Genomic DNA, 144179 nt, shown 5'->3' with positions numbered 1-144179 from the left:
TCCATTGACATCATCTTAAAGATAATTAACACATGTCCAGTTCATACAACTGGGTTTATGAACTTGGATTTGTCCCTCAAAAAGGTTGTAGGGCAACAGACAGATGGAGTTAGAACCAAAAATAAAATGTAGCACAAAAAGATGGTTAAATAGAAATTATAGTTAACTGAAGGAAAATCTGCATAGCCATGTGGCCCCTTCTGGGAACCATATGCATTAGAGTACCATGTGGCCAGGGAGAGAAGAACACATGGTCTTAGAGGTGGCAGTGGTAGAATAGGCCAATTTAGTAGCTACAGGGATGTAAGCCAGCAGCAATGGAGTATCAGTGGAAGAATGATGGAGTTCTGGAGCAAATAGAAGCTGAAACCAAGAAACAGCAAGGCCTGATGTAGAAATCTGAACCTTACTTGTGACCAGTCACATAAGTAGTGTGGACTGAGCAGGTCCATGGGAAAGGGGTCAACTTTCTAGCAACTCTGGGTACTTTCTTTTTGATGAGGCCTCAAAAGTAGTACTAATTTGTGAGAACCATATAAAGTTCCTTGGAGAAGGTGACAATCAGAGGAAGACTTCTTGACTCTTTAGGAATCTTCAGTTCTTTCCCTTTATGGGCCAAGAGTCCCAGGAAAATGCTGAATGTAATAAAAGAGAAAAAGCGATTGTGTAAGAAGCCCCCTGTGGTGAATCTAGCACTTTGGTGCAGGGTCACAGGTTACATATCAAGGTAAAACCTACTCCTTAAATACTTCCTTGATAACCCCTAGCTTAAATTAGTCTTTCCCCTCTCAAATTCTTCTACAGCAGTTTGTCCTGGTTTCTACTTTGTTCCAATAACATTGCACCTTACATCATGCACATTTATGTTTATGTTTTATATCCATGTAAGATTATAAACTATTTGAAAGGTAAGGAATATGGTTTTTCCAACTCTGTATCCATAGTGCCTACCCTAGTACATTGCCCATAGTAGGTGCTTAATAAAAAATTGTTGAATTTATTATTAAGGTATGGAATTCAGTTGTTCCAAGTACTGTGTTAGAGAAGACAAAAGTGTGGCTTTAACGCCTATGGCTCTGTCACAGCCATAAACTGTACCCTTAGTTCTGGCTAGATATTTTGCAGATATACTATTGTTGATCATAGTTGTGGAATGGGGGGAATAATAGTGAGGTGGAAGTGGAATATCAGGCAAAAGTGTGAGAATGAATCTAGGTAATTCTATCAATACAAAGTAGAAAAAAACCCATTTAAAATATATGTGTATTAACCTTGTTATATCATAGTTTCCAGCTGCTAAAAAGTGTTCCCAACAAGTTTATGGTGCAAATTGTTACATTGATAAACATTAAAATTCATATAAATACATTTAAAAATGTAATATATTTGCCAATTTCCAAGTAATAACTAGTTTTAAATACTCAAAATGATTTAAAAAATAACTCTACATTTCTCAGTACTGCTGAATCTCTTTATGACTTCTGAGCAGACAGATTAGTATCTTAAAGGACATAGAAGTCTGAGGTTAAGAATCTGCAATTAGAAGGTAATTAGGATCACTAATGTCTATGTGCACAGCATTTCCTTCTTTAGAGGCAGTAATTAGAAAGGCTTTTTACTTATTGTTGAGGTAAGGGTAACATGCACTTTGGAATAAACCAACCAACCAACCAAATTCAAGCTGATGGGCCAGGTTACACATGGGCACTACCCATGTGCGTCAACCGCCATATTCTTTGATGCAAGACAGGACATCATCTATTACTTTAAAAAAGTTCTCTAAAAAATAATACTCTCGGGGCAGCTGGGTGGCCTAGTGGATAGAGCACTGGCCCTGAAGTCAGGAGGACCTGAGTTCAAATACAGACTCAGACCAAACACTTGACACTAGCTGTGTGACCCTGGGCAGGTCACTTAACACCCAATTGCCTAAAAAAAAAAAAAAATAATAATAATAATAATAATACTCTCTCCACATCCAAAGACGGATAATGGCAGAAGTTAGGATTTTCTTTCACAGCTTTTATTCAATAGTAGTGAATAGAAGGGAAGAAATAAATGTATCTTAATGAATTTGTTTTCTTTCACAGAAGTCTTGCCTTTCTTGACCAAAAGCCATGAGTTGGATGTTCCTCAGAGACCTCCTAAGTGGAGTAAATAAATATTCAACTGGAATTGGTCGAATCTGGCTGGCTGCTGTCTTTATATTCTGTTTGCTGGTCTACATGGTAGCTGCAGAACATGTTTGGAAAGATGAAAAGAAGGAGTTTCAATGCAACATTAGGCAGCCTGGTTGTGAAAATGTCTGTTTTGACTACTTTTTCCCCATCTCCCAGGTTAGGCTTTGAGCCTTGCAGCTGATCATGGTCTCCACCCCTTCTCTTCTGGTTGTTTTACATGTGGCTACTGTGAGGGCTGGGAAAAAAGGCACAGTAAGAAGTTTTACATTAGGCCAGGTAACATGGACGGGAGCCTGTGGTACACTTATGTCATCAGCCTTGTTTTCAAAACTGGATTTGAAATTGGCTTCCTGCTTTTGTTTTACAATTTGTATGACGGATTTAGAGCACCCTACCTTGTGAAATGTGATGCAATCCCTGCCCAAGCACTGTGGACTGCTTTATCTCCAAGCCCACTGAGAAGAAAATCTTCCTTTACTTCTTGCTAGTCACATCATGTCTGTGCATTGTGTTGAATATCACTGAGTTTGGCTATTTGGTTTTCAAAAGTTTTGTTGAGTGTTGTCTTCAACGATATGCTCAAAATTTTAGATCCTCAGCTTGTAAGCATCACAACCTTAACTATGTCACATGGAATGAGATTAATGCCCCCAACCTGCTCCAGAAGCACAATTCTGACTGTTTCAGAAGCATCTCTCAGAAACTTGAAGAAAGTGGTTTGCAAGACGAGTGAAAAAAAAAAAGAACTGTAGGATGTTCATAAGCAGGATTTAAATTGTGTTGCAACCCAGAGTATCTCAGATAAAGTTCTTTTATTTGGTGACATTAGAAAAAAAAGGATATGTAAAGTGTATCTTCAGTTGTGAATATAGTAATTATAGTGCTGCTCTTTTTGTTCATTCTTATTTAGCGATACATTAATACTTGCTTTTTACCAAGTAATCTGAAGAAATTGAAGGGAAATGTGCTATACCCTTACTCTCAAATTTTAGCATTTAAGTATAGTGATTCTTACAATGCCTTGCACATTAGTAGGTGACTAAAAATTGGTGAAGTAAATGATCAATGTAGCGTAGTAGGTAGGGAGGAGATAAGAAGAGGTATTCACTATAAGCTCTTATGGTCATAAATTAGAAGTTAGCAACTTTTTCAAAGTAGCTTGCCAGGTCTATATTTATTTATTCCTCTTACACAATGTTTGATGGAAGTTATGTCAAAGCCACCCACCGGCCCAACCAAACCATTTGGCAAAGATGAGTGGGGACACCCACAGTCTAGGCAATCATGGACCCAAGATAAGAACAGAATGGCTGGGAGGAATCACAACTCAAGTCCTTATCAGCAAATACAGTATTCCATTAGCAGGAACAGAACAAAGACATACTCGGGGAAAAGTCAACAAGGGGGAGCAAAGGAACATTGGATATGGGTGATGAAAATTCTCCAAGGACAAAACTTGCCTACTCTTAGTTTTTCTAGGGCCTTTTTTTTTTTTTTTTAACCCTGGTGGTTGGGCCATTACAAATTATAGCACATTTAGGCTTAGTATCCAACAACTACTATGGACAAAGTGGTTACATTGTTAGTTGCTTGTCATCCTTCACACTTTTTTTTGTGTGTGAGGCAATTGGGGTTAAGTGACTTGCCTAGGGTCACACAGCTAGTAAGTGTCAAGTGTCTGAGGCCAGATTTGAACTCAGGTCCTTCTGACACCAAGGTCGGAGATCTATCCACTGTGCCACCTAGCTGCCCCTTGTCCTTCATTCTTGAGGAGGACCAAAATGACATTATGATGTTAGAGTCAAGTTATAATGCATCAGCTGTGGCTGATCAGACTAATATAAGCTTGGAATGCTCCACCAGAGGTTGGATACAAATAGTCTATGTGAACATTTGGAATGAATTCTCTAAATGTGTGCATCTTGAGTTTCTTCTGAGCTACTTCAATTCTTCTTTGCTCATAGAGCACAGAACCTTCTCTAATGAAGGCACATCACGCTGGGCAGTCCTATGCCAGTGTGTCCCATGTCACACAATCAATTCCAAAGTTCTTAAGAAAGACCTTGAAAGTGTCTTTGTATCGCTTGTTTTGACCATGATGTGAGCACGTGTCCTGTGTGAGTTCTCCATAAAATAGTCTTTTAGGCAAGCATACATTTGGCATTCAAACAATGTGGCCAGCCCATCATAGTTGTACTCTCTGCAGTAGAGTTTGAATGCTTTCCAGTTTAGTTCTAGAAAGGACCTCAGTGTCTGGTAACTTATTCTGCCAGGTGATCTTCAGAATCTTTCTAAGACAATTCAAACGGAAATAATTCAATTTCCTGGCCTGACACTGGTATACTACCTAGTTTTCACAGACATACAACAATGGGTCAGCACAACAGACCTTTAATTTGATAGCCAGTCTAATACCTCTTCTCTCTAATACTTTCCTTCAGAGCCTCCCAAACACTGAGCTAGCTCTGGCAATTCGTGCATCAACCGAATTATCAATGTGTACCTCTCTGAAAAGTATACTGCCAAGGCAAGCAAACTTGTCCACAGCCTTAAAAAACTTCTCTACTTGGAGTAACCAATGGTTCCACATGTGGGTGGTGGTATGCTGGCTGATGGGGTACCCATTTTTTCTTGATGTTAACTGTTAGGCCAAAATTAGCACAAGCAGCAGAGAAACAATCCATACTTTATTGCATCTTAGCTTCAGAGGCTTCACTGAGTGCACAATCTTCTGTGAACAAAAAATCATGCACCGACTCTCCTTCCATTTTAATCTTGGCTTTGTAGCCTTTTCAAGTTGAAAATTTTACCATCAGTGCAGTAGATGACCTTGATGCTGTGTTCGTCCTCGATGAAGCGTGCTTTTATTGCTACGCTGTAACATATCTCAAAAACGCTCTTTGAGTTTCATTCATTCACTCATTCAATAAGCAGTATGCTAGGTACTAGAGACAGAAAAATGTGAAAAAGATGCTGCCCTTATGGTGCTCACATTTTCCTGGGGGACACAACATGTAAAAAGACAAGGAAAACAATTGAGGAGGGAGAGAGAACTAGGGGAACTGGGAAAGGCTCCATACAAGACACTACCACAGCTGAGAAATGAAAGAAGCTACTAATTTTAGAGAAAAGATAAGGAGGGAACATGGTTGAAGGAGTATAGTATAAAGAGGCTACAGCTATGGATCTAGAGTTGGAAGATTTAGGCTCCAATCTCACTTCTCCCATTCTCTAGCTGTGTCACCCTGCTCTTTTAATTATTTGCTGGATTTTCATCCAATGATGGGAGTCTTCCCAAGGCACTGTCTTCAGTTCTCTCTTTTCTTTATATTGTATTGCCTCGTGACTTCATAAACTCAAATTGGTTCAATTATCTCTATGCAGACAATTCCTAGATTTATGCTTCCAGGACTAACATTTCTCCTTACCTCCAGTCTTTCATCACCAACAGCCACTTGGTCATATTGAACTAGATGTCCCATTTCAATGTGTCCAAAATAGAACTCACTATGTTTTCTCCCTTAAACCCCTTCCTTCCTTCAAATGTCCCTAATACTGTTGAGGACATTCATCATCTTCCCAGTTACCCAGGCTCACACTGTAGGTGTCATTCTCTATTCTAATTTTTAAGGAAGTATTTTCTTCAGTAATCTTTTGGACTTCCTTTTCCATTTGTCCAATTTTGCTCTTTGGGGCATTCTTTTCTTCATTGGCTTTTTGGACCTCTTTTGCCATTTGGGTTAGGCTATTTTTTAAGGTGTTATTTTCTTCAGTATTTTTTTGGGTCTCCTTTAGCAAGCTATTGACTTGTTTTTCATGATTTTCTTGCATCACTCTCAGTTTTTCCTCTACTTCTCTTACTTGCTTGTCAAAATCCCTTTCGAGCTCTTCCAAGGCCTGGGACTGATTCATATTTTTCTTAGATGGTTTGGATGTAGGAGCTTTGACTTTGTTGTCTTCTTCTGGTTGTATGTTTTGATCTTATTTGTCACCAAAGTAAGATAATATAGTCTGACTCTTTTTGCCAGGTTTTTTCATGATCCCAGCCAATTACTTGAGTTTTAAACTCTTTGTTAAGGTAAGAGTCTGCTTCCAATGCGGAGAATGTACTGTCCCAAGCTTCGCGGCTTTGTACAGCTGTTTTCAGAGGTACTTCTAAGGACCTGTAAATTTTCAGTTCTTTCAAGGTGGTGTGATAAGGGTCAAGGTGTTTCCTCTCCACCGCCACAACAAGCTCCACCATGCCAGCACTCTTCCTCACCCCAAGACTGCCCCTCAGAACTGTGACTCAGATCCAAGCACCGGTAAAGCAAGAGATTCCTGCCTCAGCCCTGGCAAAGAGATCTTTGCAATCCCCCTCTGATTGGCCACTCAATTCCCCCTCAGTCTGTGGGCCGGAAGCTCAGAAGCCAGTCACTGCCCTCAGGGTGGCTGAGATCTAGCTTCTTCTCTCACCACAGTAACAGACTTTTCCCACTGACCTTCCAAGTTGTCTTTGGCGTTGGTGGGTTGAGAAGTCTGGAAACCGCCACAGCTGCTGGCGATTCAGTCCTCTGAAGCCTGCTCCAGGGTCGCTGCGGCCTGCGCGCCCATGCCAAACTGTGCTCCTCTCCCAGTCCGGCATGATATACCTTTCCAATCAGCCATCCAGGTTGTCTTGGGCTGGAAATTTGTTTTACTCTGTTTTTTTTGTGGGTTCTCCTGCTTTAGGATTTGTTTAAAGCCATTTTTTGGAGGGGTTTGGGGGACAGCTCTAGCAAGTCACTGCTTTCCCTCCGCCATCTTGGCTCCGCCCCTCCTATAGGTGTCATTCTCAACTTACTTGCACTCATCCCACATGTTTAACCTATTGCCAAATTTTGTCATTCCTACTTCCACATCTCTTGTATATTATGACTGTTTCTTATTCACACAGTCTTCACCTGGTGCAAGCCTTAATCATTTTTCGTGTGAACTATTACAATAGCCTTGTGGTTGGTCTCTCTGCTTCATCTCTCCACCATTTAACTCATCCTTCTCTCAGCTGTCAATGTAATTTTTCTGAGCAGTATGTCTGACCAAATCACTCCCATACTCACTAAATCCCAGTGGCTCCGTATTACCTGGAGGATCCCTACTACCTCTAAAAATATTAAAAAAATACTCTTTTCCTTTTAAAGCCCTTCACAACCTGGCTCCTTCCTACCTTTCCAGTCTTCTTATAACTATCCTGCTGTACACACTCTATGATGTAGCAACACTGCCTTCTTCTTCCCTCAGAGAATTTGTTCACCTGACTGTATTTTTACTGGCTATTCCCCATGCCTGTAGTGTTTTCTTTTAGTGCTGTTGTCAAGATCAGATGAGATATTTGTAAAGTGTTTAGTACAGTGCCTGGAACCTAGTAGGTGCTATATAAATACTAGTTATCATCATCATTAACCTCTGTCTTTAACCTGTCATTAACCTCTGGCTCTGGGTTTCCTTCAAAACTGAGTTCAAATTCCACTTTCTGCAGGCCTTTTTTGCCTCTGTCCTTTCTTTTCTTCTCCACTAGCATTATCACTTTGAGATTACCTGCCATTTAGGCGATACACACACACACACACACACACACACACACACACACACCCCTACCTTATATGTATCTAGTTATTTATATGTCCTCTCTCCTATTAAAATGTGAGCTCCTTGAGGGCAGGGACCTTCCCCTCATTCTTCTTTGTGTGCCCAGCTCTTAGTGCTCTTAGTATAGTGCCTGGCATGTAGTAAATGCTTACTACTTGTTCACTGACAGCCTTTCTGAGCCTTAGTTTTCTCCTGTGTTAACATGAAGAGGGTTGGATCAGATGACCTTTAATATCCCTTCCAGATTTAAACCTGTAATTCTATGAGTACATTAAAGGTATTAGGGACAAGCCTGTGTAAAGAATGGAGAAGGGAGATGGAATGCTATTTTGATAGTCTTAAGTGAGGGGTGATGAGGGCCTGAACCAGTGTGGCAGGCAGAAGGGGACAGAGGGAAGAGATGTTGTTGCAGTAGAATTAATAAGACCTGGTAATTGATCAGATATAGGGAGTAAGGGAGAGAGAAAGAAGACCCAGGTCAGATCCTTGAGAGGACAACCACAATAATACAGGAAGCATGAAATTGATGATGATTCAGCTAAAGAGTCTGGGAAAGTACAAGTTGGACATGCAGGAGGAGAACCAAAAGATAAGAAGCAGGAGATAAAAGCCGTGGAAGCTGAGAAAGGACAGAGTATCTAGGTGAGCAGGCTGGTTAACAGTGTCAGGGATGAAGAAAAGTCAAAAGGAATATGGTCTGAGAACAAGACATTAGACAGTATTTAAGAGATTGCTGGGTAGTGTGGATTGTGGTTCAGTTTTGTTTCTATAGCTAAATAGGAGTTAGTCCATGAGAAGGATTCAATGGATAAAGATAGACTAGGGAAAAAAAACAAACGACTCTCTTCTCATCCTTACTGTGTTTTTATCAGTCAACAAATATTTATTGAATGCCTATCACCAAGGCATTCTGCTAGATACTTTGTATCATATACGACATGATACTCAAGAAACTTAAACTGTCAGAAGTAAAGAAGATAGGGTTAGATTTGAAACCCCATTACAATTCCTCTTTCTTCATTCAAACAGTTCTTAAAATCTCACTTTCTCCATTAGCTTTCCCTTAATAATTGGAAGAAAAGTAGCAAATCATCCTTGGACTCATTTGTTCTAAGCATAATGAATCTGTTTAAATTTCTCACTAACCCAGAAAAAGTACAATATCTTTACCACTTTTCTCAGTATGCTTATATCAGTTATTTAATGCAAGTATTTCATTTGGTTCAAAGTTTCTTATTTCTGTATAGCTTTTATGACTTGTGCACAGCATCAAACAAAACTGACACTTAAAAGTTTCTTTTGATTATTGAGCAACAAGGAAGTAAATACACTTTTACATTAGGAACAGTTGCCCAGACCCATTTTGGCACTTAGTTCTGCATGAGGCAGGTCCCTGGAGTATAAAGTATAAGATGATCTCTTCCTAGTCTTCAACTGGGCCACTTCTCAGTGTAACACCTTCTTCAATATACTCCAACAGGATCAGGGTAGCAGGTGGAAAAAAGCCCCTTGGATTCCAAGTTGACCATACCCATGAAGCTTTCAAAGCAGGTTGCCCCTCAAGTTAAGACAATACTAGAAGAGCTGCAGATTCTAAAATGTCTGGCAGTGCTGGCTGCTCATAAGACCCATAGTTTGCTTCCTTGTCATCTCCTACTCTAATTGGAACAAATTGAGGTGGGTGTTAAATCCTGCCTCAAGGATCCTGCATATGTGAACCTCAAGATCTTAACCACATGCCAGCCTTGGAGAGACAGTAACAGTAAACTAGGTAGCCAAATGCTTAAAAATAAACAGTGATGCAGTACTGGAAATTGCTGGACTCAGCCCTGGAGTAGCAAGAGAACACATGCTTTTAACCAGAAAGCCATGGACAGGAGAACCATGTAGTCTGTGTAGTGAGAATTCCTTTTTTTTTTTTTTCTTAGAAGCAGTGCTACCTTTTTGGAACAGAGGATTTTGGACTGGACCCCAAGTGGCAAGAAACTAAAGTCTGACCATGGGATTCAGGAGACCCGGACTTTTTACTTTGTTATTATTGTGGTATTTTGGTAGTTTGATGAGGTCATGGCAATATCAGAAACCAAATACTTTTTGTTCATTGGGCAGGGGATTGGTTGAATTAGATGACCTCTGAAGATGAGGTTCCATAACTCTGTGATCAATCAGCAGGAACTGACTATAGGTGATAGGCTGCATTATAATTCTAATGAAAATTCCTTCACAAACTTAGCTATAACCTGATAGACCAATCAATTAATCAACAAACATTTAGTAAGTACCTCCCACGTACCATGTGCTGTGTTAGGCATGGGATATAAAGATGAAAATGAAGCAGTTCCTGCTCTCAAAGGCAAATGCTTAGTTACATGTGAATATTATATTTATCTTTTAAAATATCATACTACGAACATGTGCCCTGTTAGAAAATAGCTTTTGGGTGACAATACAGTATGATCCTTACTTTGGTTAAGGTCAACAAACCTCAACCTCTTTAACAATGAGGCAACGGTTTCTTCTCTAGCCATGGAGACAGAACTTCCTGCATTGAGGAAGACAATGTGACAGTATAACTAGAAATGGAAAAGGAAAACCCAAATACAGAAAAAAAAATTAAATGCCACTTTTCCTAAGAGCCTTTTTCTTTCTGGATTTCATTATTAAAATGTCACAGGGGAGATAGGCAGTAAGGCAGATGGGCAGATTTTGGGATCCCAACTACTTGGTTGACCTGGACTATGTTAAAAGGATGATGAAGTTACTGTAAAGACTTTCACTGCCTAAGGAAAGGTCACCACTAAGCTTCATACATCAGGAAAGCGGTTGGGGAAAAGTCAAAAGAACCAGAATGCTGGCTATATCAACGATGCAATTTCCACAGCCTTAAATATGTCATTAACTAAACTGATAACTATCAATTCCCTCTGACCAAAAGAAACACTAAATCCCTGAACTGTCAAGGTTGCTTTCATTAAATTGGCATTTGTTTAATTTTCTAAGCTAAAGTAGAGTAACTTGACATTTGCCTTTTCATGGAAAATTAAAGGCAGCTCCAAATGAACTAAGCTTCTTGGCTAGAACAGATTGCTCCCAATTAAATTAATTTTGTTTAAAGATTAAAAGCTGCATTACGCAAGAAAAAGGAGATGAATGGCAAAATCAACTCAGTACCTACTCCTGTATAAACATAGTATTTCAGGTGATTTCTACATTGATGGTTAAATCCACAAAAAATTCAATTTATCATGGAAAAAATCAATGAAAGTAGATTTCTGGCATTGTGTAAGAAAAAAAAAACTGGTTGCCTGAAATGTTATTTTTTTATATAGTTAGGTTGATATTTAAATAGACAGCAGCTTAGTTTTCCACTATCTAGAAGGAGATACCTAAAAATATCTTCTTTTGGACCAACAGAAAAAACAAAAACACTTCCTTTCCCCTCATCAAGATGGCTTTTAAGGCATGCACTTCTTTTATATAAATTCCAAGAGTTTTGTAACCTTGTGGCCTTGTAGTCAAAATCTCAACAGATTGTAACCAACAACTTACACATCTTTCTTGAAAACAGGAGTACATATGAATTAAGCATTCAGAATTGAACTATACATTGGTCAGTTTGAGAAATTTTAGCTCATTATTACGCAAACAACTGTTCACCAAAATGGAATCTGCTCAATCAGATGACTAATTTGCATTAACTTTAACAAATTCTAATAGTAAATCACATACACATATACACACCACAGTCAAGTAGAGATGACACACAAAAGGGAGATAAAGAGGGCTAAATGGAAGGGAAGGAGAGTAGGAGCTATTTATTGACAAACAGATCTCAAAAGGATCAGCATAGTAGGGATCCATAATATGGAAGAGGCAGCCTCAGTGGATAGGGTACTGGGCAGAGCACTAGGCTTTCAGTCAGGAAGATCTGGATTCAAATCCAATCTCAGACACTTACTAGCTGTGTGACCTTGGGCAAGTCACTTAACCTCCGCTTTAATCCACTGGAGAAGGAAATGGCAAACCATTCCAGTATCTTTGCCAAGAAAACCCCATGGACAGTATTATTGTTCTGTGGTGTATGAAGAGTTAGACATAACTGAGCAACAACATAATATAGGAGATTTGACTTCATCCCTTTCCTTGGTTTAATGAGTCTCACAGACTATGCAAGTCACAAGGGAAAATAGTACCTACCACAGAAGAGAGAAGTTGGGATCCTTAATTTCTCATTAAAAAACAAAAAAAAATTTGCAATGGTGCTTCAACTCCAGGTTAGTACTATAAATCTGGAATATTTTCTAGGCTCTCTCACCTAAGAGGAAAGGAGAATAATTTTGATTGTTTATGGGGTTGTGTTTCAACCTTTGTGTCCTTCAGTTTTTATTTTTTTATTAATTTATTTATTTTTAGTTTTCAACATTCATTTCCACAATATTTTGAGTTCCAAATTTTCTCCCCATCTCGTCCCTCTCCCCACCCCAAGATGGCATGCATTCTGAATACCCCTTCCCTTAATCTGCCCTTCCTTTTATCACTACCCCCCTCTTCTCTTATCCCCTTCTGCTTCTTTTTTCCTGTAGGGCAGGATAAATTTCTATACCCCATTTCCTGTATATCTTATTTCCCACTTGCATGTGAAAATTTTTTTCTTACATTTGTTTTCAAAACTTTGGGTTCCAAATTTTCTCCCTTCCTCCTTCCCCACCCACCCTCACTGAGAAGGCAAGCGACTCGATACAGGTTATACATGTGTAGTCGTGCAAAACACTTCCATAGTAGTCATTTTGTAAAAAATTAACTCTATTTCCCTTCATCTTATTTGGCCCCCCATTTATTCTATTCTCTTTTGCCCCTGTCCTCCTTAGAAGTGTTTGCTTCTGATTACCCTCTCCCCATGTCTGCCCTCCCCTATATCATCCCCCTGCTCTCTTATCCCCTTCCCCCCTATTTTCCTGTAGGGTAAGAGATTTCCATACCCACTCTATTGAGCTACGTCCACAGATAATTTGCCCGAGTCTGCCCTGACATGGGCACCTCTCTGCTCTTCCATTCTAGCTCTACATTGCTGCCTAATACCAGGAAACAACTCCACCCTGAAGAACCACCCTACTGATGGTGATAATCTACAGGAATGCAATCTCTAATGATAAACAAACTCCTATATCAACCTGCCCTCTCCATCCTCCACCCCCATTATCATTATTCAAACACTTCTCCACCTCCAACTGCCAGTTCCCTTATTACCATTACCCTCAACCTAGCTGGGGGGAGGGGGCAAGGAGGGACCTTCAGCCACCCAATGTCTTGCTCTAAAGCTACCCACCCCTTCCAATGAGTTCTCTGCAATCTCTGAGACCTGGATCCCTCTTGATGACACAGTTTCTCTGGCTATCCTTTCCAGTAATAGTTATACTTTCACTCATACCCGTAGACTCAGTGGTTGTAGTGGGAGCGTTCAAATACTACTTGCTCCCATTGCCACTTTCAGGCTCTCTCTCTACTACCAACACTCCATATTTACTATCCGATCAAAATTGTAGTGGCTATTGTCTACCAACTTCCAGAACACTCCCCTTCTTTGAGGCAGCTAGATGGTATGATGGTATGGATAGAGTACTCTGCCTGCAGTCAGGAAGACCCGAGTTCAAATTCAGCCCTTAGACACTCACTAGTTATGACCTGGGATAAGTTAAAATTTGCTTCGATATTCTCAACTGTAAAAGGGAAAATAACACCTACCTCCCACAGTTGTGAGGATCAAATGAGATATTTGTAAGGTACTTAGCACAGTGCCCGGCATATAGTGGGCACTTAATGCTTGTTTGCTTCCTGCCCTCTTTGTTCAGAGTTCAGGTGCCTCACTCAGTCTTTTCATCTGCCCCATCTCCTGCCCTGATGCTTCAACACCCAAATGTTGAAAGACCCCAACTTGCCAGTTTCTTAACTTACTCAATTCCCATGACCTCATGCCAGTTACAGAGATGGTCATATCTCTGGTCTTGTCGTACCTTCAAATGTCTACTTCTATATTTATGAATAGTGTTATCATTTGACCTCTCCCTCTGCTTTGCAACTGCAAGTCCTATTTGTCCTCACTGTTAACCTCCGATCCTTTCATTCCTCAACACTTTACTATGCCATGAATCCTGCACTGGTTATACTTTCTTCCCTTCCTCATCTTGAACACTGGGTTCAACTTCAACTCTACACTGCCCTCTTCTCTCTTGGCTTTTGCCCACTTATTCAATTGCCAATCTTGCCCTGCCAACCCTCAACCTTGGATTATTCTCACCGTTGGCTTTTCTCCTGTGTTTTGGAATGAAGCTGAAGAAAATCATGAAAGCGTGTGGACAATCCTTTTGCAACACTGATCATCTCACTCACCACAGTGACTTTTTCCAAATTTTTTTTAATCCTTTCTCACACTTCCCACAGCTCTCCTCTCAGGTGAAGTCCTTGCCTCACTCTTCACTGAAAAAGCTCCATCTTCTCCTCTCCTCATATCACTCAGATGCCTTTTGCTAATATCTCCTCCTTCATCTACTTCATATAAAGAGGTGGCCCTTCTCCCATCAACCCACCCTACATGGCCACAAGTGATCTTACTCCCCCCATACTTTCCAGCAGATTACTCTCTCCTATTCCCACTCATTTCTCTATCTTCTCTACTGCCTACAAAATGCCCATGTCTTCCCATATTCAAAGTCACTTGATCTGTCCATTTCTGCCTAGGAATCATCCTATAACTCTTGTATCTCTGTGTATGGGGTGGGTGGTGGTAAAGGAGAGGAAACTCCTTGAGTAGGCTATCTACAATTTATGTATCTTCTCAACTCTCTACAGTCTGCCATCAGACTTGTTACTGAACTTGAAGTGCCCTCTCCAAAGCTACTTGATCTACCAATTGCCAAATCAAATGGACTTTTCTCTATCTTCATCCTTGTTGACCTTTCTGGATCACTCTCTTTTCCTTGATATTATCTTCTCTCTAGGATTCCAAGACATTCCTCTATCCTAGTTCATCTACCTGTGTGGTAGCTCTGTCTCCTTTGTTAGATCTTCATACAGGTCATAATTGCTAACTGTGGGTGTACTGAAGTCCTTTTCTTCTTCTATACCATTTTGCTTTGTGATCTCTTCAGCTTCCATGGATTCAATTATAGTTTCAAAGCTGATTTTCAGATCTACTTATCCAGCCCTAAACTCTTTTCTAACCTTCTCACATTTACAACTGCCTATTGGACACCTTGAACTGGATGTCCCATACACATCTCAAAATCCTTATGTCTAAAACCGAACTTGTTATGTCTTCTCCCATCCCCAAATCCTGCCCTCTTATTATCTTCCCAGTCACATAGGTTTGTAACCTATGAGTCATCCTTAACTCCTTTCACCCCCACATATTCTCAGTTGCCAAGTCCTGTCAGTTTTATCTTCATAACATCTATCATCTGACACTGACACTTCTGTAGTACAAGCCCTCAAAATCATGGATTATTGTAATAACTTTCTGGTTGATATCTTTGCCTTAAGTCTCCACTTCAGACCATTCTTCCACCTATCTATCCAATTGATCTTCCTAAAGCATAGGTCTAACTATATACCCTACTCCCTTTTCAACAAACTCTAGTGCTACCTATGGCCCCCAGCATCAAATATAAAATCATCTAGCATGAAAACTCTTCATTATCTGTCCCTCTCCTATCTTTCCGGTCCTCTTACACCTTACTTGCCTCCATATAACGTGACACTGGCTTCTTTTACCATTCCTCAAAGATCTTCCATTTCCCATGGGCATTTTGGCTTTCCCATGCCTGGAATTCTTTCTCTCTTCATCTGTCTCCAAGCTTCATTGGCTTCAGGTCTCAGTTAAAATCACACCTGCTGAGGGGTCTTTTCTGAGCTGCCTTAGTTCTAGTTCTTTCCCTCTTATCACCAATTTATCCTGTATATATCTTGTTTGTACTTAATTGTTTGCATTTTAATCCCCTATTAGATGGAACTCCAAGGGCAGGGGCTGTCTTTTGCCTTTCTTTGTATCCCTAGTGCTTAGCACGTCTGGAACACACCAGGTGCTTAAAAAACACTTGACTTGACAAGTTTAACACTTGTATGAACAGTGGTTTCTTCTTTTTCTCTCCTTGAAAGCATTAAGGATATCCTGGAAAACACTTAAGGAGATACCACTTACTGTCACTATTTGAAGGGTTGTCATGTAGACTTATTCTGCATGGCTCCAAAGGGCAGAAATTGCTACTGGGTTAAATTTATAGGGAAGTTGCATGGCAAAGTGGTAAGATGACTGGACTTGGAGAAGTGGGGATCTGGCTTCAAATTCCAGCTCTTACTACCTGTGTGGCTTTAGGGAAGTCACACTGACATTGAGTGTAGTCTGTATCTGCATTTGTAGAATGACTGTACTAGATTCTATCTCTCAGATTCTGCTCAGCATTCAATCCTATGAAGTAGGATTCTACTAAACTAGGGACCTATTTTACTTACCATGTTGGTAAGATACAGAAACTGACTATTACATAAAAATCTACTCAACATGCCATTCCTCTGTCATATGTACCCACTGGCCTATGCATCTTGAAACAGACCAACAACTAATGACCTTAATTTATTTAGGGTAGTACTCTTGAAAACCGAATGTATTCAATTTATTCCAAAAGGGATAGGGACTGGACCTGTAATTTCATTGGTTTAGGCAAATCCACGTGAGGAAACTACCAACTCATGGTGGTACCTTTGTAGCAATTTATAATCTGAGAGCTGCTTAGGGCACTGAGAGGTTAAACACTGGCCCAAGGTCACAAAGCTAATATTGCAGTTGTTTATGTACTATGCCTTCTTGCCTCTCATGTTATCCTAAAAGGCCAGTGCTCAAAATTATAAAAAATGAATTTGCATGTCCCTTAAACCAGGGATTTGTGAAAATCTCTATAATTAAATAAGATTAATTCAATTTAAATGAAAAGTGTATTTTCAATGTTATTTTGCCATCTAGTGGCCACTTCCCAGTATGTACCATAACAAAGAAAATCACATCAAGTCAATTCAGCATACAAGTTAGTTCCCTCCAAAATTTGATTCTATACTTCACCAATAAAGACAGACAAAAAATGAAGCTACAATTCCAACAATGAGTTAATCCTACACTAACAGCCCCATGTAAAGATCAGTCAGGATAGCATAATAGAAAGCATATGGTAGTTCTGAGTTTAAGTTCTAGCTTGGCCCCTTACTTGCTGTGACCTTGATCATTCTTGGTCTGTTACCTTGATTATAAAAGGGGTAATCAGACTAGACAATCTTAAAAGTTCATTCCATCTCTAACATTCTGTATTATATGCTAAGACCCTATGCTTCTCTTCTCTGACCACCCTGGCTCCCTTTAAGTCCCAACTAAAATCCCACCTTTTACAGGAAAGCTTCCCTAACCCCTCTCAATTTCATGCCTTCCCACTGTTATTTCCTATTTACCCTGTACATAGTTTGCTCTCTAGATATCTATATGCATGTTTTCTCCCCTATTAGACTGTAAGTGCCTTGAGGGCAGGGACTGGTTTTTTTTTTTGACGTCTTTTTGTATCCCCATAGCTTAGCATATTTTAGAGAGCACAAGTAATTGCTTAACAAATGTTTACTGATTGATTGCTGTTCAAAAGGGGATTTCATTTCCTTTTTTTGGGTGGGGGGCAAATCAGTATGAGTCTAGTAAAAGGAAGACTGGAGGTAGGGGTTACAGTAGACAAAAAGATAAAAATTTGGGACTTTGTTTTGTTCCAAAAGCATATTTGGTTTTAGCTTCTCAGGTGTCCTTCTGCAGTCCTTCCTACTCTTCACTGATAAATAATATCTTATGGCAGGCTACCTTATATTAATGATATCTAAGTGCTCTTTATTCTATCATCGAGGTAAGTATTGTATCAAAGCATGGAAGTACTCTTGACTAAGAATTAGAAGAGATCTTAGAAGTCACCAGCTACTCAAACCCTCTCATTTTACAGATTAAGAAATGAGGCATAGTGAAGTTAAGTGACATGGTCATCACACACCTAGTAAATAGAAAAGTTGTATTCAAACTCCAATGACAGTGCTTTTTCTACCTCATCATGCTTAAATTCTTAAATATTTTATTGATATTTTTTATTTGCACATTACCTTCATTTCTGGACATATCCCACTACTCTCTCCTACCCAGTGAGTCATCCTTTATGCCAAAGAAAAACAGCAGTTCAGCAAAACCAACAGGCAGATCACTCAGGTCTGACAGTATATTGCAACCATCTTTTAAACAGTATTTTGGATTTATAACCTGAACCTAGCAAGAACACAAGTTTGTGCCGTGAACGTACACTGGTCAAGTTATAAATATGAAAGCAAATATATGTCCAGACCAGCACTGAGAAAGATGTTAACTCCACTCTAGCTTCCTAATCCTTTCCCAAGAATCCAACTCCTCCTTCTCTCCCAGTTACAGTGAATGCCTTAACCATGCAAATCAAAGACCAAATTTAAGGATAATTGATAAAGTACTTGCCATAACTTACCATAAAGAATAAAAATTAAACAGCTAGGATAATACAGTACATACACATTATCACCTCAACAGAGAAATGAGATTAGGATCAGGAGAGACTGTAATAGATAATACTGACAGATCAGTTAAGGGGGAGGGGGGCCTGAGGAACCAGGCAGTCTGCAGGCTTTAAAAACCCTCACACAGATTATCCGCTTCCAATAACCTCCGGTTTTCTTTCAGCGGCAGTGCAGTATGCTGACTTTGTACAGGAAAAATACAAAAAACAAAAAGCTCCAAAGACCCACAATCATACACACACAATGTTCTATCAAAACTATACATTTTTTATTTGAAATTCTTACACAACAGCCATTTAAAACACAATGATGGCTGTTACTGGTGCTTTGCTTCACTTCAGGCTGGGAAACAGCTTTGCTCTCCCTTACTTTGGGCTTGTCTGTTTTCACTAATAGAAAACTGGGCTCAGGTCACCTGTTCCTTTATTTATTTTGTGGGGATAGTAGGAAGATACCAGGATTGGTAATTTTCGCATTTTATTGTGAGAAATTAATCCCACTAAAAAAAATCCTATAATTACATACTCCTTTGTTATCTTGGATCCAGAATTGCATATGGGTTTATTTAGCTAATGCAATATTATTTCATGTTAAGAAATTAGGTCATATGAGGTATACTGCATTTATGCATGCATTTAGGGGCTTCCCACCCTCCCATTCCCATGGTTATACCTGAGATGAAAAATGCAGAAAGTTTCACTATGTAGTCTCTATTTTTCTGCTGTCAATTCATATTAGAGAACAGCAGGCTATATGAAAAGAATACTGACTGACAGTTAAGAGGTGTGGTTCTATTTTACTATTTCACTGGCCTGCTGTCATCTGATAAATCAATATCCATCATCTTTGAAATTGGTGTAATATCTGTCCAACAGGTTTTGCTGTGAGCCTCAGATTATGTAATGTTATAAATCTTGTCTGAAAAATATAAGTTGCTATAAAAACACAAGGTCAGAGGAGCATTCATTTGCTTGTCATAGGCTGTGGAGACAGAACATAGAAACAACCATAATTGCTCCCGTTTCTCATGTTTCCTTCCTACCTTTCTGTGGCTGAGAATGTGTGAGTTGTTAGATTCCCCAAATCTTTTTCCATTCCTGTGAAGAACCAGGCAGTGAGTTTGGTTATAATACCTCCCTGGTGGTTTCCCTCTTAGAATTAGGGTAATTAAATCCTAAACCCGAAACTCAAAAGTAAACCAAATCCTAAACATATACATTGAATTACAAGCATCTGTAAATCATCTCCTCCTTATACTTACTTAGTAACACATGTAGCCAGTAAACATCAAAGCATCCTTGAAGTATTTTGCCCTTTGTAGGACCTTCAGGAATGCAAAGAATGAGTTGAGGAGAAAATTTTTAGGAAATTTCACTTAGGCCTGTCACTGTTCTTTAATAAGAAGGGAGTGAAGCCCTTAAAGATTAATGAAGGTTGTCAAGGGTGGAACTGGACATGGATATGGATGTTCGCTTAATCTCTATCTATACCTCCGTCCTCCTCTCTTAATCTCCCTCATCTTTTTTTTAAAACAGTGAAAGCATCAGTAAAAATGTGTGACTATGCTATATTCAAATGTGTTCAGATCTAATCATTATAAAGTACGAAGCAACTTATACCATCCTTTGTAGTTTCCATACCCACCTTTCAATTATCTGAGGATTTAGAGGTGGAGTAGAAATACAATCCACTGAAAACAAAAATCTATACATAGAATTTTAATATTTCACAACCTCCATATTTTCTTCTTGCTAAAAAGTTTCACAAATATTTTTTATAGTAAATTCTACAGTACCTACATATTTAAAAATCCTATCATTCTGAATCCCTCTTTCTCCTGCTTTCTTGGTGGTGGTAATTCAAATTGATAAAGGGATTACTTAATTCAGAAATTTCTTAGGGTTTTAGCCTAGTAAGACATTAGTAGATAAACATATGAATGTCTTCCCTGACAGAGAGAAGGAACAATCCTTAAAGCAAGTATACAAGTGAGGTAAAACATGCAATCTAGAGAAACTGCAATCTTTTAGTTTTTCCTTTTTAAAGATCCTTTTCTATTTTATAACTATTTATAAATGTCAAAATGCATTCATAATAATTAAATTAAACTCTTTGCTGAGGTGATTTTTAAAAGGAAAGACTGAAAGGCTTAGGCTACAATGTAAGAGTTGGTAAAAACCAACATAACTCAAAGACATAATTCAAATCCTAGGAAACTATAAAGAATTAACCTGACAACTAGTGATATAATTTGCAAGTGCTTTTCTCTAATAGATTTGATGAATAATTCAATGTGGCACTGATAGTTAAATAAGAACATCCTGCTTAGAAAAGTTTGACAATATTCCATGCAAAAAATTAGCTCATTGGTCACATTTCACTTTTCTCAACTAAATTCCTTCCTTTTTTGTATAAACAGTGCTTATTTTAAAAGTTGGCCATAAACTGGTAAATACCTTTGCAAGCAGGGCATAACTGAAATCAACTGCTATTTCCCAGATGAGATTGGATACCCTATTCCTCTAATAAAAATATAGGATAATCCAAGTCTTGTTTATTCCAAGTCTATTTTATTCTGTCCCTTGTATTTCAAAATAACAAGGTTTAATGCTATGAAAATATTGCTTAAAATTACCAAAACTTATGACAATGCATACTGGTGATGAATGACATGATTTCCCATTTATAAATTTCCAAGATCATTACATTTGGAAAAATTAAGATGTAGTAAAATAATATTTTGATTATGCATGATAAAAACATCTCTGTTACTAAGAAACAGACTTTAATCCCCCAACTATATTTTAGAACATTGTCTCATTCTATTACATTTAGTGACTGGCATTAAACTCTTTTAAGTGATATGCAGTGTAATAGTTAATAGCAATTTGTCAATTTTCCTAACCTAATTTTTTGGGGGGGAAGAGAGGAACCCAGGTATCTAACGCTATAACTTAAGGGCCATCACCATGGTATATTTATAAAAAATAATTTATTAAGCACATACTTGCACATGATGCTGTGCTAGGCACTATATAGAGCCATTTAGACAGAATTTCCTGTTGTCAAAGACCTGGCAAACGTCTAAGAAAACTGTATGAAAAAATCCAGTTAACAAAACTTTAATATTAAAATTATTCAAAGCTACCTAAGCTATTGCTAATCTAAAACACACCATGTTTTAATCATCCATAAAAGAAAAATTACGATTTAATAAATAACAGTAACTTTACAAAGTATAAGAATTTTAATTTGTGTCACATTTTATGCATTCCCGAAATGAATTTTAAGGAAACAAATGGACTGTTCATTATGTCCCACAGCTTCATAAAAATAAAACTACAGTACTTTAAAGATAAAATGTCCTTTAAAAGTTTTAAAAAGAAAACTATTCACTGGTTGATCATGATTGCTCAGAATACTATCTAATTGATGCTTAATGTGCTTTTTGTTTGTGAATGTTATAATACAAAGAGGATGATACCTTCATATCATCAAAGTATCCAAGCTAATGATATCACTATTCAGTTAGTCTGTCATAAGACAGTTGAAGAATAGAAATCAATCTTATTATTTATGACAAAGACAATTTTAAATGAGGAAATTGGCTTTATGAGAAAGACAAAAGGCTTTTTAAAAAAAAATCACAGTTGACTTCTGAGTAAAAGTGAAATCAATATTTTAAAACCACTTTTACCTTGTACCTGTATGGTACAAATTATTTTAAAACTCAATACCAGTGAATGTAATATAAAGCTAAGTTGAATGGTAAATGAATACTGTATTCATTAAAACCAAAAATTATTGTTAATACTGCTTTTGAGATCCACTCTAAAAAGGAAAAAAAAAACAACCCTGTGAATATGGTAGAAAAATAGACAGAATATAGAATGTAAGAATTTAAACTGTAAAATCACAGCATTCTATTTCCTTTATAGGAAATGTTTTTTTTTTAATATTTTAAATGTTAGGACTCTTACATTTTATAGATTCAAGATGGATTTATTTTTATTTTACCTATTTTAAGGTATATAAAAATGTCTGAAAAATATTTTCCCATAGGAGTTTATAAATTTTAAAGCTATACACCAATCTGTAAATTCAGAAAATTAAAAAAAAACCTTTATAAGATAACATGTATAAAACAAGAAATGAAATGTGATTTTATTTAAGGCAATACTGGGCTACTTCACAATTTACCACCTCAAATATATATACACTGCTCCACACTACTAAATTTTCTATCACATTCACAACGAATTCTTTAATACCAATTGTTTAAAAATCTCTGATGTAAATTCTTTATTCACATTTCCATTGTATTTATTTAATTCTATGTCCAGGTAGAAGCACTGAGGGGGAAAAAAAGTGTAGCTTTAGGAAAATGTTAAAAGAATGAGTTAACTACACATGAATGCCATCCATCCAAAGATACTGGATGGTAAACTTAGAAATACTAGCATGTTGTCAGTATAATGTGTTTACCCTATGAAATGTGACTTCATCAAACTCCTCTGGTAAATAAATGCTGTACGCAAAATAAACTGGATATGGCAGATTTTCTAGCTTTAGTTCAAAAAGTTCTTAATTTAAAACAATTAAAGACAATTTTTAAAAACTTGATCACTTAGTTACAAATTAAAATTCCGAATATAAATGCGTCATTTAATAGTTTAGACTTACAGACTGCTGGTGGCAGCAAATGATTTACAATAAATATATACAAAAAAGGTATCTACAAATAAAGAGTACTGTTATACATGAGCAGTGACCTGGTGAAAGATACCAATCACAGACAATTCACAAAGATTTAATTCATGGAAAGGACAGTTTCGTTTTGTTTTGTTTTTATAGAAATTTGAGGTTTAGCTCAACTATTTACAAAAACTGAAGCAATGATTATGTTCAAGTCCCATAGGGATAAAACCAAAAAATTTTACATGACTAATGTCATGATTTTTTTTTCCAGGTTAATTCACATCAACAACAACAATAACAACAACAAAAATTTAAAAAAGTCTTCACAATTACTAGCATGCTTGATGGCTTCCTATTCAAAATAAAAATGTATAGGTCACGTTCAGAGTATAGTAGCTATCAGTTCTGCAATTCTCCATTGTCATTACCCCTACTTATTTCTTTTGTGACTGAAAGATCTGCATCATTTGAATGTACTTCAAGTTTTTTCAAACTGACAGTAGGTTTCATTTCCTGAAGCTGCTTTAACACAAGGTCAGTGCAATCTTTAAGAGTCTTGTCTAAAACAATTTTTACATTTTCACTGCACTGAAGGTGTGATGGATTGGCAAACTGGACAAAGGTCTCACTTTCAGAACATGTCCATATGTGATCACCACTTGCCAAAGATGTCTTGTCAGTAGATTTTTTTGAGTTTGAGTGAGAGCCTTTTTTAGTTCCATTGTTTTGATGGTCCTTGTCAGCATTTTTCTTCTGCTTCACTGCAGACTCCTCAAGAAACTTGAGAAATGATACTTCGAATCCCATTGGTTTAAATGAACTCCAGTCAAAAGTTGTAGGTTGCTCCTCTGTGGTTTGAATTGCAACTGCTGTTTCTTCTTCTTTATGCATGCTACTTACTTCAACTGCCAAAATTTCTTCAGGTTTTTCAACTTTCTTCTTTTTGCTTTGTGAGACAGTTTTTTCTTTATTTGCTCTCTTTAAGTTATTTGACTGTTGTTTTTCAGACTGGCAGGTAGTATTTTCCTGAAGATCATTACTTACACATGAAGTTGAGTTATCTTCTTGGTTCTCCACGGTTGTGCTGTCTTCATTAATCAGTTTTGTAATAAACAATTCTGTTAGTTCATCCATTTCATCTTTTTCAATCTCACTCTGAGGAACTGGTGTACTTGAGTCATTACTGCTCTCTGATGTACATGTATCAGATTCTTTCACATCACTTTTTTTATCAACTTCTTGTTCAGAAGAAGTATCTTTTACTTGTGAGGGACAACACTGTTTGAAGACAATGAGAAGATCACGGTGTTGAGAAGTAAATGACTTTGATAACTTGTGGCATTTATAATGTCTAATTATATTGTTCTCACTTGTAACAACTGATGTACATCCTTTTATCATACATGGGTATTGTGTTACAAATCTGCTCGTACACTCTGATAAAGCATCATTCCTAGCTTTTATAGAATACACATGCTTTCCACGTTTCAAAGAATAAGGTTTATTTTCTTCAATCTGCTCAGCTTTTGAATTTTTATTTTCCGAAATAACATTTTTCTTTCGTTTGTTTTTAGCTTTGCTTCCCTCTTTTCCAGACCTGTTGTGTTTTGCCCCTCGATGTTTAGATCTTGATTTCTCTTGGTTTGCTTTACTTGATATGTTTTCCTGACCAGGTGTCAATCTTCTTGGCCTAATTAAGTGAGCTTTATGTTTGTCATTATGTTTATTAAAAATGTGTCGTAGTAGATTAGATCTAGTTGCATAAATTCGGTCACAGCCTTCACAATCACATTTGTATATACCATCATCCTCCATTTTTTTGGGCCTGAACTTGATTCCATGGTTCATCTCAAGATGAAGAATATAGTTCAAACATGTAGTAAATGAAGATTTACAATGGGACTGATCACATGGAAATCTTCCACAATCTAAGGAGGAAGGCATACTTCCAATTTCTTCAGCAGTCATCTCATGAAGTTTCATGTAGTGCTGTATCAAACTAGTGATCTCTTGAAAAATTCGAGAGCAGTCACTCACTTGACATCGGAATTCTTTCACAGTTTGCTTAGTTTCAGCTTCTTCACTTTCTTTACAAGCCTCACTTTCTTCTTCAATCTCCACAGGGAATACAGGTAGATCTGATTTATGCACAGCCTGGTAATGAAGAATCAAGTTCTGCTGTATTGTAAAAGCTGCAAAACAACCCTGATGGACACACCTATATGGTCTATAGGGACTATATCTTGTTGGCACCTCAGGAGACTGAGTTTCTGGTTTCTTGCGCTTTATCTCCTCCTTCTCTTTTTTATGCCTCCTATTTTTTCGTCCTTTTGTCTGTATGTTATTTGAAGAATGTATGTCACACTGCTCTGTGGTGGCTGTACTCGGTGGAGAACTTTCTGTTTTTTCAGGATTTTTTTTTTCTATAAGGTGTGTTTCTGCAGTCATTGCCACATTATTTATGGCAATTTCCTTTTGTGCCTCAACTTCTATTGGAGGCTGTACTTCACTTTTATTTTCTACTGTCAAAGAGGTCTGTTTTTTTATTTCCACAACCTGTGGGGCTGCTGTTACATTTTCATTCTGAGATTTTTTTCCATAAGGTCTTTTAATTTTTAATTTGACCATTTCTTCTGTTGTGAAATGATGTACCAATTGACAGTGTGCCCGGAGATTAGAATTTCTTGTAAATGTTTTTGGACAGGTAGTTACTACACATTTGAATGGAGCATACTTGAGTTGATGTTTCTTTATTTCCATAATCATCTCTGCAGTATAGTGATGAATTTTACCATAGTGTTTAAATAAGGCATCCTTTGTCATAGCACTGTAGCTACAGCCTGGGTCTTGGCATACAAAAGGTTTATTAACTTTATCACTAAACTGAATGTTGTTTCCCACTTCAGAAATCTGCTGAATGACTACGGTATTTGAGGTTGCTTTAACTGGTGTGGAAGCCAAAGCAGCAGATGCATTCACTGGTAGACACGAGGGAACCTTATCAGAAAGAGGAATATACACATCATTTTCTAACTTTAATTTCTGTAAGCCTTCCAAAATTTCTAATACTTGAAAATCATCCTTAGGTGGCATTTCAGGCTTAGGAGAGTTGTCACTTGCAGTAGTGATATCTCTGTGCAATGAAAACTGAGACATATCAGACATTTTAGAATTTCGCATTACATTTACTGAAGAAGGGGTCTGGGTGTTATAACCGATCTGTGAATTTTGTGATGCTCCAATAACATCTTGTATTTCACTTTTAACTTCGAGTATTTGAGAACTCATAGCAGTTTTAATAATTTCAAGAGTCTTTTCAAAGTTTTGTATAACACTGTCTTCAGAAATCTGCAAGTCAGAGTTTACTGATGTAGTACATGAATTCATAGCCATCATTTGGGAATCTCCATTTTCAGTTTTTATTGTTAAAGGAGTTAATGCAGCATGGGACTCAAGATTTGCTTTGAAGTTTCCTTTGATACTGGCCATAAACAATTGATTGTCAACATTATTTAACTTCTGTGTGAAATTTTCCACTAATGCCTGAGGCTGAAGACTATCAGTTGGTATCTGTGCATTTCCTTCAATGCTCTTTGCTAATAATCCCATTGCTGTTAAATCATTTGTTACTAAGTTCTGAGGACTATTCTCAAGCAATGGGGGAGCAGCTTTCCTTTTTCTCTTAGAAGCACAGTTGCCCTTTTTATTTAAATGACTAGCTCTTGCATTCTGGGTACTATTTATCACTGAAGCACGTGAATTATTAGTGGTAAAATTTTGTGAAGATCCAACAGAACTGGGAAATGAACCAGAGCACAAACCATTTTCAACAGTCTTCAGTAGTAATTCATCTGATGGAAATACTGGTAAGTTGCTGCAGTCATCTATGGAAGGAGCTTTGGTGCTCAGTGTCCTGTTTTGGTCTGTTAGCAGAGTATTTGGGTGACAGACAGTCTGCAATAAAGGAGAAACATCCGGATTGGGTATAATTGCTGCATTTACTTGAGTTGCATCAGTGACACAAGTTGCTGGAACCATGTGTGAAAGAATATCTGTATTCTCAAATGTACTGGTAATGCCAGCAGTCTCCAAGGCTTGTTTAATAATTTCACTTCCTTCCTCATTCACAGTGGTATTAAAATTAGTCACACCAGCACGAGGAAATGTATTTTGTAAAAATGTTGATGGTCGACTTTCAGATGTAAGCAGCTGAAGAAATGATGGATCCTTAAAACATGTTTCTGAATTGAAGGTAGGTTGTTGTGGTTGCTGGACATTTATTGCATTTGTAGAGAGTATCATGTTGGCAAGAAGAGAGGGCTGACTATTACTCTGCAAAGCTTCTTGAGAAATTTCTGATCCTTCCAGTGGCTTACAGTAGGACCGTTTAGATAAATGTCCACCTAGTGATCTGGGATTGGTAAAAACCCTGTAACACCTGCTACAGATAAATTTACCATCTCTAATTATTGCTGGCCACTTAGCCCTTTTGTTATGTTTTGGTTTTCTTTCTTTACCATTTGGACCCCGTCCCCGGTCTTTTTTATTTTTTTCTGGTGCTGGATGTTGAGGGGTGGTGACACTGAAGCTGTTTGTAGTGTTTACTTCTGAAGCAAAAACTCTATTTTGAGCATTTTCTTCCTTTATGAAGGCAGAATTAGTATTTCCTTCAATTTGTGAGAACTGATTTGCATTGTTTTCCAGCTGGGAAAAGACTGAATTAGTCCCATTATCTGCTGGTGAAGGAAAAAGAGATATTGAGTTGCTTTCTGTAGGCAAAGGAAGGAAAGGATCTGAACCACTGTCAATATTCAATGGCAAAACTGTTTTTGCTATATCTTCCAACTGCGATGGCAATGCTGCATTTGACAAATTTTCCATTGGAGAACATAATACAGCACCCGGTTCACTTTTAACATGAGAAGGTATATTTGTACTTATGACACTTTCCACAGAGGGCAACAATGGGTTTGATAAATTTTCTAGATGAGTTGGAAAAAGAGGAGTTGAAACATGTGGCAACTGGGCTGAACAAGTAGGTTTCACACTGGTTTTGGTCTGTGGTGTAAAAACAGTATTACTGGAACTGCTCACCTGTGATGGCATAAAATATACACATTTCCCATCGTTTGGCATATTTAAGTTGCTGGATCTCTGTCTTCCTTTGCTTTTACGCTGCATTTTAAATGCAGCATACTGGTCAGGATGTGCTGTTTTCATATGTTTTCCAATACTTTGTGAAGAATTATAAGATCGAGTACATCCTTCAACCTGACAACAGAATTTCTGAACTGGAGCTGATGGGGGAACAGGTGGGGGAACTGGTGGTGGAACAGTCTGCGGAACAGGTGGTAGTGGCACAGGTGGTGGAAGAGGTGGAGTCACTAAAGGACTGCTCAGATTGGGTTGTGGTGGAACAAATGTGATACCTTCTAATGTCTTAAGTGGCAAATTATAAAGACTAGATGTAGTTTTAGCATTACCTTCAAAGTCAAGTTTGGAAATAGGTAAATTGTTTTGAAATACTGCCTGATTTGGCAAGGTAAAGGTCATCAGGTTGTTAACTTGTTGAGGTGCAAGATCACCTATTTTAAGAGGATCAGAATTTGCTGAAGTATTCTGAACATGCTGACCTTGACTCAAACAATTACTATTACTCTCTTTTCTTTCCTGCAAACCTGGAAGACAAGACTCATTACAAGCATCTTTAACGTTTGTACATAATTGTGTACCCACAGATTTATTAACATTCATCATACAGCCTGCAGCAGCCAATTTTTCCTGCTTCACAATATTATCCTGGAGTTCTTGGCTGAGGGACACCTTAATGTTATGGGTTAATGCAGCTGCTTCATTTGCTGGAAGAAAAGGGATAGCAGGGTGTTCTGAACCATCTGACAGAAGTGTACCAGCCTGCCCAAGCTCAGTGGTGGATATTTTGGCTTGCTCAATCACAACTGATTCTGTTTTGTTTTGATCCCAAGCACTGTTTCCATCTATTGCTAAGTTGTTACCAGTGTTACTTTCTGAAGGAAGCACAAATTTCTCATTTTTTATATTTTCACCTGTGTTTCCACTCACTTTTGAAGGCTGAATTGACTCATCAGCTGTACTGTTTTGGGCTTCAGGAGGCAGCACTTTTTCAGTATTGTGATCATCCAAATGCTTTTCGAGCTCACTCTGAGAACGATAAACTTTCCCACAACTTGTGAATTTGCAGGTATAGGTATTATAGTGCTGTGCTTCATGATCATAAAGTAGATAGGCTTCTGAAAATATTCTGCCACACTTAGGAAACATACATTTTGCTCTAAAGACCTGGTGTTCTTTTCTGTGTGTTAAAAGCTCTGCATAACTGTTAAAACCTGCCTTACATTTTATCTGTATACATATATAGGGTTTACTGCCACAGTGCATTTGTAAATGATCATTGAGATGAGTAACACTTACAAAATGCCTCCGACAATACTGGCAAATAACTTTTTTGCTTTGCATTTCAAGGAAACGCTTAGCTTCTTCATTATCTTTGTGTCCCTTGACATGAGCAATTAAATTTTTAAAGTATTTAAAACCCTTTTTACAGAAAGCTACAGGGCAAGTGAATTCATTGACAGGTATTGGTTTTTGAACGGGAATCGCATCAGGTTCATAAGATTTATCTTTGTCATCATTTTCATCATCTGAACCATCATTGTCATTGAACAAAATGAAATCAGCAGAATAAAGACTATTCTTTTTTATGGGTCGTTGTTCTTGTTTGGTTACAGTAACAGTCTTTTGATTCTGACTGGTGGCTGGTACTTTAGGAGGTCTTCCTAATCTCCTCAATGGTTTCATAGCAGCCAGTCTCTCTTTACTAGACTGTTTAACATGTAAAGTCACATGAGGAACAAAAGTTTCTTTAGAATTAAAGTTTTTTGCACAGATTGGGCAACTGTAAACCCCATCTTTATAATGCTTCTGTGCATGTCTTACTATTCTATGACCCAGGAACTCTTTGTCACATAGAACACAATACTGCATGTAGGCTTGCCAGTTTCTAAATCTCGCTGATATAAATCCTCTCTCTCTTAACTTTTTAATTTCTTTCTTTTTTTCTTTCTCATCTTGTATGCCTTTAAGAAGGCTTGTGGCTTCATCAAAACAGCCAGAAAGTCCATTCACAGAAGTTTCTTTTCTTTCTCCTTGGTAGTCTTCTACCTTTTCATACACTTCACTGTCATTTAGTTCATCAATTGAAGACACAATAGATGCCTCCTCTCCCATTAAAGCAAGACACTGTCGCTTTAAGGTTTTCCAGTCCCAGAATTCTGGATCAAAGGGCCACTGCATTTTTAACACAAGTAAGAGCTCACAGCGCAGTGAATTGGGTATTGGAAGATTCTCTTCATCATATTTCTGGTCGGGCTGGTTATACAACATTTCAACAGCATAGTATGCATCAACTGTGGGTTCAAGAAGAAATTCACTCAGTTGACAAGCACGCTTGACCTCCAGATCTTCAGGCAACAAGCATGATATGGTTTTGCAAATAGATATTTTCACTTCAGTGTTTTCAGCAGAGTCCAATCGCAGAGCTTTCACACAGAGTTCAATGCAGGTAGCAAGTCCAGCTCCTTCAGTCTGTGAAAACAAAAGAATCAATGTAAACACTTAATAATTTACATAATAGTAATTTGCAAAGTAAATGCTATTTTAAAAGGAGTCAGTAGTAAAAACTGGAAGGGAGGATAAATGAGGAAAGAATATAAGGGGGAGAGGTCTACGAAATTATAAAAGGGCAAAAAGATATAGCCATACCAGCAAAGAAAAAAAAAGCACCCAGTTGAGAGAAAGAGACAGTATGGCACAGAGGCAAAAGAAAGGTAGGAAAGACATATGCCAAGTCTGAAAAGGGAAATTTAGATTTTGGTGGATAAAGAAGTGGACGATAGGCCAGTGAAACTTAGGCTGTTTTCCAGTTGAGGATGTAGGGTGTCTGGCTAAAAGATAGTTGGGAGAAGATTCTCTGGGACTTATCAGGATTTGGGCAGAACTTTCTTATGCATTACAAATATCCTGAGACTTCACTTTGCTGACTCTTCTGATACTTCTATTGTTCCTTAAATTTTCTTCTACATTTAATTATCCCCAAGACATTCTCTACATATATTTTTTCTAAATTATCTAAGATAACTGAGTTCCTTTGTTTAAAATTTCCAACTGTTTATTCCACACTTTTCCCTCAACCACACCAGAAGAATGCAAGCTCCCAAAGAATAGGCATGACTTTTGTTTTTGTCTTTGTAAACCCAGAACCTATCACAGTTCTTGGCACAAAGTAGGTATTTCACTCGACCTCACTTACAATTTCATCAACTCTAAAACGGGGATGACAATAATAGTACCTACCTCAAAGATTGTTAAGAGGATCAAAGGAGATAAAAACCGTCAAGTGCTTAGCATAGTGCCTGGCACATAGTAGGTGCTATATAACACAAGAATGTATCTATAATCTGTTTTCAATTAATTTATCTTGGGACACAGGCATGATTGCCTGCCACTGATCTCAGTGTTTATAAAGACTCACAAAGTTGTATGTATACAGAGTGAGTGCCAAACACCCATTGTTAGTGCAAAAGCCATTTGACATAATCATCTCTTAAAGATGTCACAAAAGCAAACAAGCCTATTTAGAGGTTCTTCAAATAAAAAACAACAAATTCACAACAACAAAAACAGTACTGCCCAGATGATGCATGATATTGATAAAACAACTAACTAGACTTCTCTCTCAGCTATTCTCTTAGCCATCTTTTAATCCTTCTGTCTTTTTTCCTTCCTTTTGCTGACCACCTTCCATGGCATTGCTACATTTCTCTAGGATCATTATCAGTACCATATTTGCTTCTCTTCTCCACTTACAATGTTTTTATTTTTTCTGTTGGGGGAAGAGGGAAGAGAATGAAAATGAAGGGGCAGATAGAGTAATAGCTGTTTCTACATGTAGATCACTTCTAATTTATAGCTAAGAGAATATCAGAGTAGAAGGGACCTTAGGTATCACTTGTCCAACACTCATTTTATGAGTGAAGAAACTGAGGGCTAAGAAAGTAAAATTACTTCTGAGTGACTGAGTCAGTGTTCTTCCTCTATTTTTACTATACATGCTGCTTGTAAATCAGATATTTTATGAGTTGGAGATAGACTAAAAATTAAAACAGCATGTTAATGTTTAAGAAATTACTCTAATTTGGTTACTACATCAACTAGGAGAAAGAGTATTACAAAACATGATGTTCCAAACTTTATGGAGAAAACTGGGAACAAGTTAAAGAATAATATAGGCTGCCCCAAGCATTAAGACTTTTACTTTGTATGATAATAATTTGAAGGAAATAGAAATATTAATTTCTCCCTCTCTTTATTCCTTAAAAGGAAGTTAGATGATATTAGGATTGAAAAATGAAGAGCTATTCCCCTGATTAATCAAAGTTTTTTTGTTTTTGTTTTTTGGCTAGGCAATAGGGTTAAGTGACTTGCCCAGGGTCACACAGCTAGTAAGTGTCAAATGTCTGAGGCTGGACTCAGGTCCTCCTGACTCCAGGGCCAGTATTCTATCCACTGTGCCACCTAGCTGTCCCTTAATCAAAGTTTTAAGAACAAGAATTAAGTTTTTTTTCTTGGGGGGAGATGAGGGAAGGGGAGAGGTGACATGTTGAATGAGATTGGGATGGACTTTCTTATTTTCCCTTTTCAAATAAATTACAAACAACATACACAATTTAGAAAAGTCAATCTTCTTGTACTCTGGTTGCTGATTCCATGCAATGTTAGCATTTCTAAAAGACAGTCTCCCTATTTATAAAAACAAAACAAAATCCTAAAAGCAACTGCATTCTTGACTAGAATAGTATTCTACAAAATAATCTAAAATAAACTGGTTTTATAAAAGCTGCACTCTGGGTAACCTTTAAAATAAATTTTTTATTATATAATTTTTTTTGCTTCAAATTATTTAATTATTTCTAGTTAGAAAATTTCTATCCTGAATATTCTTAAATGAAAGAACATAATATTCTTTATTCCTTCTGTTTTATTAAAAAAAAGCCTAGGAGCACCCAATGAGAAAAGTAATAAAATATGGCTTTCATATGAACTCCTTTTTAAAGCTATGGGCAATTCACCCATAGTATTTTTCCTTTGTGTACCCAAGTTTTAAAGTGTCAAATAAGAGAACATATTGCCTTATTAGGATGCTGAGAATACAATCATTGGCCAAAGTAGCTTAAAAATATTAACAGGAAAAATAAGTGCCAATAAAAAAAATCATCTATTAAATGTAATTTACGTAATTTTGAGGACAGTTGATTATTCTTACCTCTGAATTAATAACTTTAATCAGGAAGAAAATGTGATAGACCGTCTTGGTTAACAAAGAAAGTTGACGACACCTCTCTAGATAAACTTGCACAGATGGTTCTACTCTTTGTTGTAATTTACTCCAAAAAAGAGTCAGCTCCCTAAAAGGAAGTTTCAAAAAAAAACAACACTAAGATGATGCAAGAATGTAGCAATCAAGGGCCATGTTAATCCAGTTTTTGAAATCAAATATAAAACTGGTTTCACCTTTCACTTCCTCTATGTGAAATTAATATTTGAATAATCTTTGGGTTTTTTTTAAGAAATGATATATTTATAAGTAGTGAACAATCTAATGTCCTTAATAGTTTTTCAATTTAGACAATGAGGTACTACTTTCTACAAAGAAACATTTGCCACTTACTTAGACAAATAAAACCAGTGATAATTCATAATCTATATCTGAACTGGCAATATAAAAGATGGTGATAGTCATCAATGGCCATGTTATTTTTTTTAAAAATGCTTACATTTTAAAGTAGAAATAGACTACTCCATTAGATCTACTATTATTAGGTACCTTTATTAGAAGAACCAGTAATAATTTAAAACACAAAAACAGAGTAATTTCACAAAGAAATATGCCACAAAATGAGAAAATCAAATCTAATGCTAAAAAGAAATTGGCTTCACTTAATTTCATCTCAAATAAAATAGTTACATTTGACAGAAGCAAATTAATTCTTCTGAAGGCAGAGTTCTCACACTTCCCTTTCTAAACTACTGTACCATTTTTTCTCCCATAAGAGCAAGGACCCACAGCAGGAAAGCTTGCTAAGGCTAGATGAGGACAAATATTTCCGTGTTCTGTAACTAGTCAATTGATAATAAAGTTGTTTTATTTCATCCTTTTCCTTCAGTTGTTCATAAAGCTATCTTTGACACCTCAACTTTTGTCTTAGGTGAAAGAGGACAATGAAAGGTCTGTGTTTGTGCCTGAGCCAGGATTATTTGGGGAAATCAAGGATCCTCAGAAGCCAGGTAAGGACTACTGGCAGTGGTAGAAAGGGGCAGCTATGCCAATGACTGTGCAGGGAAAGCCTACTTAGAGAAAGCAAGGAAAAGTTGAGCAGCTCTGGGTTGGGCTTTGGTTCTGAGTGCCATTTTCCTTCCCACCTGGAGCTACTGCTTTATATCTTCCTCCCCTGCAGGGTTAACTTCTGCAATGAACAGTCTATCTCCCTGTGTCCATTTCCTTGCCAGATATTCTACCCACAACTATACATTGCCTGTTGGTATTTTCACAAGGTTCAGCTCTAGATTCTCTTCTCATTTCCCTCTAAATTCATTCCCTTAAAGATCTACTAATATGTTTCAATGTATAAACAGATAACTCTAAAATCGACATCTCTGGTCCTGATTTCTCCTTAGTTCCCGACCTCTTTTTTCTACTGTCTGCCTTCATTTAGGTGTCCTTTCCCACCAGAAACTGAAAATGTTTGCAGTCACCATCCTCACTTCCTAATTTATCCATTGCTATCAATGGCATTCTCTTCCTCCTGGTCAAAATCATTTGAGACTCCTTTCCATCTGCTTTCTCTAAATCCTATTCTCTTGTGTATCCTTTTCTTTTTTCTTTCTTTTTTTTTTTTAAAGGCAATTGGGGTTAAGTGACTAGCCCAGGGTCACACAGCTAGTAAGTGTCTGAGGTCACGTTTGAACTCAGGTCCTCCTGACTCCAGGGCTGGTGCTCTACACACTGCACCATCTAGCTGCCTCTCTTGCGTTTCCTAAACCAAAGGTACCAAACATGCTATCCTGCCCTCAACAAGTGTGGCAGGAACCAGATTAAAATGTAACTGGGAAATATTTAACAAAATAAATAAAAATACAATAAAACATAAATAAGATTACATTTTAAATCTAAGTAAATATGCTGCTGATAGAGATCTTTTTTTATGGATTAGTGGCCCCCCATTCTATCTGAGTTTGACATCACTAGTCTTTACAATCTATTACATCAAGGCTGTCATTTCTGTTTCTGCAACATCTTTTGATCTGCTCATTTATGACAAGCACCAGAAGGGCCCTATAACCTCACAAATATGCTTTTGAGTGGGAGCTTGAGCTAGACCTCTAATGACCTTTCCAACTCTAAGATCCTATTAATTCTATTTTAGTAGTTCTATTTGCCATGTAGCCTCCTCCTCGATCTCTAATTTCTCCATTCTTCAATTCATTTTGTACTCCTAAGATAATGTTCCTCAAACATCACTCGCATTATGTCATTCTCCTACACAGGAATTTACAAAGTGTGTCTCTTTGGATATCAAATTCAAAATCTGGTTTCAAGGTCTTCTACAAATTAAACATCACATCATCCTAAGATCTTAATACTTTCTGTCAGAAGTACTCTGCTTCAGCATTAGCAAATCTTTTTATCTGTTCTGGCCAGGGCTTATTCAGCTTCCTTTTACTGCCCTAGCAGAACCCATTCTCCTAAATGTATTGTTTCCTATATGTCAAAACCATGCCTCCTTTCTAGTCCTTAAAGATCTGGGTTGAAATGATCCATCTAAAGAAGTTTATTTATGGACTATTAGCTATGTTTGATATGGTCTGATTATTAATTTTTCCTTCCATTTATATTGCATATATTCAAATCTATGTTATAAATATTATGAAAATTTTATTATATGCTATTATTTTAAAGGCCTTGAAGGAAAACATGTCTTCTAATTTATTTTGTTTTCCCTATAGCAACAAAGCCAGTAGAGGCTGGAGAAAATCTAGGATGCCAAGAGAAAAGACAAGGACTACTGGCAGGAGGAGAAATAGGTCATCATGCCAACAATCCTGGAGCCTTTCTGAATGGAAATTCCTTTCCAGCAAACTGTAAGCTTTGTGAGGCCAAGAATAGCTCCTATTAATCTTTGTATTTGCCTCAGCATCCTTGCACAGTACTTTAAAGTTGACATGTAATAAATATTTACTAAAATGAAACAAAACTTAAGCAATTTTAAAATGAAGCGCTTAATAACCGTCAAAGAAGTACGTAATAACTGTCTGTAAGTCATCAGTATTGAAAAAATCTAAAAGAATTTTAAAAGTAAATAGTTCATCTGGTTAATACATCTTTTAAATCACTGCTACCATTCTATTTTTACTGATTAAATTGGTCTTCAAAAAAATAATTAACTCACCAGGCACAATACATGTCGCCTTGCTGTAGTTGGCGGGACAAAAATGCAGTACATAAAACCAGAGCACTTTTTTCATCTCCATCAGATTCTAAGTTACATATCATTTCTAGTGCATCTTTGCAATCAACTGCTGAGATCTAAGGGAAAAAATACACACATGACAGATTTTATATTTGGATACATATTGACCTAATCTACCATTACAGAATTTCTATTAGAAATGTATTGCTTAGGATCCAACAGTAAAATCTCATTAATTCAGGTGCCACTAATTAGAACCAAGGAAGTAAGCATTGAACTTAATTTATTGATCTTGAGGCCAACATTAAAAACACTTAAGAAAAATCAGTTATTTTCAAGGCCTTTAAAAGTGAACAAGTAACATTCTAATTATATACCTATATCCTTATTAAAATAGGTTCATTAAGGACCCCTAGTAGATAATAATTTGAAAGAAAACACATACATTTAACAGTAAGTTAACAATATTTTTTTTGAATCATATATGTCAAAGGATTTTAAGTCATTAAGTACCTGAGTATTTACGATGTACAAAATAAAAACTCAAGAAGTTTTCTAAGAACTTAGTTACTAAGAAGTTAGTCTACTTATTAGTGGAAATGACAAGGAGTGATCAAAAAACATTTCTGGGGTTCTGCTGACAGTTTCCAAAAGATCTGCACTGGTTTCCCCCTCACCCCATTTCAAAGCCAGTTAATATTCATGAATACATATCCTGAGGGTTCAGACAGAATGCATGATCAGATTCAAATCTAAATAATGATAATGATGACAAGATGATGACAAATGGCAGTTATATAGTCTTTAAGGTCTGCAAAGGATTTAGCCAACAAACCCTTTTTATTCTGAACATATATGGCACTATATTGGCCACTATTCAAAATCAGTTAAATTATATATAATCCTACTTGTTACAAGTTTATGAAATAGATAACAGCCACATAGATAACTATTATTACCATGGACAGTAAGATAATTAGAACACAATGCCACTTGGTTTGTGGTCATTGCAAATGATTTGTGGAGAAAACATTTTTCCCCACGGTAGACCCAGAAATTTTAGGTTTCTGAAGTAACTGATCCCCTAGGACCCCCTTCCTCTTATCATAAGCCAGATTTTTTCTCCTCTTAACTTCTGCTACCTCTGGGCAGGAAGAAGCAAGCATAAGAATGATGGTGGTTTATACTTCCTCCTGCCTGCTTAAAAGGAAGCAGCTGCTGAATCTCCTAGCATTTAGGCAGGTGAAAGGAGGAAATAAGAACTACCACTAGATACTACTCTGGTTCTAGAGGGCTGCAGTAGTAAAACTTGGACAGAGAAAGGCTACCCAAGAAAGAGATAGCTAACTGTAGAAGGAAGAAACGAAGGCCGTGTTAGACCTGTTATACCATTGTCTCCCCTGCCTCCCCCTGCACTATGCTGTAGGGTAGAGAAGGATTTTCATATATTCCACAATATATAAGCTAGACATTTCTTTATATCCTCCATCATCTGTACTATTAATAGGTTTTCCCTATATACGTATCAATTGAGAATAATATGTGAGACCTAAGTAGTTGTCTATCCAAAGGTTGAGGCCAGTTCATGAAGAAGGCATAAATTCAAGAACTGTCTGAATATTGAAGGGAGAGGTGACTGGTGACCAGATGAGGAAAAGGGTTACACCAAGACAAAGCTTAAAAAATATGAGAGTCAACAGTGGTAATGAATAGGGATAACTAAAAGAGTAGAAGGGAAAGGCTGAAAGTAGATGAACAAAAATGAAATTAGGCAAGGTATAAATTAAGGGATTTGACGGACAAGAATTCCATCCTTATATAAGAAGAGGCAAGAAATTAGAGCCTTATACAAGGTACAGTAGTGACCTAATTAAAGTAAAGGATAGAAAAGAATACTTTTGCATTATTTCTAAAGAGTAAAAGGAGGGGAAAGATTCTGAAAGTCCTACAGAAAATATAATATTAAAATTCAACTGCTGCTTTGACACTCTGAATTATCACCAAAGTGTCCCTGCTGTATTATGACATCTTTGATTTCCTTCTTTCTTTTTGTCAATTCTTGATAGGAGAAACAGGATCAAGTTAGTATAAACATTAACATGTGATGTCGTTGTGGATAAGACAGATGGTTAACTGGGATGGGAGAGAGGTTGCTAAGTATGTTAGATGGAACATTGCAACGTGTAGATAAATTCACAAGTCATCTATCATGAAATGAAAAAGGCTGGGGGAGGGGGGGCAGCTAGGTGGCAGTGGATAGAGCACTGGCCCTGAAGTCAGGAGGACCTGAGTTCAAATCCGGCCTCAGACCAAACACTTGACACTTACTAGCTGTGTGACCTTGGGCAATTCACTTAACCCCAATTGCCTAAAAAAAAAAAAAAGTTGGGGGAATATAATGAAGCTGACAGATGATTTGTAATAAAGCCAATCATTTTCATGACCTACAAAAATTAGAGACTAGATTATCTCAAAATTCTCTTTCAGTTCTGGATCATAGGATGCTGTAATTCTCTGCAGGGTAGGCTTGAAGAAACAAAAGCATATCCTTGTGAAATCTAAAGCACATATAACATTAACTGGAGTATATAACAATACACAGTAAGCATATCAGGGAGGTATGTCACAAATTTCATAAAGGTTCATGTGGTAGGAAAACCTATATATTCAAGGAAGCTGTGAAAAAATTTGAATTAGGCTTTATTGGGTAGGGATTCAAAAGACAAAGAGGGAGAGGATATTGCAGTTAAAGGGAAAAAACTGTGACAATCAATCACTCAACAAACCTTTACTATGTACATACTACATACTAGGTACTGTGCAAGGCACTGGGGATATGAAACAATTCCTACCCTGAAGGACCTTAAATTCTATCAGAAAATACAACATGTTATATGCAAAATAGATACAAGGTGATTTTTTTCAAGGAAGGGCACTAGCAGAAGACATCATCAGGCAAGGTATCATGTGGAATATGGTGTCTGAGCTAAATCTTGAAGGAAACTGGGGTTCTAAGAAGTGAAGGTGAGGAAAGAGGGTATTTCCTACATGAGGAGCAGCAAGTACAAAGGGCCAGGGATGATAAATGGAGTGTAGTACATAAATAACAGTAAGAAGATCAGTTTACTAGGGCGAATGAAAGGAAGAACACTGTATAAAAGGCTGGAAAGAGAAACTGAGGGGCAGTAAGTACTAAGGGACAGAGATGAGAAATGGAGCACAGTATATAAGTAACAGTAAGAAGGTCAGTTTGACTAGGGTGAATGAAAGGGAGAAATACATAAAAGGCTAGAAAGGGAAATTGGTGCCAAGTAGTAAAGTGGTTTAAATGTCAGAAAGAGGAATTTATATCTGATCCAACACATAACAGGGCACAACTAGTGCTTATCAAGCAAAGGAGAGAGATGGCCAGATTTGCATTTCAGGACAATGATTTTGGCAGTTGTGTGAAGGACAGATTGGTGTGGGGAGAGGTTTGAATCAGGGAAGTATTAGGAGGTATTACAATACTCTGGGCAAGAGGTGATGAAGGCTTGAATCACGGTAGCTTTATAGGTGGAAAGGTGAGGGAAGTGTGAGATGCCACTGAAGTCAAGACATATTAGTGAACATATTAGTCAGTCAACAAACATTTATTAAGAGTTTATTATGTTTGATGTATTGTGTGCTAAGTGATGGGGGGACCAAGAAAGGTAAAAACAGTCCCCATCCTCAAGGAGCTCACAATCTAATAAGAGAACAAAACATACAAACGACTTTCAACAAACAAGACATGTATAGGAAAAACTGAAGATAAAATCTGAGGGAAAGCACTAATATTAAGTAGGAATGGGAAAGGTTTCTCACAGAAGGTGGAATTTGGCTGGGACCTGGAGGAAGCCAAGAGAAGTCAGGAAATAGATGAACAGAGAGAATTCTAGGCATGATGGATAGCCATTGAAAAGGCATAGTCCAAATATACTGTTTTGTTTGAAGAACAAGTAGGCATAGACTACAGGAAAGGGAGTAAGGTATAAGACTGCAAAGATGAGAGGTTCCAGGTTATGGAGGGTTTTAAAAGCCAAATAGAGGATTTATATTTGATCCTGAAGGCAACAGGAATCCAATGAAGTTTAATGAATGGGGTGTGTGTGTGTGTGTGTGTGTGTGTGTGTGTGTGTGTGTGTACACATGAATGCACGTGTGTGTGAGACATAGTCAGACCCAAAATTTAGGAAGATCACTTTGACAGGTGATTGGATGTAAATGAAGTGGTGAGAGACTGCTGCTGTGATAATCCAGGTGTAAGATGATGTGTGGATGAGGGTGAAGAACAGAAGATGACATCTTCAATTAGTCATCTTCTAATCTGGATGACTAGGAAGATGCTAGTGCCTTTGAAAGAAATAGAGAAGTTTGAGAGAAGGGAGAATTTTTAAGGAGACAATGAACTCTGTTTTTAAAATGTTGAGTTTGAAATGCCTATCTATGTAGTTTTATATCTATCTACCTCTCCAACAGGCAGTTGGAGATACTGGATTGCTGTTTTAGGGTGAGGTTGGGGGTAAAGACCCAAATTTTTGAGTCACAGGATAAAAGTGGTAACTGAAAGCATGGGAATAGAAGAGATCACCAAGGGAGATAATGTAGAGAAAGAGAAGAGAGTCAAAGACAGATCCTTGGGGAACATCCTCATTTAAGACATAGGAGGAACATAAGGAACCAAGATAGGAAACACAGGAGGAGCAGTCAGAAAAAAAATCATTAGAGTAAAGCTCCACAGAGGTCAAGGAAAATGAGGGCTAAAAAAAACAAAAGTCATGAGATTTAGAGATTAGGAGCTGTGACCTTAAAAAGAGTTGTTTCATTTTAGTGGGGGAGGATAGAAACCAGACTTTAAAGGAGTGGGGAGTACGAAGATAGGCAGATGTAATTGTAGTAAGTAGAACTATTCTTCATAGAAGTTTGGCAGCAGAAGAAAATAGTATGATGGAGCTGAGGGAATGGTGGGCATCCAAGGAAGATTTAGTTGGAGATAAGAGAGACAAAAACAGCAGGATTCGGTTGGTAGGAGGAAGGAGTTAATACAGAAAGAGAGCATCACGATTAGACTAACAATGGAGCAAAGTAAAGGAAGAGAAGGGTGGGGACAGAATCAGTGAAAATGAGGATAGCCATCTCTTTCTATGAGACTGCAGGAAAGGAGACTGAAGACAAGAGAGATTTAGAAGGAAGGAGTGGAAGAAGTTCACATCAGGTAGTCTTCATTTTCTTGGTAAAGTAGGAAGTTAAACAATCTGTTCAAAGTGAGAACAGAGGAAGTACAATTGGGAGTGTGACAGAAGAGAATCCCTAGTAAAGCTGCTGTAGATGAAATCACATAGAGTTAATAAAACAATTTTTATGCAGTGATAAGGACCTAGCTGAAGTTAAATTGCGTACATTTTTAGTGGACCTAGTCCACTAGGTTTCTACTTGAAGGTAAAAAGAATGAATGACAGTACCAGAGATAAGATGGTCTTGTGGCCTAATGAAGTATCTGTGAGATAAGACAGAAATAATGTTTGGATAATGCATTCAAGGAGTTTGGGAAAAGTAGTAGAGAAGGTGTGCTGACTGGACTGAAAATCAGGAGGGAATGGTAGAAGGTCAAGAGGACAAGGGATTCAAAGATGGAGTTCCATTTTCAGACTTAAAGACAATCTTAAGACAATAAATTACAATTACACTTTCTGCTGAAGTTAAATAGCATTACCAATGGTTGCTGGGAAAAGAGAGCATAAAAATGGGAAAAGGACCCACAGGTACAAAAATATTTATAGCAGCTCTTTTTGTGGTGGCAAAGAATTGGAAATTGAGGGGATGCCTAATTAATTGGGGAATGCTGAACAAGTTGTGATATATGAATGTAATGGAATACTGTTCGACTATAAGAAATGATGAGCAGGCAGATTTCAGAAAAACCTAGAAAGACTTATATGAACTGATGCTGGATGAAATGGGCAGAACCAGGAGAACACTGTACACAGTAACAGCCACACTGTGTGATGACTGACTTTGATAGACTTAGTTCTTCTCAGCAATACAAGGATAAAAGACTCATGATGGAAAATGCTATCCACATCCAGAGAAAGAACTATAGAGTCTGAATGCAGATTGGAGCATACTATTTGCTCTTTTTTTTGTTTTGTTTCTTCTTTCTCATGGTTCCTCCCATTTGTTCTAATTCTTCTTCACAACATGACTAAAATGAAAATATGTTCAATAAGAATGTATATGTAGAGCCTATATTAGATGGCATGCTGTCTTGGGGGGGAAGGGAGGGAGGTGGAGAAAATTTAAAACTCAAAATCCTATGGAAGTGAATGATGAAAACTAAAAATAAATAAATTAATAAAAATTATTTATGTAAACATTTCTTTGCATAAGAATTAAAATGCTTTTATGTCTTCTGCAAAAATAAACCAATTTAAAGCCCTTAAAAAAAGAGTTGTCCACTCAAAAAGGTTTACAATTACCTGTCATAAAGGAAGAGTTATTAGACAAGAATTCATTTCTATGAGTGAGTGAGAAAGAATGGTTATTTAGGAACCTGGAGATGTTTAAGAAACCTATGTAAATAAATGAAAGTATAGAATCTGGTCAGAATGGTACTATTTAAATTATTCTTGGACCCTTTAGAAAGTATAAATTGGACCTGTGATTTCAGTGGTACGGAGAATCTCAGCAGCAGGAAATTCCTTCCACCAATGCAGGTAGGCATTTTCTCTGCAACTTAGTTTTAGAGTTGCCTGTGGTACTGAAAAGCTAAATGATCTGCCTAGGATCACAGAATCAATCAGCAAGCATTTATTTAAGTGCCTACTATAGGTGAGATACCAGGGATATAAGGACAAAAATGAAATAATCCTTACTCCCAAGAAGTTTACATTCTAATGAAAGGGACAAGAACATATATTAATATATACAACATAAATACCAATACATACAAAGTAGTTAAATACAAGGTGGAGCACACTAGCAGTTTGGGGGAATCAAGAAAAGGCTTTATGCAGAAGATGGTACTGGAGCTGCAACTTCAAAGGAAAATGAGACTCTCTAAGGCAGAGTTAAAGGAAGGAGCACATTTGAAGGCAAGTGGGATAGGTTTTGGCATGGGAGATGGAATGTCACATGTGTAGAACAGAGAAAAGGCCAGTTTGGCTGAATAGCAGAATGCAGCAGAAGGAGTAATGTCCAGTGAGACTAGAAAGCTTAGGAATAGCGTTATGAGAAAAAAGTTAAATAGAAGAATTTATATTTTATCCTAAGAGCAACATGAAGCCACTGGAATTTACTGAGTAGAGAAGTCACATGGTCAGATATGTGCATAAAGAAAATTATTTGGGCAGCAGGGTGAAATATGGATGTGACACAAGGGAACTAACGAGAAACCTGCAATTAACAAGGCAATGGTAATGACAGCCTGGTACTCGTGGGCGTGGAAAGAAGGGGTCAGATGTGGAGGTAGAAATGGCAAAGATTTGGCAACTGATTAGATATATTAGGCAAGTGAGAGTGGGGAGTCCAGGATAATGCCCAAATTACAAACCTAAGACATTAAGGTTGGTTGGGCTGTCAATGGAAACAGAGAAATTATAAGAGGGGAAGAGTAATGAATTCAATTTTGGACATACTGAGTTTGAGATGTCTAAATGATATTTAGTTTGGAATCAGGTGATGTGGACCTCAAAATGGCTCAGGGCTGTGAGACCCAATGAGGTTACCAACAGAGGGCAGACGAGGACAAAATCTTGGGGAACACCCACACTTAGAGAAAGGGTGTGATAAGAATGACAAGCCTGGAAAGGAGACTGAAAAGGTAGAATTTAAACCAAGTCTTCTTGGTTCTGAGGCAGGCTCTCTATACACTATGCCACAATACTTCTCATTACCATTTAGTAATTGCTCTAATGTTTTCCCTATTGTTTAAATGGTAATTTTTCAAGTGTTGGAATTCCCCAAATTTTTACTTCCTCCAACTTCACCTAAGAATTAGGTACATTATCTGATGATAGAAAAAAAAATTCCTACCTCAAACAGAGGTCCTAATTATTTTACAAAATAACTTTTTTTTCCACTTTAAGCTTTTAATTATCATTGGATCACTGGATTATAGGATTTAGAGCTCGAAGGGAACAGATTATCTAGTCCAACCCCTTCATTTTACAGATGAAGGAGTTATAGAGAATTAAAATGACTTGCTTAAAGTAATTTCTGTTCCAATGGGAAGTTAATAATGATTTATGTCAGAATGATAAAAACTCAAAGAAGATTCAGATGAGGTACAAATTATTATCTTTTTTATTTAAAAAGAAAAATATCCTTCATGAGGGAAATGGTCATTTAAATTCTGTGCAATGACTTTGGAAGTATTAAAAAATAGAAAGATATGTAAAAACTAAAGTGTAAGATCCCAGGAGGTCAGGAATTATATTTTACTTACCTCTTCATCTTCCTCAGTACTAACATATTGCATTGGATATAGCAGACATTTAATAAATGTTTTTGAACGTTAAATTCATGACAAGTTGAGTGTCTTGAAACTATACAAACTGAAGATAACTTCAAAGTCTGACACAAAATAATGATTTTTTTAACTATCACATCTTTCCTAAAATTTAACTGCATTCTTTAAGAGAACACTATCAGCTAAAATATAGCACCTCAAAAAATTTACATACAGCAGAATAGACTAAGAGAATTCCCTCTATTTAAATCAATAAGCAAACAAAAAAAGTCTACAAACAGTTAATTACCCATGACTAACTTGAAGGATGAGAAACAAAAACCTTATGACCTCCCTCCCACCTTGAATTAATAATCCCTAAAAATTCATGCCTGTAAGTTTTAGAAGCAATCTCAGTAAAGAAAATATACTTACCTCTTCAATTAACTTGTCATTTGGTGATGCTGTGCTGAGACAGACAAGGTAGGTTTGCTTAAAACTGCCCTTTGTACCAAGCTCTGGATGGTCGGAACACAGCTTTGCCAAAGCAGTAGCTTGGCTTAACTGATTTGCTTTGATTAGATGTTTAATTCTCATATCCAACAAGATGGGACCCTCAAAGGCTAAAAATTCATTCACTTTGAAAGACAAAACATAACACATTATTAACAGAAAATACTATATTTGATAATACTATATTTGAAATACAAATATTCCCAAGGAATTTGAAAAGCCAAAGGGGCAGAGAGCACTAAAAACATTTTGTAACTGCCATTGTATTGCTAGGCTACTGTTTTTTCTTTTTTTTTTTTTCCATAAAGTTCCTGACCTTAAAAAGAGGTTATATTTTCAAGAGTCATTAATAATTTCTGTCCACTAAAGTAACATATTAGAAGAGACACTGTAATAAATTCTGAAATACTTTAAATTTAACAGGAGTAGAAATAATCTACATTAAAATTGTCCAAAAACATTCTAAATTCTTTTACCTGCATGATAGTTAACTCTAAGCAATAACATTATAGAGATTCCTAATGGTCACATAAATGTGGATATGGTATTTCAGAAGGTTTTAAACTGTAGTTTTAATTTACATATATGAAATGTTTTTCTTCCTAAGAACTCAAGCCCTATTTCATCTGTGCAGTTTGTCTGGACAAGTCATACTTCCTGAAGAATAGAGCCTATAAATTGTTAATCTCTGTATATTTTGTTTCTCAAGTGACAAACTATTTGAAGTCCCTTTCTAACCCTCTGGTTTCACAGTGGTGTGTTTAATCATCTACAAAGAGGAACTTTTTGCCTAATATATAACATTTTATATGGTGATAACATGAAATAGTTTTTTTTTAACTAATGACAACATCCCATAAATAATACTGTTTTTCCAATTTACAAATGGAGTACAATACTTACCTAGTACTAATTTTTTCTCCCTTTTAGATATTTATTCTTTACTTTTTCTTAGTATTTTGTAAACTACTTATAATACTCTAATGACTAAGTTCTGAATGTCTGGATCATTTAACATAGTTTCTCAGCTTCAAAACTAAATGAATCACAGAAATCTCAGATTTGGAAGGTACCACTGAGGCTCTCTAGTCCAATCTGTATATAAAAGTACCAGAATGAGAATCCCCTCTACAACATACCCGGCAATACTAGGCAGCTCTCCAATGTCCTTTGGGCAACCTGCAACTTTGATTCTTTAAAGATTGTGGTGTTCCAAGATTTGTCACCTACAGCATATGACCTGGAGAACATTTGTGTTTAAAAAAAAGATGTGGTTTTGTACTCGGGCACACCTTGGGATTGTTGAAAGCATTGCGCAATTTACCAAATGCCAACCACCGTTTTCTTCCTTTTATTCAGTTCTGAGGCTAATGTTGCTCATTTGCAGTTGTCTTCCCAGGTGTATGTAATAATATAATAACTTAGGGGACTGACCACTCACCTCTCTGTTTGGGTTTGGACAATGGGCATTTTTCATGCATCTAAGTTTTCCCATTTTTTCCTCTGTATGAATAATTAGTAATCACAAAGAACAAAAGAATCTTGGACCAAGAAAGTACTTCAATGGCCATCAGGTCCAAGCTGTACCTTAATAAGAATTTCCTCTAAAATAAATCTCATTTTGCATTTTTCTCTTTTCAGTTTAATCTTACTATAAATATGGCCCATTGCTCTGGTCCAACAACATCTTTCTGTAACCTAACTACATAACACAATATATAACCTATTCTAGTTTTGTGTCAACTTTAAATTTGATAACAATCTGATCTATGATTTCATCCATAACATTGATAAAAATATTAAGTAGCACAAGTCAAGGTCAGGTCCATTAGTCACTAACTGATTATGCCTTAGGTCCAAACATTCAAATAATTCTTAGTAAACAATGTCAATATATAAAAGTCAAACTATAGAGATATCACATAATTTGTTATCTTTCTGGTGTCCTTTCTTCTATTCCTCTTCTAAGTTTTTTGACCCCATTTCTCTTCTACTCTTCTCCATATCAAACTAACTCAAGAAATTAAAAGATTAAACATATAAAATAAATGCCAACAACATCTAGTTTGATAAAAAAAATAGATATACAGGGCAATATTTTTTCAAATGTCTATAAGGGGAAAACTGTCATTAATTTTTGTATTGTGTTGAGTGTCACATGGGGAATACAGTACGTGATTTTAAATCTAAGTGTAAAGAAAATATGAAATAAAAATGATCATCATTCTTACTGTAAACAAGTCAAAGTTATTTTACTAGCTTCTACTTTCTAAATCTATCTTCTCTGAAAAGGTAAGCTAGAGATGCACAAAAGATAGGAATTATTTCAAAATAACCCTTCAAAGGCTCAAGATGAGATTACTGTTAAAGAAGTAATTTTGAGAGGTGGCAAACATGTCAATCAAACAGATGGCTGGATTTCCTAACATCCCAAATTAAAAAAAAAAAAGGAAATTAGATTGGGAAAATGGGCAAAGAGAAATTTTTACAATGAACAATTAATCTTACGAAAAGTGGATTTAAATATGAAGGCAAAAGGTGTGAGATAAGGGAAAAAAAGAACCTTTGGACCAGGACAAATCTAACTCTCAGGATAATGGTAAAGTTCATCCTGGATGTAAGCTGTCAAAAAATATCACACAGATTGCTATCTTTTTAAAGATGAAGCAGTTCAGGAGGTACTAAGCTATTAAGTAATCATTTTTCAAAGGGGAGAGATAAAAAGTGATAACCTTGGCCCAAGTAAACTATAAGAGTGTGTATGATAAAACTAACAGCATTTACCTCTGTTTCTCTATTCTCTGTCTCTTTCCTTCTTTACTCTCTTGTTCAGGAGTTATTTCCTTACTCCGTTTCCTCAATCCTCATTCTTTTTCTTTAACTGGCTATAAAAATGGGTCTTAAGTATTTTATAGTTTTTTCTAAACATTTTCAAAATGGTTTTGTGCTCCCTGCTCCTATTTTAAAAGTGAGCTGAACTGCACTAATAATCATGAATTCATGTAAAGTCCTTTCTCTTCATTGTGTAAGTGAAAATGATCATGTTTGATGATGTTTGTCAAATAAAAATAAAAAAAACACTCAAACAGTAAGATGGATGCATCATATTTCATGATAAAAAAATTCTAAAATTAAGGTAAGAAAGTTGAACATCACAAAAATAAGTTCCCTAAAAAATTAAATTGGCTTTTACATTGAGAACCATCAGTCTTTTTCTCTGGAGCAAATGAAACAGAATATTAAGAACATTTGTTTGCAAAGAGTTTTACAAGTATTAATTTTGAGCTTCACATAAACCTTGTGGAAGTGCTGCCAGCATTAGCCCCATTTTTCAGATGAGGAAACAGGCTGAGAGAGGTTAAGTGATGTGTTTTTGGACACATAGTTACAAAATATCAAATGTGAGATTTGAACTTAAAAGTCTTCCTGACTTTCAACATCCTATCTATTCTACTAAAGGAAGAAAATTTTGTGACCTATTTTAGTCAGTTGAAAAAAAAAGCTTGATAGGTATCATAAAGTATAACTTATTAAACTTTAAAACTACCATTTGAATTAATAGAAAGTTTTTATTTTACTCACCTCTGTTAATCCATAAAACTTTAAGGATATAGAGAAACATGGAATATTAATTTTGTCACTACTGAAAAAGATTAGTTTTGTACCAACTAAAGCTGAAATTTTAAGGGTTAAATTTCATTCATTCATTACTACTTGGGAACATTTTAACCCTTCAATAAATGAAGGTGGTTTTATTTTTTTACATATTTAAAGAAAATAGTTTTTACCACAGCCTTTGCAATACTGGGAGTTATGATTTTATTTAATTAAATTTGAAGAAAGAAGAATTCAGTTTGGGGAACAAGATTTAGTTGGCTCCAAGTGATGATAATTGGCATTTACAACTTTATATATCAGACTCTGATATTTGTCCATTGGTAGAACAATGAACTTGGAATCAAGAGGCCTAGGTTCTAATTCTGGTTTTGAGATGGCTCTGTAAGAAAGTCAACAAAGATTGTTTTTCATTTTTGTGTCATTGTATCCCCAATGCCAAAATGTCTGTTGAATTAAATTAGTAGCTATGTGACTTTGGACAAGTCATGTTATCTCTCTTAAGCTCAGTTTCCTTACTTGTAAAATGGGAATAACAATGCTTATACTACATACTTGTATAAGGGTTGCTGACAAGCTATATGGGCTTGTGAGAAAAATGCTTTACTAACAACCTTCAAGTGATATATAAATGTGGGTTGTTATCATTACAATATTTGCTGATCATGGGAAGGGAAGGGGAGGGGAGGGGAGCGGAGGGGAGGGGAGGGGAGAAAGTGGGGGAAAGTTACCTGACTTCCAACAATTAATATTCAATTATTTTGTAACCAATAGGCAATGGGAATCATTTGTAATTTATGCTGAATTTATGTCAATGACACATTGAACCAGTTCCAGTCTATTTCCCCAAGATTAGATCAGATCAATGGTGTTCCTGTATTCCTAAAAAAATAACTGACAATAATTTATTTTTTTGTAGAAAAGAAACTAAGTTTCAAAATTTCTATAAATTTTCACCAAAGCTATTTCAAACCTATACTTGTATGGAATTGAAATTTAGGGAAATAGCTTTTATAGTCCTTTCCAAATTTGATGAGTTCTCCAGAAAGGTATTCTCAAAATATGTTTAGTTGATCTTTAAATGTTTTCAGTAATGGTTTTTAAGGGAGGTCTGCTTCTGAACTTTAGAAGTTCATTTAAAATTAAATTTTATTTTCTCATGCAATTACAAAGGTTTTGTACTGTAAGTGTAAAGGAAAGTGCCTAGGTTTTTTTAGTAATTTATTTTTAGAATCCTGACATGGCTTAATCATGTATTTCTAGCTAACCAGGCCAATTAAAAAACTTAATTTGCTTTATCTTTGTTCACTAGAAAACTAGCTGAGTAGAATTACTGTATTGCTCAGAATATAGGACACTCTTCCCTAAAATGAGATCTTTCTGAAAGAAAAATAACTATAGGTAGCCTTATATTGAAAATGATTACATCAAATTCCTGTATTATTTAAAATATTTATTTCAGAGAGTAAAAAAAAATTATTTCAATTTAAATAAAGATTTTTTTTAGACTGTCATGTTTCTCATTGCAACTTGTCAGGAAGATAGTTATGAGGATTAAAAAATAAAACCAAGTTACAGTTCTTATACAGACAAGACAGATATGGAGTGTGGCTTATAGTTGGCCAATATAATATTTGTATCTGTTGTGCCTAAATAAAAGGCAACAATAGAAACTATTTGGACTAAAGCTTGTCCGTATTTAGTACGGACATTTTTATGGGCTTCTTTTGGTACCATCATTAATTTCACTGTTTCAGCTGCTTAAAAAAATTCAGTATTTTAAATAGTGGTATGTAACTGTTTAATAAGAGAAATGTAGGCAGAAGTTCCAAAGCACTCCTATAGATCTTTTTTTTTTTTAAACTGGAAATACAACTAACTAAAATCTTTTTTTGTTTGGTGAGGCAATTGGGGTTAAGTGACTTGCCCAGAGTCACACAGCCAAATGAGTGTTAAGTGTCTGAGGTCACATTTGAACTCAGGTCCTCCTGACTTCAGGGTGGCTGCGCCACCTAGCTGCCCCCAACTAACTAAAATCTTAAGTCAAATTAATGTGATTCACATTTCTTTTAAGATTTTGCTTTCTCTAAATGATTACAGCTGGTAGAAGTATTTGCATGATTTGGTTCTTTAATTTAAAATTAGCTTCTAAACAGTATTTTATTCAATATCACCAAGACTGAAATTTTTAAAAACCCACTAATTTATAAGGACACTTTATTATTACTTTTTTTTTTTGTTTCTACCAAAAATATAGGTTTAATAGCTAATCTCCTGGAGAAGGAAATCACAAGAAGTGGAAAGTTACATTATCAGAAGTTAATGTATTTCACAAAACTCATTTACACATATAGATATATAATATATACATTTTTTATTTCTTATGTTGTATTATTTTATTAATATACACTTCGATAAAATGTAAACTCCTTGAGACCAGAGGCTGTTTAATTTTCATTCTTTGTATCCAGAGGCACACAACAAGGTACCTGACCCATAGTAGGCATTCTAAAAACTACTTGTTGATTATCTGGTGTCCTTAAATTCCAATTTATAAAACAATTTCCTATACATCAATCCCTAAAATACCCCAGGAGTTATTTTTTTGTTTAAGGAAAGAGGGATTCAATGACATCTTATTCCTATCCCTAGGTCTCATTATTTTTTGAACTATGTTGCATGTTGTTTCAGCTATTCTAATGAATAAGTACAGAGATACCAACTAATTTATCTAAAACAAGACATTTAATAGAATAACTATTAAATTGCTGAGTCATGGACTGACAATGTATGCTTTATTAAAATGATTACCTTAAAATAAAGTTTGGTATAGAGGAATTTAAATAAAATATTTAAATCTAATTTTAACAAAATCTTTTCCTTACTGGAATATATCTCATTAAATATATACTTAGAGAATGCAGGGAACTTTTTAAAGGGATATTTCAGACTGTTTTTTTTAACTGAATTAAATATCCAACACAGTATTCATATAATATTAAAATATCTAAGTACTATTCATATCCACAATACACAATATAATAATAATAATATAAAGACTCAAAAATATGTGGAAGAGATAGGATATTTTCATTTATTTAGTTTAACTAAGTGGCTCTATCATCATGATAGGGAATCATTTTTCTATCCAAAGTCAATGAATCACAAAAAAAATTAATTCAAGACATACACAATAAAAATAAATTTAACTTAATTTAATGAGCTGTTCAGGTCATCATTTTTTTTTTTTACCATAACAAAGCAGTGTGGCACACTGAAAAAGGACTCTGGACTAGGAATTATGAAAGACCTAAAGAATTATGTTACCATGGATAAGCCACTTCATCTTCAGCTTTCTCATCTGGAAAATGAGGATAATAATATCTATAATACCTACTTCACAAAGCTTTTGTGAGGCTCAAAAGACAATATAAGCAAAAATATTTGGTAAAACTTTAAATGCTATATAAATAACAGCTATCATAAAGAAGAGGAACTATGAAATTTAAGAAATAAAACAAAAAATACTCAATTCTATATTATGGTCTACAGGGGAGACAAAAAGAGGGCAAGAAACAAGGAAAAAGAAGGGAAATCAACATTTGAATGACAACAACTAATGATTCTCTTAATGCTACTGTATGGTTAAAATACAACCACAGGGTTCCAAAATATGCTGCTCCATTTAGAATTACATGGCATTTACACATTCAGTTTGGAGGATAAAAGAACTAGGAGGGGATAATATATCAGGTGCTCTTTGGGGAGACTGCTCCAGGAAACAGATTTCCCCAATTAGGCTGAATGAGTACCAAAGGTTCCAAAAAGACAATACCCTGACTTAACATTCAAGAGAGGCAAATATACACACAAAGATAAAAGAGCAAAAGACAAGAGAGAGAAACTGAAAGATAATATGTTGAGATGAGGGTGTAAACTAAACTGCTTTGGTCCAGATTTAGAGGTGGAAAGGACTTCAGAAATCATCTATTCCAACCCATTAATTTTTCAAATGAAAAAACTAAAGGGGTTTAAACCCTCTCAGAGGGTTTAAGTCACTTGCTCAAGGTCACATGTATTAAGAGACACAGCCAGGATTTCAGTCCAGGACCTCTAACTACAATCCAGGGCTCATTTCACTACCTCACCCTCAGGCCCTAAACTCTTGGGTGAATCTATGTCCCAAATTTTCTTGAACATTTCGGAATTTGGGAAAATAAAGTATAAAGTGTACTTTGTAATGAGGCTTTGCAAAAAGGAGATCTTTATTGTTTTTTGGTTTTTGTTTTTTTTGGTCAGACCAAGTGACTAGATTTTAGGAAATATGGGTACCCTATTTAGGAGTACACAGTCAATTATAATTTGCCCTTTGAACCTTGCTCAATTTGCTGTCCTTTCCACAAGTAGGAAAAAAGTGTTTCTAGGTTAACTCTCAAATTTCACAAATGGTGTTTTGTTTTTTAAAATTAAAGGCTTCAGAATTCTGAAGAATTTCCATACGTATAAAGAACAGACTTTGGTTAAGAAGTTTATTTCAATTTCATAGCTAATTCTTTATTGACATTTGATAGTCAAAAGAGACTCATTTCTCAATTTTTGTTAACAGAAGAAGGCTTGTCATTCAAATATTTGAATATTACACTGAAACCAACATTTATGACATTGAATCCTAAAGAAGGCAAAAAAAAAAATATCCCACCCCTCAGAAAACAAAAAACTTTTCTGCCCAGATTCTGCATAGTTCCACTACCCAGAGAGGGATCTGGGCACTACTCTTCCCCAACCTTTGAGAAAAGCTGCACTAAACTTACTAAAATGCAAAACCCTTAAGGACACAACTACATGCTTTATACAGTCTGCATATAAATATGAATGGTATGTGTTCACAATAATTTGATAGTGTCATTCATATTCTGACTAGACATTAATTTCATGTATGTAGGGTGCTCTCAGAGGAACTTCCTTTATCAAAGTAGATCAGTAACTTCTGTGCAATTTGTGGGGTGGCTAAATCATTCATATTAACAGAGTAACTTTGCAATCTAGTTTCAGTATGACACCAACTAGTTCTCTTGAAAATATGTTCATTATTACTTAAACCCAGTTGGGACATATTTAAAGTAAGTAACATTGAAGACGGAGGCGGTAGAGTACTAGGTTTGGAGTTAGTGGACCTGTGTACAACTCCCAGATTTGCCACTTCCTATCTATACAACCTTGGGTAAGTCACTTCCCCTCTGGGTCTCAGTTTTCTCATTTGTAAAACAAGAGGGTTAAACTATAAGACCTCTAAGGTTCCTTTCTAACACTATATCTACAAAATGCTATGATTATAAATTAGCGAGAAATAGGGCAATGGGCTCTAATATTAAGAGTACCAAAATGTGAATTGAGACCTAGGTTTTTATTATCAGCTCTATCAATGACTTACTGTGAGAGTCTGGAGAAGTCATTTTTCATTGTTTTAGTTTCCCAATCTGTAAAATAAGCTGTCCATCCCTCAAAGCATTCAAGCAAAAATTGACCACTCCTGTAGAAGCAGAAGACCTTAAAGGTCACTTCCAACTATAAGGTTCTCTGAATGCACCCTCTCCTGACCTTCTTGACAGGTAAGAAAGAGCCTTGAGGATGAATGAGATCAAACACAAATGCTTTGAGCACTGCAGAGGAAATTTTACTTAAAGAGAACTTTAAAAAGTGATATTTTAAACTAAGATTTCACAAAATATTAACTTATTTTTGTATTTCAACAGATATATTTTTTCTTTTTCTAAAAATTTTACCTTTTTCTTTATCCAATGGTTCCTGGGAAAGAATTGCATGTAATACTGGGTTTTTCCATACCCCAATTTCTTGAGCAAGAGTAGCTAAAAAATGCAATTCACAACTTCCATTCTCCATCAGCTTTTTATGAGCTACCTATAAACATCAGAAACCAGAAGAATTATGATTACATTCTTAAAAGCAATACCAAAGTATTTTGAAATTTGTAATTTTAAAATAAAAATAGCTAAGTGGCTCAGTGGATAGAGCAACGGGCCTGGAGTCAGAAAGACCTGAGTTCAAATCCTGCCTCAGACACTTACTAGCTGTGTGACCTATTGCAAGTCACTTAACCTCCATTTGCCTTAATCTACTAGAGAAGAAAATGACAAACCACTCCAGGATACTTGCAAAGAAAACCCTATAACAGGGTCATGAAGAGTTGTACATGACTGAATGACTGAACACATCTTTTGAAATAACTTACAAAGTTTTATCTGGAAAAAAAACTTCTTATATTACAAGACGGTTAATGCCTTCATTTCAGATTTTAAATAATCTAAAAGAGCAATAAAGCAATTATGAAACTTAATTTCTATTATTTACAAAGAGAATTAATATAGAACAAATATAAAAAATCTGAATACATTTCATCAAACCCATATTTCATGGAAGACATCAGTATTGCCACTCTATAATACTGACTTTAAAATCAATGTAGATCAAAAAAAATTTTAAGCCAATGTATGTCGATGGCACATACAGGTATAGTTTTTGCATAAAATATTCACAAAAATTTCCCAAAGGAAAAACAAAGAGGCATGCTTTCATTTATAAATTATATATCTTTTGCATTTTTATTTCAGATTTTATTTATTTATTTATTTGGCAATTGGAGTTAAGTGACTTGCCCAGGATCACACAGCTAGTGTCAAGTGTTTGGTCTGAGGTCAAATTTGAACTCAGGTCCTACTGACTTCAGGGCCAGTGCTCTATCCACTGTGCCACCTAACTGTCCCTCAAATTTTATTTTGAAATTATTTTTTACAAATGTTTTCAAATGTTGCTTATTTCATTTTGCCCACAAATTACAAATTAAATTCTGAAGTGTACACATACATCTTTTTTTTAAGAAATATAAGGCAGCCTTGTTAATAGTACATAATAATTCTCTATTAAAGAAGACTAAATAGAATGATTTAAGGGTTTTACAAAGATAACAAAACAAATAGGATACTTTTCTTTATCATTCCTCTTTGTACAAAAGGTTCAACCAGGTAATAATTAGCAAAATGTGCAAAGTAGTTCAATATTACATTTGCATATAAAAATCTACAAATTATCTTTTGTTAGTAAAGTTTATTTGAAAATATAATATTCATTACAATCTAAGCTCCATGATATGCTGAAACTCTAAAACAGGGGAAAAAACAGATGCATAAATGTGAATTTTAGTATCAAATAATATAACATTTTATTTTATTTTAGGCAAAGATAAACTTACAAGCAAATTTTAAAAATAAATTTCTCAGGCCAACTAATTTTTTTTTTTACTTTCTCACTATTTTTAAGTCTGCCATTCCCTAATAAGGCTTACACCATTATAAAAACTAATAAAGCTAAAAAGGTATTCTTAGAACTCTTCATAGACGCATACTATGATAGCTTGTAGGGAGGATTCTACCCCATCATTAGAAATATGTATTATTAACTCAATTAACTAAATCACACAACCAATATATTTTTAAATTATCTACAATGTACTCAGTTTGGTTCTGAGGAAGATATAAGGGAGTATAAGATGCTGTCCTGCCCTAAAAGACTTTATATTGCTTGTTCCTGAGTCAAAGCTAACAAATAAGACAAAAATTAGAGAAAATTAAGTACTGCCTTAATGATATGATGACCTTAAGTGCAATAAGAAAACTAAATGGGAATCCCTAGCTTCCTTCAAGGATCAGCTGACGTGCCCCTTCCTGTAGGCTGATCCTTATACTCTCATTTCCCCTAGCTACTATTGTCCTTTTTTCATCTCTGAAAATACTTTGCATTTTCTTTGGATACATTGTACATATTTTTAAAATATACTTTAGTAACAGAAAACAATTACATAGATTCTATATATACTTTCTGGTGCATCTGAAGTTTCTTTCCAGTAGAATGTAGATTTCTTGACAGCAGGTACTGTTTTTTATTTTGTCTTTAATCCCCAGTGTTTAGAATAGTTCCTGAACATAATAAACACTAAATAGATAACCTATTGAATGGATCAATTAAATATAATACCTTCTTTAGAAAAGTTTAAATTAAATGGCTTAACAAAGTTGGATAATAAATTGGATATTTCTAAATTCAGACATAGGTAGTTGACTTCCTCTGAGAAACCCAACCTGACTGACCATCAAAGAAAAGTGCAAGAGCTAAGAAACCTATTGAAATGTACGTGCTTCTTTTTGCTGCCTAGTACAAATTGAAGTTTTGTATTTTAAAATATGAGGCAAAAGCATTTAGGACACAACTACTACAAATTCTTACCTGCACCAGTGCCTGAAACTCTTTCCACTGATTATCTGATAATTCAAAGGGCAGACACAGTAAAAGCTCGACACAGCTTCTGAAAAGCACAAAGTTGGTAAGGATATACAGATAAGTCAAGTAAAATTGAGTGATTCTTGTATTGACAGATTTAACTTAATCTATTTAACATTAAAATTTCTTACAATAATTTCTAAAAGGTCATAAAAATCTAAATCTGGGATTTGATTTACTGAAAAATATACTTACAATGCCAATCGTTCCAGCACCAATGCTACATTTTCACACTCAGAGGTAAGATAAGGTCGTGCTTTAGCATAGCTTTGAATAGCGACTGTGTAAACCTCCAACAAAGGTAAAGGATCTTCTGAGGTTTTCCATTTCTCAGCATATTCAAGGAGTGTCTAATCAAAAGAAATAATAAACAATGCTAAAAAATAAAACAAATCTTAAAGCTGAAAAAAAAATCCCAACAAATTTTACAATTTGTTTCCTAAAAGGGAAATTTCATTCATTAGAGGGAAGGAAATTACTTGAAAATTCAACTAATTCACAAAATCTCAGAGTAGGAAGAGAACTAAAAGTCCAACTTATCCCAGAATAGGAATGCCTTTTACAATATCCCAACTCGTGGTGACCATCCAACTTCTGTTTGAAGATCTCCCTTGATGAATAACCTACTTCCTCCAGAGGCAGCTTATCCTACTACTGGATAGCTGCTCCTAGTTCTGCTCTTTTTCTGAGACTAATTAAGAAGTAGACTGAGGGGCAGCTAGGTGGTGCAGTGGATGAAGTACCAGCCCTGAAGTCAGGAGGACCTGAGTTCAAATCCGACCTCACACCAAACACTTGACACTTACTAGCTGTGTGACCCTGGGTAAGTCACTTAACCTCAACTGCCTAAAAAAAAAAAAAATAGAAAATGAAAAAAAAAGTAGACTGAACTGTCTGAAAAATAGAAAGAAATGGGTTTTCTTAAACGATTCTCTTTAATTTAGTATTTTAATTAGACAAAAGCCTTATTGTTAATTCAATCAAAAGAAGTAAATTGTCATCACTGTTGGTGTATGAATAGCCATGGTTACCTCTCCTGGTTAAAAAAAAGCTACAGATGAAATAATGTCTCAGCTAATTTAAGGGAGGTTGTTTCAAAACATAAGATGTTTAAATAACTTATTTTTAGCCTAATTAGAATACTTTTAAGCTAACTAGCACCTTTGATCTAACAATCTCAAGGATAAGGATATAGACTGTACCTGTGATTTCATTTATGCAGAGAACTCTCTCTGCCAGTGCAGGTAAGCAGTACCTTCTCTGTAACCTAGAGAAGTGCCTTAGAACACTGAGAAATTAAATGCCCTGCCCAGGGTTATACAGCCAAGATGTTTCCAAGGCGGACTAGAAGCCAGGTCTTTCCTGGCTCTCAATTCTCTAATCCACTCTTCCTCTCAATAATTTCAAACATATTATTACAAAAGGTAGAAAATGGGGGTGATTCTAGTGTTCTATTTGGCCATGCTACTTTAAAATCCCAATGACTAAATTTAATATTGGTCATCAGATAAACTGAAAATTTTTAAGATTTAATTTAGCTGGAAGAACCTTTTGAGCTCGTGCAATTAAACCTCCTTATTACACAGATAAGGAAACTAAAGCCCCAAGGGGTCAAGTGTTACACAGGTTACACTGGTGAACCAGGATATGAACTTGTCTTCTGACACTGAATTAATAATTCCACTAAAATGAACTGCTTATGGTCATAAGTTTCAGTCCAAAAAATGAAAGATATTGTACAAGAAAAAAAAATGCAGTGGTTAGGGAGAACAGTCTGCTGGACTTGGAGTCAGGAAGACCAGGTGTCAAATTCTGCCTCTGTAGCTGTGAAACCCTCCATAAATCACTTACATTCTCAAAATCTCAATTTCTTCATCTGTAAAATGAAAAGGTTGGATAAGATGCTCTTTGAGATCCCTTCTAGCTCTAAATCTATCATTTAGTTAAATTTATAATTTTCAGTTATATAACATGTTTCCATTATACTGAAATAAGTCAAAAATTTTAAATAACTCTTTATAGAGTCAAGGCATTTCTTGGAAACTTCCAAGCTTTTTAAACATCCAAACTGACTTTCAAAAAATATTAAGTATAAAAGGGTTACAAATCTGTAAAGAAGTTATACTAGAGCCAATGAAAATATACTATGCTTTTAAGAGACTGATTAAACGAAGGAATTGGGAGTGGTAGATGTAGACTTATAGATGTTATTAATTCTCCTGCAATTATTATTTTAAGGTTCCATGGTTTATTTTGAATACATTGGGACTCTATACACATATTCTTATATGGTAATAAATATCTCTGAAAGCAATCACCCGCAAGTGTGCTTGGCAGACTACTGGTCAAGGACTCATCAAGGTCACACCTAAATTGTACATTCCCAAGAAAATAGGTGCACTGGTGGCAAATATGAGATTACATTTTCACTGTTGTTGTATCCTAATAATCAGACATGCTGTTCTTGTCTCCTCAAAAGAATGTAAGCTCACTGTACTTAAAGGCTGCCATTCTTTATCTTTGTATTCCCTTTCCTTCTCCCTCTGAGTCTAGTAGAGGCTTTTAATAAATGCCTGCTGATTGGATGATTTTCCAAGACTGCACAGTAAGTAATGGTGGAGCCAGAACTGGAAAAGTCAAGTCTTCTGATACCTAGTCCCATATTCTTCCCAGGGTACCTTCTACAAAGAGGGTTGTAACAGAAAGAATCAAAGGACAAACAGAAAGCAAAGGACACCTGACAAATGCCCTCCTGGAAACCTATAATAAATTCACTATGTATTTGGTTTTTAACTAACTAAAGCAGAGAACTGAATATACATCCTCTGGAGCAAGAAAATATGACAAATTAGGCTCAAGCCACATTACTTATTTCCCTGAAGGAATAATAAAGAGGAAAAGGTGGAAGATTAAAGTCACTAGGATTTAAAATTTTATGCATGTACAAGTTAAATTACACTTTAACTCAAGAAAATAGTAATAATGGGATAAATTTGCATCGCTCTATCACTTTTGGCTGTTAAGTATAGTTTCTAGAGACATCAATCAATTATATTTAATTAGATATTTAAGTTAAATATTATTAAAAGTTTTCATGAAGCCATAATAAGAACACACATAAAACCTTAATTGTTTAGTTTTAGATTGGCTTTCAAACTACAGTGTGGCAATGAAGTTGGAAAGGTTATAATTTGCATTAAATTTTAACAGCATTAAGTTCTCAGTTTGAAGTTTTAAAATGAGCAAAGTACTTAAAAGACATAAATGTCCAAAGCTAGATGTAAAAGTGAAATTAATTCTATTATGTTCTATGACTTATAAAAGCAACAAATGTAAAACCCCACAAAATAAACTACACACTGAAAATAAAGGCTATGTTATAGTTCTTATTAATATACAACTTGCCTTGACAAGGTTAAATGAAGATGTCAACTCTAAACTTTGATTTAAGTCCTCTTTTTAATATGAATAAAGAAGATAAACTTGGGTAGAGTAGGCTATTTTTTCTGTGAAATGTAAGTTCCCTAAGAGAGGGGAGTGATTAATTTTTGTCTTTGTACTCCCAGCTCCTAGCAAGGTGACTGGACCCATAGTAAAGAAGATGCTTAGGATCTTAGATGTAGAACTGGATCCCAGAGGCCTGTTGAATTGAAATGAATTTGGTTTATAACCTTTTTTTTTTAAAAGGCTCTTGATTTTAAAGATATTAGTCATTTATTACCTAAGAAAATAGGAAAGGGTAAGTTTGCTTTTTTACAACCATCAAATTGTGTACTCAAGGTTAAGAATGACTGCAGCCACTAAAAGCCATTCCCCAATAGATAAATGTAAAATTATGTGAAGAAACAGCCCTCAAAAGAACTGTAAACTGTTAATAATGTGAAAGAATGTTTCAGATTACTAATAATCAAGAAATGAAAATCAAAACAATTCTGAGGTTTCATCTCATATCCAACTAACTGGCAAAGATGAAAAAAAGTATAAAACAGTAAATCTTTGAGAGTTATAGAAACAATGGAGGGCTAATACACTGTAGACCTGTGAACTGGTCAAACCATTAGAAAGCAATTTGAAACTATGTAAAGTGAGTAAAATATTCACATCCTTTGATCCAGAGATTCCACTGCTAGGAATTTACCCCAAAGATGTCAGTAATAAAACGAAAGGTTCCATAACATTTATAGATCCCAGTACATTTACAAATTTTTTTTTTTTGGTAGTTGCAAAGAAGTGGAAACAACGTAAATACAGGGTTAGACAGATAATCAGGTTAAGTTGCAGTACAGGAAATGTAAGAGAATTTAGTATGCTATAAGAAATAATGAACATGATGAATATAAATTGAAGTAATAAGCAGAACTATGAAAATAAAATATACAATGACTACAACAATGTAAATGGAAAGAACAAAATGGCCACTTTCTTAATATATCTGACATCTGTAGTGTTGCACTGGGATTCTTAGTTTCTTTCCTCTACAAAGAAATGGGGGAAGGGGTGCTTTCTCAGAGCTCTTCTTTGGAGCCAAGTATAGTCGTTATCATTTCACCGTATTCAGTTTAAGCCATCTAAAAGAGTAATTTCAGCTATAGGAAATTGAAAAGCTTCCACAGGGTGTGTGCATATGTGCGAGCACACATTTGCGTGCGCGCGCGCACACACACACACACACACACACACATACTGGATAAAGAAAGCAAGTTGGGAAAAACATTTTTGTATAAAATGCTCTTGATAACAGTTTGCTATCCAAGATAACATAGACAACCAACAAAAAGATATAAGTCCAAAAGTCATTCCCCAATAGATTACTGGTCAAAGGATCTGGACAAATATTTTTCAGGTAAAAAATTGTATGCTCTTGAAAACCATAAGAAAGAATGCTCCAAATCACTAATAAGAGAAATGCAAATCCAAACAACCTTGAGGTTTTATCTCACACTGAACAAATTGGCAAAGATGACAAAAGATGGAAGTGTCAATGTTGGGGGTGGGATGTGAAGATAAGTTCACTAATGCAAGTTGGTAGAGGTGTGAATTAGTATATACTACTACTTTAGAAAACAATTTGGAATTATGGTAAGGAAACGGATAAAATGTTCCTATCCTTTGATCCAGAGATCCCATTGCTAGGCACATACCCCAAGGAAGTCACTGATGAAAAGAAAGGCCTTATATATACTCCAAAATACTTACAGTAGATCTTTTGAGGAGTAGCAAAGACTGGAAACAAAGTGGATGCCCATTAACTGGGGAATGTCTAAACAAATGATGACACATGAACATAACACAATATTACTGTGCTACAGGAAATTATGAATATGATGAACAGAGAAGCATGGAAAGACTTACTTAGATGATGTAAAAATAGTATCAAGAAAATGTTTTAATTTAAATTTTTTTTAAATTAAAAAAAATTTTCAGCAGTACGAGATCTTAAACTATATTATAAGGTAGTACTTATCAAAACTATATGGTACTGGTTAAGAAATAGGAAGATAGATCAGTGGAACAGAGTACATAAAATATACAGCAGCAAATGATTACAGTAACCTCGTGTTTGACAAACACAAAGATTAAAGCTTTTGGGATAAGAATTTATTATTTGGTAAAAATTGTTGGGAAAGTTGGACAGCAGTCTGGCAGGAATTGGGTATAGATCAATATCTTACATCATTTACCAAGAAAAGGTCAAAATGGATACTTGACCTAGATATAAAGGCAGACATCTGAAGAAAATTAGAAGAACATGAAACATACTACCAATCAGACTTATGGATAGGAGAACAATTTATGAATAAACAAGAGATAGAGAGCATTGTGAGGTATAAAGTAGATAATTTCTATTGCATTTAATTAAAAATATTTGTACAAATAAAACCAACGTAGTCAAGATTAGAAGGAAAGCAGAAAATTGGGAAAAAAGTTTTACAGACAGTTTCTCAGAGAAAGGTCTCATATTTCAGTAATATAAAGAACTCTGTCAAATTTATAAGAACATGATTCATTCCCCAATTGATAAATGGTCAAAAGACATGAACAGGTAGTTTTTTGATGAAGAAATTCAAACTATATATAGTCATTTGAAGAAAATGCTCTAAATCACTATTGAATAGAAAAATGTTCATTAAAACTACTCTGAGATACCATTTTACACCTACCAGATTAGCTAAAATGATAGAAGGGGAAAGTGACAAATGTTAGAGGGAATGTGAAAAAATTGGGCCACTAATACACTGGTGGTGGAATTGATACAATCATTTTGTAGAGAAATCTGGAATTATGCCCAAAGTGTTATACCCTTTGACACAGCAATACCACTATTAGCTGTGTTTTCCAAGCTGATAGGGGAAAAAGGAAATGAACTTATTTGTTCTAAAATATTTATAGCAGCTCTTTGTAGTAGCAAAGAACTAGAAATTAAGGGGATGCCTGTCAACTGGTGAATGCTAAACAAGTTGTGGCATATGATTGTGATGGACTACTACTGTGCTATAAGAAGTGATGAGTTGGTGGATTTTAGAAAAACATGTTAAGACTTACAGGAAATTATGAAGAGTGAAATGAGTAGAACCAAGAGAATCTTGTAGACAGTAAAAGCAATATTGTTCTAAGAACAACTTCGAATGACTAAGTCATTTTGATTATTATACTCAAATCAACTACAAAGGACCTATGAAGGAAGGTGTTATTCATATCCAGAGAAAGAAATGATAAACAGATGTACAGTATGGTTTTACACACACACACACTTATTTGTGTCTAAGGGTAGCTTTCTCTAGGGTCAGGAGGGAGAAAAAAATCTAAAGTGCACAGCATAGAACAAAAAACAGAAGGAACCACAGAAAAGCTGGATAGCTTTGAAAACAATGTGTAGTATTTGTTAAGCAGTTAAAAAAAGTAAATGGTATGAAATGGAAATCCACTGTTTTATACTGAATCTTCTTTTTATGTTGTGCTATATACATGTAAATTTTCTTTTTTTTATATTTGTATTTAAGTTCAAAATGAATACATTTTAAAAAGTGTCTAAAATGTCTGTATCTTTGACCCAAAGATTCCACTGATAGGCATACACCCCAAGGAGGTTATTGACAAAAAAGAAAGGCTCTATATGTTAGTTATTTTGAACATAGATTGGTTTTTGCTGAATTTTTCCATCTTTTTCTTTCTTTAAAAATTTCTTGGTTATAAGTTTTAGCTCTTTGAAATATGGGGAAGGAGGGATATAGGAAAATCTAGACAATGTAAAAACAGAAGATATCAATAAAAATCTATTTTAAGATAGGTTTGACCTTGTTACTCATCTTTTCATTATCTACTAGTTGCTCAATTATCCAGATGATTAAATATAAAGCACTCTGGCTTTTTAAGACCACCTAGCTCTTTCATACTTTTCCAGGTTTTTTTTTTGTTTGTTTGTTTGTTTTTTGCACTTTACTCATCCTCATGGACCTACAGTTTGACAATACAGGCTTACTTGCTGTTCCTTGAATAAGAAACTCCATCTTCTGTCTGCATACTTTTTCACTGGCTGTTCCCCATGGCTACAATGCTTTCCCTCATCACCTCTATCTCTCTTGACATCCTTAACCTCTTTCAAGGGAGCTCAGATGTCACTTCTGTAGCAGGCCTTTCTAGACCCAAGTTTACCCCTCAAAGGTTAACTTCCTACTTTAACTACTGTGTATGTACTTCCTTATGTACATGTGTGTTCTGAGTTGTAAGTAAATTTCTTGAGGGCAAGAATTGTTCCCCCATCCTCTTTCTTTGTATTCCCAGAGCTCACCACAGTGCCTGGCTATTAAACTACTAAACTATGGCAGGTCTATGTCCCTCTTAATTTAGCTTGTCACAACCTAAATTCTGGTCCTTAATTCATATCAACACATATTATTAACCACTTATTATATTCAAGGCCTACAAGTAAAAAGAGAAAAAAAATTAAGCAGTCCTATTGTACAAGGGAAGGTGGGAAAATGTATATATGTATACATATAAGTGCAATACAAGGTAAACTGAGGATAGCACTGACAAATGGAAGATGGGAAAGGTAAATTACTGAGGTGACAAGTGAGCCCTTTGAGGTTCAAGACAAGGATTTTGAGACTTGGGGATATCCCCTTTCTTATATATGCACCATCAGCATGTAAGTATATATGAAAGCATAATACAAGCTATTAATTTCTATTGTTTCTAAATGAGGCAGTGTGGCATGTTGGTGTTAACAGACAGAAAATCATTCTCAGTATCAGTAAGACCTGGGTACAAGTCTAGACTCTGATATATGACCCTGAGAACATTATGATCTATCAGCATACCAGGTAGCTTTCTAAGACTATAAAAAGCAGAACAGTCAGTGATCTGCACTGGCAGAGGGACTATCCTCACTCGGAGTTTCCTACAACAATGAAATCACAGATCCAGTCCAAAAAATATATATTTCTAATAACTGTGGGGCAAAAAGGGGTAAGATGAGTACCAGGTGGAAAAAAAAAAAACTAACAGTTTTAAGAGACTGAATTAATCTATTAAGTTTCTTTGCTAAACATTCAATAAGGGCCTGCTATCTTCAAGGAAGTGCACAAAGTACCGGGAACTTTTTTTTCTTTTGGTGCATCTGTGATTTCATGAGTCTTACTGTACAAACTCCTTTCATTAAGAATATTGGCAACTCTCTAACTTAAAGATTAAGAGAAGCTACAGACCTCTGAGTCTTCACCCTTTATGACCTTTCTACAACATTTGACACTGTTGATTATCCCCCTACTTCTGGGTTTTCATGTTACTACTCTGTTGGGGTTCTCTCCATACCTGTGGAAAGGTCTACTTTGTAGGACCATTACCCATGTCCTTTCTGCTATACATGAGTATAACCCAAAGCTTTATCCTGGGCCTACTCTTCTTTATATTTCCTTGGTGATCTTACCAATTCCCATCAAGTCAACTATCCCTAGTACATAGAAGGACCTAATAAATGCTTGTTAATCATTGACTAACTCTATACTTACTACTTTTTTTTTGGCTAGGCAATGGGGTTAAGTGACTTGCCCAGGGTAGTAAGTGTTATGTGTCTGGGGCCGGATTTGGACTCAGGTGCTCCTGAATCCAGGACTGGTGCTCTATCCACTGCGCCACCTAGCTGCCCCTACATATGACTTTTTACATAGCTAGCCTTCACTTTTCTCCTAAAGTTAAAACCTCAATCTCCAAATACCTGGAACACACACGATCATAGATCCAACTCCCTCATTTTACAGGTGAGAAAACTGAAGCCTAGCAAGGCTAAAAGTCTAAGGTCCTATAGGGAGGAGGCGGCACAGTAGGGAACTGAAGCCTGCTTCTCTGACTACAAATCCAGCACCTTACCTGGATGTCTCAAAGGCATCTCAAACTCAGCATATTCAAAATAGAACTCTTTATCTTTCCCCCTAAACCCAACCCTCCCAATTTCCCCACTATAATTGAGGAGGGCACACCCTGTTTCACATCTTTTGGTCCTTTATTCTTTCCTTTCTCTCATCCCTCACATCCAACAGTCCCCTGAATATTCTAACATCTAGCTCTTCTCTTAATTCACCTCGTTGTTTGGTCATACCTTTCTGTTTAGACGAATGCAACAGCCTCCTAAGTGGACTCCCTGCATCCAGTCTGTTCTCCTCTCCAATTTATATTGTCTATACAGCTCCCAAATTGTACCTCTAAAATACAAGTCTGCCTAACTCCACTCTTCTGCTTAAGAATATTTATTGATTGTCCAATGACTTCAAGATAAAACATAAACTTGTCTCTTTGGCATTCAAAACCCTTCAAAACCTGGCTCCCTGCCTGTCTTTCCAAGTTGAACACCTATTACTTTCCCTGAGGCAGTGAAGGCTTCATCCAAAGAGGCAATACAACCCTCCATGTCCTGTTCTGCATCTTTTCAACAGGCTGTTTCTCAAACCTGTGGTGCTCTCCTTTCCTATTCTCCATCTCATGAAACCTCCAGCTTCCTTCAGGGTTTAGTTAAAATAACACTTTCTTTAAGAGGCCTTTCCAAGCCCTACTATCCTAAATCATGGTGTATTTATTTTGTATTTGTCCTGCATTTATTTATCTCTCTCAACTGATCCTTGGAATGTAAGCTCCTTGAGGGAAGGGGCTGTCTTACAAGTTTATTCATAATGTCATAAATATACACCTGGCAGATAGTAGGTATTTGCTAAATGTGTGTTGACTGCTGAATGATCAAAGATCATCTAGTCCAACTCCCTCATTTCACACAGGATCCAAATCCCAGGAAGACGGCCAGGGCACTAAGAAGTTAAGCGGCTTGCAGTACCCAAACAGGCAATATGGATTACAGGAAGAACTTTAACCCCAGGTGGTCTTCCTGACTCCAAGGTTGGCAAAGACTGCCCATGGCACTTAGATACGTTAGCGATATACATCTCAGGTACTAGGGATATAACAAAAATGAAACAGTCCTGGTTCTTAAAGAGATTATTTTCCACTATATAGTGGAAGACTATTAACGTATCTAGTATATAGAGGATGACTATTAACGTATCCAAAAATAGTACCTGAGCTGAATCATGAAGGAAGATATGGAGATTAAGGGGAGTTGATGAAGGAATACGTTCCAGCACAGGGCACCAGGTGACTAAGTATTATGAAAACAACCTGGTATCAAAGTTAAATTCCAAGGTAGTAAAAACATTTTGATATGTGAAGGTAATATTAAGATTCTATTGCTGTATGGGTCAGTGACAAAACTATAACAAAGTTACAGAGAAATAACATGGGTACACACAGGTCAAAAAAGGTAGACATATCAGTTAATTCTTAATAAAGAAATCCTTGTTCTACTGTCTCATCACCAGAGCTGTGAACTCTGTACAGAATTAGTCAAATTTGGAGGAGAAATACTGGACTTTCCTTAAGGCCTGTCCCAAAGAGTGCTCAGTACCCTGAATAACTGAATGAAGATCCAAGCTAGAAGACTTCATCTGTGGCTCATCAGTTGAAGTGTAAAGACACTCTGCACAGAGGATATGACAACAGGCATACAGACACTATGCATGGAAATGTCAAGGGGAGGGCCTGGGTATGGAATGGTTCTTGGTGCTGGAACTGGGACAATAAGGAATAATCATGCTGTGCCCTTTAGGATTTGGGGTTACCAATGCTGTTTGCTTCTTTTTCTTTTCTCTTTTAATAAAACTTTAATAAACATATGCAGCCAGTATTCTGGCAAAAATGTGATCATAGCAGCTTTGGGAGGGCTACACAATCGAAAGGATTCTCCCAGGTTTCGAGGTGGAGGTTCAAGTGAAGTGTGACTTCACACCATTCCCATTTCCCAACCTCACTGTGCCACAAGGTGCCAGATACAAGGGTTACAGATAGAGGCATCTCTCCACATTTGTTGCTCCAATGTCCTTTGGTAATAAATAAAAACGAGATAGCCTCATCCTTAAAGACAAGGATTTATAGTGCTAAGGCCTTTTGTGAAACCCCCAAAGGCCAGCTACTTCAGCTCAGTCTGGGTTTTTTCTTCTTCAAAAGGATCTTGATATAAAATATAAAGCTCACTAATAAGTGAAACAAATTTAAGATTAATAGCCCCATTCTGGGAAAAAGAATGAGAGGGACAGACATAGAGTTAATTGTTCTGTTTCCATTTGGAAGACAAAAGAAAAAAAAATCAAAGGCCTAAACTTTCCTTTGGAGTGGGTGTTCTTAACTTGGGGTCAAGGAACTTGTTTTTAAAATATATTTTCATAATTGTTATTTTAATATAGGTTTCCTTTGTCATCCTGAATATTTAAAAACATTCTGAGAAAGGGTCCACAGATTTCACCAGATTGCCAAAAGGAGTCTATGACAAAAGATTAAAAATCCTTGCTTAGAGAGGCTGATTTTGACTTTTTTCAGCACACACACACACACACACACACACACACACACATTCTTTTTCTAAGAATCAGTGTTCAACTTCATCTGAGAGTTCTTATCTCAGGCAACATCTTGAACCACATGTCAATAAGAAAGAAAAGGATTAAGCAGTAAAGATCTGAAGAGGCCTGGAAGAGAAGGAAAAGGAAGTAGTTGGTAAGTCAGAGTAAGAAAAGCTAAGTAAAATAAATTGATAAAAAATAAATTGAAAAGGGTTTGCTTGTTTTATATCAGGAAAGTAAATATTTACTTATTATTTAAATAAGACCAGTGCCTGGTGTGTACAATAATAAATTAGAAAAGAGAGAAAACGGAGCTTCGAGCTGCAGTTTCCTCATCTCTCTGCACTGAATGGTCTAAGATTCATCTAGCTCTCAATCTCAATCTAGGATTCTATTCTTAACTTTTTTTTTTTTTTTTGGTCAAGGACAATACCAGAACAAAAACAGCTAACAGCAAGCTGATACCCAAGAAAAGGGATAATGAGAAAGCGTCTAGGTGTCCTTGACTCAGTTCAGAGGAAACAAATCCTAGGGCACTGGAAAAAGTGGTAGATGTGGATGTGATCACTGAGCCACTGGATTAGCTAAGGCGGGAGAGAAGTATTGCAGAATCCTAAATGTGCCAATTCCACCCCTCACTGCCTTAGATTGCCTAGATAAGGGGTTCTTAAACTGGGGTGCCTGAACCTTCTTTTTTAATATTAGCCTGAATATTAGCAAACCATTTAATAAACTATCTCATACTATTCTTGCGGAAAAGATTGAGAGAACGTTGGCTAGATAACAATGAAATTAGATGGTTTTAGAACTAGTTGAATAGCCAGATTCAAGTGGTTCAAAGTCAAATTGGCAGGTTTCTCTGCAGTAGAGTACTCCATGGATCTGTCCTATGCTGTCCAGAATTTTTTCATTAGTGTGAATAAAAGTAAGATGTAAGCTTATTAGATTTCCATATTATACAAATCTGGGAGGGATAGTTAAAACAGATGATTGTTTGGGATCCATATTTTTTTTTTAACAGGCCAGAGTAGGAGTTCTTAACCTTTTTTTTGTGTCACGGACCCCTTTAGTAGTTCAGTGAAGCTTATGGACTCCTCAAAATATTGTTTAAAAATGCATAAAATAGGGACAGCTAGGTGGTGCAGTGGAAAGAGCACCAGCCCTGAAGTCAGGAGGACCTGAGTTCAAATCTAGCTTCAGACCAAACACTTGACACTTACTAGCTGTGTGAGCCTGGGCAAGTCACTTAACCCCAATTGCCTAAAAAAAAAAAAAGCATAAAATAAAATATGTAGTTACAATGGAAACCAATTATACTGAAACACAGCTATTGAGGGATTCTAATTGCCACAGTACAGCAAAGACATTGATAGGTTTGAAGGGCATCCAGAGGAGCAACCAGAAGGGCAACCAGAATGGTGACGATCTTTGAGTCCATATTACGTAAGAATTGATAGAAGGAAATGGTGCCATTTAACCTACAGAAGACAAGACTCAGGGTGACAAGATAGCTGTTTAAGGCTCTCAAGTAGACTAGGTTTTAGACTTACCTAAGGGCAAAACCAGGAAGAATAGTTCGAAGCTGCTAAGAAGCCAACTTAGACTTGTCAGGAAAAACTTTCTAAGTAGAAAGAAACTAGATGACCATCTGTCAGGGGATTACTCCTGGGATGTGGTTTGCATAGCCACTAAAGTATTTCCCAACACTAGATTCTGTGAGGATTCCTGAAGAGAAAAAAGTTAGTTTCTCTTCTTAATAATTGCTTTCAAGTTGACATTTGATTCTTTACAACTCCCCTTAAGTCTCTGGAGATGCAGCCTACTGCAGTGGATATAACACTAGACTTAAGAATTAGGAAGAGCCAAGTTCAAATCCCATCTCAGACACATCAATTGTGATGAGATGGTGATAGCAACAGCCCCAAAGGTTGTTAAGAATATATATATATATATTTTACGAGCACACACACACACACACACACACACACACACACACACACACACACAGAGCGGTTGAATACAAGGTAGTTTGGGAGGGAAAGCACTAGGTTGAGGGGTGAGGCAGGAGTCAGGAAAGGTTTCATGCAGGAGATGGTGCCTGAGCAGCAACTTGATGACAGGGGAGTATATGAGTCAGAGGTAAGGAGGGGGTACACTCTAAGTACGAGGGACAACCAGTGCAAAAGCAGAGGTGGGAGATGCAGTGTTGAGTGAGGAACTATGATGGTTGGTTTGGCTGGATGTAATGCCCAACAAGTCTAGAAAGGTATGTTCAGACCAGCTGCTGCCCTAGCCACCCCCACCCCCACCCCCACCCCCACCCCCACCTACTACATCAGAAATTCTAGGTCTTTTATGGCAGAGATGTCAAACTTGGAGGCCAGCAGCTACGAAATTCCTACGTGTGGCCTAAAATAGTTATTGGGAAATGTTTAACAAATAAGTACAACATAGATAAGGTTAATTTTTGGTTTTCAGAGTCAAAATGTCCTGCATTTCTGTTTGAGTTTGCTCTATGGTACTGCCCACTATGCTATACAACTCAAAGGAATCTTTCTGATGATTTGGATTTTAAGCTTCCACACCTCAAGTCAATTAGTATATCCAAGAAGTCTCATCAAGCCCAGCCCAGGTTTCCTAACCATTCCTGATTACTGTCTCAGATGCTTGTAAAGATCAGCTTTAAGATTTCAATTAGTGATATTGATTGAATACAGACTGAAGCATGCTATTTTTCATTTTCTTTCATTTTTTCCTTTTTATTTGAGTTTCCTTGTATACAATAACCAATATGGAATGTTTTATATAATTGCACATGTATAACCTGTATCTGACTGCTTGGGGGGAGAGGGGGAGGAAGGGATAGAATTTGGAACTCAAAACTTTAAAGAATAATGTAAAAAAAAATGTTAGAATTGCAGCTGTCCACAAATATATCCCCTATTTATAAAGTTGTTATAGAAATAATGGCTCTTTGAATGTTGCTTCTGTTCTGACTAGGTGAGGTATATGCCTATATATTCAAAAACCACAGAATAAAAAAAGACAACAAAGAATCCAACAGCCATTTATTAAGAGCCTACAACACACAGAGCATTATTCTAAAAGCTGAGTAGGATACAAAATTTAGGTAAGATAGTTCTTATCCTCAGAGTTAGCTCAAATGACATTATTTGCATGTAGTCTTTACATGGAATTCTCTCTATCAATATTGCATCACTACCTGCCTGCCCTCCCTCACCCATCTCCTTTAGAATTCCAATAGCAATTTCTTTGTATTTTTGCATGGAATTTATCATGTTGTATTTTATTTCCTTTCCTTGTAATATCTGAAAGTAAATTTCAACTAGGCCCTCACTTCAACAAAGCAATCCTTTAATTTCTTCCAAATTATTCTTTATACCACTCTCCACAATGAACATTCCAAACATTCTCCTCTCTCTGAAAGCTTCCAACAACATTCTCCCCACCTTCTCAGGTGAGACTTTATAACCCACCTGTACTTACTGCCTCTATTTCTTCCTCTTCTGAATTCCCTACAATCTCTCTTCTAACTTTGTCACTGAACTAAAATTGCTCTCTCCAGTTAACAATGATCTCAATCACCAAATCTAATGACTTCTCAATCCTCATCCTCCTTCACCTCTCTGGAGAATTTGACATTGTTGACTGCCCTCTCCTCTCTCAGTTATTATGCCACTTTGCTCTCCTGGTTCTTCTTTGCTAATTCATCATCCATGTCACCTTGTAGGTGCAACACAAAACTCTGTCTTGGGCCATTTTTTCTTTTCTCTTTACACTAGCTCCATGACCTCATCAGCCACTGTGCTTTCAATGACCATTTCCATGCAGATTACTCTGAGAGCTATATATCCAGCCTTAGTCTCCCTCTTGTGCTCCAGTCCAGAATGACAAACTGCCTATCTGAACATTTATACCTGAATGTCCCATAGATACCTCAAACTAAAGATGTACAGAACCAAACTCATCTTTCCCCTCAAATCCCTCCATCCAAATTTCTCCATTACTGTCTTGGGCACCAACATCCTTCTAGCCATCCAGGTTTGCAACAGTGACATCATCCATCATTCTTTACTTACCAATCAACCACCAAATCTTATTTCTCTCCACATCTCTGACATACATCCCCCTCCTTTACACTCATATGACCACCACCTTAGTATAAGACCATATCACTTTTTTCCTGGACTTGCAACAACCTTTCTGCTCTCCCTCCCTCAAGTTTCTCTCCACGCCAATCCATCCTCTACACAGCCACTAAAGTAATTTTCTTGTAACTCAGGTGTGATCATGTCACACTTCTCCCTGCCTCCCACTCCCCCTCCTTATTACCCCTAGGATAAAATATAAACTTCTCTGGTTGACATTTAAACTTTTAATTACCTGGCCCCTTCCCACCTTTCCAGCATTCTTATGTATTATTACCCTCCTTGCACTCTATGATCTAGCCACAATATTCTAATACCCATCTCCATACCTTTATACTGTCTGTTCCCCATCCTCAGAATGCACTCCCCCCTCACCTATATCTCTTAGAATCCTGGGTTTCCTTCAAGACTGAGCTTAATTTCCCAACTTTTACATGAAGCCCGATCCCCCCATATGCTAGTGTACTCTTCCAAACTATCTTTTATTTATTGAGTACATAACACACACACATACACATTTATATATGTACACATTTCCCTACTATAATGTAAGCTCCTTGAAAGGGCTGTTCTACTTTTGTCTTTGTATCTTCATGGCTTACAGTAGTACAATGCACATGCTACATGTTTAATAAATTTTCTTCACTGACTGAATAAAAAAAGATTACATGTTATAAGAATTCAATGAAAAAAGTAATCATCATGGCTCACAGTAGCCAGAGAAGCTTTCATAGTTGGAAATGAGGCACAGGTAAGATTTGTTTTGATAGGAAATGTAAAATGGGGGTAGGGGTGGGTAGTGGATACCATGAACTAGGGCAAAGGCAGAAATGCACTCAACTTTTGCTAAAGGTAATAAAATAGCCAATATTAATAGGAGTATATAGTGGGAGATGAAGTTAATCAAGTGAGAAAATACCAGTTCTTAAAGATTCCTGAACATTAAGTTGAGGATTTTAGATTTGACACTTCAGTGGATATGATCTCTTCAATGGGAACATATTCTTTCTTTCAGTGAAGACTAAAAACCCATGATGCTTTGTTATACTGTACTGCCCATGTTTTTCTACAGACTCTTCACAGAGGACATACACAACATGATGGAGGCCTTTCTCTTGGTCTTTTATATTTCACATGTTCTAGTGAAACAGTCTGAGGACCGTCCATTTGTTCAATCACTAGTTTTCATTTCATGCCTAGCTCACTTGCTTTTCCAATCATACATTTCCTCAATGATTCTTATGCAATTCCTTGCACATAGGTAATACCTAAGTACTAATCCATATAACCCATTCTTACTTTAATGAAATCTTTATGAGAAAGATTTACATGCTTATTGAGGGCATCCTCTAGGAAAACCAGAGAATAAGGCAAGTCTTTGCAAATGATTCTCTACAGAAGACTATGGCTTTACAATGTGGAAAAAATTTTAAATAGTCTTAGAGCACGGATTCCTAACCTAGGTAGGGTCCACAGACCCCAGAAGGATTTGTGAATAGATTTCAAGGGGTCATGAAATTTGCTGGGGAAAAATCCAACTTGTTTTTAGTAATAACTAATTGAAATACAGAATTTTCTTTAATTATTAATGTAGGCAACAAACATTAGTCTGAGAAGGGGACAACAGACTACCAAAACTATCATTCACAGCACAAAAAAAAGGTTAAGAACCACTGTTTCAGAAGTTTCCTTTCAAAAAGGGATCTTTTGTGATTGTTAAGTTCCTATTTTATTTCTGAATAAATGCAAAAAGAGGTGACTATTCAATTATACCATGATTAAGAAGAAAAATGAACCATAAGATGGGGAAACATATGCTCAAAAAGCATTTGTGACTAAGATGGCAGACATCTTGGGTTAGGTCCAAATGGATTTGATGCAATAGGAAACATAACTATTATAGATTCTTAAGAAGATAAAGGTCCATACAACTAACTTTGTTAAGGCTTACAAAGTGCATTCACATCTTATTTAAGACTCAAAACAACCTTATGGGATAGGATGGCTAATATACCTCTAGTTTACAGTTGATTTAATTTTTTATTCTGTACTGGTCCAAGTATAGGCCTTTTTTTCTGCCTGTACATAATCTATAATCAGTGCTGTGTTTCAGAAAGCATTTTTTTCAAAGACCTCATTTGATGGGTGCAATCTATATGCAAAACAATATAAAATCAATGAACTAAATAAATGCTGATCTTGAGATAAAGCAGTATGGTCAAAACTTGAATATTACTAAAGTAAAACAAAAGTTATACTATCATTAGCATCTATTCAAATATCAATAGAAATTCTGGGGGTTTTTGGTGTCATCGTTTGCAAGGAATGTAGAGGATCAGAAGCATTCCTGATATGTTACATAACATACTTACAGATACAGTGATAAATAGAACTGGATAAAATATGATAGGATAGATGTGGCTTTGGTAAACAGAAATAGAAGATTCAGGATATTCAGAATCAACATTTTAATTAACTTGAGAAAAAGAGATTTTATTAAATAATTAAAAAAACAGGTTGTCAATCCACAGATTGTATGCCAAAACATTTACAAGTGACACAAAATATTAATAGTCACATTTCTAAAGCTAGAAGGTCCTATAGTCCAACCTCATTTGATAAAGATACTCAGGCACTAACTGGCTAAATGACTTGCCTGAGGTCACATAGGTAGACAGTGGGGGAACCATGACTACAACAAAAGTCTCTAAACCAAATGTCTTCCTACCATACCACATGAGCTGTCTACCCAAAGAGATGTTCTAATGGCCAACAGAGTCTTAGTTGCTTTTTATCCTATGGTTACAGATCCTTAAGGTGTTCCACCAAGATATACTTGGCAGAGAAACTTTCAAGTAAGAGGCACCACCTGGAGAATATGTTTTGACTCTTTTTTTTTCTTGCTTTTTTAGTGAGGCAATCGGGGTTAAGTGACTTGCCCAGGGTCACACAGCAAGTTTGACTCTTGTTGCTATGGCCATAGGAGGAAAGAGATACTTCCACTGAGGAGAGACCATAGAAACAGTTTATATGACATATGTAAGATTAGGGAAAGCCTTCTCACAAACTACCACACTAAAAATGCAAACAAATACTTATTAAAAACATACTTTTATACTGTGTGTAAGGCAGTGTGCCTACAATGACAGAAAATAAGAATTTCTTGTTTTCAGAAGACTTACATTTTTATTGACAAGATAGAACATATACACAGATAAGTACAGTGAAAGGTCATCTGAGCAAGAAGAAAAGACTAGCAAGTGGCAGATTTCATAGACGAAACTTGAGCAAAGCTTTGAAAGTAACAAAAAGGAGGGGATTCTGGGAAGATAGTGGAGTAGGTCAGACAATTTCAAGCTCTCCAGATTTCCTCCACAAATAAGATAAAATAGCACCTCAGGGCAAGTGTAGAAATGTAAAAACAAACAAGAGTTGGGGTAGAACAGCGGCCCTCTTGGAACAATCTGAGAAGATCCAGATATTTAGTCTTGGTGAAGTGTAAACACCTCCAGGCTAGTTCCACTGAAACAGCAAGTGTTAAGCCCTGGGGCTAGCTGGGTTGGGAGGCAGCCCCCAGATGCAGCCAGTGAGTGCAGAAGCAGAGGTAGTTGGGGAGACCGCGTTGGGTGCGGGCACTTACAGGAGGGCAGAGTTCTTGGCTTCAGTTCCAGGCTATAGGGGAGAACTGAAAGAGAATCTGAGGCCAGAAATACCATCTCCCATACCTAGAGGTGATTACAATAAATAAGTTGCTATTAAAAAAAAAAAAAAGCAGGCAAAAGAGAAAGAACCCAACCATAGAAAGTTACTATGGGGATAGAGAAGACTGGGGTTTGTCTTCAGAGGAGGGGAAAAAAAAAGCCTCTCCTACCCCAGACATGAAATGGTCACCTAAGAATTCATAGAAAAACTTAAAAAAAAAAAGACTTTAAAAATTAAGTGACAGAGACTGAGGAAAAATTTAGGGGGGGAAAAAAAGGAACCACCTAAGAAAAACAAGAAGATTATGAGAAGAAAGTCAACCAACTAGAACTGAGCAAGGGGAAGCCAGTGAAGTTATGAGAGACCAAGAAATAACAAAACAAAATATAAAGAATGAAAAAATAGAAGAGAAAGTGAAATATCTCTTTTAAAAAAACTGATCTGGAGAACAGAACAAGAAGAGAATGATTGGACTACCTGAAAGCTACGATCAAAAAAAGAATCTTGATACAATAATACAAAAAACAATGAAAGAAAAATCATCCAGAAATGTTAGAACAAGAGGGGAAAGTAGAAATAGAAAAAATCCAATGATCACCATCTGAAAGAGATCCTAGAAGGAAAGCATATAGGAACACTACAGCTAGATTCCAAAACCCCAGCTCAAGGAGAAAATATTAACAGCAACAAGAAAAAAAACAATTCAAATATGGCGGAGCCACAATTAGAATCACACAAGACCTATCAATGGCTACACTAAAAGACTGTCCAAAGGTCTCATAATGGAAAATGCTATCCACATCCAAAGAAAGAACTATGTAGTTTGAATGCAGATCGAAGCATACTATATGCTATTTTTTTCTTCTGTTTTGTTTTGTTTCCTCTTTCGGGTGGTTCCTCCTATTGGTCCTAATTCTTCTTTACAACATGATTAATGTGAAAATATGTTTAATAGGAATGTGTATGTAGAGCCTATATTAGATTATACACCATCTGGGGAAGGAAGGAAGAAAAATTCAAAACTCTAAAGTTTATGGAAGTGACTGTTGATAAATCAAAATAAATTAATAAAAAATAAAAGTTTATTGACTGATAGAAAAAAATAAAAGACTGAAGATCTTTGAACACTATATATCAAAGAGCAAATGAACTGGAGTTGCAGCTGAAAATATCATACCCAGCAAAGTTAAACACAACCCTGAATGAAAAAAATGGCCATTCAATGAATTGCCAGGCTTTCAGGATTTTGTTGCAAAAAGACCTGAAATCAATAGAAAATTTGACAAACGAGATCCAAGAGAAATATAGAATACATAGAAGGAAAGTGAAACATCTCATTAAAAAAAAAAAAACTGATCTGGAGAACAGATCAAGAAGAGAGTAACTGGACTATCTGAAAGTTATGAATATAGAATATATTCAAAGATAAATTACAAGGGCCTCAATAAGGACAAACTGTTTACATTTTATATGAGGAAATGTAAATTGTATGCCTAAGATTATTATTAGCAAATGGGTAGTTCAAAAGAAAGACTGGGGTAGAGCTGAGTATGATATGATACTAAAAAGTAAACGGTCTAGGAAAAGGTAAAAAGGATAATTATACAAATGAGGTGCAAGAGGAAGAACTGACATAGAGGAATTAGATGATAGTTTTGGAACTCTACTCTCATGGGGAATGGGTTAAAGAGGGAACAGTACATATTTATATTTAGAAGGGCATAAAAGTCTTCTAAATTCAGAAATGAAAGGCTAAGGGGATAGGGAGGGGAAAGAGCATATGGGAAGGATTTTAGAGGGGGGAGAAGATAAAGGAAGGATCTTTGGTGCAAGGGGAAAGGATGGGAAGAAAGGATAAGGGAAGGATCCTGGGAGGTAGGGTAGGTTAAGTAACAGGAGGGTAAGGTAGAGGATAGAAGTAAAGCAAAGGAGTCAGGAGAGACAGGGAATAAGAGATACACACAAACATAAAATAAAGATCAGGAGCAGAATTTACTATGCAAAAAAAAAAAAAAGAGTAGTAATCGTGATCTCAAAGTTAACACTAAAACAGATTTAATCAAAAGAGAAAAATACAGAAACTACACTATGTCAGCCATACTAATCAATATTGTTTTACACTATTTAAAATAACTAGACAGCACAAGGTTGGAATGCTGCTGTGGTGTAGGAAATGAGTTGGTGGATTTAGAATAATATGGAAAGGCTTGGACTTATGGAGAAAGATGTCATCCACCTTCAGAGAAAAAGAAGACAAACAAGCATAGTATGATATCACAGAGATGCATAGGAGTGTGTGTGTGTGTGTGTGTGTGTGTGTGTGTGTTCCACATTTAATTGTAACCTTGAGGAAGAAGGGAAAAAAAGAACAAAGTAAAAAGTGCACAGTAGAAAACAAAAGAAAACCTACAAGGCTGCAAAGATGGATACCTCTTAACACAATGTGAAGTATTTATTATATAAGCTTTCTTGAAATGGAAATTTATTGCTTTATATTTTGAATCCTCTCATGTTCTGCTGTGCACATGGCAATCCTTTTTCCTTATTTTGTAATTAAGTTTAAAATAAATTAGTTTTTAAAAATTCAGTTATGAATACAAGACCATCCACTCAAAACATAACAAAACAAAAAGAGAAAGTAACACAAGGATTCTGAAAAGTAGAGTACAGGGAATTCATTCACAGCACTGGGGGATCTGAGGGGAAGGGACCCCTTACAAATGCTTAGAGACAGGAGACTGCATATCAATTTTGGGGAACTGGTTTGCAGTCTAGTTAAGCTGGAACAGTGTGATAGGGAATGATATGAAATAAAGCTGGAAAGGCAGGTTGGCAACACATTATGAAAGGATTTAAATGAAGGGGCTCAGGAATGCATATTTAATCAAATGAGGATGTATAAAAAGCACTTTGCAAAACTTAAAACATATATAACTCACCTTTTATCATAAAATCACAGAGGCAAGAAGAGGGAGCCACTGAAGGTTTCTGAGGAGAGGTACAAGATCAGATCTGCACCTTAAAATTATTTTGATAGCCATGTGTATGATGGATTGCTGAGGTGACAGAAAGGTAGCTAATACTAGTCTAGGAGAAATGCAAAAAGAACATGAAGCAGAGTGATCACTGTGAGTGGAAAGAAAGAGACAGATACAAGGGATGTAGCACAGAATACAGCTTTTGAGGACTAGAAAGGACTTGAGAAGGCATCCAGTTCAACCCCTTCATTTGTAGAGGCAGAATTAACAAGCCTTGGGAACAAACTTGTTTTGGAGAATGAGGGAAAAAGTCAAGGATGATGTTAGTGGTGGTGGTAGCTGAATACACATTGTTCAATTGTATTCTAATAACCCTGAGATATTATCATCCCCATTTCAAAGATGAGAAGACTGAGACACAGAGAAGTTAAATGACTAATGATCACATAGCCAGAGGCAGGATTTCAACCCAGATCTTCCAAAATCCAAGCCAACCCTCTATTCACTGAACTATACTGCCTTGCAAGTATGATACCAAGATCAAAACTGATCCCTTTGAGAGAAATAGAGAAGTTTGGTGGAAGCAAATGTTTAGGCAGGATGATAATGAGTTGTGTTAGACATGTTGTACTTCAGATGCAGGTGGGACACCCAGATGGAGCTCTATAGCAAGTAGTTGGATTTGTGGGAGTGGAGTTCAGATTAGGAATGAATATCTAGATTGTGAAGATGGAGAGATGAAAAGTAAACCCACAAGAGAGGATAAGTTCACAAAGGCAGAAAACAGAAAGAAGGGGGCTCAGGGCAGAGGCTTGAGGGTGGGAGATGGCTGCAGCAACAAAAGCATCTGAGAAAGTACAATCAGATTAGTGAGAGAAGCAGCAACAGAATAGTGTTACAGGGAGGAGAGAGTATCTAGGATAGTCAACTGTGGTAAAAGCTACAAGAGGCCAAGGATAATCAAAGCTGAGAAAAGGCCACTGAATCTGAGAGCTGAAGGATCATTTTGGAACCTAGGAAATATACCTGGCTTGGCTTTGCTTTCTGAATATCCCTGAGGGCAGCCAGTAACCTATGAAATAAAACCCAGGGTCTCTTCCCCCAGGGAAGATTTTGTGTCTTTTAACTACCTCATCTCTAACTGTACTTGTCTTAAAAGGTTGATGTGAAGGCACATTTTGTTGCTTGCCCAGGTGCCAGTGCTGCTAATTACGTGAGGTCAGAAGGCAGTTGCAGTACAGCAGTGGAATTGGAAGGCAAATTATGAGGGGTTGAATGAGTGGGTGGTGAAAAAAGTGGAGGTGGCAAATAGTTTATTCAGTATTAAAGTGTACATTAGGCCACATAAACCTATGGTCACCTAGGGAACTTTGCCTTCAGGTCCAGGCTCTTTTGCCTGCACTCTTTTTACTTCCCTGATCCTTGGTCCCCAATCTGAGGTATAAATCCTATTGGACTTTTCTGAACTCTGAGCTGATGTAGCACTCAAAGTTCAAAGACGCACAGTACCAGAAACCAAACAATTCATTTCCCTTGTGCACTTTCTGTCACTTTCACAGTCTCAGTTCCATTTCCTAGCTGCTTCTTCTTTCTCCTTTTATGTCATCTATGTACAATATACTCCAGGGTAAATTTACAAGGGAAAGAAGTATATACAATTCAGAAACAGTATAGGAGGGCAGGGTCCTCCTATCAGTAAAATCAATCAACATATATTTATTAAGCACAAATTTTGTGTTAGACATCATGCTAGAGGCTAGGGATAAAAAGACAAAAACAGCATTTGTCCTCGAGCTAGCTTACATTTTATCAGAGTAAAATATATAATATACTAACTTACACACTCAATATATACATGTATACACACACACACACACACACACCCCTACATATATATGTATACAATATGATGGAGCATGGGGGCTAGGGGTTGGCAGCACTAGGGGAAGGGGAGGTGGGGAAAGAAGAGATGAGTGGATTAGGGAAAGGCCTAATATAGAAGGTGGTCTTTAAGCCAAGCTTAAATGTGACAGAAGGTGGGAGCAGTTTCCAAGCAAAGGGAACAGATAGGGAGAATGGAGAAATCTGTGTGGTTCCAAATTAGGTTATAAGCCTTTGCATCCAGTATTTCCCTCAGCAGTAGTAGTCCTACTGGGTCTTCCACCCTGTAACAGCCCCAGATGTATAAGATCATCTCAGTAGAACACACTCATTCCAGATTTAGAATTTTTATCCTTTTATTTATTTTGCATATACAGAACATAAGCTCCAAGAGGACAGGAGTTCTTTCATTTTTGTATCTCCAAATGCCTGGCATATATTGGGTGCTTAATAAATGTTTGGTGACTTGATTTTAAATCTAAATTTCCTCTCAGCCAACTGGAAAGCCTCCTAATGGTATAATGACCTTACAGTTAGTGATCTACAATACCGTAAACTTACTTAACTAGTTCTTGGACTTTACTTCCCATCAAGGAAAAGGCAAGAAAATACAAACAAATAAATAGAATCATTCCCACAACACAAAGTCAATTTAACCCAACAGAGGCCACAACTCTAATCCCTTTCTTTCAAAAATACCCTATTTTAAAATTGCTTTATAAAGGAAATGATTCTTTTAATTAAATTTTTTTCTCCACTTTAGCCCTTAAAATAACCCTTAATCCTTTAAAATAGTACCAGGGTAGCAGTTTTAAATTCTAATCAAAGATGCAATAATATTTAAATGGAAATACATGCTTTGTACACCTAGCCTTTAGCATTTTTTTTTTCATTTTTGTTCACAATTTCTGAGCGGAGTTAATATCAGCAAGAGCCATGCACCAGATGCTTATATATGGAGTGTTTAAGTACGGAGGATGGGAATGGTAGTCAAGCAACATGGGAGTACTGTGAGGTATTCAAAGCACTATAACCTCAGTCAGAATGCATCCCTGAGGTCAAGTCCAACTTCTATTTAATACGTGAATCACTGAAATGACATAAGATAAGTACTTGCAGAAACTGTAAATGAACACTTGCAGTGACAGAACTCAAGACATCTCTTGAGGCAAAGGAAGGGAAAGACATTATGTTTATACTCCACAAACCTGAGCAAAAAGAATAGTGACTTTTCATCATTTGGGCAGCCATATATTTACATGCATTAAAGATATTCACCATTCATGTCTCCCTCTACTACCTCACACAGCCCTAACAGCAGAATGCACTGGGTTGGTGGCCACAAGTCTTGGCTAGTACTGTCTTGCTTTATAACTCTGGGTAAGTCTCTTTACCCTTGGACCCCATTCTGTCTGCAAAATGAAGGATTAAGCTACATGATTTCCAAGATTTCTACCACCTCTAACACTAAGTCTAAGAGCTTCCCAAACGTGCCAATACATACATGTTACAAGAAACATTTAAAGATAAACTTGAACACAAAATTTAGTTATTTGTAAATTAATGCTTTATTGAAAGACAAAATAAATGAGGCATGTGTAAAAAAAATTTTTTTTTTTATGAAATAGATGCCATTTCCCCAACATTACAAAAGCAGTTGTTTCTCAACTAAGAAGCAGAGTTTAACAAATAATATATCCTTTCTCACTGAAGGTAACTCAATTAGTATGCTGCACAAGTTTTATCTTAAGTGCTATTATCCTGGAAAGGACTTAGAACTTCAAAGTATTCTGGCCATTATGATTCTACCAAGTTTTAGAGCAAACAAATAGGAAAAATTATTTTAAACTGAATTCTTACAATCCTAATTAACCTCCTTTTTCTTTTCGTAATACTGCAAAAAAGCTATTGCCCTTTTCTAGTCATTATCATTCTACTGTCAACACTACATTGCCCCCTAAAAGTTATTCCTCCTTAACTTTTTCCAGATAACCCTAAAGGTGGGAATAGTCTTTTCTGTTCGTGCTGCAGAAAGTTGATTCTGGAGTGTACACTATGATCTTATTAATGCTATGACTAGCAACTTAATGGATGAAGCCTCTCCTTTGGGTTGTGGATCACAATGAATCCTGCAAAGACAGAAAAAGAAAACCAAATTACTAGGATACCAATTATGTGTACTTAAGGTACAAAAACTTAAGATAAGCATTATAGATATTAGATGATGGAGTATTAAAAAACTATCCTTTAGGGGTTCACTCTATTTAAAGATTCTTGATCCCTAAGAAATAGTTGTGAGGCATTCCACAAACAATAGAAAATGAAGTCATCAATGAAAAACAGTAGGCAATTTATTTCAATATTAAGAATTTGGGGAAAGAAGAGAAAATCAAGGGAAGATTTAATAATATGTATTCTGAGATAAACTCAAGAAGACCTCACCCCAAAAAATCCCAACACACTCAACATGAAATTTATTCTTTAAGCAAATACTCCCAGATGACCTGCTACAACATAAACACAATATTATATAATATTTCAAGGGACTGAGTAGCCAGGTTACTAAATCTGGAGCTACATGTGGCCAGGTGAGTTCTTGGGTTAACAGACAGCACAACTGCCATAATTTAGTAGACTGAGACACTGGTAAAGTATTGGCAAACAACAACAACAACAACAAAAACCCTTGCTTGATCAGGGGCCACAATTAACAGAATTTCTAAGGTTAAAGTTAAGAAATCAGATGGAACTTAACTGATGTTTAATGAAGCATGGGTTTATTTGTTTTAATAATTTGGTCAAGTACACTTTTTACTGAGTGGATTAAAGGCATTCACTGTGAGAGCTATTGCTATTGCAATAGAAGCTTGGGTTATACTACTAATAGGTTAATATTTCTATAAATTGGAAAAAGAAGCAGCCCACTCACTCACTCAACCCATTCATTATAAATGCCTCATTTTTTTCTTTGCTCCACCCCCTTCACTGTCAGAGTTTTTGCTGTGGGAGTTATGGTGAAAAAACCTGGAGAATCTCTGAGTTTGGAAATGGAAGAAAGATGTGAAAGGTACATATAGCTCAGATTGCAGAGGGCTGGCCTACTGGCATCATACTCAAATATAGTTTCCCCTAAAATGAAATGCAAAAATAAGGAACTTTGTTATAGTATTTGAAATTCTACCAGTTATAATTCATTTAAATTGACAAGTATCTTAAAAACAAAGTAAAATATAATAACCCTCTAGCTAAGGGCCAGTCACTCATACATTAATTTAAAACGGTTCAGGCGATTTCCCTCCTGAAAACGAGAAAGCCTCATCAGAACTGGAAAAAAAAAAGGAAAGAAAGAAAGAAAGAAAGAAAAAAAGAAACTTTAACTAAGTCCTTTAGAAGTCTATGGAAATAAAATCTCAAATTGGGCCACAGGGACAGCTTGGGGAACCTTTAACTTTGTATCACAAGTTCTATAAACTTAAAACAAATATGACAATTGGATTAAGATCGCTACTTTATATAGAGTAGGGGCATGCCTAAGTGTAATGTTGCAGTGGGAGAGGAGGAGGTATGAAGCAACTAGTAGTCCTACTGGACTTAAGAGTGGCAACAGTGGTCTAGAAAGGGAAGCGAAAAGACACTAAAAAGAAATTTCACCTACTTGTAATTTTGTCCCTTCAACCAGGAATGGGGTGGAAAAAAAAACTTTTCTATTCTTATACTCCATGACTGTTTCAAGGGATCCAGAATTTGAGTTAGTTCTGGCATATCATAGATTGGACAGATTTTTGAGATTTGGCCAGGTTTCCTAATGATTTCAAGTATCACTTCTACAGAGAAAATGTGTTCTAGGCTACAAAAGTCAACTTATAATACAAACTTTTGGATTACAAACTGCAAGCTGAGGGATATGTCTCTTAGCAAATTCATTTCGGGCCCTAGTCATTTTGTCAACTAATCCTATTTCATAGATATTTACATTATTGTAGAACTAGAAGAAGGCAGCTAGGTGGCGCAGAGTATAGAGTGCCGGACCCGGAGTCAGGAAGACTCCTCTTCCTCAGTTCAAATTTGGTCTCAGACATTATTAGCTATGTGGATCCTGGGCAAATCACTTAATCCTGCTTGCCTCAGTTTCCTCATCTGTAAAATGAGCTTGAGAAGGAAATGGAAAACCACTCCAGTATCTTTGCAAGAAAACCCCAAACAGGGACATAAAGAGTCAGACACAGCTGAAATGACTGAACAACAACAAAAATTGGAAGAGACTTATTACCTAGTCCAATCTCTTCACCTTATAACTGAGGCTACACAGGTTAAATGAACTGCCCAAGATCACAAGACTAGTAAACAGACAACCAGAATTCAAACCCAGGTCTCAGGAGTCCCAGCTCAGAGTTCTTTTCAGTATCAGCTGTCTCTAATGGAAATGTCTTTAGTTTATTAGACATCACAGCCTCTCAGTAAGAGACTTTATGCTCAAATTTCTAACAGGAGCAATTCCCCCCCACCCCCAAAAAATGACAGTTCTCTGTAAGGTACAAGTCTGAGAGCTAACAAATCATTATTTTCCACAACAAACCCTAATGAATTTACTAATGGTTGTTTTTTGGAACTTGATTCAAGTTCAGAAATATCATGAAGTGCATTCCTGCTAATCTTCATTAATGATTAACAAATAAAATATATTTTGCTGTTCGGATACATCTCTGTTAGGAATCTACAAGCCTCCTAACCAAGCAAGGATTAAGTATAACTAAAATGTGTAAGATTTACTTTGGGAAAAGGTAAATAAATAAGCAAAATTTATCACCAAAATTTAATATCATTTTGATAGGCTAAAAACTACTCTGCTAAATATCAATACAGACATATTCTACCCATTCACTAATTTTAGGGACATCAGCCAGTTCAATAACATTAGCCATTAGTTCAAAATGTCTCTATCATTTCTATAATCCTGATAAAGCAACTGTTAATATAAAACATAGTAATACCAAATGCTATTCCATTAAAAGAAAATCAATATCAGAGATCTTTACCCCCCAAAATGTTAAAGTAAATATAGGATCTGTATTAAGTACAATACCTTCAGATAATGAATGAGTTTTCAGATGACTCTCTTCACTAGCCTCTGGCTCCAGGTTCCTCTCCTCTTCGACTAAAGCAAAACTTAGCAATGTTATATCTGAGCATCTAACAATGTAAAGCAATATAGTTTAGGCTATTTTTGTCCCCCCAAATATTATATAAAACTGTTTTAAAAATTAAGTAGGCAGATTCGCTTTACTCCTCCATATACTTCTACTGTATCATGAGGTTTGAGGATAAAGTGGGAACAAAGTTAACTGATATTTATCTACTACTGTTTTGAAGGAAATCTGTTCTCATCAATCCATCAAGACCTAAAATCTCAATACATTTCTGGTGGTGAAATGATTCTCTTGAATTCTAATTCTTCATATTAAGATGACAAAGCTAGTTTTTTTTTATGACATTTATCTTTGTAGAAAAAGTTTAAAGTAGGGAACACTAAAATAAGTGGAAGAAGTAAATCCAGTAATTGCTGAATCTGAAAATCTTACCAGGGATTACCCGGGTATTAACAGAACATTGTAATGTTTCCTGTATAGAAATAACTTATTTGGAGAATATATTCAGGTTTGTTAAAAGAATCCTACAATATTTTCAACTGGTTATTAAGGATATTAATTTCATAACAGGAAAAATAGGAAAACAAAATATCAAAATGACAAAAAACACAAGTAAATCAAGATGGTAAGTAGACAGTTGGGTAAGTTAGCATTGTTGATTAAATTAATCATGGAATGTAATATCAATTTGCAACATTTTTTTCTGTCTTTTTCAGTCTTCTCCAAAAATGTCTTAAGCTAAAATAATAGTAGTACTTTGTTGTGTCATGTGCAAATTTACTCAAGCTAAAATGAAACTTTTCAAAGCAATAGTCTTAGTAATAAGTAGACAAAACAAATAATACTGTTTCTGAGAATTTTTAGTTCTGTATTTCCTGACTACTAAAATTAAAATACAACGGATAATTATTCAAAATGTCAGACACTATGTGTTATATATTTCTCAAGCCAAATACATGTATTCAGAATCTTATTAGCATTTCTAAAAATCACTAGCTCTACAGATAAAATTCCATTAAAATAAAGTGTTGTTTTTTTACATTAAAACTATGTTCATGTGCAGCCAGTAGATTAGCCATACTAATAATGGCTTCTCTGTTAAAACGACACTATTTCTTGCATATAAAATGGAATCCAGGACATATTTTAAGTTATTTTAATATAATATTCAGGGACCTTAAAAATAGTAGAGTAGGACCAAATCAAACCAATGCTTTTCCTATGGGAAATGTGAATTTAATTAAGAATGACCGACAGATATGAAAACAATAAAAGAAAGCCAAAAAAGCAGTTATGTCTAGGAAGACCAGATTGTTGTCATTCTCCTGTGCACTCTAAGACTGAGAGATTAAACTAAGAAATGTTATTTCATGGAGAGCCTCAAAGAAGCAATTTGGACTTTTTGTAGACATTCACCTTATATCACTACCTGAGCTTTCACTTTATTTAGACATTCCTCCTTAAAGGTTATCTTTTTATCTTTATATACCTTGATGCATTTCATGCCAGATTTTAGGTTAGATTTTCAAGCTAATACAGGAACATTCTATCCTTCACATATGAAAATTCCTCTAGTGACCTAGCTGTGCTCTTATCCAGGGTCTTTTGGGACCAACAGCACACATTTGGAAGGCTGATTGCCACATTAGAAATCAAAGCTGTGCCAATGTAGAGAGAGATAACATGGCTGGTCCATGTAGGAAACAAACCACTATCCTGACCTCATCTGTACTTTGTACTAATCAACTATGCTAAAATAATAGTAGTACTTTGTTGATCAAGTTACAACAAATTTACAAAAGAAAATGCTGTAGCACACTTTCTTCAAAGATTCAAAAATATACTTGTGCATTACTAGCATTATCACACAATGAAGAACTTGAGACAGGTGAGTAGAAAAAAAGAGCTCAATTAAATTTGTCATGAGTTTTTTTGTTTGTTCAAATCACTGTTTCACTCACCAAAGCAAATATTCTAACCACGTTTTTTTTCTCAGAAAAATTAGTTTAGGGGATTTACTTTCAACTCCTAGCACAAAGTACATGATTAATAAATGACTGTTGAACTTTCATTTATTAATCACTATAGAGAGGCTGACTATGGTGGATAATATATATTCCTTGAAAAAAAATCTTTGCCAATGAAAAAGTCTTGCTATCTCTACTTCTTTTGAGATAGGAAATTATTCTTTGAACAAAGTGTCCTTGAAATCACTTTCAAATGTTCCTTCAGTATTTTATTTGGAATGTTTTATTTTCTTGGATGACATGCTTCACTTCCAATGCTTTTTAAGCCCATCTTAAAAAAGCAATTTTTTTTAAGGTTTACCTTTGGGATTATTGAGTTTTACTGTGCTGCAAAATTCTTTTCAGATTATCCTATTGTTAAGGGCTGTTTAGGGGTCCCCTGAACTTGTCTTTTTGAGCTGCCATATTTTCTAGAAACACTGGACCCAAAACATGAAGGAGGCCCTGAATGTGTCAAGGATGAAGCTTCCCCTGAGCTAACATAATTTGTTGTTGCAGCCCAAGCTGGACTCCTTGTGTGTCCCCGGGAAGCCAGACAGGCACCAGCTAGTCAGTGCCAGGCTGGGATAATTCCTGTGCAGCTGGGGTCCTTTGCAGATAAGCAGACCTTCCTATCTTCAAAGTCTAGCACAGACCTACACAATTTGGCAGTAGGTAGGGGCCAAAATTAAAATAGGCTAAACTTCTTTGGCCACAGATAGTCTAGTCACTAAAGACAGCCTCACGATGGTTGGTTGCCAAAGGCCACATAAACAGGAGATAGCATGCAGCAGCAATCCACCTGCCAAGTTACACAATGAGCACAATAGTGACCAGCGGAAGGCAGCTTAAGCAGAGCACAGACGAAGCACTCGTTACATCTTTACTTTCTTTTACATCCTCTACATTTTTTTTTTGTGGGCTGCAAGTAGACGGCATATTGTACAGGCCTGGTCTAGCCGTTCCCACGAGAAAAGAATGAGGCTTTTACTATCACCCTGCTCTTCCATATGGGAAGTGGTCTTGTCTCTTTTCCCACCTTTGCTGTACAGTTCCCCCTCCCATGTCATGCCCCTTCCTAGTATCCCCTCCTCCCTTTGTCCTGCTGTTTATTATAAAAATGTAAACTGTAAAGACTGGGAACCCTTTGGGTTCCACATGCATGCTCGTTTCTCTTGAAATAAACCTGGTTTTCACATAAGTCTTGTGACATGATTGCCTGCTGACACCACTAACACATAAAAATAATTTTAAGAAAACAAATTTCATCTTTGTTGAACTCTTCTACTTCACACTACACCAGTATTTGCCACTGCTGGGAACCGTGTCTTGTTTTCCTTAAAGTTGGCATCCATAGGGTGGTTCAAGTTTTTACTTTCTTCTTATAATTAAACCCTGTTGGGTTTTTTTGCTGAGACTCTTACAAAATATATTCCTTTTTTTTTTTAAATCATATATCAGCTACATTCATATTTGGTCATATTCCACATAACTACCTTGTTACTGATCTTCCTTATTACAATTCTCTCTACAGTAAATTCAAATTCAAAATGCTACAGACTATACAACATCAACATTGGAGCAAATGCATTCACTAACTTTTTTTTTTTTTAAAGAGAGTCCTTGACTCCTGAGCCTACCAGCGTTATTACAGCAACTACAGGGTCTAATAAAGATCACCTAGCACCCTGAGTTTAGTATAAAACATAGTGGAATCATATGTCAGGGGTCATCAGTATTTCTGATATTATAGGGTACCAATACTATATCAGGCTTTAGCCAGTCATGTGTATGATCTGTTAAGTGTTACCTGTGAATCATTTCAAGGTAGCTGGTCTGACAGCCAAATACAAAGATTTAAAATATGGATTAGAAAATAGAGCACCAGAAGAAAAAAAAACAAACCAAAACCTTAAAGGTCATCTTGCCTAACTCTTTCATTTTAGAGATAAGGAAACTGGCGCCAGAGAGGGGAAGTGACACATCCAATGCATTAAGCTTTCTATTCTACCATAGTCCCCTAAATTTTGTTTTAAAATCAGCAACAATTTCACAAGTATAAAATGTATCTCTTTCATAATATTAACACACAAAGTCCAACATACTTCAGCTCATTATAGGTGGTAGATTATTGCTGTGTACTTATTTTATACTGGTAGCTTTAATATTTTTTTAGCTTGGTTTCCTAGTAAAAATATTTCAACAAATTAAAAATCACTACTCTCAAAACACTATGATGGTTCCACAATCCTTGCAACAGTGGATTGGGATTTAGGATGGGTGCTTATATGCTACCAACACCCTTATATAGATGTTTATTATTCCAGGAACAGAAAATAGATATGCTGTGAAGACTTGTTACAGAGCAAGTCTCAATATAGACAGACTGTTTAAAGTTTAAGTTTAAAATTTGAGCAGATTATTCATTTATGGACTAGATTTATCAGTCCCTTTTGAAACTTAAGAAAATTCCCTTTAGCATCTATCCAAACAACATTTTTAACAGAGTGTAATATAAACCCTCAGCCCTTTGACCATTAAAGCTAAAACTCAATAACACAAAAGCCAAGTTCCTATATTCTTTTCTTTCTCTTACAGAGAAGTTCAAGGTTGCAATTCCCAGTCTTCTGAAACTGGAAATTCCTACTGTACCCTAAAAAGACAAAATAAAACTTTAACTCTCTCCCCCTCCCAATCAATTTTAAAACTACTCCAGCTAATAACCAGCTACTGATTCATTTATACTTTAAAAGAATTGAGAGAAAGTTGCTTAAATAGTAGTACCAGGATGTAGATATTGCATTTTAGAATTGAGATAGGATAAGAATTTCAGCCAGTTGTACAGATTAATGTAAAGAAAATTTCAGTGAGTAATAATCCTGCAAAAGTATAATTCATCCTATTAATACTGAAGTATTTCCCTCTTTATATTTCAAATTTAAGAAAAACAGAGACAACGTCTTAACAGTTGTTCCATAAACCGATCTTTTCAACACCAACATTGTTCTGGTAATGCTATTAACCAAGAAATCTTTACAAAAACCAAAATTGTGGGTTACTGCAAATGAAAGTGTAGAGACGCCCCCCCCCCCTCCAGTGGACAAAAGTAGGGTGAGTACATTAGTAAAGAAAATAGACTTCAAGAAGCTGAGTAAAGGACATCAAAGAGATGTATGGCTAGAAAATGTAGTGAATCATGGACATGTATGAGGAATAGTAGATGGACAGCCTTTGTATTATGTTAATATCCTCAATATGATTAAGAGCCTTAGAGGAAGCTCCTTAGGATTTTGGTTAGATCTCCTTTGGAAGATTTACAGGCAGGATATGAAAAAGAGCTGCATAAGATGAGAAGGCATGGATGAGTTACAATCTGGACCCATCATCTGGAGAGAGTACTTGTTGTATTTAAGATCACAGGTTCACTGAGATACTTCATAAATAGTAGAAAAACCAATCCAAACTAGTATTAAGTACATTTGCAGAAATATTTTACAAGTACTTGCATTAAGCTTACTCACTTATGTTAGAATCCAAGCTGCCACCATAGTCATTAGGATCAAAAGAATCTCTCAGGGTGAAATTCTCTGTGGGCACACACTCCAAAACAGTATTCCAGATTCCATTTCAAACTCAGTTAATTTTTTCAGTTTCTCTACAATCTAAGTTCTACTTACTGAGCCATCACCCTTCCCTATTACCTACAATTCAATTGATCTCATCTCCCCCCTTCCTCTACTGTATTAGTTTCCTTAAGGGCATCTTATCTCATTATCTTAGATGTAACCTAGTGAGAACAGGACCCTAAATTAGAAAGACTTGAGTTAAAATCCAGATTCATTTTACTAGCTGTGTGACCCTGGGTAAGTTACTTAAACTCTCAATCTTTCACTGTAAAATGAGAATAGTAATAGCACCAGCTTCCAAAAATCCTTATACTAAGGATCAAATGAGGTAACAGGTCAAAACACTCCACCAACCTTAACATACTACATAAATAACTACCTATCATTTTAGAAGCATTCTACTATGCTCTTCATTCTTCTAAACAGGTTTTTCATAAATACAGTTGAAATTTTTGTTCCAACATTCCTGTATTTCTCCTAAGGACACCATATTCCCTATAAATGTCTCCACAGGAGACCTTTCCTCCCACTAACCTCAATATATAAAGCCAAAAGTAGAGGTTAACCATTGCCAATTCCAGATCAATCCTCCATCTCAAGGAACTAAATAACCACTTTTCCTTTAAAGGTCATATTAACGTACATATGACATTTTCTCCACTCTAGTTATCACCTGACAACCTCCAAGGTCACTCTTCCAATGTTTTCCTGGGTCTCAGGCTTTCTTCATAAGTCCTACATCATCCATGGGACTTTGAATATTCATGTTTTTGAACCTTCCAACATTCTAAACAGATATATTTCAATTTCCTCAATGCAACCATCTTTTATTCCACTTCAGCTACACAATAGTAAAGTCACAGCTTAGACCAGCTGTATCAAACTCATACTTCCCAATTACATTTTAATCTAGTGCAGCAGAGACTTCTGTCTTTGCACTATCTCACAGAATATCACCAACCACCTTCACAATTCTTAACTTGGAAATTCCACTTCTGAAGCACACCATCCTATTTGTCCACTTACAGTACTGTCTAAGCCTGTAAGGCAGCATGGCATAGTGGAAAGAGTGCTGGACTCAAGAGTTAAGCAAGATTTAGGTTCAAATTCTGTTTCCAATATTTACTACCTGTGTAATGGTGGGCAATGCATTCAGCTGTCTTATCTGTAAAATGGAAATATAACTTGCACAACTTACCTCACAGGCCTATTTTGAGGAAAGACACACACATATACACATATGTCACATTAATTGAGCCATTTTTATGAGTCAAGTATTAGAGATACAAATATGAGAGTCCCTGCTCCAAGAAGCTTACATTCTAATGGGGGAGACAGCACATACAGAGGATTGGCAGTAGGGAAAGGCTGGGAAATCAATGGAGTGTGAGCAGAACAAAAGGGAAGTCTACTAATATCACCCTTTCAAGAGGCAATACTAGTGCTGATTTGATTACAGTCCTCTGAGAAAATAAAAGGGTGAGGGGAGTAGGTAAGTAGAAGGTGACAGGGTAGAAAACAGTTGTGATAAAGCTGGAAATACATAGTTAACAAAAAATTCAGAGCTTACTGGCTTAGCAATTCCTAAGCATGGTCTGTGAAGTTCCAGTTTGGAGGGCAAGGTAGAAAGTAGCAAGGCAGAAAATGGATAGATCTAGTTAAAATGAGGTTGCAAGGTTTCAGGGAGTTCAAAGTTGAGCTATATAAACGTAAGCTATTATTACTCACCAAGTCCACTGTAGTCATCCCTTATCACCTTTACTTTGATTCTACCTACATCCATATCCCAACTTCTATCCCAGTCTGCCACTTCAGCAATTCACTAAGATTCAACCTACAATGCACCCAAGAACATGCCCGTCCTACAGCCCTCTTCAGCTTCTGGCTTGCCTAAATGCTAGGTACTCCCACCCTATCTGATTCCTCTGGAAAATCACGACATGTTATTTCACTTTCGGAGACAATCTCAAGTGGCCTCTTACTGACTGATCATCTTTCTAATGTACTTTTTAAACTTCTCAGGCAGCAGTGTCTTTTTAAAAACTTTACTTTTTTCCAATTAATAAAATGCACTCTCTCCCATTGAAAAAGAAAAGCAAAATCTTTGTAACAAATATGCAAAATCAAACTCTCACATTGACCACATCCAAAAAATGTCTCGATTTGTACCCTGAGTCCGTTAAGTCTCTATCACAGTTGATCATTACTTTCATCAGAGTTCTTAAGTATCTTGAAGCTGTTTGTCTTTACAATGTTGTACAGTATAAATTGTTCTTCCAGTACTGTTTACTTCACTATCAGTTTACAAATGTTTCCCCCATTAGAATGTAAGTGCATCATTCTCAATCTTACCTTTTTATGCTTCTCTTGATTCCAGTGTTTAAAGTTTTTTCATAAAGAAGGAATCCTTGGAAGTCCTTTTTTTCATTAAAGGTACATTTTGTCCCCATAGGATCATACTTGGTTTTACAAGCTAAGTTACTCTTCGATGTAAACCTGTATCTTTTGATTTAGGGGATATATTCTAAATTCCACAAATTCCTAAATCTTGTGTGATCCTCAGTACTTGAATTCCTTCTTTTTGGCTTGCATATTTTTTCTTTGATCTGAAAGTTCTGAATTTGGTTATATCATTCCTGGGAGTTTTCATTTTAGGGTTTCAGAAAATGACTTGTGGATTCTATTTCTACTTTGCCCTTTGGTGCTATGAGATACGCACATTTTTATGATTTCTGTGAATATGAAGTCAAAGTTCATTTTTTTAGGGGAGTGGTGGTGGTCATAGTTTACTGTAATAATCTCAATAACAATGAATATTATACAGTGCTTACCGTGTGCCAGTCACCGTACTGAGCGCTTCACAAATATAACCTCTTCTGATCCTCATAAACACCCTGGGAAGTAGGTGCTACTATTATCCTCATTTTACAGATAAGGAAACTGAGACAACCAGAGGTTAAGTGACTTGCTTAGGGTCACACTGCTAGAGTTTAAGGTAGGATCTGACCTTGGGTCTTAATGACTCCAAGCCCAGTCCGTTGTTCACTGCAGCACCAGGCAGACCAATGATTTTTTTAAATTATCTCTCCTTGATTTTTTTTTTCCAGATGAGGTTTTTTTTTGGAGATACCTTACTTCCACCCCTCCCCACAATCTTTGGCTTTGTTTTAATATTTTTTGCTTTTTCGTGGAGTCATTAACACTTAAAATAAGAAACAACAACAACAAAACTTTGCTTCATTACTTCCAGGAATTCTAGTGTCCAAACTGTAATTTTTCTTTGAGGCTTTGTTGTTGGATGTTTTGGAGATATTATCTTCTAGGTTTGTGTCTTGGGTGCAACTTTCACAATATAAGAATCATGATGGAATTTTTTGGTTTGTTCATTCTTCCAGTGTTACTTCCCAACTTCCAGCTTTGTATTAGAACCAGACTCTGATAAACATTTTTTCAGGGAAATTCTGGGCCCTGTTAGGCATTCTAGGTAATTCTCTTGGATCTTGCTGCTTTCTCCTGGTTGAGTGTGTGCTACTCATGGTTGTCAGAGGACCTACAAGTTTCAGTGCGTCAAGTCAGCCCCCCTCTGCTGGGATGTCTTTTTGCCCTAGAGCACAGCGAGCTCCTGGTTAGATATCATCTAGTCAAACTGATCTTATAGTGCAAGTCTGACATGATACCCTCCATTCAATCAACTCCAGTGACTCCCTATTTGCCTCTAAGATCAAATATAAAATCCTCTGCTTGGCTTAGAAATCTTTCCATAACCTGGGCCCCTTCTTCTGAAATACTTTCTTATGATCCCTTTCCCTACCAAAAAAAAAGGCTGGATAATTTTCCTTATGAAATAATCTTAATATGTACCTTCTTTGCTGAAAAAGAGAATGGAACACATAGAGAACATCAAATTTGTAAGGCACCTCAGAGATCATTTAGTTGAACAACTACCTGTGGAATCCCTTGTACAACATTCTGATATATGCATTCATCAAACCTCCACTTGAAGATCTCCAATGATGGAGATCTTTTTTGGCAGCTCTTATTATCATTACCTTAGTTAAATACTATTCTTCTGCCTTCCACCCAATGCTAACACTGAAATCTGGAGTTAAAAAAAAAATGGCGTTGCGGAAATACTGAATTTTAAGAAAAACGAGTTCAAATACCAGCTCTTTTACTTAACTGTGACATGCTAGACATATCACTTAATCTCTTTGGGCCTCAGTTTCCTTATCTGTAAAAGGAATTACTCTAGGTGATCTTTAGGGTTTATTTCAGTTTTAAATGGATGATCTTAAGTAAAATCCTTCTTTCAAATGAAAATTCCCCAAATACTTGAAGAGACTTATCATGAACTCCTAATTCTTCTCCAGATATAAAAATCTGAGTTTCTTCAACCTATTTATATGATAGTTTCAAGACCCCTCCACCATCCTGGTCATTCTTCTCAGAATATATTTTAGCTTGTCAATGACCTTCCTAGTATGAGGCACCCAGAACTACACATGATACTCCAAATGTGGTATAATCTGGGAAAAAGTACAGATAACCTCTTTCCTTTTGAATATAATTTTTTAAAATGAAGCCTTAAGTTGTATTAGCTTTTTTGACTGTCATATAACACAAAAAGTCACTGATGCCCCATCTTAACAGGTTCTTGAAGGCTATGGTAGTAAAATGCAAGTCTTGTGGCAGGTCCTACAATATTAGAAACTGTCTAGACATTGACTTCTGAGAATCAGCCTAAGCACAGAATGAATGAAAAAAGCATTGACTTATTAAGCACTACATCAGTAACTGTGGTAGAAAATCAAGATAAGGGAACATCCAGTAGTAAAATTTGACTGGGATATAAAGTGTGTGAAAGGGGAACAATAGGAAATAAGACTGAAAAGGTTAGTTGGATGACTGAATAGTACTGCCTCATAAACTGAAAAGCAGTTGGTGGGGGGAGGGTGAGGAGTACAGAGAGATTATTAGCAAGAGATTTAGTTAACCCAGATTATCCTGAAACCATATGTAGATGGAGGAGAAATGAATGCAAAATGCAACAGATCAATTGGCATTTTAAGGCCATCAATCTACAATGGAGATTGTAGCTAAATTGTCATATTTCCCTACTGTGTGAAAAAAGAGACAACGGCACACATGGAAAACTAAAATCAGGAGAAAGGGATGGAATCAATATGGCAAAGTAACAGAAAAAAGTATAGATATCCCAGTTCCATGCTCCCTACTTCTACCTCTCTAACAAAGATATGAAAAATATACCACACCAAATACTGATCAGGAAATCCAAGGGAAAAAAAATTTCCCCAGCCCAGATCAACACAGGGAAAGAGTTAGAAAGACCTACTATTGACACTGGAGATGTGGTACTGTCAGGAATCTGTAAAGGACTGCACAGGGACTGAAAGAAGTCAGAGTTATACAGTGGGGCAGGAAAAGGTCCCAGAGGTCCCTGAACTAGCACATGGTGCCAGAATTGGTGCCACCTGGCAGCTCTGTCACTTAATACCCAGGCACAGGTCACAAGTTCAGGGTAGGCTGAGGAGGGGATTAGTACAGCCATGCTTGTGAGGCCTAGTTATATACTGAATAATGAATAAGTTCAGAAGCCAACAGGAATTGTGAAGCTCTGACCCCAGGAGCAGAGAATGGCTTTAGTTCTAGTCTCTAGTCCTGGATCAAGTATGCAGTGAAATAACATGGACAGGCGTTCCCGACCAAAAAAGTGCCTTTAGTTTGGTCCCTCTGAACCTACAGAGCTTCCCAATTGGCAGACAGTGGCTTAATCCCACAGAAGTATATTGGGAACTTCCAACCAAAGAAAAGGCAAAGAATTCTTGCTCAGACCTAAACCTGAGTCAGGAACCTGAAGACCTCAGACCACTAGTGCAGTGAACAGAGTCTGCACCAGATCATATAACTTTTGGAGTACTGAAAGTCTGCAGGGTCTAGCTGGAGTTGCCCTGAGATCCAGGAATAACATTATATTCAATACTCGAGAAAGCAGCAAAAGAACCCAGAGGCCAGAAGTTCAACCTCAAAATTTCCCCAAAAGTTTGTAGACCCCAAGCTTAATGCAAAGTCCAAAGTAAAGAAGTAGGCCGAAAGAATGAACAAAAAACATAACAAAACAAAACAAGATTCCTACCAAAAAGAGCAATTATGATACCAGGGAAGCTGAAGACACAATCTCAGAAAAAGAAAATGACTTCAAAACATCTATGAGCAAAGCCTTAAAGAAAAACCATAGCTTGGACACAAACCCAATCATAAATCCTAGAAGAAATGAAGACAGAGTGTTTTTTTTAATTGTTTAAAAATGATTTTTAAAACAAAATGAGAACAGCTGAGAAAAAAATGGTTAAACAAATGAAGCTATGGAAGAAACATATGAAAAGAGAATTAGCAGCTTGGAACAGGTACAAAACCTTACCTAAGAAAATAACAACCCGAACATTAGAATCAACCAAATAGAGGCTAATGACTCAATATTTAAAAAAAAAAAATCAAAGCAGAGTCAAAAGAAAAAAAAATTCCAAGAAAATATAAGCTATATCATAGTAAAAAACAGTTCACTTGGAAAACAGGTAATTCCCAGGAATATTAAAGCTACAATCTAGATTTCCCAGATCAAAGCAAAAATGCTTCAAAAGACAAAAAGGATTCAAGCTACAGTCAGAATCACACAAGATGTAGCAGCTTCCACTATAAGGGATCAGAGAACTTGGAATACAATATTCCAGAAGGCAAAAGATCCAGGTTTACTACAAGAATAACTTACCAAGCAAAACTGAGTATAATCCCAGAGGATGAAAAAGGGACTTTTCACACAATAGTGGGATTCTATGCACTCTTAAAAACAAAAACAAAAACCAGAGTTGAATAGAAAATCTGATATATAAACCTAGGAATCAAAAGACACATAAAAAGATAAATATGAGAGTGCAATCACAAGAGACTAAACACAGATAAACTGTTTACATTCTCATATGGGGAAATAATACATGTATCCCCTAAGAACTCTATCATAATCAGGGATCAGGGAGGGACTATAATTAGAATGAGGGTCTTGGAATAAATGTTATGTTTTGACAACGTGTAGAGAATATAAAGGGAGGGGAAAGGGAATACACTGGTTGGGGGGAGAAAAGAGGAAGAATGGGGGATATTATTTCACAAATGGGGTACACAAGCAGAAGTTTATACAATAAGGATAAGGGAGTAGCGATATGTATAAGAACATTTGAAATCTCATTCTCATCTGAATTGGTTGAAAGAGGGAAGAATGGATATACACATAAACACACATATTTCACCCAATAGGGAAATAGAAGGTAAAGGTAAAGAGAAGAATAAGAAAGAGGGAAGGAGCAGTCAGACATGTGTGTGAGGAACCTAATGGGGGGTGGAGAAAAAAAAAGGAAAGTATAAGAGAACAGAATGTAGGGAAATACACAATGAACAATCACAACTGTAAATGCGAATGGGATGAACTCGCTCATAAAATGGATATAGATAGCATTAAACGATATTGGAAATCCAACAATACGTTGTTTACAAAAAACACATGAAACAAAGCTATACACAGAGTCAAAATAAGAGGCTAGAACAAAATATTATGCTTCAGTTGAAGTAAAAAAGGAAGAGGGAGGTCCCCCCCATCCCCCACAATGGGTTTGCCTCCAGAACACAGGTGTTGTGAAAACCACCACTAAACTTCCACAAAAATGGGCAAGAAAAAGACTCACATTGTCATCAATGGATATATAGACTCTGGCAAACCTACCACTACTAACCACCACATCTAAAAATGTGGTGGAATTGATAAGAGAACCATTGAGAAGTTCGAGAAGGAGGTTGCTGAGATGGGAAAGGGCTCTTTCAAATATGCCTGGATCTTGGATAAGCTAAAGGCTGAATGTGAGAATGTGGAAATCTGAGACCAGCCAGTACTATGTGACCATTATTGATGCTCCAGGACACGGAGACTTTATCAAGAACATGACTACAGGCACATCTCGGGCTGACTGTACAGTCCTGATTGCTGCTGCTGGTGTTGGTGAATTTGCAGCTGGTATCTCAAAAAATGGGCAGACCCATGAGCATGCCCTTCTGGCATACATACTAGGTGTAAAACAATTGATTATTGGTGTAAACAAAATGGATTCCACCAAGCTCCGCTACAGCTAGAAGAGATATGAGGAAATTGTGAAGGAAGTGAGTACCTATATTAAGAAAACTGGTTACAACTGACACAGTAGTTTTTGTGCCAATTTCAGGTTGGAATGGTGACAACATGCTGGAGTCAAGCTGTTATATACCTTGGCTCAAGGGATAGAAAGTCACTTATAAGGATGGTAATGCTAATGGAACTACACTACTTGAAGCTTTGGATTGCATCCTACCACCAACCTGTCCAACTGACAAACCCCCTTCATCTACCCCTCCAAGATGTCTACAAGATCGGTGGTATTGGTACTGTACCTGTTGGCAGAGTGGAAACTGGTATTCTAAAACCAAGCAAGGTGGTCACCTTTGCCCCAGTCGATGGTACAACTGAAGTAAAATCTGTTGAAATGCACCATGAAGCTTTGAGTGAGGCTCTGCCAGGGGATAACATTGGTTTCAATGTCAAGAACATATCTGTCAAAAATGTCTGCCATGGTAATGTGGCTGGTGATAGCAAGAATGACCTACCTATGGAAGCAGCTGGCTTCACTGCACAGGTCATTATCCTGAACCATACAGGCCAAATCAGTGCTGGTTACACACCTGTTCTGGATTGTCACACTGCTCACATTGCTTGCAAGTTTGCTGAACTGAAGGAGAAGATTGATTGTCATTGAGCAAGAAGCTGGAAGATGACCCTAAATTCCTGAAATCTGGTGATGCTGCCATTGTTGAACATGGTTCCAGACAAGCCCACGTGTGTGGAGAGCTTCTTCGATTATACACCTCTGGGTTGTTTTGCTGTTCGTGATATGAGACAGACTGTTGTAGTTGGTGTCATCAAGGCAGTTGACAAGAAGGCTGCTGGAGCTAGCAAGGTCACAAAATCTGCCCAGAAGGCTAAATGAATATTTTGTACAATACCTGCCACCCCCATCTTAATCAGTGGTGGAAGAACAGTCTCAGAACTGTTTGTCTCAATTGGTCATTTAAGTTTAATAGTAAAAGACTGGTTAATGATTACAATGCATTGTAAAAGCTTCAGGAGAAAAGGAATGTTTTTGTGGATCATTTGTTTTAAGTTATTGGTTTTTAAAATCAGGAAATTTTAAATGCAAACAACTTGATCAAAAATCTGTCACAGAATTTTGAGACCATTAAAACAATTTAACGCGAAAACCAAACAAACAAAAAAATAACAACCAAAACCAAACAAACAAAAAAGGGAGCAATCATAATCTCAGACAAAGCACCAAGCAAAAATAGGCTTAATGAAAAGCTAAAAAGGGAAATTACACTTTGCTGAAAGGTACCATAGACAATGAACTAATATCAACACCGACTATGTAGGCCCTGAAATGGCACAGCATCTAAATTCTTTAAGGAAAAGTCAAAAAGAGTTACAGGGAGAAATAGTAAAACTATAATAGTGGGGGGCTCAGTTCACCTCTCAGACCTAGAAAAATCTAACAACAACAACAAAATAAAAACAAAAACAAAAAAGAAATGAAGGTCCTGAAGAGAAATTTGGAAAAGTTAGATATGATAAACCTCTGGAGAATACTGAATGGGAACAGAAAGGAATAAACCTATTGCTCAGTTTGCATGATATCTTCACAAAAAACTCACTAAGACATTAAAGCCTTCCTATGTTAAATGAATCTTTTATCATCATAATGTAACAAAAGGTATTTAATAAAGGGCCTTTGAAGCAAAGATTTCAAATTAATTGCAAACTAACTTAATTCTAGAGAATGGGTAGATCAAAGAATAAATTACAGAAGTAATTAATAATTTCATTAAAGATAATGAGACCAATATATCAAAAATTTTAGAATGTAGTTATAGCAGTACTTAGGGTGAAACTACCCCTTCATCAATAAAAGAGAGAAGGAATAGATTAATAAATTGGGCATAAAACTAAAAAAAATCTTCAAAACTGGAAAACTAACAAATTTGAAATCCCCAAACACCAAAAGGATTAACAAAATTAAAAGCAAAGAAGAGAGAGAGAGAGAGAGACCCATTGAGTAAATAAAACCAGGATCTTGTTTCTGGAAAAAAAAACAATAATAAAAATATATAATAAGCTAATAGCTAACTTGATTTTTAAAAAGAAATCCAGGGTAGCTAAGTGGCACAGTGGATAGAGTACCAGCTCTGGAGTTAGGAGGACCTGTGTTCAAATTTGGCCTCAGACACTTGACACTTACTAGCTGTGTGACCCTGGGCAAGTCACTTAACTCCAACTGCCTTGCCAGAACAAACTGCCCCCCCCAATTACTAGTATAAAAAATGAAAAAGATAAATCCACAATAAAGAAGAAGAAATAAAAGAAATTATTAGGAGCTATTTCACCCAAATATATGCCACTAAAACTGACAAACTAAATGAAATGGATGATCGTTTACAAAAACATAAATTGCCCAGATGAATAGAATCAGAAAGAGCACTTAAATAATCCTATTTTAGAAAAAGAAATTGAACAAGCCATAAATGAACTCCTAAAGTGGGTGTAAGAGGGGAGGAACTAATCAAGCAATGTATGAAACAGTTAAAGAACAACTAATTCCAACATGAACTATTTCAAAAAATAGGAAAAGAAGGAGCCCTACCAATGTCTAAAATGAGGGTCAAAAGAGAAGGAAAAACTATTGATTAATAACCCTAATGAATGATGCAAAAAAAAAAAAAAAGAAATAAAACATTAGCATGGAGACTACAGAAACATAACATAAAGATGATACATTATGACCTGGCTGGATTTATACCAGGAATGCAAGACTGGTTCAATATTAGGAAATTATAAACATAATTGACCATATTAAGAATAAATCTAATCAAACCTGTATAATTACATCAATAGATGCAGAAAAAACTTTTGAAGATGAAACACTGACTCCTGTTTAAAGGGGAAAAAACACCAAGATGCATAGGAATAAAATGGAGCTTTCCTTAAAATGATGAGTAGTACCATCTAAAACCAAAATCAAACATTACCTGTAACAGGGAAAAACTTTCAAGTCTTTTCTGTAAGATTGGGAGTCAAAGCAATGATGTTGATTATCCCCATTATTATTCAATACAGTGCTAGAAATCCTAGCTAGAGCAATAAGACAAGAAAAAGAAATAAATGAGAAAAAGCACAGGCAAAGAAGAAACAAAATGATCATTTTTTTGCAAATGATATAATGGTTAACTTAGTTTTCTAATTAAAAGAACTAACAATGTTGGTCAAGTTGCAGGCTATAAAATAAATCCACACAAATCATTAGCATTTCTGTTTATTAACAAACAATAGACACAAAAATCCCATTTAAAATAAGTACAGATAATATAACATACTTGGGAGGCTGTCAAAATATATACAGGAACTAAATAAATATATTTACAAAACACTCTATGCAAATAAAGGCAGATATATATAATTGGAGAAATATGACTCATGAGTAGCTCGAGTCACTATAATAAAAATACTACCAAAAATTAATTTGCTTATTCAGTGATATGCCAGTCAAACTACCAAAAGATTACTTTATATAGCTAGAAAAAAATATTAACAACATTCATCTAGAGGAACAAAAGGTCAACAATATCAAGATAATCAATGAAAAAAAGAGGAGAAAGAAGGGGGTTTAGTACCAGATTTCAACCTACACTACAAAGTCATTATCATCAAAACAATTTGACACTGAGTAAGAAATACAGAGGAAAATGGTATAGATTAGCAACAATATACAGAACAAATGAGTTCTGTGGTCCAGTGTTTGACAAACCCAAATATTACAGCTACTGGGGTTAAGAACTCACTATTTGACCAAATTGTTGGGAAAACTGGAAAGCAGCCCAGATAAAACTAGATATAAACCAATGTCTCATGTGCTACACCAAAATAAGTTCCAAATGGGTCCATGATTTAGAAACAAAGGACAACATCATAAACAAATTAGAAGAGCATGGAAGAAATTAACTGTTAGATCTATGGACGGGAAACAATTCACAAAATCAGAGACAGAATTTCATAGGAGATAAAATGGACAATTTTTATTATATGCAACTAAAAAGTTTGTGTACAAGAAAAATCAATTAGCTAAGATTAGAAGAGAAACAGGAAACTTTTTTCATTTTATTCATTTTCTTTCATATTTTAACATCTTTTTTTATTTGCTAAAAAAAAATCTTTTCAAGTATTTTCTCTGATAAAGGTCTTAATTCAAAGATATACAGGAAATGGATTCAAATTTATAAAAGCCATTCCCTGATAGGTTTTCAGAGCAAGAAATCCAAGCTATCAATAGTCATGTAAAAAAATGCTCTAAATCACTCAGTTTCTTAAAATCTGGTCCGCTTGGCATCACAAATAGCGCAGACTCACTGGGAATCTTGTCCACCCCAACTGGTATTTTAATAAACTACCTGGACTGAAAGAAGGCTTGAGTGGTAGAATTCTTTCGAGGCAGACCTGCACCCTTTGCCCTTGCATTTTGGGGTTCCCTAGACCACAACATATGGTTCCCTGACCGAAGAAAACTGCGTAATCTCAAGCCCTTCTCCAGCCAAGCCAGGAGGTGTGTAAGCTTCCCCTGTCTATCCTTTTCTCACTCTGCAGTTGGAGTCACTCTCCAAGCATCTAGGAGGGCTTGGAGGTGCTTTTCAGGCCTGACACTCTCAGATTCCATTTGGGTCAGATAGTTAGGAAGCTGTCTCAGACCCTGCCCAATGCTCTCAGTCCGGTGGTTCAGTTTGAGACCACGGACCTGGGCACACCTTTTGCTGCACTCTGGACGGATGCCCTATCTGGAAGCACAAGCTCAATTCTCTAGGGTGCTAGAGAACTGGAATAACTGCAGGTGCCTTTTTGGTTTCTTGAGGCTTACTCCCTCCCTCTATACCCTGGGACTCTCCTTCATGAAGGGACTTCCCGTCCCCATGCCCATGCCTGAAGGATCCCCCTTCTCTTCTGGCCTCATGGTCACTGGATGCTCATAGCTGGACTCACAGAACTTCCCTGAGATTTGCCCCTAGGTTAGAATTGGAAAAAGGTAGGTTTCCAAGACCTTGAGAAGGAAAGCTTTGTGCCTGGCCTCAATACAATCTAGAGGACCAAGAAAAATTCTTAAGATACTTCTTCCTGTAGTTCTGGCTCTGACCAGGCTAAGGCTACAGTGAAAAGTCAGAACAACTAAAAACATCTTAGCAGCTTCTGAAGGTTTTGTGACTGATCATTAAGGAGTTTTGGAATACCTCCTTATAATCCCAGTCACTCCCTTCCCTTGAGTCAAGAGGGTATCTCAATGTGGGGACTGCAAACAACCCCAAGTTTTTCTGTTAATCCCTCTCATCCCACATCAGACAGAAGAGTTATACTCTTCCTCCCCCACCTGGCAAAAGGAAAGAGGGAGGAGAGGCAGTAGTTATGGGCAAGGCCCCGGGGCCTTGAGGCAACTTGTAGCCCAACCAGAAAGCCTGGTTCAGCACATCCTCCTCACCCTGAGCTGTGATTAGTGAAACTTGCTGTCTGAGGTAAAAGCTCATAGGACCATAACTGATTTTATTTTGAGCTGTCTGGTGGATCATAAAAATCAATCCATAATCAATAGTCAATAATCCACCATCTGAGAGAAATGCCACAAGCTACTCAGTGAGAATGTGACTTATGAGGAGGTCTGCATAGAGAAAAGCTGAGAGGACAATTTTAGCCTCAGTCTAAGATGGGAGCCTCCTGACTCAGTTTCTCCACTGTGTTCCTTTGAAAAGGAAGGTTATGAGAAGCATGAAAAGGTTAAACAGGAAAGAGAAATCTTAAGGGATTTATTAAAGTTGAACTGTTTACATTCCTAGATAGAAAGATGATATTTGTAACTCATGAGACCTTTGTCAACATTAGGGTAGTTGGAGGGAAAAAAATATGGATAAATAGATAGGGGGCACAGGGTGAGCTGAAGATGAAGGGGTGATATCTAAAAAATAAAATTAAGGGGTGAGAGGATTATACTGGGAGAAGAAGAAAGGGAGAGGTAGAATAGGGTAAATTATCTCACATAAAACAGACAAGAAAAAGCTTTTACAGTGGAGGGGAAATGGGGGAAGGTGAGAGGGAATGAGTGAATCTTATTCTCATCAGATTTGGCTTAAGGAGGGAATAACATACACATTCAATTGGGTATGGAAATCTATCTTACCCTATAGGAAAATAGGGAGGAAGGGGATAAGAGAGCAGGGGGATAAGAAGGGGAGGGCAGATGGGGGAAAGGGTAATCAGAAGCAAACACTTCTAAGGAGGACAGGGTCAAAAGAGAGAATAGAATAAACAGGGGGTGGAATAAGATGAAGGGAAATACAGTTAGTTTTTCACAACATGACTACTATGGAAGTGTTTTACATGACTACACAAGTTTCTTGCCATATCAATGAGGGTGGGTGGGGAGGGAGGAAGGGAGAAAATTTGGAACCCAAAGTTTTAAAAACAAATGTTAAAAATTGTTTTCACATGCAACTGGGAAATAAGATATACAGGCAATGGGGTATAGAAATCTATCCTGCCTTACAGAAAAACAGAAGGGGAAGGGCATAAGAGAAGGGGGCGGGGGTGATAGAAGACAGGGCAGATTAGGGGAAGGAGTATTCAGAATTCAGGCTGTCTTGGGACAGGGGAAGGGATGAGATGGGGAAAAAATCTAGAACTCAAAATCTTGTGGAAATGAATGCTGAAAACTAAAATAAATAAATAATAAAGAAAAAAAGAAAAGAAAAGGAAGGCTACCCATCTGGCTATAGGTAGAATTGATAATGCATGGTTGGAAAATTGTGAATTATCTGAATTCTAAGGATGTTTTATTTTGTCAATACTTGGTATAAATCTTGTCCCTGCTTTATCCTTCTATAGCACATTTCTATAATCAGAGCAAATAGTCAGTTAAAGACAAGCACAATGCAATTGTGTGAGATCTTGCTGTTTTGACCTGAATGTGTAGTCAATCCATATCCCAAATTACTGAAATTAAATCAGAAACATCTTCAGTTTAGTTTGGGGAAGAGTATTTCTGTGCAATCAATTTTTTTTAGAGGGAGATAACCTATTTGGCCTAGTCATTACTTAAGTATCCTCCCAAATCTTTTGTTATAATTGGAGTAAAAGTCAGTCTGTGGCAAATTCATTTATGGAACTACTGAACCCAGGGGTAGAAAACCTCTACCTGCAAAAGTGTTGTTACTTCCCAATAGCATCCGATCCTCCTAAAGGAACTGGAATCAGAGTGGAAACTTGGGGAAGTGACAAGATCAGATAATCCTGTACTGTCAAATGTAAATGATTCTAATGGGCTCTTGCTTTCTTTCTTCATCATTTTTTCTTCTCTCTGTATTTGGGCCCTACATACTGAACTAGCTTGTCAGACTTGCTTCTCAGATTTGTGTCTTCCAGACTACAGGCTATTCACCTATAGTTGGTAGCAAACAGTGGGTACCAGCCAATGTCCCCTCATTGCCTCCCGGATGCAGCCCGTGCTCAGTTCCAGTCAACTTTCTCTGAGACCCCTTCAAGGGAGGGACAGCTCTATCAGCTCTATGTCCTTTGCCAGCAGGAAGCACTTTCAGAAGTCAAGACCTTCACCCCTTACCCTAAAAGACTTTGGGTCCCATTTGTTTGAGGGAGAAATGATAGGGGATGGGATTCAAGCTGGATCCCTAAAAGGAAAAGACTAAGTCTTTGGGACCTGGACCCCAAAACCCCTGAACCGAATTTTCTGGTGTTTACCTGAGGCACTTGGCCCATCCTAGTCAATAATCCTTTTAACTACCCTTTCATTGTGGCCCTCATTGTCTGTACCTGGCCCACCTCAGGTTACTTGCCACTCCTAGATCACATCCACATCTTCCCACAGTCTTTCTGTATAAAACTGTCAATCTCATATAAAAATATCGATCTTGCCCCCATTGAATTGTTCAGATTCTTAAAATCTGGCCCACTTGTATTGGCATCACAAATAGCACAGACTCACTAGAAATCTCACCCACTCCAACTGGTGTTTTAATAAACTACTTGGACTGAAAAAAATGCTCTAAATTACTGATAATCAGAGAAATTCAAATGAAAACAACTCTGAGGTACCACCTCCTGGCTAAAATGACAGGAAAGGAAAATGGCAAATGCTAGAGAGGATGTGGAAAAATAGGTACACTAATGCATTGTTGGTGGAATTGTGAACTAGTCCAATCATTCTGGAAAGCAATTTGAAACTATGCCCCAAAAGCTAGTAAACTGTACATACCCAGTGATATCACTCTATGTCTATACCTTAGAGATTAAAAAAAAGTTAAAGTATCCACATATACAAACTTATTAATAGCTTTTTTGTGATGGTAAAGAACTGGAAGCTGAAGGGGTACCCATCAACTGGGAAATGGCTGATTGAGTTATGGTATACAAATATGATGGAATACTAGTATTCCACTTGTATATGTAGTAAGAAATGATTATGGGGATGGTTTCAGAGAAACCCGGGAAAACTTGCATGAACTTGTAGGAAGTGATCAGAACTAGGAGAATAATTTATACAATAACTACAAAATTGTAAAGACAAACAACTTTGAAAGACTTAGGAACTCTGATTAACATAATGACAAATCATAAATCCAGGACTGATGATGAAACAAGCTATACATATCCAGACAGAGAGGTGATGGACATGGAGCATAGACTGAGGCTTAGGCTTCTTGCTGTTGTTGTCTTTGATTTTTGAATATGGCCAATGTAGGAATGTGTTTTGCTTGACTATACATATTTGTAATGGGATTTTTGGGGGGGATATTGAATGAGCAAGGAAGGAGGTGGTTATGAGACAATTTGGACCTGAAAATACATCAAAACTAAATTGAAAAACAAAGTCAAGAGAAATGGCTACACCTGATTTAAATATATATTATATGTGTATATATATACATATACATATACATATACATATACATATACATATACATATATATATATAGTTAAAATTTACCTTATAGATGACACTATTTTACAGGCACTCAGAGCTCCATCTTGGGCCTGTGTAAAGGAAGACACAGTTTCTAGGAAGTGAGGTGACTATGCTCTGCCCTCATCATACTTCATATGACATATTTTATTTGGTACTTGTCAACACAGTTTTAAAGAAGGACATTTGATAAGATATTTGGAGAGTGTCCAAAATAAGGCAAAACTGATAATAAAGGGCCTTGAGCCTGGGAAGGAACTGAGGATCTTTATTTAGCCCTAAGAAAAGAAAAACTTAGGAGGGATATGAGACATCTTCAAGTACTGTCATGTGGGCTGTCATGTGGAAGAAGGATCAGACTTGCTCCGATTGGCCCCAGGACAGAAACAAAAACAATGGAGAGGCATCAAGTCTAATTAAACTTGATGTTAGGAAAAACTTCTTAACAATTAAACTGTCTTAAAGTGAAATGGACTGCTTCAAGAACTGAAACACTGGCCCCTCCACCTTCCTATGAGAAATTTTATTTTAGCTGAAAAGCTAGACCTAAGAGCATAACATGGCCAAAAATATTTTCCCAAATAATGACAATTTTAAAATATCTTGTCTAACAAGATGCAGTTTCATACTATATAAAAAAATATAAAAACTGATAAAACAGCAACAAGCTGATGTCTTTATTTGGTTTAGCTTTAGAGGTTTTGAGGATAATTCTAAAGGGGCTTAGAAATTACTACCAATAGACTTTCCAAAGAAAGTTTTGAAAAATGTTATTTTATAACAGCAGAGGGGCTCCCAATCAATGTGCTGCATACCCATAAGGAACCCGTGTAGTTATTTCAAGGAATTTGTAAATGTGTGTTCACATCAAGCACTGTCTTACTGTAATTTTAATGAAAGCAAGTAGCGCTGATGGTTTTACTCTTTTAAAGGCTTCATTTGTGTCTTAACAGGTACTAAAAAAAATTGTGAATTTTCTGGCTGACTCCTGGTTACATATTTGTTCTGAGTACCTAGAACTTGGCCAATAAAGTTGTGAAAAACTCCTTGCCTTTTCCCACAACATATGTTTGCAGAAAGTGGGTTTTTTTGCACTTGTTGCACTGGCATCTAAATAATGAAGCAAGCTGGAGGAAATCAAATCTAATCAATCTAAAATTGAAGTTTTTATCTCATCAACCAAGCTTCCATTTTTTCAAATGTATATGGACGTCATTGTAATTGATAAAATTACACATTCACTCAAAAAGTGTTACTGAATACAAAGTGGCTTTCTATCAGCATGTATTTTCTCAATCAATAGATAAGAGTACAACTCCTAGAAAAGAACCACTACCAAAAAAGCATATTATAAGCTGAAAAAAAGGACACTAAACCATCCAAAAGGGTGGATGACTATTATAACCATTAAGGGATGAAGAAATATAATTGGCTATCATGGTTAAAAAAGGGGGGGGTGGGGATCATAGTGAATGCACTAGATCTCAATGCATTATTTTGCCCACTAACCAGATTTCCAGATCTAACATTTCCACAATGTTAGAGATGTAAGAGACTTTAGAACTCACTTAGCTGAACCATCTCATTTTACAGATGAGGAAACTGAGGCCCAGAGAGATTAAGTGATTCATTGAAGATCACAAAACTAATGAGCAGCCCTCTTAGTTTGGACCAAACTTGGTGATCTATATGTCCTGGGTTGAGAAACTGAATCATCCACCTTGGTTTTTAGGTTCAGGGATCTGATAACCTATCTCTGTTACTGCCATCATACTTTCAAGGCTTGCCACCAGCAACCCACACCATCTTTCCAGTAGCTTCCCTTTTTGACACACTATTGATACTGTGCATAGTTTCAGAGGGTTTGTAGCTTCAGAAGGACAAAGTAAATGTGTATGTACACTAGGTTAAAGAAAATCTAACTGTATTTATCTAGTAAATTATGGGATGAACTCAAGTTTACTAATCTAGTCTACTTAGGGCCCCAGAAGACCACATTCAAGCTTGACCCTGTAACAAAACTAACTTTTATCCCAAATACTCCCATTACCAATTTGTTGTTGGCCCGGTTGTTCTAGACAGAGTTCATTCATCCATCTATAATTCTAGCCAAAGAGGAAGTTTTTCTGCTCAGTGGTGGGTTTTTTGAGCTTGAATCAAATCAATTCAATCATTAAGTGCTTACTATGTATGTGAATAACAATGGGACCATACCTATTTATTCACAGAGTAACCACCTTACTTGGGAGGAAAGGGAAAAAGAAAAGTGATTTTTTAAAAGTATTATAAATTTTTTTCATTACCTCAGAAATTAATTTAACTTGTTTACCTCTCAAATTCATAACACTGTCCTCTTTTCAATCACAGATCCACCAAAGCCAATTACAAATCATATCTCAGCTTTCTTGTCCTGCTCCTTCCCACTCTGTCCCATTTTCCTATCATTTATTTCATGCAATAAAATCCAACCTTCCTGGTGCCCTGACTTATCATACATGTCTGAAATGGATTTTCCTTTTTGTGAGGTTATATTTGGGATTGAGTTTCGGTGTCAGTGGAAACCTGATGTAACTCTTGTTTCTTTTCTTTCTCAATTGAGGTTATGTACCGGGAAAAATGGGCAGGTTGGTGGCACAGTGATTAGAAGGCTGGACCTGGAATTAGGAAGACTCCTCCTCCTGAGTTCAAATCTTACTAGCTGTGTGACCCTGGACAAGTCATTTAACCCTATTTGCCTCAGTTTCCCTATTTTGTAAAATGAGATGGAAAGGGAAATGGCAAACCACTCCTGTATCTCTGCAAAGAAAACCCCAAATGCAGTCACAAAGAGTTGAAAATGACTAAAAACTATGAAGACCACCACCACCAGGAAACAGCAATTCTAAATCTGTGTATATCTGAGTAAGCTACTAAGCCTCTATATATCTAAGTTCCCTTACCTGCAAAATGAGGATAATAGCACCTACCTCATAGGGATGTTTTGAAGATCAAATTAAGAATATATATAAAATGCTTTGCAAACCTCAAAGCATTATATAAATGTGAGTTATTATTATTAACTTTGACCCAATGTTCAATCCTATAGTCACCTAGTATGTTGGCTTTTCCTTATATCTTCATGTGATCTGCAAATAATAAGCATGCCAGCTAGAGCAGTATGTAAATTACTTGGAACAAAGTAAAGTAATTAAAATTAAACCTTACAACTTTTTGCATCTTCAAAACATTTTTTAAAAATATGCATTATGTCCTTCTTTTGCTGCAATCACTTGTTTTGTATGATTTTGAATTGCATTCATGAGATTTTGACACATTCTTAATTATTGACCACGAAACTACACATTGATTACCTGGAACGTTAGGCATACATTAGACCAAATAGTCAATTTTTACAAGTCTATGCTTGATTATACCCTGTAGTTTTCAATGGGGTTTAAAAATCAGGTGAGCCCCCTTTGAAACATGTTTATCTTCACCTTCGGATGAATTTCTTAAATTTTCATGTCTTCTGTGGCATGGCATAAGGTCCTGTGATTATAGTAAAAGGTCTTGTGGCATGGTACAAAGCAGTACTACATTATTCCATTTTCATTTGGGAATTTCTATAATTCCAGAACAATTCTGCTTCTCAGCAGATCAATATATTTAAAGGTGTCCATCATTCTTCTCAATAGGGATAAGACTTCCAGGCTCATTGAATATAAAAAAAAATCCCCCCAAATGGTTTTTTGGTTGATATTTTACAAACTGAGGAAGATATGCAAATCTTAATAGACTCACTGGGACTTCTCAGAATGGTTCTTAGCCTTACATGAAAAAAATTAATTTCATTAGTAAAAATTGCCTTTTTCCAATCTTTGTAATATCTTACCTATGACAAACATCTTTTTGTCATAGAACTGAGGTGTTTTGTTTTTACCTGCCTGTGTACTCTTCTTCCAACATCAAGAAGTGTTGGCTTTACTGTGTAAGAATCAGTATCAAGCCCCTCCAGTTTCCAGGTAGTTCTTAAAGTCTTTGTTTTCTAATGATTTATTAGGCCATGCTACAGCAAATACTTTGTCTCTTCTTGGTATTTTCTTTTCTGAAGCATATTCACTATGAAATCCTGTTTTACAGTGAGCTTGAATGATCCTTGAGAACCTTGACATTTCCATGCTAATAAAATTCACTGAAATGACTCTAACAGTAATTAAAGTATTCTTTGAGAACTTTTGTACATTTCTATAGAGGAATACTCATTCTTTAAAAACATAACAAAAGAGAGTAATGAAATACATGTATGGCATGATACCTAGCACTAAAAAAAAACAGAGCTAAGGGTGGGAAACCAGCTCAATCCAGTTTCACCTGATTAAAGGAAGAAGTTCTGAATTAGCCTAGTATTAGAAACACACATGCATTACATTACTGTCACAAAATGCAACATATCAAATTATTTTCTGTCATAAGTAATTGGGACGTTACTACATGCCTTTATCCAAGCCACTGATAAATGTTGTGGTAAACAGAAAAGGATTCAGTACAGAACCCTGGCACATTCCCTTGGATACTTCCAAGATAGTTTTCCTAATTGTGGGGCATTGAGGGAAGACACAAAAGCAAAGGCCAAAATTACTTGATAGCTTTTAGTATAAAAAATTCATAAACACACTTTTTTCAATGAAACACTTGCTATAAAATTCAACAAAGGGGAGTAATTCAGTGAATTTAATCCAACTGTTGGGGAGTGGTAAAAAGACCGTATTATTGCCCTGCATGGTGGGCCTTAACATGGAAGACAAAGGACAGGAGGATCAGTGGCTTTTCTCACTCACAACTCTCTCTTCCGCCTTTTCTCTGGCTCCCAGTCACAAGGGAACAGGAGGAAAAAGAGCTAAGCTTATGGCAGCATCCAGCCGGGCAAAGCTCAGCCAAATCCCTACCTTCACTTGAAAGCTGGTCAACAATAACGCAACTTTTCCCTTGCCCCTGTACTCAGGTACTTACAGTGTCCAACTAAGGCATGCCAAGACTGGCTCTATGAACTCAGTGATTTGGACATTCTGTGATGCACATTCACAACTCATTCATGTCTGCCCATCCAGTGTGTAGCTCTTGTCCAAGTTCTTCCATTAAGTTCACCACAGGAGGTTCACCTAACACAACAGTTGCTTTTCTTTGTCCCAACACCCTAAGATTACTAGAAGACCCCTGACTGTCTGCCTATCATGCCTTAGTTTTGCCACTAAGACCTCTTCTTGCTAACATGCATCTCCTTGATGTCTTTTTCTTCTGTTCTTCAAAGTTCTCCACTGGTTAAAAACCACATCGTGTTCATATTTACCATAAGTCTTTCCATTGCCCTCAGTTTGATAATTATTTTTAAATCTTCAGAGACTGTTATATTCTATATCTTAATGCCATACGACACTGGTAGAATTTTAATGTGAAAAAGATGGGCCTTTATTTAATGGGAAGTTTGAGATCATTAAAGGAACTTTTCAATTTCCTTTGGACAATCTACTACTACACTCTTCCTCTTTGACTTCAGGTCCTACTAATCCACCTACACTGTCTCAGAAATACATGCTGATGAAGATGCTTTACAGGTTGTCCAACCAAACTGCTTATCATAATCTGGAGAACAGACATTCTGATAGTCTTTCCCATGTGAATGATCAGGTCAAACTCTTGAGTGGGTACAAATCTGCTAAAAGTGGCCCTGCAGTGTCCCAGATCTTGATCCAACCAGCACAAAATCACTGGCAAACAAGATCATAAGCAGAGGTTTAAAGATGGGGGATGGTGGTGATGGGGAGGGGAAAAGTTTGAAGGAAGAGGGAGTGCAAGCATTTGAAGGGGAGGAGGCACCGTACAATACAATGAAGTTTTCCCTTCCACCTTTGAGAGGCAAGAGTAGTACAACTGAAAGTGCTGGATTTAAAGTCAAAATACTTGGGTTCAAAATATTGGCTTTGGGTTAATCATTACTCACTGCAGACCTCAGTTTCCTTGGAGGGTTTGGACTAGACAACTTTGAAGATCCTTTCTATCACTAAATCTATGATCCTATGACAGTAAACGAACAGCAGTAATTTATTGTTTATTTAAGATTTGCTTAAGTAATAAAAAAGTACTAAGTTCTTGAATTTATTAAATAAAATAGGAGTGCTGAAAATTATTTGTTGATTGTTTTATGAAAAGTGTATATGTGTATAAGAAATCACAATTTTTTTTAAAAGATGCACCGCTACATTAAGTTTGGAAACAAATTATTTCAAAATGGCACTGAACTATCAATGAGTATTATTTGAGCTTGTCCAGTCAACTAATTCCAAAACCATCTAATGGTGCTATACTGGAGATCTTTTTTCACAAGAATAGTATGAGAAATTATTAAATACTCTGCTAAAATTTAGGTAAATCATACCTACATCACTCTCCAGGTCTACCAGTGTAAAAATCCTGTTAAAAATGAAAATATGGCTAAATCTGGCACGACCTGTTCTTGATAAAGGCGCTCTTTGTGATTGCCAACTTATTTTTGTAAAGAGTTCTTGCCTTAGGAACTCCCTAAGCTGAAGAAATCTTAAGTCTATACCGAAAGCAGTTAAAGTGTATTAACATTACCTGGTCCTTAAATTTTTTGTCTGGCTTCTAGATTCAAAGCAGATTTATCAAATTCTCAAGATTCTATGTAGAATTCATCAAATAATTGCCAAGTACCATGTGCAAAGCAATATGTTAAGCATTGTAAGTTATGTAATGCATAAGAGATAGTTTGTTGACTAATTATTGAATATTGAATATCTAGATTAGAAAAAAGGTTTACAGTAAGAATTAAATGTTAATTTGAGGAGGGGGGAGGACTGGGTTTCCCTATCTTGTCCAGACTGGAAGTGCAGTGACCATTCTGGGCTGATTCCACTGTTAATTGGCATGGAAAGTCTTGACCCACTCCTTTTCCAAACTGGGTCAGGTTGGTAGAGGAAGTTTTTTCTTCTTGGAATTTGCTGTTTTAATGAAATCATAGGCCCAGTCTCTATTCTTAATGATAACTTATTTCATATAGCAATCCATGAAACAGTATGTAGGAGCAATTGTACAACAATACCAGGCTGCACCCTTTACAAAGTGGTTTACTTATCTTTTCTCATTTAAACCCAATAGCAACCCTATGAATTAGGTACAGCATGTAGTATTAAGCTTCATTTTTAAATGTGAAAACAAGCTAAGAGAGTCTGAGATTCTTAGATAACACATGGCTTTAGGGCAGAGCAGCAGATGTAAAGTAGAGAATTCCATTAATCAAATTCCTCCCAACGCCTTCCTTTATAAAGGGCAAAAAACAGGCTTACCTCATGTCACTTTGCATCTGTTTTTCTCCCTAATTTCAACTCTATGGAACAAGATACCCACTAGTGTCCTGTTCTCTGCCCTGCTCCCAGTTTTCCTGCCCCCTTTTGTGTGTTGTCTCCCCCCATTATATTACAATCTTCTTGATGGGAGGGACTGTCTTTCTTTCTATAAATTATATCCCAGAGTTTACCACTGTGCCTGGCACAAAGTAGGCTCTTAATAAATGTTTACTGGATTGAACTGGGTGGATAAAAACATATCCAAGCTTTCTCATCCTGTCACATTCTTGTCAAGATCTGCCCATAAATCTTCTACAAAGAATCTACCCAGTGAGCTGATGTTCTTTTAGTTATTTTAACATTTAACACATCCATTGCTCTCTATAACATGTTATTCCTTGCTCTTGACACAACCAACCCACCTTATGCCACTCTTTCAATACCAAGAAGCTAATGATAGTTAGGCATTAAGACTCAACTTAAATATTAACTCTTCCCTTCTCTAACTAAAGTAATTACTATATAAATAAGACCCAGAAGGTTGCTCCCTTGCCATCTTCCTGGCACATACTCCAGCTCCCATTCTTGCATCCTAGGTATCTGAGTACACTATATCTAGCCTGATCTAAACTCTCTGCACTGCTCCCCCATTATCTTCATGCCATGCTACTTCACTCTCCTCCCCTTTTAGGACTGAGAATAGTAACCAAATCAACGTTACCAATCCTAGAAAAGAAGTATCAATCAATCACCTTAAGACTACTCACCTTTCCTAAAACTTCTTTAACCAAAACACCCCTCCCTGACCACCACTAATCTGTACGTGTTGTCATGTCCTATTAAAGGGGATCACAACTCTCTTTTTTGCATCATGGACTCCTTTGGCAGTCTGACGAAATCTATGGACCCCTTATTGGAATAGTATTTTTAAGTGTATTAAATAAACTACACAGGATTACAAAGAAAACCAATTATACTGAAATATAGGTATTAAAATATTTTTAAAAACAAGTTAACAGATGATAGGTTAAAAACTCCTGCCCTAGTAGAATGTAAGCTCCTAAAAGGTAAGGATTGTTTTGCTTAGTGCTTACAGTTTCTGGCACATTGTAAGTGCTTAATACTTTCATCTTTATATCCCTGGACTATATAGTAGGTATTTAGTAAACACTGGCTGAATTTTGTAAAACTACCTTATGGCATCTCTTCTACTGTTGTCTTGTACCTTCTTTCTTCTTTTAAAATAGTATTTTATTTTTCCCCAATTACATGTTAAAACAATTTTTAACATTTTTTAAAAAAGTTTTTCAGTTCCAAATTCTATCCCTCCCTCCCTCTCCTTCCTGAGGCAATAAGCAATCTGATATAGGTTATACATTTGCAATCATGTAAAACATTTCCATATTAATCATTTTATACAAAGAATTCAACAAAAAAGAAAGAAAATAGTGAAAAATAGTATGTCTCAGTCAAGTATTCAGTCTGTATTCAGAAAATATCAGTTCTTTCTCTGAAAGTGGATAGCATGAGTCCTTTCAGATTGTCTTGGATTACTGTATTGCTAAGAATAGCTAAGTCATTCACAGTTCTTTAGATACAATATTGATGTTACTTTGTACAATGTTCTCCTGATTTGGCTCACTTCACTTTGCATCAGTTCGTGTAAATTTTTCTAGGTTTTTCTGAAATCACCCTACTTGTCATTTCTTATAGCGTCTTAATCTCAAATGAACTTTTCATGCTTCTGTACTCCTTAACCACAGTATATGCTCCTTGATGCATGAACTATCATATTTTTTATATTTTACACAGTAATTTACATGTGGTAAATGCTTATTAAGGATTTGTTAATTTTGTTTTAAAAATAAGATATGCTACATTTTCATCCACAATATTAAAAGGTTTAAATGAAACATTAAATTGGGTCATCTGGTCTCAGTGTGGCCTTTTACCTACTAAAGTTAAAAATGAAATATTTTAAAAATTCTCTGAACTAAAATGCTGTCATTTTCAGTGGAACTTTTAATTGTAGTAAGCCACATACTCCTTAGAACAGAAAAATTTCTAGAACTCTGAATCACTGAATTCTTTTTAAACATAGCATCTATTTTTTTCTCCACAGATAAATGAGTACGAACGTATTACTAGCTTTAATAAAACTAAGTTAGCAGTTCCAATGGCTCCTCATATTTGAGCACCACATCCAGTTCAAAATGCTCTAAGCTTCTTTTGAAGTTTCAGTGAAGTTCAATGCCAATCATGACCTCAAGACCAAACCCACTTTGTTCTATATTAATTATTGATTAAGACTTAGGAATTAATTTGCTTTAAAGGACAGTTTGGCTACTTAACATTAGAAGGTCTGGCTTCTTTATAAGAGTTAACTTTCCCATTTCTCTGGGTTACAGCCCAGATTCATGGTCAGAAGATGTTCTGCCTGGCCATAAACCTAGTAGGGGGCACTCAAGTGTATGTGGTCACTGACACATACTTTCCAGAAAATGGTGACTGTGTTTTCCCCTTAACGTGGACTTTGGAAACACCCATTTTGCAAATTAGCGTGATTATATATTAAAATTAAAATTAAAGTAATATGTTGGAGAATTAAGAATTGAGATGAGGTCTCTAACTGCTCAAGTCTCAGCAACTCAGCAAGAGCAGTCACTTTCACTTTTTGGTCAGCAAAATAATTCCAAAGGAATTTCAATCTGTTAGTCTCCGAGTCTCAAGTTTATGGGTGCCACTCTGTGGAACTGGTTTTAACTTTAGTGTAGATTACAAATTCTTTAAAAGGAAGACTTAAAAACTACACTTAAAGGGAATGACAAATTTTTTGCAGGATGGAAATGTGATTTTTTTTTTATTAGAAGGCAGAACAGAAAAAATTTTAGACCATCTTCAGTCGTCAAAGGAATAGTAAGTAGAGTTGGAATTTATTTACCCTTTGGGGTCTTACTGCTTTTAAATAACTAATCTGAAGACACCAAGCAAGCCCTATTATCAGCCCCTACACTGGGACTCCCAGATGGAAGGATTCTCCAAAGTGTTACCAGAAAGAGAAAAGCTTGTTTCAAAATCAGGAAGCAACTGAAAAGTGAGTAAAATTTAATGTTTTCCTGTGAATGCTATAAAAGGTTAGGGTAAGAAAGCAGAAGAAATGGCCTTAGTGTTTGAGTGATTTTTAACAGAAATAAACAAAAAGTTACATCTAGAAATCTTCAGAAAATTAGTCTCCATCAGACACCATTTTTTTCAGGACTGCAATTCCTGTTACCTATGACAAATATTCCTGTTGGTGTTTTTAGTAAAAGCAGATAATTTAAATCAAGAAATTATTATGCTACAAATCAAAGGATATTCCTAATGGAAATCACTGTTGACCATTTGACAATGAGGCAAACTTTATTATAGATTATGAAGAATAATAATTTATTGTACTATCAAAGAGTTAGTGAAAGTGGCATGAAGTCATTAAGGAAAGCTGTATCAGTCTCTTTAAACACCAAAAGATTTATATAAGTGTACTGTCAAAAGGTACTGTTGTTTAACTTACATTTAACTGAATCAATGGGATGCTCACAATTAGTCTCACCATTACTTTTCAACATGGGTTAAATTTGAAAAATTAAAGCACAAGTCAACTGAAAGCAGTGGGCTCTGAAACTTAAAATCCTAGCAGGTAATGGTCCTTATGAAAACTGAGATTTTAAACTGTTAACATTAGTGATTATATACCTAAATTTGATTTCAATGAATCCAAAAATTAAATGAGTGGATTTCTGTTAATTTAAAATCATTAGAAAATTAACTCTTGATGAGAAACATACCTAAAACTCTTAATTGCTCAATAATATACAATAACTTAATAACCTGTGGTATTGGAAAATACCACAAGCTTTGTTAAAGGAGGACACAATTAGGAACTAAGAACTTTCAAAGTCAAATTAAAAAGTGTTTACCCACTTCTTTACACACTTAAGTATCAGCAGTGAAAGTTGCTTTTATACAATAAGATTTAAATTGAAAAACCATAATTGGACTTTAGCTTTTCCCCCTCGTCACTGCCAAATAAACTCCTTCGTGAATTGAGTAGATGAATGCTCCTCTAGAATAAAAGAGGTTAACTCTGAGAAGGAGATGGATGCCTTCTCCAAAGTCAGCCTGCTTACAGAAATCTGTGACACTCTACAATGAGGTATTAGGAGGGACCTTAAACTTTGCAGTTCTGTTGAGTGAGTTTTATTTGGGTTTATCTAATAGTTAGAAAAACTATGTGATTGTAACCAGTTCTAATTGCCCAAAAGACCTGAAAGAAATTGGAATGAACTATACATTTATAAGCCTTTAAGAACAAAAATGTGACAGTATTGTGATAACTGATTTTGTGTAATAAAAACCTATACTAAAGTGTAAAGGAAAATTCACTAGAATGAAGATTAAGTCTGTAGACAGTGTTGGATATGATTAGGAAATAAAGACTAGAGGAATTAAGCGAGTTGAAGAAAGTAAGAGGGTTTTGATCTCACTGAAATAAAAAAAAGATTTGAGTAATTTTTAGAGAAATGCCTCTTTGACAAGTACTGCATGTCTCCCTCCCCAATCAGGGTAAGATTACAAAAGAAATTTCCTAAGATTTTGAAGGGTTAAATGGAAGTTTAACAAATACATATTAATTGATTGATAGAGAAAGGATTGCTTCTTTGATCTGGTTTAAATAGTTATATTAAAGGCCTTTGTAAAAAAAAAAAAAAATTAGTAGCTTTTCTGGCCAGGGTTACAGCCAAAAAACCTCTGGGTAAGTATACCCTCTTATGGCATACTGGTAGGATTAAGTTTGGAAAAATAAAAAGAATTGATTTGGCTCTTTTGAGTGATTTAAATAAACAGTTATGGGGATCTGGGAGTGCCACTACAAATTTATTAACATGAGCTAAACTAAAAAGAGTGGACCTTTGGGAAAATGGTATTTAAATATTGACATTAGTTATAATAAATCAAGAACTGATTTGGTTGAAAATTTTGGTCTGAGATAAAATAATTGTGATTTATTAGAGAATTTAATCAATCTTCTTTATATATAAAAGGGGGATAATAAATAATAACACCTGCCTCCAAGAACAGGAAAAATGAAATGATTCTAAAATGTTTAGCATAGTGAGCACTGTATAAATGTTAACTACTGTTACTGGGTTTTGGACTAAAATAACATAACACTAATAACATGAATGATTTTCTAAAAAGGATAAGTTAAGGTTTTATACAACGGCACAGATGAAATTTGAGAAGTTTAGTGTTATGTTTAAAAAAGAAAACAAAAAACCCATGATATTCTTTAGGCTTCGAGTTTTTCTTGCATGGTGGAACTTGGGAAAATATCAGATGTGATTAAAAATGTGAATTTTTTTTTAATTAGGAGGATAGTTTTTAATTACATACTGTTATATGAAAAATTTATAAATTGTTGTGAAATATTTTTAGAAAGACCACTTCCCTATTGCATTTTTAAAATGTTATAAAGTCTCTGAAAAATTATAACAATGAAGCGTCTTTTCCCTTAAAATGTAGAATTCTTGTGATCAATAAAAGGTTTGAGTACCCCCCTCGCCCTCAAACCTGAGCTGTGATCTAAATTTCATAACTGCGCTTGTGTAAAGTTATAAAATCTTGTCAATCAAGTGGGAGAAAATCTAAAATAGCATGAATACATTTATTCCTTCCACATTACAGGGGTTAGGGGGCCTCAGATCTGGAAAATCCGAATAAAGTTTGTTGGCCCTCCCTTCATACCAGAGAAGAAGTCTGAAAGTCTGAATTGTTATGGCATTAAATGATGCTGATATTATTCAATACTATACACATATTTTATGCATTTCTGAGTTTCTATTTTTTTTTTCTGTGTCATCTTCACCTTCTGCAAAACTCTCAAAAAATTCCCATTTAATTTCTTATGCTGACTGAGATATGCTGAAACCCAGATGGGGAAAGTTGCAATGTGGAAGGATTAACTTCAGTCACTTTGAAATTGACTAAATTGATGTCATTTGGCTAAAATAAGTTTTGTCTCCATGAATTGGTCTGCTAAGAGACAACAAGATTGTTTAAAAACTATTAAATATTCATTGGGTTATATTTTCCTCTAACCTAGGCTCTTAAAGGGAAAGACTTCAGTCTTATTATTTACAACTGTTTGTGTGATTTAAGTCAGGAAGTGCCTCAAGTAATAACTGAGAAATCAAAATCTAAACATTATAAAATACTACAGAAAACAGGCTCTGAAATTCCTTAATCTTCAAGAACTAGAAAAAAACCTTGAACGTGGTAAGCACTATGTAAACGAACTATTGTTACTCCTTTAATTGACTTTAATTAACTCCATACTAGATAGTTATACTGGGTCTTATATGTCACTGAATATGATTAGTAAAATACCAAAGGAGATAAAATGAGTGATTTTCTCTGCAAGATAATTTAAAAATGCATTCCAATGAATTACTACCATCTGACTAGTAATAAGTTTCATGTTTTAAATACACGATATTGGGAATGCAGAATTTTCTCTTGTATTATGAAAGCTGATAAAAACTGTTAAGATAAGTTATTTTCCTTTCTCTTTTAATCTGAATGCTGTTAGATTATAAATGGACCTGTTATATAATATTACTATGTTTGAAAACTGCTAATTGTTTAATAAGGTACTTAAATTAGAAAATATTAATAACAACTCACTGTTGGGAGAAGAGAGTAGCCACATCCTCTTAAATCTTTCTCTGTGGGGGATAAGATCTCACCAGCTCTGCTGACAGTATGTTGTGAAATTGTAGTACTGCAGTTTAAGGAACTAGGACCTTTCCCAGCCAAAGCTGAGAAATTTACAAGTTAAACTTTAAATAATAAGTGACTTTCATTTAAGATCATTTGGAAAAATCATGAAATTGTGTCTGTTAATAATTTGCATGTAGCAAAGTTACGTTTCTGAACAATTATTGACTGTACGTGTGAACTGGCATTTACTGTATATGAGTACAAGTCTAGAATTTAATTATTTTTATATAAAAGATCAACAGACTATCCTGATACTAAGATATGAGAAAAACAACAATAACCTAGCCATAAACTGTAATTAGTGAAATCCTGCTGTTTGAGAAGTTTCTTGGGATTTTAACCTGCTGCTATCCTAATACCTCTGATGAGGGCATCTAGGTGGCACAGTGGATAGAGTGCCAGACCTGGAGTCAGAAAATACTCATTTTCCTGAGTTCAAATTTGGCCTCAGACACATTACTAGCTGTGTGACCCTAGGCAAGTCACTTAACCCTATTTGCCTAAGTTTCCTCATCTGCAAAATAAGCTGGAGAAGGAAATAGTAAACTCTGTCAAAAAACAAACAAACAAAAAACAAACAAAAAAACCAAATGGGGACATGAAGAGTCGGACATAACTGAAACAATTAAACAACAAGAAGTGTCCAATACTTCTCAAAAGGCCACTAAGTCCATCATTCACCAGAAATGCCATGTGCTCCTACAGTCTGAGGACTGTTACAGGTGGATATCTGTCTCTGGGAAAGTTGGGAGAATGACTTTGAAAGTGAGAGAACAACCTTTTGAAAGTGAAAGTAGGAGCCTCTTGACTATATGAGCTTGGCTATGATATCCTATGGCTCATAGTGAGCCTTTATGTGTGGATTGGTTGTTGACCAGGACCTATACCTGAAATCAAATAGAACTAAGGAACAGTAGTGATACTCCCTCCCTTTTTCCTCACATAGCAAATTCCATTGATAAGGGCAAGTGATGTCTCATTTTTTCATTGTAATAAATACGACATAAACTCTATGGGTGACTTTTGACTGAATAATATGCTAGTATAGTACTACATAGTAAGGAATCAAATTTATATTGTCATTTGAATTACAAATAATAGAGACCATTTGATAGGGTATTTAATTTATAGAACATTGATACTACAACATCCTTTCATTATGTTAATATGATCATAATATCCTCTTGAGGAAGGGAATGAATTTGGTTCAGATTTAGGTAAAGAAAGAGAAAGATAAATGAAGATGAATGTAAAAAATTAAGATAATGAGATGAATGTAAAAATTTCTGAAGTTTTTGAAATTGAATGGAGCACACTTTTTTGAGGAACAAGAAGATACTTGGTTTTCATGAAACATACATTGGTCTATTTTCCTTTAGGATGTTTAAGTTTCAAGTGTGGGCTCCTGATTTGATGTTCTATAGTTCACCATCTCAACTAGTTACAAAATTGTATTAAAATCTATTTTGCAAAAGGGTTATGGTAGAAAACACCTAGAAATCTTTGTAAGTAACCAGCCCTTCTATCAAGGTCCACCTTCAGAGCTTCCATTAGCTGAGACCTAATCCATAATGAGACTGTAAGAAGTTGTTTCCAAGGACCACACACATACCTGAGACATCTGAAACTCAACTGAAGATTAAATGGACGTTGGGAGCGGGCTACTAGGGTACAAAGACACTTGATCATTGTATTATTACCTTGAGGACATACACATTCCACCTTTCCCATGTGCTATTCTCCCTGTAAAGCTAGCTTACTGAAGCGGGCTGCCACCAACGTATTTTTATCAATGCTATGAACCCTATTCCTGTCTAATAATCACAACACGCAGATGGAGAAGGCATGAGAGACATCTTTTGCTGGACCATTTGTAACAGTCAACCAGCACCAGTAATAATCATGGCTAGCCTTGTATAAAATGTTCAACTCTGTAATTATTGCTTTCCATTGCTCCATTACTAATTTAATTCTAATAGATGCTGAATATGCCTGACCACGTCAATTTGGTCTACAGACCAAATAGAGACTCAATAGAGTCTTATATAGTCTCAATAGAGACTTGGCTCCATGGAATCTGAGGGGGGAAATGTGAAATTGTAAATTGATACCCCACTTTGTTCTGTATTAATTATTGACTTAGGAATTAGTTTGCTTTAAAGGAAAGTTTGACTACTTAATATTAGAAGGTATGACTTCTTTGTAAGAGTTAACTTTCTCATTTCTGTGGGTTACAGCCCAAACTCATGGTCATAAGATGCTCTGCCTGGCCATAATCCTAGTAGGGGACCACTCTGGTGTGCGTGGTCACTGACACAGAACTTTCCAGAGAATGTAGACTGAGTTAGTCAACTCGGTGTCCCTTATCATGGACTTCTGAAACACCCCTTTTGCAAATCAGCATGATTGTGCCAAATGTAAGCCCTCTACAGCTTTACTCCACACCTCTACTATAGACCAATCACAATCCTAATTGTAACTAACTGTATAAAAGACTACTCTATCTGTTGTAGTGTAGGGACCATAAACCTCTATTACTGGCAACTGCTAGCCAATAAATAGTTTATGCTCGGAACTTCTGTGCTTCAAAACTAATTAATTTTGATCACCTTTATCCTCCTCATATGATTCATTTTTAATGGCATCAGTAACATGGTTAGATTAACTTTAACAAATATTTATTGAGCACATACTGTAAGGCATATCTCTTGCAGCTCTAAACCCTAAGTACTCAGACAACCTATCTTAAAGTAGAAATATAAGCTGTTCATCTCTCAGAAAATGAGCACTTGTGCCCATTGCCTTCCCCTCCCTCCCCCTGCCACAATCCCCTCACCAAGTTTAAGGCATCATCTAAATCAAGAAAAAGTAAGACATGTCTTTAATGTGAAAACATAGGATTAGCTGTCAAATGATAACTGGAGAACCAAAAAAAATTTAATATCTATGGAATGCAGTATAGTTCTTTTCTGTTACTTCAGAGATGAAAGAATCATCATTACTGATTTGTTTACCCTGATAGATAAGAAAATTTAAACATTAGGGATTTCCTCTGTGTTCAGTATCTCCCTTTTTACTGAAGTAAAACATATAGACCAAAAAAATTCCAGAAAAAAATGCATACTTTATCAGTGCAAGGATAACAATTACACAATAGCACTGAATGTCAAATGGCAAGGAACAATGTGTTAGCTCAGTAATACACTTAAAAAAAACATTTCATTTTTGACATCACAAAATACCTTGGTTTAACAGAGAAAGCTCAACTTGAAAATTTAAATGAAACTCTCAAGATCAGAAACCAAGACACCAGCAGTAGTCTCTAATATTCCAAGTCATTTCCTTATCCTTACTCTCCAATAAATTCAAGACCTGTTAATTACCACATTGCTTAATTTCATAGCCAAATAGCCATTTAATAATGATTAGAAGAAACTATGGAATGTATTGTATTGTTTCCATTCATTTAATGGGATCAATAAAGACCAACTCAGCAATTTTTATTCTAGATCTAATCTTGAAAATATTCGAGGTGGAATCAAGAATTAGACACGCTTTTTGACTGTTCAAATAATGTACTTACCCATGTACATGGGTAAAAGGTATGGCACACAAGAGTCTGTTTTTTTTAAACCCACAAACTCTTAAGGAACCTCAAATGTTTAATGGCTGCTAGTTGTGACCCTGGATACAGTACTTAACCTCTCTGAACAACTGCTTTCTTATCTTAAAACAGGGATTAGAATGGATGGCATAATCCAAACTCCAACACTGGAAAAATAAAACCTGAGTAATTTAGTTAAGATACTGGACTAATTATATATGTACTACACCTCAGAGTTAGGGATTAAAGTTTCTTCTGCTTTTCCTCAGAAAAGCAAAGAGTTTTGTTTCACTCTTTATTTATTTGTAAGGCAGAATTTAAAAAATTCTCATTCGGTTTTCATGCTTACATTCTTTTTTCCAGTTTTATAGCAAACTGTGTTACCTAACAGGTGCACAAAGAGAAAGACACTACTTGGTAAAGATATCATCCAATAAAGTTGTCAATACCTTTCACTTTTTAAATACAGAGAATAAATAAATAACATCCTACAGAAACAGGGATCCAGTGGGAAAAAGGACTGGATTTGGAATCAGGAGACTTCAAATCCTGTCTCCATCACTTACAATCTGTGTAGATCTTATGCAAGTTATTTAACCTTTTCTGGGGGATGTATGTGTGGGATGGACTAGATGACCATCTAAGATCCCTTTCAGCTCTATGTCTACTTAAAAGGTTTATTCCTCTTAGTAATTTTCTTCCAAATTAACACTAAAATAAGTAATACAGTTAAGTAAAATTGGCAAGTTCGGCAAAAGGAATACAAACATACAAGTATACATATATACATACAAACACATTTAAATCCTGGGTTTAATCTTTGACTTTATCATTAACTTATGCCAACATCTAGCATGTAAGGCTAAATTTCGGGTGGAGGGTGATATCTTTGGGTATCTAGGCACAATACAAGTTAAGCTCAGAATGCTTCATCAAAGATTTAGCAACCCAATTATTTTGTGACATTACAGCATATACAGTAACATTGGTTTTGGACATCCAACTTTCTGCAAGAAGACTTTGCTAGTTTCCCTTAATACCAGCGCATTCCTTCTGTGATTACTTTCAATTTGTCCTGTTTATGTCTTGTTTGAACCCAGTTGTTTAAATGTCTTACCCATGAGATTATGAACTCTCTGAGGTTAGGAACCGTTTCCTGTTTTTGCCTTTCTTTGTATCCCAGCACTTGGCACAATTTCTGGCACACAGTAGGTGCTTAGTAAATGCTTGTGGACTTGAACACGTCTAGACCTTTCCATTTACAGCAAGAAAAAGTGAACATGGTATCTATTTTAAATGCTGAATGTAAAGACTTCCAATGACAGAAATGACGAGGGCCTTAAATTTAACAAAGACTTTCATTCATAATAATTTTCCATTATATTAAAAAATCTCAAAAGTTCCAGAAACATTTTCACAGTCACCCATCCTACATGTGACTTGACTTCTAATTTTTTTTCTTTTATAATTAAATATCTCGATCTAGTATACTACTACTTATACACATCGAGTATTTTAAGTATTTCACAGAGATGACAGAGAAAGTCTGTGTTTGGAAACCCTTTCCTTAATCGAGAATTCTGTCCCTGCATTGATAACTAGCATAAACATACGATGCTGCTGCATTTCCAGTCCTGGTTAGAAAGCAGTTACTGGAGAGCAGTTTTTCAGGCGTAAGAGGAAGGATAAAAAGTACACAACAACCGTCTTCCACTCTACCAGGAGCCTAATGGTAAAGAGCCTCCAGCAGAATCCATTAGAGAATGGCCGGGAAAACGGACTATTTAATTCAAGGGTACAACCCGCAAGGGGATTTCCCCCCTCCCGCCGGGTAGCACCATTCCCCTACGCGCCCCAATACTGGAGCGCGGATGCAGCAGCAGCAGAGCCAGCCAGGGCGGGAGGGCCAACCCCCGCCCCTCTCACCGGCTCACCCAACAGGAGGCCGAGCTGAAAAGGGTCGGTGGGGACAGCTCCTCCGACCAGCAACAAAGGCCCTTCAGTCCGCAGGCGAAACTCCCACAACAAAGGCCCCCGAGACGGCGGGCGAGGACCGGGCCGGGGGGCGGGTCGGATTAGGGCCGGGGAGGGGGGGTGGCGGTGGAGGCGCCCATGACCGAGGGGGCGGAGGCCCGGGAGGGAGGGAAACCGAAACGGGGGGCGCGGTAATCCCAGGAGCACAATAAGAGCAGCGCTACAGTGGTCGCGGGAGAGAAGGCGGCGGCGGAGGCATCCCTGCCTGTTCTCCCAGGCTTTCTTTATCCCTTTTCCGAGGCAAGGCGGGGAGGGCTCCGCAGCCGCGGTCCGGCTCCCTCCCGCCTCACCCGCCGCGCACTCCCCAACCCAGGGAGGGAGGGAGCGGGGGGACGTTTTCCGCCTGGACCACTGCCCCCTTCCCCCTCAGGCACCAGCACACCGCCGCGAGCCCTCGCTGCCATCGCCGCCGCCACACAAAGGCGCTCTCCCCGCGGCTTCGCTCCCGCCTCGCCTCCCCCCTCGCCGCGGCGGCGGCCACGGAGATCCCCGGGCAGCGCGGATCGCTCCGAGCCCGCCTCTCGCTCACCCGCTTCCCCACCAGCCCAGGAGGGGGTGGGCGGGGAGAAGGGGGAGGGGGCCCTCGGGGCTCTCTCACCTGGCACAGCTGCTGACAGTACTCGGTTGCTGCCTCCACGGCCGTCCCGCGGCTCTCCCGCAGCTGCCGCTCCAGCTCCTGGAGCCGCTCGCCGAGGCGCTGCAGTTCCGCGGCGCAGCCCCCGCCGCCTCGGCTGAGGCTCTCCTGGTCGGCCTCCTCGTCCGCCATCTTCACACCCCGCTCCGTCGCGTACGCACCTGGGTCACGTGATAACACAATGCCACGTTCGGCGGGGTCACGTGCCGGGCGCGCTTGCACGCCGCCGAGCACGTACACTGGCTGCAAGGAGGCGGGGGAGCTGCGGGGGAGCTGGGAGGTGAAGAGAAGGGGAAAGGGAAAGGGCGGGGGAGAAGGCGGAGGATGGCGGTTGACTTACCCCGCTCCGCTAGCGGATGGGGCCCGAGGGCCGGAATGGGGAGGGGCAGAGCTGGGCCTGGCGCGCGCTTCCACCACGTGATCGCCCCAAGGGGGAAAGCGCCTACCTCGCCAGCTCCACGAGCTAGGCTTCGCTTTCTTCTTCTCCCGAAGGCCCGGCCCCCCCCCCCCCCCCCCCCCCCCCCCCCCGCGGGGCGGGCGGGCGCCGCCCCCCCCCGCGGGCCCCCCCCCCCCCCCCCCCCCACTGAGGCCCGTGAGGGTTGGGTGTGCAGCCGCCGGCTTCTGTTTAACGACGTGCAGGCCAGACGCAAGGCAAGAAAAAGAGAGTAAAACAGCCCTTGGCTGGCACCCAAGGGTGGGAGCCGCGTGGTGCACCAGTCAAAATCGGACCCTCACAGAAGCACAGGTGTAGAGCTGGCGGGGCCCTTGGGGGCCATCTAGCATAAGCGTTCCATTTTACAGAGGAGAGAACTGAGGCCCAGACCGGTTAAGTGACTCGCCCCATGTCGGACAATACCAGCCACATGTTGTTCTAGGACAGGAGGTGGAATGAACTGGGATAAAAATTCCAGGTGCTATCCTGCTTAAGGTATATAAATGTTTAACAACTGGCCCTCCGCTGGAAACACCTTTAAGTTTAATCTACATAATTAGTTTTCTCCATTGCTTTTCTAAGTCTAGAGATAATAAAACAGTAAGTGGAACTCCGATTTGTAGCATTCGAATACTCAGAAGTATAAATGCACACATTGAAAACTTCGTCACTTCTCAGGAACAGGTTGGAGTAGGCTCAGGCTCGTTATCTCTGCTGCCTTCCGAAAATACACACTTATCCTTTCAAAACACACTGCCCACAAATCCAAAGGGCATGATCACAATTCAATATCTATCAAGGGTGGGGAACCTTCTGCCCTGAGGCCACATGTGGTCCTCTAGAGTTCCTCAAGTTCGGTCCTGCTTCACAGAACAAATCCTCCTTAATACAAGGATTTGTTCGGTAAAATTTTTTCGAACCCAAGGACCTAGAGACATGTGGCCTGGAGGCCGAAGGTTCCCCACCCCTGATAGGCAAAGGAAGGAGGAAACCAAGCTAAAAGGAATAAACTAAGCAAAACACCATATTTAGAGTAAATGGTAGACTCAAGTTCAAATCCCCAAGATCACAAAGAGGTGTGACTTGAGAAAACATTCCTTTCCGGAATTAGGGAGAGATAGTAAATCTTTTCTTGGTCATTTTAAGAAATAACAATTATAGTGGGTACACTGCTACGGCCCTTTAAACTTCATAAGGTTACACAAAGTTGATCTTGCCACTGAAAATGTCTATAAAGGAATCTCTTGAATACAAAGAAAATTTAAGAAAACCCCATTAACAATGGCACTATTGTAGTGTAAAAACAGTGACGAGAATGGGATTATGAGAAGGTAAAAGAAATTAATTATTGAAGGGAAGTATTAACAGCACTACTCCCCAACAATATTCTGTATTTTCACAAAGTGATATTCCAAAAGTCTTGATTCATAATCCTACTGTTTAAATTATGATAATTTAATTGGCACCGTGCCATCAGATAATAAGAAAGCAAGTTTCTCAAGCCGAGGGGACCACAGAAGAGTTGTAGTGTATTGGATGCACTACACAAATTTGAGAGGACACCTGAGTTCTAAAGTGACCTTGGGCAAGTCAATTCACCTCTGGACTTCAATTTCATTTGTCAAATGATTCATTAGCAAAATGTTTGATCAAGATATCTAGAAAAAATCTTTTATGTGCATTTTTTTCAAATGCCAACCATTATTTCAACACAAATGTCTAAAATAAAAATTAATTCCATTGCTTTGCCTGGATCTTAAGAAGTTTCTGGTTTCTGATAGCTGTCAGAAGTGTTCAGAGTCAATAATACCCTGGATTAGCTACTGTTATTTCAAACAACTTGGAAATCATAGGACAGTATGATTAGGTACTGAAGAGAAGTCACCAAATTACTACATTGTTGTGAATCACCATATATAGACTGGAAGACACAAATCATTTCTGGGAACAAAGTACAGGCTTAATACCAGCTAAGCATCAATTACCTGCATAATAACAAGGAAGTATGATTAGCATATTACAAATAGATGTCACTAACAAGACTACAAATTCAATGTTGATTTAAGCAAATGGCTTGGTAGGGAGTACAAGCTTAGAGCAAAAATTATGGTGCCCCTTTGGAAATTCAAAAGTTAGAAATTACTAATACAGCTAATGAACTTTGTTAGCAATTCAGTTTCATAACCAGAATAAGTTCTTCCAAATTGTTTCATCTATCTAGAGATCTAGTGACAAATGTAGGCATTGTCAAATGCCATATCTATCAATAAACCAAAGACCCCAGAGAGTATTTTGGGTGGTGATTCAAATTTTTGCTTTAAATCAGTGATATAGAAAGATAGTGTAGTACTCTGTAGTGGCTAAAGTGATGGACTTATGATCAGGAAGATAGATCTAGGTTCAAATCCTGCCTCTGACACCTACTAGCTGTTTGACTCTGATGAAGTCATGTAACCTTTTGAATTTCCTTACCTGTAAATTTTTTTTTATTAATTTATTTTGATTATCAATAATCACTTCCACATGCTTTTGAGTTTAAAATTTTTCTCCCCCTTACTCCCCACCACCCTCCCCAAGACGTGCACAATCTAATATAGGCTATACGTTTATGTTCACATTAAACATATTTTCACATTAGTGATGTGGTGAGTAAAAATTAAAACCAATAGGAGGAACCATCAAAAAGAGGAAACCCTTATATGTAAAATTAAGGAGTTGGACTATGTGGCATCTAAGGTCCCTCTCAATTCTAAATCTATGGTCTTTTGGCCTATAACAGGAAATCACTACATCTAAGTCTCTCCTTATTTTCTTTGGGATTATTTGTAAACAGACTTTTCTTAGCAAAATGAGGATGTTGAACCAATATATAGACTGGTGGACATCCAAAGGATTTAATGATAGCTTCCTTTCATGAAGAGCTTTACATAGGATATCTCATTTGATCCTCACAACAGCATTTAGGTACGTAGTTCAAGTGATATTATTCCCATTTTAAAGATGAAATACCTAAGACTCAAAGGGGCAAAGTGACTTTTTAAGGTCATATAGCTAGTAAATGTTAGTCTATCCTAACCCATGTTTTCTGACTCCGAATGCAGCAATCTTTCCACAACTTTGTGCTGCTTTTTAAAAATTTGCCAACCATGTACTAACTCCTCTGCCTTCCCATGTAATTAAGAACATACTTGGCTAAGGGGAAAAAAGAGATAACGCTTTTAATCTGAGCAAGCAAACTTGGATGAAGCGTGTGACTAAGCATGCCAACCAGAGATCCACAAGATTCAGAGGATTTTCTAATTGGTTGGGAACCCAATGAGAACATTACAGTACAGCTTAACCTACAGAAGAAATTTAGGAGGAAGTGGTGAGAAGTGTGAAAAACACTGATTTGGAGTCAGGCTTTCAGAAAATTAAAGTGATTTGTCCAGTGTCACTAAGACCCCTCAGCTTTAAATCTATGACTAACCCCATGACTTTGTAATTGGGTTATCTAACCTTTTATTTGATAATCATATGAAACAGACCTCCATCCACAATAAAGGTGAATAATCAGGTATGCTGCACCTGCCACACCTGTGCCCCAATTGAGACGCTGTTGTTTAATATCACATTATCGATAAACACAGGCACACACCTACCTATTGGTCATGTTCCTCAAGAATGTCAAGATGCCTTTCCACGGATGGCATCCATCACCGACTCTACCAAGTAAAGGAAACACTGAGCCTTCTCCTCCACCAATTCTAAAGGTATCCACTGCATTAAAGATGAAATAGGAGAGCAAAATGTGCGGCAGTAGGGGATGGAGTATGGTGGGGAAAAGGAAAAAGCTGTTGCACCTCGGACAGCGCCTGCTTTCCCAAGTGCAAGATGGGATTGATCCCAGGAATTTTCCTCTAACCCTTCTTTCTTACATAGGGAGAGGAACGGATTCAAATAAAAGGGCTAGAAAGTAGCTCAATCTGAATGTTTGCTTGCCAAAGAAGGCCCTATAGCTTGGCGAGGTACCTTGAAAGCAGCAAGCACGATTTCCAAATACAATGCAGTGCAGAAAGCCGGTGATAACAATTGGCCTGCGAAGATAACTGCAGCTCAAGCTAAAATAGGACCAGGTAGATTCTTCCGCACCTAGCTATAGGCTGCAGAAGATCCGTCCTGCTCCGGGGAAAGCGGGTGGGGTTAAGGTTGGAGGTGGGCTGGGGTACTAATATTGTCCTGGAGGGGAGGTGTAGGCAGGAGACAGAGCTCCTTCGCCACCTGCACGAGTGTGGGAGTTGCCCCCAGGGCAACAGGTGTCAGAGAGGCACGAGCATGGTATTTCAGAATTTTCTGGCCTTTCCATTCCCGGACCCTTAGTGTCCCTCCACCAGCAAGCAAAGCCGAAAGCTCCAGGTTAGGAGGATGCCCAGATAGCTGTATGTCCATAGTCCCGCGGCTGTCTCGGAGTCCGTGCAGCACCAGCGGCCCTAGACTGGCCTGAGAGCGCCTCGCCCAGCAGCTCACAGCATCCGCGGCTCTAGCAGAGGCCCACGCACCCAGGATGCAGATGCTGGCACAAGGCACCGGTTGCAGAGCGTTCTACGCTTACCGCAATCTCGTTCCAATAAAGCGTCTTTCCTAAAACCTGGGATCGAATCTGAAAGCCGAAATGAGAGGCTAGCTCTGGATCAAACAAGGGTTTCCTCGGCCCCTAGTCTCGGGATCCGGTCTTTGCCCCAGGCAGAGTGAGAGCAGCTGGGGCTGATAGCGTTCCAAAGTTGGCCCAGTAGCAAACTGGGGCCGAGGCACTCAGCTAACTTATCTTCTTGGGGAGGCATAATCGTTTAACTTCCAAAGGACAGGGAAAGACGATCTAAATCCTTGTTACTCCACCTGTCCCCTTCTGGTGAAAGTAATGCTCTGGAGTCCTGAAGAAGGCCACCAAAGAGATTAAGGAACCAGTGTTTTGCCTACTTGATCAAAGAGGGAGGCACATGTTGAATGAAGATCTTGGAACTGCTTTTATAGCAAAGAAACACTGTGCTATACTTTTCTGAGAAAGAAGGAAACTAAGGGGAAAAGTAAAAGGTGATAAATAAGTTGTTAAATGGTAAAAGTTATATGGCCTCCTTCCTCTCACCAACAGAAATGAGTTGATGTATATTCAAATAGCAGTGGAGATTTTGAAAAGTTCTTAATTTCTAGAGGCTAAATTTGAGTCCTTAAGTTATCTGAACAGACGCCATGGCATATACACATACCTAAGAAAATAAGATGAGATGTTGTCATTCATTGCCACTTAGCCTCATGGAAAACAGGTTTCTTCAATTTCCATTTGAAAATCATCATGCAAAAGCAAACATTATTGAGAACAATTAGAAGCCAAGAGCAACAGTACTTTCAGAGAAACTATATTTAATAGAATCTCAATTTCTAAGCCTAATTACCTAAGCTTCTGAATTATCCAAGGTGATAATAGTTCTGGGAAAAGAAAAAAATAGGAATGTGGACACTGCATTGTTCTCCAAGAATTATGGGGTTGGCTCTCTATTTCTTATAAGTTCATTTTCCTCTTTTCTTCCTTCTCTTTCTTCTTTCTTATAGTAATACCATAATTGAAATCATGTGTGACCTTAATTTATACTTAACCTTACTGAACAGTCAACTGACAAGCACTTATTAAGCACTCACTATTTGCCAGAATCATGCTAAGTACTGTAGATACAAAGGCAAAAATGAATCAGTCACTGCCCTTGAGGGACATATTCTGTCAGGGAAAATAACATGTACAAATATGCATAAATACAACATTTATTCAAAATAAATACAAAGTAATTTTTCATGAGGTGAAGAATTAGCAACTAGGGGGAATCAGGAAAGGACTCCTGAAGGTGGCATTTAAGATGACCTTTAAGGGTGAAGGTCAGGAGGGAGTGTTTTCTAGATTTGGAGGACAGCCTGTGCAAAGGCATAGGAATTGGAGCTGGGATGTCCAGTATCAGGAACAGTAAATAGGCCTGTTTGACTGGAACTTGAATGCTGTAAGAGGTACAGTATGTAATAAGCTCAAAAGGTAGGCTGGGGTCTAATTTATGAGTTTTTAAATGCTAAACTGAGATTTTATTCTAGAAGCAATAGGGAGCCATTGGTGCTTGTTGAGAGACAAATATGATTAAACCAGTACTTCAGGCAAATAACTTTTGGCAGATATGAGGAAGATAGATTGCATGGGGAGAGACTGGACACAGTCAGGAATTAGGAAGTTATTGAAGAGTCCAGCTGAGAGATATTGAGGGCCTGAAGTAGAGTGGTAGCTGCAGGAGTGGGGAAAAGGGGACAGATGTGAGGAACATCATATATATAAAATTGACAAGACTTGGCAACTGACCAGATACATGGGTGGGTTGAGGGACAGTTACAAATGGAATATGACTGAGGTTTTGAACCCAGGTGACTAGATGGATAATGGGTATTCTCAACAGAAAGAAGGGCAGGTTTGGGGAAGAAAGATGAGTTTCATTTTGGAGTCTTGAGTTTGAGAAGCTTACAGGCCATTCAATGGGAAATGTCCAAGATATAGTTGGAGATGTGCAACTGGAACTCATAAGATTTAAGAAAAAAATTTTTTTTAACATGTGTGTTCTTAAAATTCAAATTAAAATATGAGTATAGGGAGAAGAGTTAGGGGAAGGGAAAGGAAAAGGAACTCTGGCTTTAAAGCAGGTTATTTCTATTTTATTAAGGTTTCTGTTTATAAAATGTCTTTCTAGTAATACCTTTTTCCTTTGATGGGGGGGGAGAGCCTGTAAAATGAGTAGATTTCTAGTATTTTAACATTTTTTTTTTTGCTCAGTGAGGATACAATGAACCAAAGGAGGGAGATAGAGAAAGACTTCCTTCTTATTTGGAACAGGAAAACTCCCTATTTCTCTATGTCATTTCTATTCCATTGGAGGATTTCCTTCGCTGTGCTTCATGTGCTAACAGTAACAATGTTTATAAGCACTCAACTGTCTGCAGCCTTGGTGCATCATTTAGAAAGCAAGAATTCTATCTCTGGAAAGCACTAAGTGGTACAACCCAGCAGGAGAGAAATGCTAAAAAAGAAAAAAAAACCATGGGATTTATGGGTTTTTTTTTCTGTCAAATGCCTAAAGTCTTAGAACTTTAAATCAATTGAATATTTTGAAACTAATTAGATGTTGCTTTAAAAAGGGCTAGTGAAACCTTGAGGGTAAAAGAAAAAACAATTCACAAAAAGCCCCTATAAATGATCCATGGAGTGTTAGTTGCTTTCCATAGAATTTACTATCTATCAGTAAATTATGAAATTGTCTGTTTCAGTCAACAAGCTTGATCCTGATTGTGAAGGTCAGTTTCTGACCTATTCAACCTTGTAGAATATTTTGATTATTTTATATGTTTGCCATTACTTTTATGAAGATTTAGTGGTTAAGCAAAAGGGTAACTATAACTCACAGAAACACAGATTTAGAAGCAAAGGGGACATTAACAGGGGTTCTTAATTGTAGGTCAGCAAATTCGTTTAGAAAATTATTTCAATAACTATTTCAGTATAAATGTTGTTCTGTATGTTTTATTTCATGCATATAAAAACATTATTCTGAGGAGGAATCCATAGGCTTCACCCGACTACCAAAGGGGTGGTACCCACACACAATACACACATAAAAAGTTAAGAGCTCCTGCCTTATATCTAAACACCTGATTCTACAGATGAGGAAACTGTGGGCTAGTTATATAAGTTGTCCAAGGTTGCTCAAGTATTAAATAGCAAGACTGGTATGCCCTCCTTGGCCCCAGGGATGTGTTAGCAAATGTTTAACAACTGACTCTGGGTGGGCAGGGAGTGGATTCTGGACACACTTTTTAATTTAATGTGCATTATTAACTTTTTCCCCTTCATTTTCTTAAGATTAGATAATCAACAAACAATAAGTGAAGCCCTGGTTTGTAGCATTTGTCAATTTGTGACAAATTGTGATAAATTGAAAATTCAGCAATCAGCTCTTGTGACACAGTTTGAGTTGGCTCCAGCACACCACTGCTTGGCCCCCATTTCTAGGATCTTTTCTCCTTCTAACCTATAGCTATGGACACTTTCCACTCCTCCTTCCAAGGCCAATAACAAAATCATAGTTAATCCATTTTGTAAATTCATGCCTCATGGTACCATGGATTAGATTATACTGATGCTCAAACCATGTCCTCTGGGCTAAATAGGGCACCTCTCTCACTATGGTACTGTCAGAAAAATCTACAACATCGGTGTTATCATGCTTCATTCCTTTTCCTGACAAACTAGCTGGAAGTGAATTCTCCCTCTTCTAATCCCCTGTAGCAATTATTGTCTACAAGTCATTTGCCTATTAATCATACAGTTACTTGTGCAATGTCCCTATTATTGTCTTGCTTAAGTCTCATGTTGTCATTTAATTTTTTTGTGCATGCACACTAAATTGTAAGCTTGCTTAGGATAGGGACCATCTCTTATATAATCTCTCATAGTGCATGTAGATGACAATCAATTTTTTGTTTTGATTTTTTGTTCTTTTTTTCCTGGACACCAGGGTTTCAACTGAACTATAAGATAATGGAAATTAGAGACGGTAAAATGATCGAAATATTTTTAAATGGAAGATTGCTAGAAAACAAGACTGATATCAACTGTGAAGGTTAATTTACAATCTCCTCAGTCTGCAGAGAACGATCCAGGTTTGACAAAAACTAGACAAGCATTCACAATGTGATGGAGTGTTTTGCCAAAGAAAGAGCAATTCTTGAGAATCCTTCTATACAAGGGAACTGAGAAAAAGTGGCAAGGCATATTATTGCAGCTTTGGTAAGAAACCCTTTGGGTTACAACTGTATATCCTTTGAGACCCTGATGATTTGGAATGGGTCCCAAAAACAGCAATGAAGAAGTTAAAAAAAAAAGATTGGAGGGTAAGCACTATGAAATGGTGTTTTTAAAAAAAAATTGATAAACAGATGAAACCAAAGATATGAGAGGGAAATAATAAGTGATTATAAATACTTGAATTAGTAACATCATGAAAAGGGAAAAATAATTATTTTAAAGATGGCATAGTAAGGACTAATACTTGTAACTTTAAAAACATTTAAATTTAAGGTTCACATTAGAAGAATATATCAGTAAGGAGATTCAGATAATGGAAGAATTTATCAAAAATAGTTGCTAAAGTTTCAATGTTAAAAGCACTTAAAGGTTTTATTAAATTAAACAGAAAAGAGGTTATTGGTGTAGAGAACATTTTTGCACTAGGGCTTGGTATATGCTAATAGATTCAGTAAGCCTTTTCCAAACCTATCATTTATGCTTCAGTTCCTTCAGTGAGTGCACAACTTACTAAAATTGTGTGAGTGTATGTGTGTCCATTAGCTTGTGTGGACTTCGATCGACACAGTTGCATACAGAATTCCAATTTCACTAGCAATATCAAAAATTTCAACTGTGTAACCAGCTCCCCCTGGGGCAGATTGTCTTCCTTTGTAATTTGATTTCCATAGTTACATAGAATGAGAACCTGGCCTCTTGAAAACAAAGTATTGATCTGATAAGAATCCATCTTATTTTTATTCATAAAAAGCTGTATTCTTTCGCTACCATTTAAAGCTCTAAAAACTACCTCCCTTGAAGAGAATAATATGAAATAACATTGTGTGATATTTTTTCCTCAAATTTTGCATTTAATGTCGCCTAAAATTATAAATTTAAGCTAGCTCATATTTTGCACACATATTAGTTTTAAAAAACCCCTTATGACTATTATTATTATCCTTTCACATACCACATATTTTGAGGGTTCCACATTGTTTTTTGGTTCTATTCCTATTGACCAGAAGTCAGAGGGCAGGCTGTTGTAAACCCATAGCCAGAAGCCCTCTGAGAGTTTATATGGAAATACAAGAAGATTTTGTCTCTTCTTTTGCCAAAATACTAAAAGGGCCTTTTCTCATCTGTATCTCCAGATATTAATCCTGTAGAGCTAAAATAGGATTGATTTAAAAAATGCCTAATTTAATTTGACTCTATTGTGTTTCTTTTTTTCTTTTCCATTTCCTCTATTCTCTTAACGGTTTCCCAAAAGTTTCCTTCATTTATTTGTTTATGTCCATGCGGTATTTGTTATTTCAAATAATATTGAACCCCAATTGATTGTAGGCCACCATTGAGAGGAAAGAACTCTGCAAGTTTATTTAGGATGGAGAGAAGTTCTCCATCCCTGCAGAGTGCTGTGCTGGCAGAATGCAATCCTTTAGTACAAACCCAACCTTATAGTTCTACTTGACAGAGAGATCTATTAAGGGCCACAGAACCCAAGAAGAGAGGTCAAGATAACTTATTTAGAAGGGGATGATAAGGATAAGGGACAGGTGCCCATCTGTGTGCAAAAAAAAAGGGTCTCTGGGAAGTAGGAATATACGGTTACCTTGGAACTGATGAGGGTTCAAGAGTTGGGATTCATGGATTCTTGTAGCTCATCTGCATTTGATGTATAGATTTGAACTTCTAAATTAAATGAATGTTAAGCATTTCATAATGTGTAGCAATTATTAATGTATCTAGGAGTTGGGGATACAAAGATGGAAAATAAATGACACAGCTTCTTCATAATTAAATCTAATAGCAAGAATAGAACAAAAGCTTCATGGGGGTAGACACGGTTTCATCTTTGCCCTTTTTTGTCTCTGCATAGCCTGATAGACAGTAGACAAAACAAGTATTTATGGAATTGAATTGATTAAAAAAAATTCACATATAGCTACAGTACTCATTAGAATGTAAGTGCATAGGAACATCAAAGAAAGTAGCAAGAGGAATTGGAGGAAAGAAGGATCATTTCTAGCTGTGCCAATCATTGGAGACTTCAAGGACAAATTGGCATCTGAACTGGGCCTTGGAGGAAGAAAAGGATTTCAATGGGTAGAAATAGGGTGGGGTCCACCCTAGCCATGAGAGAGAATTTTTTTTTTAATCAGCCTAGAAGAAGATAGAATGTGAATGGAGACAATTGTATAATACAGATTGGCTGGATTTTGGATGTAATGGTTATGTGGGCGGACATCCACACTGCACCACTTTGCACTTTTCACCTGGGTTTGTGAATATCTCTTACTTTCTAGGTTGGTTTGCTCATTCTAATTTCCTCTCACACTAGCAGGTTGATTCCCACAGAAGGAACAGGAAACAATTATATTCAATTTATCTCAATGTTCTAGAGGTAACTTTGTCATGAGGAAATATATTTCTTCTATTTGTCATTTTAGATTTTTGAACCCCCACTGACAGTTTCTATTTACACCACCACCCACTCACAATTATGACATTTTTGCATCTTAAACATAACCATTTACTTAATAATAAAGCAAAAGAAATGATATTGCAACTACTCATATGTTAATGGAAAATGTATCAATGGTAAATACATCTCAGTTTACATACAAATCTGGTCCCCACTCTTCTATTAATGCATTCAGTATTTTGAAGGAAAAATGGAACACATTGACAGAAACCTGACTGGAAAGTACACAAGGAGGAAAAGTCATGTGTTCAGGGTAACTCACAACTCTGGAACTATCAGTTTCATTATTCTCTCTCTGTTTTAGGAATTGTTCATAAAGATTCTTTGACGAATGTGGCTTCTTTGTTGAATAGATTCTTCCACTTTCAAGATGAATTGATCTATGCTGTATTTGAATAACACCTCACTGATCATGACATTGAAGCTAGACTAGTCAATCCTCTGGTCAGCTTCTCTGATTTTCTGCTCATTTTAATTTACTCCTTACAAGCGATAGGATCCATCTTTCCAATTTCAGACTAAGTTGATAAAGTTCTGATATCTGTCCTTTCACCTGTCTTACAAATCTGTACTATTTCTGGGTTTAGACTATAATCAGATAAATTTTATTTGTCTTACAAATCTGTACTATTTCTGGGTTTAGACTATAATCAGATAAATTTTATTTGTCCTATAATCATCCTTTTATGCTATAATCATAATTTTGGTGTCCATATCTCCCTAGTTTATAGCAGTTTGTCATATTCAAAATTCACTAACAACTGACTCGGAAATATGAGATAGAGTAACTGCATCAAAAACTGTTTTTCTTGGAACTCTGAGCAGGCTCAACTCATCAATAACCCTTAAAGAGACAGTATATTATATAGAGTATGTGTAGGGTATGATGTGATAAAAGGCTAGAAAAGTAGTTTGGAGCCAGATTGTCAAAAGGATTTTAATTTCTGGGTCAGGAGTATAAATTTTAATCAATTGATATTTAAGAATAATTTAAAATTTTTTTAGTAAATGATCAAATACTATCAAAAACTATTAAGGTCACCTTGGCAAGGTGTTGATTTTTATTAAAGTCTGTGGAGGGGGGAAAGAGGCAGGAGGAATAGAGGAAGAAAACTAATCAGAAAAGTATTACAATACTCTAGGTGAGGGATTCTTAAAAAAATTTTTTGTATCATAAACCCTTGCAGCAGTCTGGTAAAGCTTATGGCCTCCTCAGAATATTGCTTTGAATTACATGAAATAAGATACATAGGATAACAGAGGAAACCAATAATATTTTTTTTTACAAAACAAGTTCAAGGATCCCAGGTTAAAAAACCCTACTCTAGGAAAAGAGAGACGAGGTCCTGAACTAGGGTGATTGCTTTGAAAGTAGAATAGAGGGGACTGATGAAAATCTGTTATGGAGAAAGGATTGAAAAGACTTCAAAACAGATTGGATATCTGTAGATAGGTTGAAAATAACTTCAAGATCATGACCCTAAGTGCATGGAGAAATGGTGGTGTCATCATCAGAAACTGGAAGGTTAGTAATAAGGTCAGGGGTTAGAGGGAAGATGCCTTTCATTTTGTACAAGTTGAGTTTTAGGTGTTGGCAAGATATCCAAGTGGAGATGTTTTATAAGTTTTTGGAATCTCAAGGGCAGCAAAAATAGATGATAATAACAATTCACATTTAACTAGAGCCTTAAGTTTTATGGAGCACTTTCCCCACAGCAATGTTGTAGAGTAAGTAGTAATGTTATTATTTACATTTTACAGATGAAAAAACTC

General features: G+C 36.7%; 2 protein-coding genes and 1 pseudogene across 5 annotated transcripts in view; 2 read left to right on the top strand and 1 right to left on the bottom strand.

Annotated features, from left to right (window-relative positions):
• Positions 1-2913, top strand: part of GJB7 (gap junction protein beta 7) — a 19105-nt gene extending 16192 nt beyond the window's left edge. The window contains 3 exon segments of the mRNA XM_027854310.1: positions 2091-2400; positions 2403-2588; positions 2591-2913. Coding sequence (XP_027710111.1) covers positions 2118-2400; positions 2403-2588; positions 2591-2913 — 792 coding nt within the window. The 5' untranslated portion in view covers positions 2091-2117.
• Positions 2914-23039: 20126 nt separating this feature from the next.
• ZNF292 (zinc finger protein 292) lies at positions 23040-130775 on the bottom strand. 4 transcript variants are annotated; one of them, XM_027854962.1, is made up of 8 exons: positions 130608-130775; positions 57801-57955; positions 57552-57630; positions 55037-55172; positions 45561-45763; positions 36638-36774; positions 33454-33595; positions 23040-30716 (listed from the first exon to the last, which is right to left on the bottom strand). In XM_027854962.1, exons 1-8 carry the CDS (start codon positions 130773-130775, stop codon positions 23493-23495), a joined length of 8244 nt encoding a protein of 2747 aa, XP_027710763.1. In that variant the 3' UTR covers positions 23040-23492. The 4 variants fall into 4 exon arrangements, 3 of the variants coding, with proteins under 3 accessions (XP_027710763.1, XP_027710772.1, XP_027710780.1); XM_027854971.1 differs by lacking the exons at positions 57552-57630; positions 57801-57955; positions 130608-130775 and adding an exon at positions 46778-46878 and having other exon boundaries at positions 55037-55053; XR_003568525.1 differs by lacking the exons at positions 23040-30716; positions 33454-33595; positions 36638-36774; ... (2 more) ...; positions 57552-57630; positions 57801-57955 and adding exons at positions 83849-84406; positions 87361-87432 and having other exon boundaries at positions 130608-130690.
• On the top strand, positions 100696-102154 carry LOC114037958 (annotated as a pseudogene).
• Positions 130776-144179: the final 13404 nt, after the last annotated feature.

This window comes from Vombatus ursinus, unplaced genomic scaffold, assembly GCF_900497805.2.
Source record: "Vombatus ursinus unplaced genomic scaffold, bare-nosed wombat genome assembly UNPS02000582.1, whole genome shotgun sequence".
NCBI classification, from domain to species: Eukaryota; Metazoa; Chordata; class Mammalia; order Diprotodontia; family Vombatidae; genus Vombatus; species Vombatus ursinus.
Note: the sequence above shows the minus strand (reverse complement) of the source record. Positions and strands in the feature narration are given on the sequence as shown.

Excerpts from the sequence above, each read along its gene's own strand:
- ZNF292 (XM_027854962.1), bottom strand. The coding sequence starts at position 130,775 with ATGGCGGACGAGGAGGCCGACCAGGAGAGCCTCAGCCGAGGCGGCGGG. Across the intron at positions 36,775-45,560 it reads ATGACAAGTTAATTGAAGAG|ATCTCAGCAGTTGATTGCAA; the intron begins GTAAGTATATTT and ends TTTTTCCCTTAG. Across the intron at positions 30,717-33,453 it reads TTAAAGTTATTAATTCAGAG|ACTGAAGGAGCTGGACTTGC; the intron begins GTAAGAATAATC and ends TTGTTTTCACAG.